Genomic DNA, 132,101 nt, shown 5'->3' with positions numbered 1-132,101 from the left:
TATTTCCAGCACTCTTTATTCTAGTTATATTCTTTGAAAAATAGAACTCAATTTACTAACAGCTTGTTTTCTTCTTCTTTTTCTTTTTGATTTATTATGCAATTTACAACAAAAAAGGCCTCTAACACTAGGCTTACTCTATTCTTTTCCTAATCTATCTTTTTATTTTATTTTATTTTTATTTTTATTTTTATTTATTACATGATTTAAAAAAAACCTTGCTACTTGTAATGCACTAAGCTAATTTAGACTTGTTAAAGCACTTGCATATCATTGCTCTTTTATTCATTTTGATCACTTCCATTGTCCTCATTTGTAAGTCGCTTTGGATGAAAGCGTCTTCTAAGTGACTAAATGTATCTAAACTAGTTAACTAATGAACCATATTGTAAAGTGTTACTGTTGCCGGTCTGTGTATTAGTGGTAAGGGATTTTTCAATTATTATTTCAGCAGGTTATATGAACTCATTGTGACACGTGACTTTATGAGTAAATGGCTCGTCCATTGAACAGTTTGATTTTTACAGATCTTTGAATCATTTATACATTTGTTTAATTCAAATACACTGATGCTGCATTAAAAAATGAAACACCTCTGTGTTGCTTCGAGTGCTCTGTGGCGTCTTTCTTTGGAACTACTAAGGCTATGCACTTCCTTGCGTGATATTGCATTAAATATATTCAAAAATATTTCAAATATTAATACAGATTTTTAAAATGGAAAATGTCTTTTCATCAAAATTACGTTAATGAATCTATGCAATAATTTCTTTTTTTGTTATGCATATGGATTGTCCTATGCTTTGGTGTAGCAGTTGTTAAATGAGCAAAATGCTAATTAAAAGTAGTTCCATTTAAAAGCACAAATCATACACCACACTTCATGACCTCACATAAACCATATATCCGTTTAGATTACATTCATTTCTAATTAATGCAATTGAACTTATTAAACTTAAAAAAAAAGCATGGAATTGTATAAGGAGTCTAGTGAAAATGAGTGTGGTTTGTGCTTTGTACACCGCACAGTATTTAGACATTTTTGCTCACCATCTCCAAAGGAAGTGCACAAAACACTGTCAGGCTGCATAAAAGGCCATGGACTCTGTATTACTGTATTATGAAAGTGCTTTCATCTGCTGTACCTTCTGTTGATTTTTTTTCCTCAAGTCTGAAGAACTTTAAGAGCTTTATTTTTAGTTTCCCTTTCAGAAGTCTATTTAAATCTGCCCTCAGACTTACATTTATTAATTCTGCACTAAAATCAGCAGTATGTTGAAAGTAATGTGCAGTTTCATGTGTTTACAGTATTGGAGGTCATCTGGAGTGTTATTAACTAGGGCTGGGCGACTTGGACAAAATAACTTATCACAATAATCTTCTTTTCATATCAGTGGAAATTGATAATAATCATGATAAATGTCAAATCTTTATTTCTTTAAAGTTTAAGCCAGATTTTTGCTCCAAAGTGAAACTTGTAGAAACCAAACCATTAATTTACCTTAACAATATAAATATCAAAATAGTTTAATCTCTTATTTCTGCATGTTTTAATGAGCTGTTTCAAATAAAGAAACCGGTTTGGGTTGCCTGATAATATTAATAATAATAATAATAATAATAATAATTTCACTTTCTGTCTCTTAGAAATGCACATTTTACAGTAGCTTGAGTTAAGATGCAGAAGTAAATTGTTGTTCATTATCAAAATCAGTAACATCTGTAAAAATCGCAGCAACCTAGTTTTGTATAGTTAAATTTATTCTAACCAAGTTTTTTTATTTATTTATTTTTTAATTAAGCATTGGTCTCCTATGGTTGCATACATTTAAATCATGATAAACATATATAGTTAAAACCACACATATACTGTAGCACCTCAATACCATGGTAAAAAATAGAACTACATGGTTTTAAGTAGCCTATTTGTATGAAAACAGTAGTTTAAAAACATTTAGCACAAAGATAAATACTACAATTATATAACACAACTCCTGTAATACAATTCAGAGTGAATATCCCAAATTTGTGCCACAATACCATGTTGCAGTGAGTGTTAATACAGTAAATCCACTGTAAATGATGGCGAGGTGTTGATTGAAAAGCCCTCTGACTGTCACGTTGCACACAGTGTTTCTCCTGTTTGGCTTTAAATCACTTTAAATAGCAAGATAAACGCATCTGCTCTAGTGTGCTGAGCTCATGCTTGCGCAGGAGTTTGAACATTGATCTGAGCAGATAAACGGTCTGTGTGGCACGATTTGAGTCGTGCGGTTTCGTTCCACTTTTGGTCATAAACATTATATTGAACGTTTATTGCACTGTTCATATCGTTTTATCGAGGTAAATTGTATCGCGATTATTCTGTATCGAATTATCAGCCTTCGTAACAATAACCCTTTATTTTCTAGTGGATTCTCTGTCAGAAAAAGAAAAGTGGATTTGAACAATCCTGCACCTTTTGCTCTTGACTCTTGAAATCTAAATTAGACATTCACTTTATCTGTTCAAGTCTAAATGGTGCAATTACACAATTTTAGACTTTTCTTAAACTTCCCGAGTGCCTATAATTCAGAATCCTAGACATATGAAATTATGTATCTGGTCAAGTAAACTACAAGAGTATAAGGGATAATAAATGCCACACATTAACAAGATGAGAGATCATTTCAAAGCTCTTCTGCCAAGTACACACTTCAGCTTTGCCAAATCAGACAGTAATTAAGAGGGAATTAAATCGCTATCAGCCAGGTGTTTCATAACATATTCATTGCATTCATTCTCTAACAACACAAAACTGCACAGTCTCAATATTTGCATTTGTCTTAAACAACTCTGAATCCCACAGCTGTACCACTAAACACCAATCAAATCTTTGCACATTCACAGATTTGAAACGGCACAGTAAAATACTCAACATTACATAAAAGTGGTAAATGTTCTCATTTAGTTCAGTCTCAGCACATTGAATAATTAAATCTCAAAGTGCAATGACAAAATAAAATGAATAATAAAAAATGGCAGCACACAGCCTTAGTTTGACAAACAGCTGTGTAAAAACAGGCACAGTTGATATTACTCATAGGCACCAAGCTATTAAATATTTACCTCATAAAAATAAACTCTGGGACTTGACAAATAATGTCTCTTGTTGTAAAGTAGGAAATACACTTCTAAGATGTCACTTAAATGCACGAACAAACATTTCCAGTGTTTTAGGAGTAAGATAGATTTTACTTTTAAACAGTATACAAAGCTGATAGAAACTGGACCCAATAACAGAAGAGATATGTTTATTACATTTTAAACGCTGGTCAACTATAATACCAACGAGGATCTAAAAACAAATAAACTTCTAGCTCAGGGCTTATTCACTGAGAGTTCTCATTTGGACCCAAAACAATTACCACTGTCTTGTCCTCATTTAGGAAGAGGACATTTTGGGCTAGCAATGATTTAACCTCCTCTAAACATTACAGAAGGGCAATGATCGCAGTGGAATTGTTGTTCTTGTTTGGTAGATAGATTTGAGTGTCATCTGCATAGAAATGAAAAGACACACCATGTTTTCGTAGAGTAGAGCCCAGAGGTAGCAAAGAATAGAGAGGGAGCTAAAGTAGAGCCTTGTGGAAGGCCACAGGTCAGAGGAGCAGGGGAAGAGGAAAAATTACCCAGCTTCTATAAAAACTTTCGGTCAGATAGGTATGACTGAAACTATTTCAGACCGCTTGCTTTCAGACCTACCCAAGACTCTAATTTAGATAATAGTGAGGAGTGGTCTATGCTATTAAAAGCAGCCGATAAATGTAAAAGAATAAGAACCACGGAGTCCCCGGAATCAGTTACAAAACGCGCTCTGTAGAGCAGTCTGTCTGTTTAGGGCTACTGTAGAAACATGGTGCCCTTCCATGTAAGGGGCCCCGTGGTGTAGATAAAAATTGCTCAATCTAAGGTAATAAAAACATGACGGCTCATTAAGTAAGTTCTTTCTACACCTCTGAAAACATAGTTATGTATATTATATTACATTTCTGTAAATAGATTGTTGTAAATATTACACATTGCATCATTAAAACCAGATTGAAAAACCTCATAAATACAATTGCTAGTTAGAAATCGCTGAAGTTGATCCAGCACAATTTTCTCCAAAACTTTTGAAGTGAAAGGCAAAACAGAAATAGATGATAAAGGATGATTCAGACTCTTTGTCCTTTTCAGTGACTTTGTTCCATTCCATTTTCGTGTTTAGCCATGCTGTCCAACTAGCAAGTAACACTGTGTTCTTTCACTTGTGAATGTTGCCTTAAAATGGATAGTTACTCACCTGCATGTCATTTTAAACCCAGTGACCTTTGTTATTACATAGAAAACACTATCTATCTACAGTATCCATCCATCCATCCATCCATCCGTCTCTTTCTCTATCTATTTGTGTCTACTATCACCTGTGTCATTGTCATTTGTATATCCATCTATCTATCTATCTATCTATCTATCTATCTATCTATCTATCTATCTATCTATCTATCTATCTATCTATCTATCTATCTATCTATCTCCCTGTCTGTAGCATCTGTCTACTATCATCTGTCATCGTCTATCTCTGTCTATCCATCTGTGTCTACAAATGTCTGTCTATGATTCTGCCATCACCTGTCTTTCGGTCTAGGATCGTCTGTGTTTCATCTATCGTCTGTCTGTCTGTCTGTCTATCTATCTATCTGCCTCCCTGTCTGTCTGTCATGCTTTTTGTAATTTTTGGAGCCTAACAGCTGGTCACCATTCACTTAGAGAAGAGCAGCGTGAACATCCACCTAAACATCTCCTTCAGTGTTTAAATAAAAGCAAGAAAACCATGTAGTTTTGAAAAGCCACTGGGGTGAGTTACTAATCACCCATCTAAAATCTCCTGTGTATATCAGGTAAGCTTCAGAAGAAAGGAGAACCAAACTTGTCATCAATGGCACCTTTATGGATGAATATTCAAAGGGAGTGTGGGCTGAATATTGAGTGCAGGGAAAATTGATTCAAGGCTAATTACAAGAAAACAGAGTAGGTCCTTGTGGGCTTTTTGTAGAGCCTGGCTAGTTTAAAAGATGAAAAGTAAATTGGCATCTGACAAAGTGAAGAACAAGCCTCTCAACAAAGATGCTCACAAGCAAAGGGCATCAATTATGGTCCATCTAAAGTACTCTCTCTCTTCAACCCCAAGTTTCCTGTGTCTCGATCCCCTGCAACATGCATCTTCAGATTGTCCTACACATACTAATACCAGGTCTTTTGCAGCATAAGCCATGTTGTCAACATAGCGATTATATCTGCATGAGATTTTAACAGTATTTGAAACTGCATAAGAAGCTGAACTCCTAATCATTTTATATTCTTTCTCTGATTTGTTGAATCATGGACTTGAAGTATATTAATTTCTGTTGCCCAAAATATGGTGCTGGATTTGACAGAACGGAGAAAAATTTGGATAACTGAATGAATAACCAGTAACTGCTGTTCATTTCCACATGACTGAACAAGCAATCAAAGATTCATGGGCGCTGACTTTGCCTTAATCAGTGCAAGCTAAAACAGCTATTTGCTTATTTGTCCAAGCAGAAAAAAAAGGCTAAACCACTAAAAATGGTTTATTCATTAAATCTGCTTAATATGACTCACCATATGAGGAAATGAGAGTAACTAAATTACTTCCTGACACTACACATAATACACATCACATGGGCTCACAGGTAATTGCCCTGAGAAATGATGATGCTAAATTTTTCCTTGGATCATTTCTACCATGCACTACCCTCCTTCTTATATTTCTTAATTTAAAGATAATAATAAGTAATATAAATATAAAGGAAACTATTTGATCACAGAATTAAGAGAACATAATAGTGTTTTATTTATTATTTTATCATTTTACATTTACAATTTTTTAATCAATTATTATTGTACGTCATTATTTAATAGCCTTGACAATGCCAGAGAAAACTGCAGTTCATTTGTAACTTTACATATCTTTTTCGGGACTTCTTCAGTTGAGTTTTATTGTTTTTGAATCCATTCAGCAAATCTCCGAGTACGGTGGTGCCACTTTTAGCTTAGCTTAGCATAGATCATTGAATCAGATTAGACCGTTAGCATCTCGCTCAAAAATGACCGAAGAGTTTCAATATTTTTTAAAACAAAAAGTTTTAAATAGGAAAAATATTGAATTTCTTTGGTCATTTTTGAGCAAGATGCTAACGGTCTAATCAGATTCTTTAAAATTTTTGGCCTTTTGATGCCTTTAAAACTTCTGATATGCTTATCATTGTTTTTCAGTATAGAAACATGTAAAATAATCTACAAATACTGTAGCAGCAAACTTTGCAAAACACAAAATTTGTGTCACTGGTAAAATGCTATACAGTCATGGCCAAAAGTTTTGGCAGTGACATAAATTTTGTATTTTGCAAAGTTACTTAAGCTACTTAAGCTGTTCTTGAAGTTCTTGATGATCCGATAAATGGTTCACATGTGCTGCTGATATGATTAGTCAATTAATGCTAGCATTTTGTGTCATTATCAAAAAAAAATTGAAATTTGTTATTTTGTGAAAAGTACAGTATTGTTCAAAATAATAGCAGTACAATGTGACTAACCAGAATAATCAAGGTTTTTCGTATATTTTTTTATTGCTACGTGGCAAACAAGTTACCAGTAGGTTCAGTAGATTCTCAGAAAACAAATGAGACCCAGCATTCATGATATGCACGCTTTAGGCTGTGCAATTGGGCAATTAGTTGAATTAGTTGAAAGGGGTGTGTTCAAAAAAATAGCAGTGTGGCATTCAATCACTGAGGTCATCAATTTTGTGAAGAAACAGGTGTGAATCAGGTGGCCCCTATTTAAGGATGAAGCCAACACTTGTTGAACATGCATTTGAAAGCTGAGGAAAATGGGTCGTTCAAGACATTGTTCAGAAGAACAGCGTACTTTGATTAAAAAGTTGATTAGAGAGGGGAAAACCTATAAAGAGGTGCAAAAAATGATAGGCTGTTCAGCTAAAATGATCTCCAATGCCTTAAAATGGAGAGCAAAACCAGAGAGACGTGGAAGAAAACGGAAGACAACCATCAAAATGGATAGAAGAATAACCAGAATGGCAAAGGCTCAGCCAATGATCACCTCCAGGATGATCAAAGACAGTCTGGAGTTACCTGTAAGTACTGTGACAGTTAGAAGACGTCTGTGTGAAGCTAATCTATTTTCAAGAATCCCCCGCAAAGTCCCTCTGTTAAAAAAAAGGCATGTGCAGAAGAGGTTACAATTTGCCAAAGAACACATCAACTGGCCTAAAGAGAAATGGAGGAACATTTTGTGGACTGATGAGAGTAAAATTGTTCTTTTTGGGTCCAAGGGCCACAGGCAGTTTGTGAGACGACCCCCAAACTCTGAATTCAAGCCACAGTACACAGTGAAGACAGTGAAGCATGGAGGTGCAAGCATCATGATATGGGCATGTTTCTCCTACTATGGTGTTGGGCCTATTTATCGCATACCAGGGATCATGGATCAGTTTGCATATGTTAAAATACTTGAAGAGGTCATGTTGCCCTATGCTGAAGAGGACATGCCCTTGAAATGGTTGTTTCAACAAGACAATGACCCAAAACACACTAGTAAACGGGCAAAGTCTTGGTTCCAAACCAACAAAATTAATGTTATGGAGTGGCCAGCCCAATCTCCAGACCTTAATCCAATTGAGAACTTGTGGGGTGATATCAAAAATGCTGTTTCTGAAGCAAAACCAAGAAATGTGAATGAATTGTGGAATGTTGTTAAAGAATCATGGAGTGGAATAACAGCTGAGAGGTGCCACAAGTTGGTTGACTCCATGCCACACAGATGTCAAGCAGTTTTAAAAAACTGTGGTCATACAACTAAATATTAGTTTAGTGATTCACAGGATTGCTAAATCCCAGAAAAAAAAAGTTTGTACAAAATAGTTTTGAGTTTGTACAGTCAAAGGTAGACACTGCTATTTTTTGAACACACCCCTTTCAACTAATTGCCCAATCGCACAGCCTTAAGAGCGTGCATATCATGAATGCTGGGTCTTGTTTGTTTTCTGACAATCTACTGAACCTACTGGTAACTTGTTTGCCACGTAGCAATAAAAAATATACTAAAAACCTTGATTATTCTGGTTAGTCACATTGTACTGCTATTATTTTGAACAATACTGTAAATTTATTGGCCAATGAGGCTTTTAGGAATGATTTAAAATGCATCTGATCACTCTACACAATGACTATAGCATTTTATAGAAATACTATTATATATATATATATATATATATAATATATATATATATAGAAACATAAACATGAGCAATTTTTAAAAGTTAATTCAAAAAGTAGGCGCCTGCATTACAGGAATGACTCTAGCGTTCATACATTAAGTGCACCGAAACTAACTGATTCGATTCGGTCCATTCTCATGTCAGCTAAATGTTACACTCTGCTAGACAAAAAGCATTACTGTCTTTCTTTTTTGTTCCACCCAATTCACTGTCCACTTGAGAGACAGCGGCCACTCCCTTCAAATTCCCATATGCAAATGAGGCCATCAGTGTGCTTCAGAAAGCCATTTCAAACTCTATTTCTGACCGGCCCTGTTTTTTCTACAGTGTCAGGCAGCTTTTATTAACATGTTTCACTCCTGCTTCACAGGCTTTGGTCTTGATGAATCCCTCCTCATACCAATTACAATGATTCTGCTTGGCAGTCAGTCCCTCAGATTCAAGAAAAGGTCTCCATAATGGCTTTAGATTAAGATCTCTAGGAAAAGCAATGAGTGGCTGAGCTCCAGTGGCTAACCCATTTATGCCGACTCGTTATCTGCGAGCACTGGAGGCTGCTAATGACTAGCCTACAGTTGGCTGAGAGAATGAAATGGTGACCAAATGCAGGAGGCAATGCTTATCAATCAATGCTTACTTGAATTAGTCACTAGCAGAATGTCAGAGGTCATACTAAAAAGCATGGCATCCCACAGCTCTTTCTGGAAAATAAAGTCACACCAGGTCTAAACTGTAATTTGTTGAGAGAGAAATTATTATTTATTTTTTTTGCATCAGTAAAATCACAATTTGCTATTACATCCACAATGTTTGAAACTCTATAAACATGTATTTGATGGTGTTTAAGTTGTTTTGGAAAGATCGTATTTATGAGTTAAACATTTATGCAAAAACACACTCATTCATCATTTTGAATATGTATGTTTTTTTGTAGAAAAGGAACATCGCAATCTTGCTCCGACCAAATGACTCGAACATACCTGATATCGTAAATATGACTTCCCAAATCTAATATAAACTTCCCAAGAAAGGACTTGCTCCATACAAATAAACTTGGGCTCACATAGCTCTCTAATTCGGCACAAATCCAAATGTATATTACTGTATGTGCTTTAAGTTAAAGGGAAATTCTGTCATTAAAGGGGTCATATGATGTTGCTAAAAAAAATATTATTTTGTGTATAGGGTGTAATGAAATGTGTTTATGCGGTTTAAGCTTAAAAACAAACAAACATTATTTTCCACATTCTGTACATTATTGTTCATCGTTCTGAAAAGCGAGTTGTGCTCAAATTGGTCAGCTATCCAGTGTGTTGTGATTGGCCGAATGCCTCAAGCATGTGACTGAAATGTTACACCACTTAACAAACTGTGATGCATGTCCCGGTCAGAACACTGGCAACACGAGAGAAAAAACAATAAACCCATTACTAACAAGCAATTTTTGCATCAAGTGGGGGAATAATTACAAATTATAACGACTTGTACATTCTTTTTATGCATCGCATCGTGACGCGTAAACAAAACCATGACAATTTTAGGGATCTTATCTATTCATGAAAAGCTTGTAATACTCCAAAGAGAAAGGAAAACTTGAGATCTCCTCATATGACCCCTTTAATTACTCCCTCTCATGTCTTTCCAAAACTGTAAGACGTTCATCTTTGGAACACAAATTAAAATATTTTTGAAGAAATCACAACTTTATTCAACAATTTCTTCTCTTCCATGTCGGTCTTCAATGCACGCTCACGACAGTACCATGACACATTAGAGTGAGTAATAAATGACAGAATTTTCATTTTTGGGTGAACAATCCCTTTAATTGCAATTAAGTCGCTATGGAATAGTCTTGTCACAGGTCATTTCAGATAAAAACTATGACTAAAATAAGGTCGTTTTTAAAGCACTGAACCGTGATATCTGAAATCAGAGAATGATGGAGAAGTTGAGACTATTATACAAGCTTTAACAGGACTTTTCATTTAAATTCACAAATGCAGCTCAACAGCCGAGCATCTATGACACAGCAGTGGTTAAGTAGCATTGAGAGCATTGATGGATAAGGTATTGTCCCCTCTTTCTGGTCAACAGCAGGCTAAAGTAAAATGAAATGAAAAAACCCTGTTAGTATTTCATTACTATGCAAATGCGTGACTCATAAGAGTCCAGTGACCTCCAGCGCTAGTAGCTCATGTTCAAGGTAGAGCTGTTACTACATGGAGATCTCATTTTCATGCAGCACCAGAAAACAGTGTCTGGTTTACAAACACTCTGGTCACTCTCAGCCGCACTGAATGAGGTAAGAAGAAGCCAGCAGGGGAAAAGGCTTCAAATATATTTTCCGCAGAGAAAAGAAAGTATCTTCTCCACTGAAAGTGACAAATAAAAACAATATGAGAAAACAGCATTACACAGGCGCCATCATCTTAAAGTCAAAAACTCCTCCTGGGTGCTCTTTTTTTTATTAGTTTATTCTAGAATGTTTCAGTATTTTATCTTAAAGCTTCTGCTAATAAAATTAATCTACTGCAAAGTCCGAAAACATTCCAGAACGGTGCAACTGTTATAGTAATATTAATACTTGGTTAAAAAATAACTTTGTTGGGAACTGAGCTTCATATATCATAAAACCAATAACTACTGTTCTGTCTGACACTGACCAATAATTATACATAATGTCCATAATCTGTTTTCTTGAACTGCCACTTATTTCCCCAAAGGAAACACTGTTTATTTTCATAAAACATAAGAGTTGTTAATATCTATATTTGAATTATTTAATGAACTCTGAAGAAATCAACTGCAAGATTGACTGTAAATTGTTATGGTTATTGGTGCAATTCTCAAATCAATAAATATTTATACACTTTATTATATATAAAACAATTTGCTTCAAGGTCATTTTTCAGACTTTCCTATATTGTAAGCCTCTTGGAATTTGGTTATTGCACAACATGTTAGCCCATCTCTTTTTACTATGGCAAATCTTCAGTAAATCTTCAGTAAATCTATACTATATATAATACTTATATACATATTTACAGTACATCAATGCATGTGTTCAGATGAACAGTGGGCCACTTTCAGTTTTATCTCCCTATTAGTCATTAGTATGGCTTTCATGTGTCATTCTTCAAAACTAAGACAGGTGCAGTATATCTCGAGTGAAACAGCTGCAAGTCATTTCCTCCCTGGCAACATCCATCATATCGTTCAAAGACACTCTCCAGCTTTCAGAAGCGTACTGATTTTCCTCACTTAGATAAATATCACTTGGTCCTTCCATGCTTTCAGAACATTTATAGCAAGCAATGAGAGATTTAGGACTTCTGTATGGCCAAATTCAAACCATAACAAAAAATAAATCATAAATAAATAAATCTTTATAAGTCTTTATCAATATGGTCAAAAATTGTTTAACTATTAACATTTAGCCCTATCTAAAGCAATAAGCAATAGAAATAAAAAGGGATTCAGTTGAAATAGGACATATCCTACAGAATTTTAAAGCATTACATTTGGTGATGAGTGTTTTTGTAGGACAGATGTCAAAGAAAGTGTGTAAACAAAAGGAAGTGAAGGAACAACTTTGGGTTATTTGGGCTATTTCAAAAGACAAAAGAGGACAAGAAGGTGGTCTTATTATCCATGTTTGGACATTCTACCAAACCTATCGGGATTGTTTCTCTTTCTGCAGGTTACATTTTCAACAAACAGGTGGAGCCATGCAACTTTCTTTATGAATCATTCATTCAAAAACATTGGTTCATTGAAAAACAAAATGTAACTTCACACTGCACTGACAAATGCAGACAAACTGCAACAAACACGTTTATCAGGTGTGTGTAACCCCTGTCAGTGTCTCTTTGTACTGGTCTGCACTTGTTTTCAGCGACTGAACATGTTCAGCTGATTCAAACACCATACTGTGGGTTGCTAAGAGACACAAAATGGTTAATTGTTCTTTGACTCAGTTTACACTGAGTGTAAAACAATTGACTGAGTATTAACTTTCTGTTTATTGAACTGTTGCATAAAAATAATCTTTCACTTTTTATGATTTAAAATCTACATATTTTATATTGTATTTATTTTAGATTATATTATAGGGTTTCAAATCAGTGTGTGCCATAGAATTTCCAGGAATAAAACACACACAAAAACAATTTTTTCCTGAGGCATCTGTTGCCATCTCTGAAATATTGTGAAATACATATATATTTCTGATATTAAAAGATCAATGCATGATTGATGATATTCTGCCTGAAAAAAAAAGAAAGGGCAGAAAAAAAAGGACAGAAAAATGCATATGAATGTTTTTTTATGCATCTACGTAAACAGCCTGTAAAGAAGAGCAGACAGAGCTAGAACGCTAGAAACACTGCTGCTTGGTTTCATTTACTCTCTCACACATTTGTGAAGCTGCTGATTTGAGCAATGGGGCTATTTCTCGCTTCTCATATCCAGAGCCTCATTTTTTTGAGTCACTCACTGATCTCATTTGGGGGACTGAGCAAAAGGTACACCCTTCCAGTCTCTCACTGTGATACGTGAGATGAAATACAACGACTGATATGCAGATAAATCAGATGCCTCATGAATATTTATAATGATGCTTACCTTCTCAATTAACGAACAGATTTAAATGCCATGGCCACATTTTGAATCTGTGTGCATTTGGCTGATAAGGGAGGAATTGCAAAATTTGATTTGGTTGCCTTTTGTTTTTGTTTTTAATGATCTAAGATTCGATTACAGCTCTGAAACAGTTTCTAAATATGTTGTGGGTTTGTTTATGCACTGGACTGGGAATAAATAATACATCCGTGTTGGTTCTGCATGTTAAACATCTGCATTTTATATGATTTATTGTCCTGCTATGAATAGATTTAAAAAATGTAACATTAATTCTAAATCCGTCTAAGAGAATTTACCAGATTTAAATACAGTATATGACTAAGAAATTTTTTTTTTTCGTGGAAATGCATTCAATATTTTCTGCATCTCCAGAGCCGAATATAGCATGCCTATATGATTTCAGATCAGTTAGTAAACAGACAAAACTGAAATGCTTAAAATAGATAGCAACGGTTGCTCTTTAGGGTAAACAGCAATTATTCTGTAAGAGCCAATGAAAGCACTTGTTCACCAGACAGATGGCAACATCAAAATGTGCTTATCTTATAACATTAGCATAAATGAAAACCAAAAACATCATTATTGCTTCAGAGACATCAACATCATTTTTCATATTGATCATTAATAATGCAAACAAAATACTGCAGAAGATTCTAATTTAGCTCATGCAGTAAAGTCCATTGAAGCTGTCTGTTGCGCTCAGGTATATTTATGAACAAAAACACAGAATTCACCAAATGTACACTTCATATATACTTAAAATATGTGTCAAATGCCATATAATATTTGATGTACATGGCTGTTGTCAAATCCACATTTCTATAAGGTCAGTCGCATGTAAATTTGATTTTGTAAAATGTGTGCCGAGTATAATATAAGATGCACCTGAAGAACAAATGCCTTTCCAGCCAGAAACCTGTATGAGGAAATAAATAAACAGCTAGCAAATTCTTCCTCTTCAAGTACTTTCTTAACTGGTCTCCATGAGGATTGAAGGATCCATGTAGCAAAATAAATCCACAAGTGGATCACACTTTGGTTCTGAGATTGATGCTTGAAGGTCCAGAGTTTGAGTATGTCAAGGAGGAACATTCACTTCAGACATCATGAAGTAGACAGTTCAGTAGGCTACTAAGATGACCACTGAAGAAACAGCTCAGTCAAAAATGTAAATTGGCTGAACATTTACTCACCATCAGGCCATCCAAGATGTAGACCTGATTGGTTCTTCACTTGAAAAGATTTTGAGAAGTTTGGCATTTTACATCACTCGCTCACCAGTGGATCCCTCTGAATTGAACAGGTGCCGTCAGAAAGAGAGTTAAAACAGCTGATAAAAACACTAATCCACATTACTCTGGTCTATCAATTACAGAAACCAGTGAAGTGAGAAGCTTCAAACAAGTCCTCTATACATTGCTTTCTCCATGAAGGGAAAGAAGTCTCCCCCTCTGAAACGGCGGAAAATATGCATAGATCAAGCAGATGGTGGATGTTTTACCGTTAATATTAAGTATTTGCAACAGCTAGTATTGGCTTATTTCTCTCATAAGGATGAGTTGAGAAAAATGAGAAAAATATACACCAAAATTACATACATTGTCAATTTAAAAAATTGAAAGGAGCCAGTCTCCATCATATTTGTCCAACACCATTAGTGATGAGGTATTTTAATACACATTAATTTTACATTGATTTAATGTAATAATGTAGATAGCAGCACACAGAGCCTTCAGGAAAAATATGCACACAACTGAGAAAACCTTCAATATGTAATATGGACGTTTTTGACATAGATGCTTCTGTGGTAAACTTGAGAAGCTGTGAACATCATACAACCAGTGTTAAAAATGTAGTTATTTGCTTTATGCTTCATTTGGATCGACGGCAGTGCATCTAAACAAGCATGAACTAAACAAAAAAGACAAACAACGTGATGCTCATATATTATTTATTCCTTTTTAAATATTTTCCTCTTATAATATACATTTCTATCTTAAATAATACAAATGCGCTGTGCTAGATCTATTATTTCAAAGAATGCCCAGTACTTCCATGCTGCACTGAAATATATATATTTGTATAGATACGCTCGCCCACATACACACAAACAGCCGCTCATCAAAGGAGCAAAGAGCTTGGAATTCATGGTCAGGTTTGTATACAGAGGAATGAACGTAATCCTCTCCTCTCCTTGTTTTGGTACACATTATATCGGCCATACAGAACATTCTGCTTAGCGAAGTATACATTTCAAAAATACATCATTTTCACACAAACAGCAACCATTAAGGTGTCTACTCAACCACACCACCAACCGAAGCAAAACGAGCTCTGCTTAAATGTTCCGCGAAACCGCTATGGCATTAACACGTCTAAACTGGCACATCTGATGCTAGGAGATGACATTTAACTCAACAGAAAATCAGGACGAGATTATTTCACTTCTGTTTTTTGTCTATTTCGGTCAACACTACTGAAGTTGGGCATGATATATATTTATATAGGCTATGCAAAGGGATTATAACTACAAAAATCATCTCTCATTTCATCACAATGACAAAATCACTTTCCGACTGATTAATATTCACTCAGATCTTAATAACAGGAAAGGAATGGATTCAAGAATACCTTGAAGCATATCTGAACACAAAAAAAACTTGTTAACCTAAGACAAAAAAAAAAAATCAAACAAAATACAAACAAGTCTCCTAATCCATCGGAGTTTCACCTTTTTTGAGTACAATATTCCTCCTTAACTCTTCCATCTTATTTAAAGTCCTCAAAAAAAGCCCAAAACAGGGAAGTGTGAAGGTCAGCATGTGCGATCGGACAATCTTATCAATGCTTTTTAGCACAGATAACAACGTGGTGCAAAACAAGCAGGCCAAAAGAGTGAAGAGGCTTGAGGAAAAAGAAACCCAGTCACCCACCAAGTAATTCTTTACATAGCAGACTGTTAACTATTTAAAGGCACAAACAGACCATATAAAACAGCTTTCTCATATCGTAATTAGCGATCTTGTAACAAAGCTACCATGTAGGACCAGAAGCAAAGGGCACACGTTGAAAGCAGGCCTGCGCACGCGAGAAAGTTTGTCCATTCACATTTGTAACTGACAGTTAGCGAGTTCTCTCGCATCTCTTTGTACACGTACAACAAATACACAGTATTTTCCTGCATTGGAGATCAGTAGCAGGTGAGTCAGACTGCTGACTCGGTGAATGAGAAGTTTTAGTGCAAACTAATGGAGTCGCGAAGGTGGATGTTAAGGAGTGGCGTGATAACCTTTGGTTTGCTGGGAAGGCAGAAAATGGGGAACATCTGTGTTGGATATAAGGCAAGTCATGATGGGCGACTGGAGGACGAAAGCTTGTTTCTCATTGGTCGATTAACAGAATGTTAAGTTAACCAAATGCATTCTGGTATATTTGGTCCGCCACGATAAGTCTGTGATCCCCCACACCCTGTTACGATGACTGAATGAATGATTGGCCGTTGCATTGTGGATCAAACTGACTGGTGCCTCCTAAACGACGGAGCTTGTGTTCAATTTATCTAAAAATAAATATTTTTAGCCTTCAATCTACAGATTAGGGTGCGTCTACTTGCAAAGAGAGAACATTAGAACTCTATTCAATAATTCAAGGTCATTCTTAATGTACCTGCATTAATTTCTTCGTCTTTCTTCACTCATTCAGCAAATATAAAAAGATAACTGCAAAAATAAATACTCAAATTCATGGCGTGAAAAATCACATTTTGGCGATCGATACCTTTGAACTCAAGGTAGTTGTGCTCAGAATGCCGTTCTACAAAGTCACAAGGGATGACAGCTTAAAAAGTTTTTTCAGAAGTGCTACGCTGATAGCATTTATCCTAAAGGGAAAACAGAAAATAACAACAACTTCCTAAAGACTTGTGGCCGTCCGGGTGATGGGGCTTTGATTGTGTCACAACGTTTTGGATTCTGGTTTCAGTGTATGGCTCCATTCAGACCTACTGCAGGTTTTTCAGCAGACGGCCGTAGCGGAAGTCGTAAACGTGGCGGCAGACGAACACCAAGTCGGGGTCGATGTCGCTGGGCACGCAACGATGAGCTGGAATTACATAGCTGGAAGGAGGGACCAGGGAGCTATGTCTGGGAAAGCCCTCCTCACGACACTTCACCAAGGCACAAAATCTGAAACATTCAAAATCAGATTCCATTTATACAAAAGATATGAGGCGCTGATACATTTGACACTTGCAATGAGCTGATAAATACGATCGCTCACCTACAGTACTGTGCTAATGTCAACACATAGCACTTATCCTCGATACATGCCACACTGTTTTCATCCTGATGCCGAGATGCGAAAATCTCATTCTGGAAAAATTCACACACCATCAATATTTTATATTCAACTTAAGGGAATACCCATGCTGTAAATGTATAAAATAAATATGGCAACAAATACACAGAGAAAAAAAAAGCAGTCTTTTGAAACTTAGTACTACATCACATATTGATGTTGTAAGATGCAGGGATGTTTAAAACATCCGTTTATGAATTCTAGTATAGATCCAGTGTTCATAATGTGTTTGAGAGTGCTGAGTGCCTGGGAGTCAAACTTGTGCTGCCTACTTCCTCTATGAAACTCATAATCAAAGGAAGTCAAATGTTGACATTGTTAGTTCCCGGAGGACCACATTGCTGTGCCATGAACAATTCTGGACTCACCTCACAGTGCATGCTGGGATTGCGACCCCCCTGAGTGTGTTCTGGGCGGTAGTACCAAAACAAGCTCATCATCAGCTCCCCTGAAAGTAGGAGCATTATGAGCTCTTTTGTGGCTTTCATTGATGTGTTAGAGAAAGCATTGTTCAGAAAAAGGTTTACCTGACTCAGGGTCTTCCCAGAAGGCAGAGACTTTGGCCACGTAAGGCAAGGACTTCTTCCTGGGACCTGAGCGCAGTAGCACTGTGTCTCTGACCCTGATCACCTCTCCATCTCTCTGCACTGCTTCATAGCACCTGCGCAGGGATGTGGAGTCCTCACCCTTAAACGAAAGGGAAAATACAGTGTTACACAATCTATTCTATCTTATTATACACTTTTGGATCATGTCAGATTTTTGAAAAACTACACATTTTCAAACCTCCAGTTAGAGCTCAATGTGAAACCAGCCTGATTAATAAAAGTTTTTCTTAAGAAAGCTAAATCAAGTAGTCTGTGGGTTGCCTGAATGACTACTCTCAAAATGAATATCAAAAAGTATTTTTAACTTGACACCTGATGTCTTTCAAATGCAGCATGTGGGCCAGAGGAGAGGCACTTTAAAGGAAATTAATTAAAAAATGCACACTATAAATAAGCACAGTACAGTCACTAAAATTATAAAAAAATAATATTTGAATTGAGTGCAGATCTAATAAAAATGTTTCCACTACCATTCAAATTTGAGTGGTGATATATTTTTTTAAATGTCCCTCATGCTTAACAAGGCTGCATTTATTAATTTTATAAATATTATTATAATTTAAGATGATTTATATTTTATTATAATTGTAATTTATTCCTGTAATGTAATTTACCCCTGAAATGTAGTTTATTCCCATCATAGAAAAGCTGAATTTTCAGCAGTCATTCCAGTCCTCAGTGTCACATGATCCTTCAGTAATCATTCCATGATTACACAGTAGACTCTTTCATCAAAATGACTTTTTTTTTTCTATTTGTCAAGGCTAGGACTAGTATCCAAATCCCTAAAGAGCAGCCCATAGAGCTAGTTAAAGGCATGAGTCAGCATTGTGGTCGACTACACAGACTGCCTTCTGAATCCTAAAGTGTTGTGTATAAACATTTCATAAACTCTCAATTTAATACAGATGTTCTAGTTCATAAAAATGCTCAGATGGAGAAACAGAAAAAGCAATATGATGCAAACACAACGGGTCATTGTTTGAGGTTTGCCCACTAGCTATTTAAAACATGTTTAGAAATATTTGTTTAAAAGCACCTCACTGGAATTAAATAATACAAATAATAATAATGCCATTTCCAATGAATGCAATTCACAGTGTTTACTACTGACATTTCAAAAGTGTTGTTCTAAGGAAAATGGGCCCTTGTTCTAAGGAAAAACTCTTTCAATGAACGGCTGCTTTAAGTCTTGCTCTGGGTACCTAAATGTTTTTTAAAGAAACTTCCAATATCCCAGGACAGGGCAACTCAAACACATACCACGATGAATACTTCCTTTTCTGTTGCCACACCAACAGGCAGCCAGCCGTTTGTTGCCCTGCGACGGCTGATCTTCGACTGCTTGGCAGCGCCGCTGCCATGGCCCGCTCCCAGCTGGCCATCCTTAATGTGGGGGCAAACAGCAGACTCCTGCACCCCAGAACGAGAGCCACTGGGTGGCTTGGCCCTCTGAGGGCATTCCCGTCCCACTCTAATCTGCACCTGGGGTCGACCGGCATCAGGAAGAGGCGTCTGCAGGTGGGGCACTGACTGGGTGGGTGGAGGCACACTGGATATGGGGCAGATGGACAGAGGCAGGGCAGAAGGCATCGTGATGGACGAGCTGTGGTCATCCAGGGGGTAAGAGTAGTCTTCTACAGGAGCAGAAGCAGCAAAAATAATAAAAGTTCTTAAAATGCTCAACATGCATTTATGATAATAAACAAAAACAATATAGCATGTAATACAACACAGCAGACTAATGTAGCCATAAATGAGTCCGTGTGTCAGATGCAAAGCTAAGAGCCTGTTACCACAACTATATACACCCTTGAGGGGATTGGATTTTATGACAGGAGCTACATATCAATTTAGAAGTGTGAAAACAGTGAAACACTTGATTATTAATATATAATTGAACTTCCAACATAATGACAATGCATTATCACTCCAATAACTTCCAATTGCTGTGATCCAAGGGTGATGAATGTTTGTGTAGGCATCTACAAACACACATGACCAAAATTTCAGGGTGGATGAGCCAATCTTGGGAAACCTCCTGTCAATTACCTATGCAGTTCCCATAGTGATGAGGACATTTGAGGTCTGAGCCTGTACATGTGATGCATTCTGCATGAAAAGGGATAAAAAATGTGAATTTATAGTCCAGCTTAGCCCAGAAATTAAATATCTAGCATTATGTACTGTATCCTAATTTATCCATGGAACACAAAAGGTTTCCCGTTCACACCTTTATTTTTCATATACAGTGGCATGGTTATTGTAACCAAAGTTCCTAAATGTAAAAAAAGCACTACAGAAGCATGAAGTAATGAATACAATGTGTGTCATGCACTTAATTAGGCTTTATCATTTGTTGTTGTATGAAAAATGTTGTGAAGGACCTCCTTTCGTGTTCTGCATAGGCATTTGCCATGACATGAGGGTGATTAAATAATGACAGATTTGTGTGTGTGTGTGTGTGTGTGTGTGTGTCAGTCAACTCTTTGTTGTGAGTCTTGTTTTGTGTTTTTTGTCTCAACCAATAAGCTCCATTATGTCTAAAGCTGAGGCTAAGACAAAGCATTTGAAGGGCGAGGGCAGACTGTGTTTTAGGTTGTGTGTTCCTCCCTGTCCGTGTTATATTACGGATGGGGATACACACAGTCATTGCGTGGTCTGCCTGGGAGCGAAGCATGCAGAGTTGGCTCTCGAGGCTCTGCCTAGATGTGGGATGCACTGTGGGAAATGCAACTGTGCAATTACAAGAAATTAAAAGTGTATAGTTGGGAACTGTCAAATTAAAAAGAAAAAAAAAAACCCATTTAATTTCAAAACCAGTTTTATAGTTCATAAACTGACCTTTAAAACTACAAAATGTACTCATTAAAATGTACTCACCCTAAAGCCATCCAAAATGTAGATGAGTTTGTTTTTGCATTACATCACTTGCTCACCATTAGACAGAGAATGGGTGACATGAGAATTTGGAATGGGTTTGGAATGTAACGAGGGTGAGTAATTAATGATAGAATTTCAATTTTTGGGTCAACTAACATTTTAATGCCTTTTGAAAGGAAAAACTGTGCAAAAATTTCTCCAATTCTGTTTTTATAAAGAAGCAAGCTCATCTACATCTTGGGTGGCCTGAGGGTGAGCAAATGTTCTTTTTAGAGTGAACTACTCCTTTAAAATGTTTTCTAAATGAAATCATACATTTTCCATTTTTAAATTAAACTGGAAATCTGGTGAGGTTGCTGAGTTTCCTTTTTCATTAACTTAATGTGGTTCAGTCTATATATGAGGTCAAATCAGCCCAGGGTTGGAGGTCAGAGAGTGGAGGCACTGAGTGACTTATCTGAAATCAATTCAGTTCTCTTTTTTAAATGACTGTGTTACTGCCGACTGTAAAGAAGAAGAACTCTATAACAGCTGATTAACCTGTTGTTTGGTAAGGTTAGGTTTTAACCTGAAGCAGGACGTTCTCCTCAGGGACTTCTCATGCAAAATCAGCCACGCAGGACAGATCTATCAGCATTATCATGCTACCCATCCCCTGAGGATTGACATCAATGAATACCAAACGCAGACATTCTATTACAATCTGGAACCCTGAAAATCTAACAGGCAACAAACGTAAATTGAACACCAATTCTGAACAAATCAAACAGCCCTCAGGCTAAGTGCACACCATTACACGCAGTTGGAGCGGTAATCAACCTCGATAACAATACTTAAGATAACCTTGTTCACAGGGTTTCGCCTCTGTGTATGGAGATCGCTTTTAAGGAATTTTGCAGTCATTGTAGCTTCAATCAAACAGGAAGCGTTATTGGAAGCAAACTTCACTTATCCCTACAGTATAGACAGCTTTAATCAAACTACCCTCTCGTAATACTCAGCTTTCAGTGCACACAGTGTTGAATTGTTTAGTACTGCAGATTGTGTATCTCTTCAAGTATAAATCTTTGCACTTTCAAAAATTGCACAATTTGAACATTCATTAAATAACAAACCACATTAACCAGCTTTAAAGTAGTACTAAAAAATGCTTCTGCTTTGCTTGTTTATCTTGTCACTGTAAAGTCATGATGTACCTAAAGAGAAACCCGCAGAGAGTCAGATTACTGTCTCATTAAAGGAGATTAAGGCAAATGAAAAATTACATTGTATAACTCAGCCGTGTGGTTAAAAACCAACAAGGGAGCATGTCTGCAGAGGTCCCTGCCTGCGCCGAGGTTCACAAGCGACTGAGAGACCACAGCTGTCACCTCACAATGAACTGACAGTTCAAGTCTCCTGCCAACAAAAATAAGCAGCACCCTCCCCACCTGTGGCAATTACTCACATTCGAACCAGCAGTGAACAACCATAACGTGACCGGGGAAGGAATTTCATTTCATTTGACTCCTATTCAAGCCAATCTTTTTTTTAAGTCATTGATGCGACCTCGATGGGGTTTCTCTCGACATCCCTTAAAGTCACCTTTAGATCAATCACTTTCATAGACTGCATGAGCTCATTCACAAAGACGTCTGCTGCTGAGACTGGGTCAAGGTTGAGGATACAAACATGGTGTAGAATGATGAATGTGGAAATCACTCCATCCACAGCAGAAAAACATTTTCTCAAATTCAGTCATTCGTTATTTTACATGCTGATGTCATTTTGAAAACAAGTCTACTTAATTGAAGAATATATAATATTTTTTATTTCATAATAAGTATCATAAAGTTATGATAATTATTATTATTATAGTAGCCATTGTTTTAGTCAAAAACAGTGGGAATGTGTCATGTAAAATGTTGAAAGTGGTTTGAGTTGATTCTTGCAAAATGGCAACTATAAAAACACATTTCTCAATCACAAATTTGCAGAGTTAAAAAAAAAAAAAAAAGTTAATATTTGTTTATTTTCTATGCAGCTGCACTCCTCTCACACTAACTTTAGAACGATTTATTATTTCTAAATCTAGCTATTCTAGTAATTTGGTGAAAAATATTTTTTGCCCCCTCATATTTCAACAGATATGAAAGAAAAACAAAATATTTCAATGAGATTTGGTGCTTAAGAAAGAGCACCTTAAGAAATTTCTTATAATCAGTGCTGAAAGCAGTTATTTCTGTGCATTCTTTTAATGAATAGTAAGTTTAAATGAACAGCATTTATTTGAAATAGAAATATTTGTAAAAATGTATTAATCTGACTGACTGAGCTTTTCAACTTGTGTATATAAAAATGACTTAAATTAGATTGCATTAATGTAATGTATGCATTACAACAATGCTATATATAATTAAGCACAAAAAGTTACAACAAAAATATTACATTTACAAATAACAGCATGTACACAGTTATATAAAGTTGTTTTAAATCTCTAAACTCTAAAGCATAATAATGGATTATTATTTTTTTCCTTACAGTTACTGTTATTTCAAACCTAAATTAAGCCTTTAATATTACAACAAAAATATTTTAGTTAACCTCACTGCACTTCCTTTCTGAAGCACTTGGTTTGTTTGGTGCACATATGTGCATGCTTGCTTGCTTTAAGAAGTGCTTGGCATCTTGCAAGGTTTTTTTTTTTTTCAATCGTATCAGATATAGCCCTACTTAAATATAACTTGTGACACAGCTTACAAGTCTCTCCTCTGTACATCAATCATAATCACATGAACCGAAATCAGAGTTAACAGCAAGCAATATCTTTAAAGCTCAAAGGCTCAAACTTCCATGTAAATTTACAGTTATGGAGCTAATTTGACAAAGCAAGAGATAATTTAAACTTTCGTTTCATTTTCCATCCTACCTGTTTCCATTTTGTGCACGCAGCTGGAGCATCCTGCGGTGTACGAGCAGCCCCTGCTAGTGATGGGTTGCGTGGGTCTGTAGGCATAGCTGCTGAGCCTACAGGCCTCTCCATAACAGGTGCCCACAGAGTTACAGTACGCCGGATGAGGGATCCCCGTAGGATGGGACACCGAAGAGGGCAACAGTTTGGGTCTCTTGACCCCACTAGTGCACATTGACAGCGGGGTTACAGACGGGGCCGTGTGGCTCCCTGGATTTGAGCTTACAGGATGCGTCTGAGTCCCGTGATGAGCGATGTGGACGTAGTACCCAGGGTAACAAGGATAAGGATGGGCACCAATGGGCATTGCTGGATGCGTCAGGGTGTGAGGAGAAGGAATAAATCCCTTCAGAGAATGTTCATCAGCTTCCGGGGAAGGTTTTCTGGCCCAGGAACAGGGCTAGTCTATGGCAGTACTCCACTGATCTCTCCTGGGAACAGCAGTAATATGATTTCACATCAGTCTCTGTTTTCTCTTTCTTCACAGGCTTGAGAGGATAGCCGAGCATGGATCTGCACTGATATCCGGGGCTAATAAAGCCATGGCTTCCTGTGCTCCCATCCCACAATGCCTCAGTGTGGAGGGCTTGCTTCTCGCAGAGGCTGCAGCATTGCTGCGATACTTTTAAATTGGACTGACTGGCCAAGTTGTGCTGCGGTTTACGCGATTTCAACTGTAGCTGTTTCCCTCGCACAGCTCCATCTGTTTTACCCCTGCGCTTCACTCCCGAGGACGTGCTGGTCAGCTTGAGCAGGGCGGCCGCATTTAAACCCGCCAGACGTTTGGGAGCAGGACTGTTTAAAGTCTGCAGATCAATAGCGTCAGACTCCGTCTTTGCTTTTTTGGGGTTTCGACATTGTTCGGTCTCTACAGTGCAAGCTCGTTTCCGGTTGTCTTGGCCTTTTCTGGAACAATCATTATCTTTTGTTGTGTCTTTAGAGAGAGAAGTGTCTCCTTTTGTCTGTTGCTGCTTCTTTGAGTGTTTTGATGTCTTCTGGGGGTCCTCTCTGTCCAACAGCAGACTGTTAACGGCTTCTGCGTTCAGAGAGGCCAGCCGCCTTTGGCGAGGTTCAAGGATGAATTCTGTGTGTAAGGCAGGTTTATAAGGTTTCACTTTGCTTTTTGGTCCAGGCGCTGACCAGCAAGTCTTACAGGTTTTCTTGCGGCACTTGCAGATTTTCGCCTTCCCATGCATTTCCTTCACCTGAGCCTTCATGCCGTTCCTACACGTTTCGCTCTCGTCCAAGCGTGTCAATACAACACAGCAGTTAAGAGAGCTTACTTCACCCAATCCATGTCGTCCCCTGAGAGGGTACAGCTTCCGGTCTCTCTCAGCAGCCTTTCCTTTTATCTCCTTACCTTTTCCTCTTTGGGTAAAACATCTTTTAGCCTTCTTTTCTGGCCAAGTTCTGTCCATAGTTGTCTGACAACTCACTTGGTCCACAGATTCACTCTTATATCCACACAAAGAGTTCCTCTGCCGTGCATGGGTCATCACACTTTGCCATGCAAAACCTATAAAGGAAATATAAAGCATTGTTAATTTGTAATTTCAAAGCTGTAGCCACTGTGATTTAATATAGAGTGTGTACAGAAGTCATTACGATTTTCATAATCCACTAATTAATATTAATGTGACCGGTAATGTGAACTAATTTTGAAAAATCAGCACAAATGTGACCGTTTGTGCCACCTCAATCAGGTTGCTGGTCAGGCAAGAGATTATAGAATTTTAATTGGATGGGGACAAACATGGTCACTAAACGGTGTATGTGCAATAAACTATTTTTTAATAAGCATATGCTGTTTCGGTCTTTGTAAAATTTCACTTGAATAAATGCATGCGTGTAACATTTCTGACATTTACTCAAATCATTTCTTGAACACATACTGGCATCATGGGAGCAAGAACTGATTGCATTCATCTATAATAGACCTGGAAGACTGCCATAATTAGCCTATGAGCATTTTTCAAATGAATGATGTAGTAATTGCTAAAACGTTGATGACCAGCTGACCTTCAAAGACCACATAGCAAAGACTGCTCAATCTTGCAGGTTTGAATGCCCAACATAAGAAAGTTCTCAAAGCTCTCTTTATCTCCTTGCACTGGCCACTGGTTGCAGCTCGCATTAATTTCAAGACATTGATGCTTGCATATAGAACAGCCCCAGGCTCAGCACCCTCCTGCTTCCACTCACGCTTATGAATCTATATCCCCTCCAGAAGTCTGAGATCCGGTAGTGAGCGATGCCTTGTGGTACTATCACAGAGAGGATCAAAATCACTTTCCAGTACATTCTCGTTCAGCATTCCTGGCTGGTGGAATGATTTTCCTACCCCTATCTGGAATTATGAATCCCTGTCAATTTTCCTTGATCTCTTTTGACGCTACTTGACTTCATCCTACATTTAAAAAAATAAATAAATTCTTACACTTATTTATTCCTTCTCTTTCTAGCTTGTACTTATTTGAACAATGCCTAAAACTTGGTATTACGAGCACTTCCCTGTGTCTGTTTGCCTCTTTAAGAAGGCTCGCTTTAAGTATTCCGCAATTGTAAGTCACTTTGGATAAAAGCATCTGCAAAATGTCTATGTAAATGTAAAACATATACAGAGAGAACATGGAACACAATATTATGACATTGTCTGAAACTCAGATCAGCTATTCCTATTTACACTCTGACATTCTGCATAATTTAAAGTCAAAGTTCACCAAAAAATGAACATTCTGTTATCGGTCACCCTTGTGTTGTTTATAAGTAAATCATAGCTTGGTTTTTATTTGCCCTTTTCCAAAAAAGTACAATGGCTGAAACTCCCAATATCTTTAAAACAACAAGACGCTGAGTTAATAATGACAGAACTTTAATTTTGGAGAATTCCTTTAAGAGACAGTTGAACAGAGACACTTGATTGGTAAAAATAACATGTCTAAGTGCCTCTAGTTTCTTGAGTGCCGCTTAAATTGCTGTTCTCCAGATAAAACGTATTTGATTTTCAGTTTTTGTGGGACATTTAAGGTAGAACTCTTTTAAACTTGCAGATGAGAAATGAATGCAGTATTCAAAGACATTCATGACCCATTCTGAAGATTCAACATGTATCCTTAAGACCGATTGATTAAATTAAAGGCAAGTCAGGGGTCAAACGCACACTGAGACATACGACACTAATTGGACTCCATATGAAACTTAACACTAACTGACACAAAACATTAGCTGCTTTGACCTATTGACAAGTTCCTCTTCCTTTAAAAAGAAAAGGCTTTCCAGCTTACGCTGACGTTTGACCTCGTTGCTATTATTATAATTCAAATAATTTTTTTTGATGCATCACTGTAATTTCAAATATGATTTAGCATTTTATGTTCTGTATCATTAGTATCACTGTACTCCACTATGAAAGATAGAAAATCTTTGAAAAAGTATGAATGCTACAGGCTTGCTTGGATTGCGTGAATAGATTCATTTATACATGTGCTCAGTTATTAAGTTTGACAGCTGCTGTATTTGATACTCCATCTGTCAAATAAAAGAGGTCATCATAACCATCAGTCAACCTCAGACTCATGCAGCGCTCGCCTTTGCAACGCACAGAGCAAGTTCAGCACCCGTGAAAGAAACACTTTTACGCACATTCCTAAAACCAAACAGTGAAATATGGACACAAAAAGGCATCTACCATAATTGACAACTGTAGCATTCTCTCATTTCAGCAACAATCCTCGTCAGCTGTCCTACTGCTCTCTGCCATTTAAAATCATTCAGCCATGCCAGATAAAGAGAGGAATCATCCTGTGGTCCAACTAACCACAAAAGTGACTATTTTAAAATATTTCACCAAATAGATTGACCCTTATACTAAAAGGAAAATAAGCAAACAACAAATATTACAGCAGAGATCAATATTTATTGTATTTTTTATGATTACTGTAATTACAAATGTGCATTAAAAATACTAAATGTTGGATTTCCATTGGTTACCTACACACACACACACACACACACACACACACACACACACACACACACATATATATAAACTTAAATCGCTAATTTACCAAGTATCAACATTAACCCAGAAATAAAAAATTCACACTTTCAAAGACTATTTCTTCTCTTCCACTGCTTGTATAAAAACCATTACAGCAAATTATTCCACAAATGTGAAAAGCTTTAAAAAAAATTCAAGGTGCCACTACAAACTAAATCAACACTGTAATTCTGTGAATGTCACAATTTACTGATCTGGAGGGATGTCCATGTCCAATTGAGTTACCACACAAACTCCAATGAAAGGTAGCTGAAGGATGAACTGTTGGCATGATATTGTGGGAAATTAGAGGTTGCCTTTCAAGTTTCAGGGAATGGTGAAGGGAAATGGACTGTTGCCCATAATTCCACCATTTCGGGTGTTCTTTCGGGTTGAGGAATCAACCCATGATTTTCTGGCAAATAACCGGATAGCCATCTGGCGTTATGGGCGTAGAAAACGAAAACGTTAGGGAAACTGCGTCGAGTCTGCGCTTTAATAGATGGGAATGTGGTTTAACGTGATATCTGGCGTTTAGAGACGAAATAAGTTGCCTTTCCCTTTGCGAAATTTGGAATTTACTCCTCACTCACTGTACACAAATAGATGTTATTTTGTCCTCCTACACTGCAGATATGGAGAACGGGAAGGTGTGGACTGAAAAAAAGATGAAAAAAAAGGAATGAAACGCATCTGAGTGAAATGTACAGCGCGATTAAAGTAATCCTGGATAAAGGCGGCAAGCGCGTGCTGGGAGGTGTAACGTTACGATGATGAGAGGAGCTTGCATGGCGTATCACACACACATGCTTTAAAAAAAAAAAACAGAAAAAAAACAGCGTTGTTCGCCTCACATCCTACTGTTTCTGCCACCGCATACCTCCCAACTGCGAAACCGAACTAGCACGGTCAACTCAAGCCCGAGCAATTAATGTCAGCGCTGAAAATGCCACCAAACGGCCAACCGTGAGAATCAAACGCCGAAGCGGAAAGCGCTCGGTCGGTCCCTTCCAAAATTTCCGAGCTTCGCGATGGTATCCTGAGCACGATGAAAGAACAGTTTCGCAAGTCAAACTAAAAAGCGCCTCTCGAATCGAATTCATACAGCAATGATCGCGGATCATGTCTTGTTTCAGGCTATTTCCCCACCGAGGGCGAACACGACACCGCGAGCTCTAGAGAAAAGCGCATAACCAAGATAAAACAGATTAGTAATCCTTCATTTACCTCGTCATCCACTCACTCCGCTGTATTCCCGGTCAAATAATCACATTCCGCGAGCAAAGAGGGTCCTGTTGTTGAGCTATCACAATAATATCGATGTTCAACAGTGAAATGAAACGAGGGGAGCACACACAGCTGACAAGACACGTTTAATCGGTGACCTACTTCCGAAGTAGCGTGCTGCTCGAGATAATATTCATGCGCTGCATTCGTGAAAGCCGCTGCTGCGCTGGGACGAGGTCTCGTTGGCATCACTCAGGTAGTTGAGTGATGAAAAATGCAAAAATGACAGGAGTCGGATGAGGTTTAGATCCCACCGCTCCGTGAAACTCACTGTTGGTCAGTGCTTGGTCGCATGCAGTGAGCAAGTGCCTTGGATCAACAGCTATTACATAATGGACTGCCTTGGACTATCTGATCATCAGCAATACTCAGAAACCAAATAATGGAATAATTGCCAAGGGATAAAAGTTTGCATGAGGTTATCATACCTAGACAGCTCTGAGTTTTAGTTTGTGTAATTGCTCACATATCCTTCCAGGAACAAGCCCTACTTCCTTTATTCAAATCTAATTTAAACAACCGGTTGACTTCTGACGTCTCATTACACAATGCTTTTTAAGCTTTAAGCCTTAAAGTCAGATGGTTTGTGTATAAATATCTTAAAACAAATGTATAACAGGTGGAAGCTGTTAAAAAACTGATGTTGGTGTACGTTTGCTTTGTTTTCAGGTTAGGAAAATAGTTGAGTATAAAGACCACACTGTAAATAAATGGGAAGTATATCAAGTTTTACAGCTGCAGCACAAACACTAGCTTTCTAATGCCACATTTACACAGAAGCGCTTCTGAGATGTATTTCCACAGATTGTTTAATGCCATTCAGAGATGGCATAAATGCATTCACAGCAATTACAACATGTATTATTTACTATGGTCTGTGGTTGGTCAAAACAGGACTCATTTAGTCTGGCCTTTATCAGGCATTGCGTCTTTACACTGAACAGGCATAGACCAGCCTTAGCTATGTAACGACACATTTAAGATAACTAAAGATAGCCAAAAGTGTGACTCTGATGAAGATATGATGTCTAAGAGAAATGTGAATAAAATACTCACAGAGGTTACATTTAGTTAAAAACACACCTGCAGGTGTTAGAATGTGAAGCTACATACCAAGCTGATACACTTGAGAGTGCTCCATAATGATATGATAGCAAACAATATCGCAAGAGACATAAGAAGACAAAAGCGTCAAGGTCCTTCAAAGGCTAATCTGAGAGAAATGCTTACATTTTTTAACATATAAATCGATGGATTTAATACTATCCAGAAATACAAAATATTGAATTTAGGAAAAATGAATGGAATTTGCATACTAAAGCACAACAGATCAAATGGATAAGTGCTTACAAATCTTTACAAAACTTGCTGGAGGCCAGATCATAATGCACACAAAGAAACATTAACTAGGATCTAATGCTCAAAGAATCTTCCTCTGAGGCAGCAGAGTCTCAGATAAGAGTGAGTATCAAATAGAGATGTTTAATGAATGATCCCTAAAATGACTGCCATCCTGTTGATCACACAGTTTTAATCAGAGAGCCTTTAAAGCAGACTGTGTGTGGCAGGATGGCAAACACAGCCTAAGCTATGGCATAAATCTTAGCAATAAAGTGGGTGGAAATATAAAACCCTTCTATCAAGCATCTGAGTCCATTAGTATCTTGAGCCGAAAAAGCTTTAGAAAATGAAACAGTGATTTTCTGCTTTATGAACCAATCATGATAAAAGCAAAGCAAATGTCTGTTGTCATCTCAAATTTCCATTTGACTTTTAAAATGGTAGAACACTAACGAAAAAAAAAAAACAACGAACAGAGGCAACAATTAACACTGCAAGCAAAGCTCATTTTACACTGACACAAGCTCATGGCATAAACCTCAAAGTAAAGATGTTTTTCTAGCAGATCAGTCTTCAGCTTGGCCTTCTCACAATTATCTTAAGCTACTCGAAATGAGTTTTCATGCTGTTTTAACAAGAAGAAAAAAAACGTTTTAAATTAGCCATTTAATTCACATAACTCAGCCTCATTTAACATATGTTTACTGTCTTTGATAGATCAGATGGTTAGGTAAAGGAGTATGATTAAAGCTTGGTTGTCCATATGTCAATGCCAACAAGAGAGATATTACTAATTTGAATTTCCCTTTGGAGATCAATACATTTCTGCCTATTAGAAAACTGATAAATTCAAACAGCAAAAAGTAAAAACCTAAAACATTCATTTGTTTTAGTACACTTTTATATGCAGGAGTGTAAAGTACTGAAAAATTACTCATCCTCAAGTCATCAATTAACATCTTGTAGAGTGATCAGATGCACCTTTGTAATAAACAAATTTATCGTTGAGATGTTTTTAACCGCAAACCATTTCTCTAGTGAAAAAAGTATTTCTGTCTGAAATTGGAGTGAAATATGCAAAGATCAAATGCTGTTTCAAGCAAAAACTGTATAAAAGTGTTGGATTTTGATGTGAGAGGACAACAGAGTGATTTTTTTTTTTTACTTTCAGCAAATTTTTATCGTTATCTATTATTGGCTTTTCCTTGAGTATAACCTTGTTTTCAAATGATAGAAATAACACATAAGCTGTTATGAGAACTACAAAAATGTTCAAAAGAATCTGAAATTCAAGCTTTATCAGTTCAGGTGGCCACAAGCACACTGGTGTCATGGGTTCACTTGCACACTGGCATTTGAAAAGCAGAGAATTCACAGAGAAGAGACTGAAAAAGGATTAAAGTTAACCCACTGCATCAAAGCAAACATCAAAGCAAACCATTTATTTGCACTTGATTTTATAAAAGTTTTATAAGCCACTTTTATGCAGGCCTTATAAAATAATCATTTTCAAAAGACACATACAATTAAATAAGAGACATTTTTATCAAAATTAAAAAAACTTTCCATCAGAGATTGACCAATAAAGCCAAAACCAATTCTGCTAATAACAACAATTATTATAGAGAAACAGGCACTTTCAGATTCATTTATTAAACCAGAAGAAAGGCAATGCTTTCAAGCTTTTTGATACTTGGTTATGGTTGCTGGTGGATCTCCTGCTGATGACAAAAGCCTTTTGCAAAGGTAAATCCATTTTTTTTGTTTACTTTTTAGCTAATTATCATCATCACTGTTCATTACTGCAGATTTCAAACTCATGTCTAATCAACAAACCAATAAAACAACAGAGCATCTCTCAAACACACCTGGGAAAGTTGCATTTGGAAATACTGTGAGCTTTTTCTTTACTTTAATCAGTGAAGCTGTTCCACAGTACTTGAAGATACAAGATACATTCAGAGGTTGTATAAGGTTGTTCTGGCAAACAATATAGTTGATAATTGACATGTATGTGACATCTGTGTAACCGAATCAGCATGATGCAAACTGAACAAAAGGAACATAAGTAGAAGGAACAGCTTCATAAGACAACGAAAAGTTCAATAATTTAATAAATCAAAAATATCAATAAATCAAATCTTCATATTAATATATAATCACACTCAAATGAGAAAGTCTGAAGATGGGGCCTAATAAAGGCAAGCCATCTAATTCTCCATCTACCCTTCTTCATTACTGATGTGAAAAAAATTAAGCTTTAATATTAGCTTGCCTCTCCAAATTAAAAACATCCCAGTGACGATATACAAAAAAAAAAAGAAAAGCTTTGTAATACTTCACAGGAAAAACAAAAACATTTTTACAGTAATAACTTGCTAATAGGTTAACTATAAGTCACTTTATATCTTATGAAAAACACTTAATAATGTAACTTTGAATTATATGTAGTTTTGTAAATTATGAATTACCATTTAATTTAAAATGAAAATCAGTAATGTATATTAGGGTGTTTCATGTTACAAACCAGATTCCAAAAAAGTTGGGACACTGAACAAATTATGAGGAAAAAAGGAAGGTGTCTCTCAGAAGTCAAGATGGGCAGAGGATCACCAATTCCCCCAATGCTGTGGTGAAAAATAGTGGAGCAATATCAGAAAAGAGTTTCTCAGAGAAAAATTGCAAAGAGGTTATCATCATCTGCAGTGCATAATATCATCCAAAGATTCAGAGAATCTGGAACAATCTCTGTGTGTAAGGGTCAAGGCCAGAAAACCATACTGGAGGCCAGTGATCTTCGGGCCCTTAGGCGGCACTGCATCACATACAGGAATGCTACTGTGATGGAAATCACAACATGTGCTCAGGAATACTTCCATAAAACATTGTCGGTGAACACAATCCACCGTGCCATTCGATGTTGCTGGCTAAATCTCTATAGGTTTTAGAAAAAAGAAGCCATATCTAAACATGATCCAGAAGCGCAGGCGTTTTCTCTGTGCCAAGGCTCATTTAAAATGGACTGTGGCAAAGTGAAAAACTGTTCTGTGGTCAGACAAATAAAAATGCTAAGTTCTTTTTGGAAAACTTATACATATCATCTGGACTAAAGAGGACAAGGACAACCCAGGTTGTTATGAGCGCTCAGTTCAGAAGCCTGCATCTCTGATGGTATGGGGTTGCATGAGTGTGTGTGGCATGGGCAGCTTACACATCTGGAAAGGCACCACATACAACATCAATTACAACATCATGGCTGCGTAGAAGAAGGATCCAGGGACTGAAATGGCCAGCCTGCAGTCCAGATCTTTCACCCATAGAAAACATTTGGCGCATCATAAAGAGGAAGATGCGACAAAGAAGACCTAAGACAGTTGAGCAACTAGAAGCCTGTATTAGACAAGAATGGGACAACATTCCTATTCCTAAACTTGAACAACTTGTCTCCTCAGTCCCCAGACATTTACAGACTGTTATACAAAGAAGAGGGGATACAACACAGTGGTAAACACGGCCTTGTTGCTTTTGCTTTGGTTTTTTGTTTAATCATCCATTAGCACTATGAAGAGCCGCCCGATCAACTTTACTTGCTTTTGTACTGCACTGTTGTCCTCTGTGGACGCCCAGGCCTTTTTATGTTGCTGAGATCACTAGTGCGTTCTTATTTTTCTCAGAATGTACCAAACAGAGGATATGGCCACTCCTAATGCTCCTGCTATCTTTTTGATGGATTTGTTTCGTTTTTGAAGCCTAACAACTGTCTGTTTCACTTATATGGAGAGCTCCTTAACTGCATGATGTAGGTTCACACCAACAGCTTTCAAAAGCAAATGGCACACTTAGAATCAACTCCAGACCTTTTACCTGCTTAATTGATGTAGAATAAAAGGAATAGCTCAAATCTGTCCATGAAACAGCTTTTGAGTCTTGTCCAATTGCTTATGTTTCCTTGAAAAAGGGGGGAGGTACATATTAAAGAGCTGTAATTTCATTAAAATTTCCTCCAATTTTGATGAGAATACCTTCAAATCAAAGCTCACATTGTGCACTTTAAGCCCATTTAAGCCTATTATACAGCTGTAACTTGAATATGTTTTGGTCAGCAGCTAAAATAATACAAAATGTGCCTGATTCAAATTGTGCCTGATTAGTTTGTTTATATGAAGACATTTCTTGTGTTATCTATTTATTTGATTTGGTGTTCGTTTTCACTGAGTTTTGTTTTTGACATATTTCAATTTCATGTGCAGCATTAAAAGAAAAATGCCTTTTCAATTATAATGTGTCTTAAATGTCATTTTGTTAAAAAGAATTGTGAGAAAATCATATAGTGAAATCAGTGTCGGGAATCGTATCGCACCCTGAGTTGAGTGAATAGTTACATCCCTACCCTGATGTTATACGGACAGGCTACTTTACTTGCAGTGATTCATCATGCGGCTTTGTTGTACCACTTGTTTTTTTATGGTGGTTATGAGTACATTTTAATACAAAGCAGATTTTGACTTGAAAATGAAGTATGGTTATAAGTAAAACATGCAGGCACCAATATACTGTATCTTGCAATACACCATACTTGTTTATGGTGATTACTGACAACCACTGCTGCAATTTCTACCGTAAATTTAACAGGATTTAACTGGATATTTCGAAAAATCTACAAGGATATCACATATTTAAAAAAAAAAAGGATTTTACTTGTTTATCTATTTATTTATTTAAAATGAACATAGGTAGATGTAAGTTTTTCACTACATAAAGTATTTCAAGTTGAGTTATTCTTAAACAAAAAAAAAAAAAAATTAGCTCACCCAAAAATGAAAATTATGTCATGTAAAATTCTCACCCTCATGTTGTTTCAAATCTGTATGACTATCTTTTAAGATAGTAAATTTTTAAGATAATTTAAGAAATATCTCAGTCTGTTTTGTTCATACAATGTAAGTCAATGATAAAACAGTTTAGTTAACAACATTCTTCAATATTTCTCCTATGCTCTGCAAAAGAAAGAAAGTCATACAGGTTTAAAATGACTTGAGGGTGAATAAATGATGACCGTTTTTATTTTTGGGTGGGCTATAGGGGACTATACCTTTAAGGAAACCCATTTCAACGATTAAATCAAGTTACTGTAGTTTGATATAAAGCTAATGTCAAGTTGAGCACAAATGGGTGTGTGCAGCTATATCCCTATAGTCTGACGAGTGTTAAAGATCTTTCAAAACATCTTAAGAAAGAGTAATGTGATGCTGCATGTACATAGCATGTTCATTTGTTTGCTGCTGTAAGTTCAGACTCTCAGATGACAGTTTGTTGCCACTGAACTGACAGAACACAGGAAGTCAAACTCTTGTTAGTTGTTAAAGAGTCTGTCTTCAAAAGGCAAGAAAGATGCAGGGCAAAGTGCCCAGGAAAGTGCAAGGGATGTTTTTTTCCTCCTCATACACTCGTATGACAAATCTTGTTAAGATTACAGTGAAAGAATCGACTGCTTTAGATGCTTTCAGCTTTCTGACTTGGTTTCCAGCTGTGTAACGACCAGAACAAACAACAGAGGCTCAATCTCGTGTTCTCGCACACTGGGTGTTGCCATCTGTGATTCTGAATACCATGTGCTCTACAAACTTCAGGGGAAAGCATAATGACTGGCCTGAAAGATTTTAGAGGGGCTCATGAACAGGTTTTACCATCCTTTTAGCATAAACATTTTAGCAGTGATAATAGACCAGGAGAGCTTCAACCCCTTCACATGGACCACAGCTGCAAAGCCACAAACAGCTGAATCTGGTTTCGGTGGCCACTCTTACCCCCGTTCTCTCCCCGAACACACCAGTAAATTTCACAGCTGTGACTCTGGCACTGGCCCAGGTCGTGTCTGATGGGTTTAAGATTAGCCACATGAAACGACTCTTCCCCGTCAAGCATATGTGCGAGCTGGAGATCTCAGGGACACATGTCCTCAAGGTAATGAAGAACATTCCACAGTGTCTTCATTCAAATAGAAATACTGTAATCAGAGTACTTTTGATGCAGCCTGAAGGGGTTTTCTGGGATAAAAGGGTGGACATGTGTGTCTGTAACTCACATAACCCCAATCTCACCCTAAATTATCTTAATAAAAATGACACATTTGTTTTATATAGTGTCACCACCAGTGAGATACTGCATCTCTATATAGGCTTCCAACAACAGCTTTCAGTACATTGCCGTCAAGGGAAAACAACAATTAGTCATCGCTGATTAGTCAGCTGACATTTGGTACACATTTTGGTCCATGCAATAATTCAAAGCACTGTTTGGAAATGAACCTTTAAATATGCATGAGGAAGGAGATGATTCAAATATTTAAAACGGAGCATGAAGAACTTGTTCATCTGGTCGGATTATATTTTTTCTAATGCAAAAATAAGCATTTTTAAATGGTAAAAGATGTGAAGACCTTTAACAAGTCTGAGATTTCTGTGCAACACTTTGCAATTATGTACAGTATAACAAATAAATATTTATTTGGAGATTTACTCAAGATAATCTTTATGTAAAAATAGGATAAATGAGCATGGCAAACAATACAACAATTCAAAAAACGATAGGCTACAAAATTCAATATTATCAAAACGATAATATAGCTATATAATAATACCAGTATACATGTATAGTGCATCCCTAAGTGCCAATTTTGCCAAAATTTTTGGAGTGTTTGCTTAGTTCAAATTCTGTCTTTGTTCCTTAGTTCCGCTGGAAGATGTTTATATTAGTGCTGGAGGATCAGCAGCAAAGCGACTATATTAAATCAATAGAGGCTATTATTTTATATCTTGTTTGTTTCAGCAAAAGAATCAATGCTCTAAAGATAAACTAGCGCATCTGTATCTCCAATTGTAATGCATATCAATACATGTAACCATTACAACTTTGTCTTTTAAAAATCCAATTCTTCATGTCAAATTTTTTTATTTGATGTGCAACCGGTGGAGACGAGGCAGCCCTGTTATACTCCATGTTGTACAAATTTGGTAAAAGGGGTTATGGACCATTAATCTAAAAGTTAATTTGCTGCACATAAGCTGCCGTCTGTAATGGGATATCACTGATGATCTGCACATTGAAAAATCCTAATCATGCATACATGTTTGATGGATTTCTTTTTCCTAAGAGGTGATAATTTATGTTAAACATGAGCTGAATTGATTCAGTAAGAGACTGAGCTGTACTAAGTGCATTAGACAAAGAAAATAAGATGAGCACAAAAGAAAATTATTTCTATATCTGAAAACTGTTTGATTATGATACATCTGAATCGATCCGTTTCTGTCAATACTGGATGCTTAAACTAAATTAGTTTAATAGTCAGAAATAAAGCTTTCAAAATAGTAATAATTTAATAACACTGTTAAATGTAACTTTAGCAAATATCAAAATTAATATAGGCCTGTCACGATAACAACTTTTTGTTGTGCAATATATTGCCCCAGAAATAATTGCATTAAAAGATATTATTGTCATTTTAAAGACCATTTTATGCCACTGAATATATAATCATTATGTAACAGCATATTAATGCAAGAAGGACTACAAAATTCCAAATGACAACAAACTTTAAATTTGTAAGAATATTTAGATCATGGAAATTAAGTATCAAAATATTAGAAACCTTAAAAAAACTTGAATAAATAGTGAATAAACATTTTCTAACAAAAAGTGCAAAAATGCACAAAGAACTAGTATGGAGATTTTTCCATCTACAGAGTTTTCCCTGGCCTTCTTTTCTTTGTGAATTAAGGGTGCACACACACTATTGCTGAAAAACACAATCTCTATTTAGCAGTCAGATATCCGTACGCACAAAGGCACAGATCCCTAAACAAGGCCATACAGTAGAGTATATGCAGATTAACCTTTTTTCGTAGAAGCATTTTTTTAATTTGAACTAGCACTTCTTCACTACACCATGTTATAAATGAGAAGCTGCAAAAGACACAGGCACACTTTTTATGTAAAAAAAACATTGTGACATAAATTTTTTAATAAACATAATGGGCAATACATTGCATTTATTATTGCGACAGACATGCTCTACATTAGCCTATATTGTTTTAATTCCTAGTTTCACTTGCAGCACATGAAATAAAATTATCTTTGAACATTTCTTTATACAAAAATGCAGAAAATGTAAATATCAGCCATTTATCTGTGTTTTAAAGGGGTCAAATGATGTTGCTAAAAAAGAACATTATTTTGTGTACTTGGTGTAATGCAATGTGTTTATGTGGTTTAAGGTAAAAAAAAAAAAAATACATTTTCCACATACTGTACATTATTGTTCATCATGCGGAACAGCTAGGTGTGCTCTGATTGGCCAGCTATCCAGTGCATTATGATTGGCTGAATACTTCAAGTGTGTGACAGAAATGTTACGTCCCTTACCAAACTGTGATGCTGTCTACCGGCACGACGAGACAAAACCAATAAAAACCATTATAATTGAGCCATTTGTTGAATCCATAGTTACTGATTATAATGACTCATACTGTCTTTTTACACGTTGCATATCGTGGCATGTAAACAGCATGTCTGCATTTCTGATCGGAGAGTCTTAAACAAGGACTCTGGTGGAATGTTTTCCTGCTACACTTCACAGACGCGAAGTGAAACGGGAGTTTTATGACAGGAAACTTATTTATGACACTTTATTTGCCAGAAAGAACTGCTCGTTCCACGCGTTATACGTCATTACACTATCTCTATATGTCACTGCGCATGCGCAGTACTTTCCAGTTTCGGTATTCAATCCGATTAAGTGTTTACATGTTCTCTCACTTGGATTACAAAAGGAATAAACCACCCGATCGAAATTTTTGTTGGATCTGGCCAATGCAATCCATTTAACATGTTTACATGTTACTTTTTTATTCTGATTTTGCTTCTAGTCTTATTACAATCGGATAAGTAAGGTCCATGCAAATGCAGCTAGTGTTGTAAATGCAACTTAACCACTGATTTCTAGTTGTGTGCTCTTTTGGAAGGCCAAACAAAGTTGTTTCGCTTTCACAAGAAAACACACAGCGTCTGCACAATATGGCAGGGGCAGCAACAATACTAGAGTGAGAATCAAAGTTAGGCCTTCTTTCTTTACGTGAACATTTGGGTGGCGTTATGCAAAGTTGTAACTTTTATAAAGAATATCTCTTTGGATTTGAGACTTTAGTCTTTGCAACTTTACAGATCTTCTTTATGAACCAAGAGCTTGTAACACACCAAAGAGAAAGAGAAACTTAAAATGACATCACATGACCCCTTTAATATTAGTGCTTCCCTAATAATACTTTTGACAATTTAGGAACGACCAGAATAAACATGAGATTTTATATTTATTTCCATGTGTGTAAAACAGTTTTTCCACCTGTAACCAATACTCAAGTCATTATTTGTGAAAACATATGAAAACATTCTCTGTCCAGCCATTTATGAGAATCTCATATAAACCTGCTAGGAATATAATATACATTAAATACTCTAAAAAAATGCTTTGCTGTAAAACACCTGCCATTATTTCAACTTTTTAAGCATTTTATGGTCAAGAAACAGTGCTTCCTATATACCAATCCAATTACTTACAAGCAAGGTAATACTCTTGACAACAATAAATATAATGGACCCTAAAGCCCCTAAACAGGCAAATTTTTTGTCATAGCGTTTGTTTCTTTTCCTTCAGCTTCAAGCTTTCCATCTACGCAACACAATAATTACTGTCACTTTATATTCAGCAGACCTGTGCGCTATTTATATCCTCTCTTGATAGTAGCAATTAGATCGTAGGTTATATTTACCTTGTCGGTTTTGTCAAAACATTTCACCTTTAGCTGACTGTTTTGGATGGTTAGTAGGAAATGTTTTGGAGAACTCTGTCTTGTAAGTGTAGATTTTCAACTTAAAGACCATAGTTTCTTTTATGAAGGCATTTAGGTCAAACAAAACCAATGAAGTGTAGAAACAAAACAATTCAGCATGAACATGTACATTATTTTAGAACTCAGGCACTTAAAAAGGGCAGCCAAAAGGAATGTGAATTAAACTGCAATGAACATCAGACTACATCATAGAAATCCTATATAATTGGATCAGAAAATGGGACAGCAGAACATACGCCTGCTTCTCAAACATGGCAACAGTATGAAGGAGGTTCTGCATATGATAATGACCATAAAATTGGCAAGCCAGTAGATCAAACCAACCAATGTGTACTGACTGAAAATGAAAAACAACAAAAGCTCTCACCAGATCATCAGTCATGTGGCCTAAAATATGTTTACATGCACACATTTTACGTGTTTATATTCTGATGTCAGAAATAAAGCTTGTGCTTCATCACCTGAGACTGACTCAAGTGTTAGTGACAGCACATAACATACAATTAATATATTGAAAATGCCTTTTTAAATTACAACATAATTACAATCTGTATGTTATGAGCCTAAATTATAAGGGTAATGACAACTGACAGATCAAATATACCTGAGGTAAATTTAAAAAACTCAGGAGAAACAGTTTGTGAATACATGAGCAAAACCTAAATGTATTAAAATTAGTATTGGCACTCTTACATTTTTTTAAGTAAAAAAAATAGCACTTGAAAGAAAAATATAATTTCATCTTTGGTCAGGTAAATAAACAGCAGCATCATGCTTTATCGAAAGAAACAAAAGTTGAAACTATTGACACATCCCACAGCAGAGTAATGTCATGAAACATGAAAACCATATTACAGAAAATATTAGTGCACCATTATCTCAAACTAAGCTACACTAGCTACATGTTGTTCAAATAGATACACAAGGTAAAAAAAAAATTGTTAGGTGACATTCACAGAACTGAAGCTTCTTATGATCCAATAAAATAAAGTATAGGCTACAAGAAGCAAAGGACAAGTTGTGCAATAACATCATTTTTCCAAACTTCACTTATTTGAAACATGGATCTTCAACTCGAATAAAAGTCAGACAAGGTGAAGAGAGCAAACAGTTCCAGTGTTTTAGCAAGTGAACAACCAGTGTAAAGACCACAACCCGTGATTGCGTTACTGACAAACAAAAGATTAGACAAACAACTCACCCGACACTGCGAGCGACGCGACGCGACGCACTCGAACGCTCTCGTTAGCGCAAAAACCTTCGGATGAATGCGTTGATTATTATGGGAGCATTCTAGTTTTGACGCGTCACGTCGGAATGTGATGTAGACAGACAATCCTGTCATTATGGATAACGAAACTAAACGATGAATTAGACTTCTTGTTTAAAATCCCTCTTAATTGCTTCACATTGAGACTGGCTTAAATTAAACTTATGATAACGTTGGAGGACAGCACGCTAAAAATATCGATTTATTCCTAAAAACTTCATTCTTTTAAATGTAGCATACAGATTCTCCTACCTTGAGTGGTGTCGTGGGTCTAAATGACAGAGTTTATTGGTAACACGCACTGCTGCTCCGGTGTCGTTTCTCTCTTGGATCCATGGGCAGAGGAGCTCATACTGTCATCCTGAGGAGAACACCTGGAATAGAGCAGACTCATGCAGAACTGACACAAACACTTTTGCCATGGAGTTTACGTAACACTACCATCCGCTGTCTGTGGCGGTGTCACAAAACCTTAAACGCTGCCTACATAGACAGCATGGTTAGGTATCATGGTCAACTGAATTGACTCGCGACGCGCCTTTGATTCTCTAAAACATGTTGCACGCATCTATAATGGTCAAATTGCAGGTTAGGCACTCATCCATGATGTCTGTTATGCTGTCTAGGCAGGCAGCTGACTAGGTTTTGTGACACTGCCAGTGTGTTGACGTATGGCATGCTGGGACATCATGGAGTTTCTTAAAGGGCTATGGGCACATGTTGTGAAACATTAAAGCCCATAATTGACTTTAATTTCTGAGACAGAGTTTATAATAAGTGAATTTCTGAAGTCAGTTCCCTTCAACACCACACAGGTGTAGTTAATTAAACTGACTGAATACAGTTTATATGTATGTTTGACTAGTAGAAAGTATCAGAATAGATTGTCATAAACCATATCGTCTTTTTTCGAAGTGTTTTCATGCTTGAGCCTAGTTCTTATTGAATTAATAAAAAAATGTTTTGTGAATTGAACCATCCCTTCAAACAATTCCAATAATTACATAATTTTTGAAACCATGCTCAGATACATTCATTTATTTACTTGTTTCTTATATGTATATTATCACAAATGATCATTGCATGTTCAATGATCGGTGTACTCTACAAAAAAATATTTAATAATTTATAAATATTTTTAACTCACAATTAATCTACTATAGTGTTATCTCTCACAATTAGGCATATGAATATTAAGTATAAGAAAATGAAGCACAGTTCTATCCTACAACTTGGAGTAGATAATATAGGATTAGAATTTATTTAGACCAAAGAAAAATATATATATATATAAAAATAAAAAAAAAATTGGTAATTGTTCACACCTGCTCAAAGCATAAACCAGGGGCTTAATGTAGAGACTATAAAAATAAATGTCAATGTTGTGTAAGATTTCGATTATTTTACATTTTAAGAATTAAAGAAATGTACTGATAAAAGAAATTGAACAGCTCTGAGGCATCTTATTCCAGAGAATAACAGGCTGTAATTTAGTGTTGTTACATTTATAACTAAAACTGTTCAAAATTGAAATAAAGCTGAAATAATATAAAATATAAATATTAGATGGAAAACATCAACATAAAATGAAAACTGGAAGTGTTGCCTTGGTAACTAATTGAAATAAAGTCAATTTTAGTTGAACTACTAAAATTACGAACACTAAAACAAAAAATAAAAAAATAAATAAAACATGAAAATAAAAGCTAAACAATTAACACAATTTCACACACAATAATAAAATAACGAAGTAATTTAAGCCATTTCTGAAAATAACTAATAAAAAAAAAAACAGAGAAACAACAAATCTGATACCATCAGATGAAAGGAAGACAATGTTTATTCTAAACAATCATTTACTTTAAATACATGAAGCGATTATTCAGTAAGGCAGGAATCTGAAAACCCAAAGGTATGATGGTCAGTACGACAGCTTATTTAAAAATGTGCTACTTCTTTAGAACCTTAAAATTAAACAAATCTTAAAATACAAAGAAATTAAAGAGAAAAAGAATATCTGAAAGACACACAATTCAATAAATATCCTCTATAAAGAGTTTATAGAGGACAATTATTGAATTGTGTGTCTTTGTTCATATATGAAGATGTTAGTGTGGGAGAGATGACATGTAGAATAGCTTACACGGAGTGACCATATTCTTAGAAAAAAAGAAAAAACAGACAACTGCAAGTGTTTCCATCATCATAAGCATTTTTTTTCTTCAGGGAATTTGCACTTTACTGTTCAGCTATGTAAAATAAATCAACTGTGTGTCCTCATAAATGACTTTAAGGTGAGGTTTCTGCATTTCTTACTATTGCATTCATTCTTATTTGTGAGACCACTTCAACATGTATTACAGAACAACATAGATATAACAGCATTTGACATGCAAAGAAAACACCATGATGTACTCTTGAAAATGATTAGCAATTACACTTCACATTAATAAAGGTGTTATAATTAGGATGCCAGATGAAAATGAAATATCTAGCCACAGCGACCCAGTCTGTGTAGGATCAGACACTCATTCGTTAAAGTGCTGCTCTTATTTGAACAAGGCATTAAAGGCTCTGCCAATGACCATTCTTCTGACCTCACTGGTTCCAGCTCCAATCTCATAAAGTTTAGCATCTCTTAAGAAGCGCCCCATTGGGTAGTCATTAATGTAACCGTTTCCACCTGTGAACAGACGCAAGTGTGAGTCAACTAGAACTTGAGTCATAAGACCTGGGCTTATTGAATTAGCAGGACTTAATTTGCTGATGAATTAACACAATCCTCAATTGTTCAATTTTTGAACAGAACAGTCGCACTAAGCGTTTACCATCAATCAGCACACAAATGCTCAATTATCTCACGTTGCTTAGGACATTCAAAAAAAACAAAGCATCTATGGCAACAGGTACAAGTTTGACTTGTTTTCCGTTTTATCCACCCAGTAACTCCATGCTGTGGTAAGAATGAATGAAGACAGAAGGTTTGACCCTGATCTCTGTCTAAGGTACATTGGGAGCTATTTCTTCTAGTTTTTGCTGTGCTAACTATTAGGCACTCACCCAGGCATTGAATTCCATCCAAGGCAACTTGAGTCGCGTTCTCAGCACAATAAAGGATTACCCCAGCACAGTCCTACAATAACATCACAAATCAATACTGCTACTACACACTCTGCAAGGACTGGATGCATCATTTCCAGACCCATATGTAACATTATAAAACAAAGCAGTCAAGTCACAAAAACTGGGTAAAGAGCTCTTACCTTAGCACTGAAATGGCCTTTGTCACAAGCACGGGCAACGTTGTATAAATACTGTCGACACGAGTTAAGCCGTGTGTACATATCAGCCATTTTTCCTTGCATTAGCTAGTCAATGGGAAAAATCATTTTATTAATTTTATTTCCAAGGGAACAAATTGTGTAAAGTGACTAGAAGTTCAGATCATTTTACTGACTCAGACCTCTGAGTCTCGTTCGGCAAAATGAACAATCAAAATCTTTTTTTCGAGTCATTTCGCTCATTTTATCATATATAATTAAAATCTTACGTGTTACTTCCTATAACATGTCTACTAGTACTTACGCAAACGTTGATCACACTACAAACAATGCAAAACTATAATGCTATAATAATCAGAAAGGATGAATTCATTGTTTACCTGGGTCTTCAGTCTATGATTAGCTCACCTCACCTCTTAAATGACAAGTCTTCGGGTTTGAGTTAACCAATGCAGTCTGAGCTGGAAAGAGAACTGATACGTTCATCTCAATCCCATGATTCTTCAGGGTTTGATTCATTCATTCATCACGTGACAGACCCATAAGCTTTGACCATAGACTGGAGTTACCTTGGCAAAAAATCTGTGTGTATATTATTATTATTATTATGATTTTAAGTGTACTGCCTTAATGCTTTAATGTTTGTATTGTTTAATAATAATTATAAAAAAGTAGAACCTATAACATATCGTTCATTCATTTGTCACATGACAGCATTGGATCGAGGAATTAATTTACAAGATTCCTTAAAAACGACTGCATAGTTTATATAATATATAATAATATATAATAAGTATCATAATCATCATCATTAAAAAATTATTTACTCTTACAGTTACTGCATTTCTGGTCTTAAAATGTAGCTTTTTACTTTATAAATGTGTGAATTTCATGATGGTTATTTTCCATACACTGAATGTTGTAACAAAGGTAATAAAGAGTTGGTTGTTATTACGGTATTATTATTAAGTCTCTTTCAGGCTCAGACTGCATAGGATAAAAAGCTTATGGGTCTGTCACGTGGTGAATGAATGACTCAAAAAACCAGATGACTCGATAGATGAACTAATCAATTATTTTTTGCCCCAAAGAAGAAAGCTCAAAGAAGATTCAATGCATGGCTGCAGAGAGACTTGACTTTGAGAGGCAGAAAACTGCTTACATAAGGCTTACATACTCTGCACTCTCTCTATATGTGGACAATAAATCTGTAAATCAGTTTAATTTTGTTTGGAAAAATTAAACCCATTATGTTAAGAAGTCTGTGGTAATGAACACATAAGAGTATGGTGGGTTGAATTTCCTTGATTTCTCTTCTTTGAACAGCACTTTCAAAATGTATTGGATTAGACAGCTTTTATGTAGTCCAAACTTAAATTTTATTTCCAATTAACTTTTTTCTAAATTAGGTGGTCTCCCTTTCCTATTGATCTGTAAATATGATATTGCTAGAATCCCCTACAATGTATCTAAATTTCATAAACAGGCTTACTTGCATGGTCATTCATTTTTAAGCACAATTTTTCCCCTCACCTGTATTTCATTTGGAACAATCAAGACATTTTATATAAGAGAAAATCTTTCTTTTTTAATAACTGGTTTGAGAAAAAACATTTAGATTGTTTCCCAGTTATTTAACTCAGAAGGTCTTATTTTAAGCTATGAAGAATTCTTATGTAAATAAAATTTTCCAGTAACTCCCAAAGAATTCTCCATTGTCATGGACGCAATTGCTAAAGGAGCTGTTATGCTTTTAAGGGACTCTGTTAGATCAACCATCACTTTATCTATTTCTTTAGACCCATTTGAAATCCCGGTAGGAAAACAGTTTTTTGTCACGTCTTTCAGCGCGTTACTATAAAATTAGATCGCTTTTTCAAAAGAAGCTTGTAACAACTCCATATGTGGTGTCTTATTGGAGGAATGTGGTTGATCATATTATTGATTGGAAAAAAGTATGGACTCATATATAATAACTAACAAGGTTAGAGAAATCTCATTCAAATTGTTACACAGATTTTATCCAGCTAAAGTGTTTTTGAAAAGGTTTAAGATATAGACACAAGCTGTTCTTTGTGTGGTGACCCTAATGAAACTGATATGCATATCTTTTGGGGTTTTCCTCATACACAGCTATTTTGGATTGAATTCTCTTAACATATACATCGCAGTGTTCTTCATGGTTTCTCTCTGCTTTTTAAGGATGTACTGCTTCTTTAATATTCAAAAAGACAAAATTAATGAAAATAATTAATGAAAATTATTATTAGTTTATTTATTATTATTGTTACTTCTTGCAAAAATTCATATTCACCGCAGTAAATTCAATCATCAAAATCCTTTATTAAAAAATAGTTTTTAAAAAAGAGGTTCAAAAGTATATCCAAACTATTTCATCTTTGAAAAATCTTAACGCTGTTAAGAAAAATTTGTTTAAAAAAACCAAATCAATTCTCTCTCTGGCTCAGACTGCATTGGTAACACTTATGGGTCTGTCACGTGATGAATGAGCGACTGGAAAAACCCGAAGAATCAGAGATGAACTAATCAATTCTCTTCCCAGCTCAGACTGCATTGACTGAAACAGGTGAAACTAGACTTATTCCAGTACAGAACCTATAGAATTTTGCACATGCGCAACTGAACGAATCACTCCCCGAGACGACTCGTTCTTACCGAGTCACATTAAAGATTCATTCAAAATGAACTAATCATTCAAGAACGACCCATCACTAATTGTGTAATACCTTTTCAGAACTTTACATAAAGACATGCATAAAACTGTGTATAAACACTACTTTTTAAATGTTTAAAAAAGGAGTGTCCTTTTATCAAAAATAATATTACAACTAAAACAATAACAGTTATCAGTAATCATTTTTCAAAATGTAATTTATTTATTCCTGTGATTGCAAAACTGAATTCTTCACTGTCACTTTTGATCAATCCTTAATGAATAAAAGTATTAATTTCTTTCAAGAGACCTTATACTTCTGAAGCATAATGATAGATAGTAGTAGTAATATGGTACTTTTTAAACGGGTTAATATCACCAGATATTTTTCAAAGCATGTGGACATATACAGTACTGTGCAAAATCTTAGGCCACTAGCATTTTCACCAACAAAAATGGTTTTAAATCAGTTATTTCTGTCTTTTGTTGTAGCGTGTCAGTAGGAAATATCAGTTTATTTATTTATTTAAATATCGTAGTTATTTCTGTTTTGCTGTAGTGTGTCAGTAGGAAATATCAGTTTACATTTCCAAACATTATTTTTGCCATGAAATATAATTATCCAGTGAGATTTTTGTTTACACAAGGAGTCTGACAACATTCTGAGACCAAGAATCACACTGGATAATTACAATTTACACACCCTTTCATAGTCATTTTTATGTTAAGTTATCATGGCAAATGAGTTGTTTATGTACAGGACACCAAAAGGCACCCTGGGTCTATGCTAGACGAGCTATGATGACTTTCACCTTGATATTTTAGCACGGATGTATACCAGTCCGCTACTCGGTACGATATTTAAATAAATAAATAAACTGATATTTCCTACTGACACGCTACAACAAAAGACAGAAATAACTGATTTAAAACCATTTTTGTTGGTGAAAATGCTAGTGGCCTAAGATTTTGCACAGTACTGTATATTACTGTTAAGTATGTTTCTTTGCAAAATTAAGATGCAAATTATATTTTCTGAAATGTATGATGTCCCTTTCCTAAACAGGGTTATTAAAAATGAGAGGTGGGCATAAATATTTTTTAAAATCTAGATTAATCTCACTTTAATCTTGGAATTAATTTAGATTAATCTAGATTAAAATGGCTCATTTGAATTCTGCCGAGGGCAATATGTGTGCTACCCAAATAAAATAATGACTAAAAGTAAGTCTTTGAGAATGGGTTTCTCAAGCCAGGTGGTGCATTAGACCAGGGGCTCATCTCCCGTTTCCAAAATGCATCACAAACTGCTTGAGAAAGCTGTAAACTAATTCCACATTGCACAAGGTGCAAACAACCTTACGCCTGTTACACACATACTCCGTCTTCAGTGCGTATGAGTTTCGTATTTTTTTATGCACCCATGTTAACGGATTCCAGCGTTCACATGGTTGCGGTCCGTCAGTGCATTCCAGGAGCGATCGTTTACATAGCGAGTAGCGGACTGGTATACATCCGCGCTAAAATATCAAGGTGAAAGTCATCATAGCTCGTCTAGTATAGACCCAGCTCCCAACCCAATTTTGAGAATAGATTAATGGCAATATTTTTTTTATCACCCAATAAGAGTCTCACGTTAACGCAGCACGTTAACGCCGATAACGGCCCACCACTATTAAAAATATAAAATTATAATAAATAATAATAAAATTACATCTTCAATCACATTGATAGACCCCCCTCCCATTTATTTTAGTTTTTAGAAATATTAGCTACAAATGAATACTATGTCCACCCTGTCATGTTTAAGTCCACTCTATCGAGTATAAGTGGCCAACAGGGTGGACAATTTGGAACAACGACAGGGTGGACATTTTGAGCTTCAGTTAACATATTAGCTCACAAATATTTAGTTGAAGAGATTTTGGTATATTTAAACTTACATCTTTTGAAAATACTATATTCAAATCACTTCTGGTATATTTTATGCCAACAGGCTGGACATGTTAAGCTTTGGCAAAGCAGGTTAGCAAACTCAGATGAAGAAAATTAATCAATTGACAAGTCACCAAAATTTCAGTTGTCCTGACGTCAATAAAGGGGATGGCCTTTTCTTAAAGGGGCGGATTCCCCAATGAGACAGGGTGGAAAACCATTCAAGGGACATGGATAATTTTTTATTTTATTAAATAAAAATAACGTTTTTATTACCAATAATCCAAACACTTAAAAACTGAGTAATCTCTTATTTAAAATACTGAATATAGTAAATAAAAAACAAATACAGAACGAAGTTAAAAAAAATGGTTATAAATTGATCCTTATTTCACCATAAATCATAGGTGTCACTTTAGAATATGTTTTTTAACGTGTGGGTTAATACCACTGTAGGGTGCCTTTTGGTGTCCTGTACATAAATTACTCATTTGCCATGATAACTTAACATAAAAATGACTATGAAAGGGTGTGTTATTAAATAAGGCTAAGTTTTATTATTTATAACAAAAGCATTACTTGGCTCTTTAAATACTTTTTTTTTTTTTTTTTGTTTAGTTTTGTGTAAGAGGATGCATGTTATTTTGCTATGTCGATGCACTGCTCATTAAATGTGAGAGTAGAATATTGTCAAATCAAAAAATGTAAAGAAAAAATGCTCCTATTAAGATTTTGTTTTTAAATATACCATACAAGGATTTGTTTTGTTGTTCAACACGTTTTATGTTGGTCTACTTATAGATTAAATTACTGTTCTGTTTGCCAACAAACATTCTGCCAAGGTATTTCCTGGTTCATTTATTTATTTATTTGTGCATTTTTTAACATATACTTTTATATGAAATGTTTCCCAGGCTTTAAAAGTGTTGCACTATATGTGTGCTCATCATCCTGTTACATGTCCAACAAGTTAAAGAGTGAAAAGCATACCTGGAAGTGACCGATTTTCTGTCCAAAGGCTTCACGAACATGTAGGTAAGGAATCGCATTGTCAAGAACAGCTTGCATGATGCTGAGGGAATGCAGAAAGTGGTCAAAAATAACTATCTGACAACTGACAATTTCTATGCAAGCTACTGAAAACAGACAATTACCCGACAGGTCCAGCCGACAAGACGAGCCTCTCTAGGTCCAGGCCACTCATCAAAACATAAACTCCTTTATTTAACGGGCCCAATATGTTTTCCTCTGAAAGCACGACAGACCATCTTAATCTGTTGTTTGGACCGCCAACATATTCAGACTCACAAATATGCATAATAGACTTGACACACCAGGGACCTTGCAGTCTTCAAAGATGAGTTCACAGGTGTTAGATCCTCTCATTCCCAGTTTATCCAGCTTCTGCGCTGTGCTAAATCCTGGCATGCCCTTCAAGAACACAAGCACAATGACTATGAAATGCTTATCTATTGAAGCTGCTGCCTTCCTGATCAACAGACTGAAAAATGAATCATCATCTCTTACCTTCTCTACAATGAAAGCAGTGATGCCACGGGCTGCTGCCTCTGGGTCTGTTTTAGCATACACAATCAGAACATCTGCGTCCGGTCCATTCGTAATCCAGAACTTATTACCGTTCAACATGTAATGATCCCCTTAAAGATGACAGATCAAAGGTTATACTACAGCCAAACATGCGTTGAAATGGTTTGTATGGTTAGCAATACTTATTTAGCCCTCGAGATGCCTCAAGTACACCACCTAATATACATTTTTAATTTAGACATTAAGATATATCCCTTACATATTCATGCATAAATCAGCAAATAAACATCCATTCACGTTTGGGGTCTGCTCGGTCTATTGGGGACCCAATGTTTTTACTGTCACTTTGTCATTTTTAATCGCATTCTTTTTGAACAAAAGTATTAATCTTTTTACAAATAAAATCTTACTGATCTCAAACTTCTGAACTGTACTGTAAACAAAAGGACAACACATCTGACAAATCAGGCAACATATATGCTGTAGCATGCATGTATATCTAACCAGTTCTGACAAGTCCATGATGCTTATTATAGTGATACCAGAAGGCCAGTCACCTTGTTTTTTCGCTGTCAGTTTCATGGACACCACATCCGAGCCAGAGTTGGGCTCACTCATGGCCAAGGCACCCACATACTCCCCTGTCATCAACTGAAGCACAAACATATGCATAATTGTGAAAAACAACTGAACCCCAAAAATCCATAAATAACCTAAATACATTTAATTATTCCGCATTTACAAAATTGATTTTCCCTAATGCATCATGTTATGGGGTCAGTTTTAAAAAGCTAGCTTATTAGAAAACGTAACAGACAGCAGTTTTGCTCTGCTGAATGAATAAATGTTTTGACTCAAACCTTTGGCATGTACTTCTCTTTCTGTTTCTGGTTTGCATGTCGAACCATCTGATTTACACACAAGTTGGAGTGCGCGCCGTAGCTGAGAGCAATAGCTGCTGACACACGGGAGATCTCCTCCATAACAATCACGTGATCAAGGTAGCCCAATCCTGTTCCCCCATACTCCACTGCACACGTGGATAAAAACATCACAGGAGAATCCCATCAGACCGAGCTCAATACTGTATCAACAACAGTTAGCTCATAAACGATGGTTTTTGAAAACAGCCTGTAAATGGTCCAACCTGGAGCAGTCACTCCAAGCAGTCCAAGCTCACCCATCTCCTTCCAAAAGTCCTAGTTTTAAAAACAGATCAAATTTGTTAGGATTCATTACTCAGGATTATTACAGAGAGAGTCCTGAGATAATGTCATGTACGGAGGTTCGGGAACTCACCCTCATGCGGGGAAACTCGTTTGTCTTGTCAATCTCATCAGCGTAGGGAGCGAGTTTCTCCTGGCAGAATCTCTGGACTGTCTGTCTGAGCTGGTGTTCAAAACAAAGATGTATGATAAACACAGGGCAGACTGTCCACAAATGACATGAGCTGCCAAAAACCTCAACAAAACAATTCCATGATGCTAAATGTATACTTTTGTAGACCCTAGCAAAAAAAGAAAAAATACAGTGGCAGGAACAGCATGGTATAGTAATGGATTCAATAAAAAATGTCTGCATGCATTAAGATATTCTCACGGTGCTTCAAAGATTATCAAAACCCCCACCTTTTGTCCTGAGTAGACATGTGCAGGTATTCAGTAATGCAATATATCACGGTAATTAATATGCACGATATTGTTATCATGGGCACTTCTAAATACTGTGAATATGTTACAAATTATTCAGAATTTGGAATACATTTTAAGAATACTATTCCCATCAACTTGGCAAAATGCTCAAGCACATGGAGGAACACGTGAGAGACCCCTGAATGAAAGCACATTCACTATCTGACAGCAGAGGGCGCTAAACTGCAGGAAAAAAGCAGCCTTTACTCAAGAAAGCTCATAAATAAAGCAGTTGCACCACTTTCTAAAACATTTAAATATCCATTCAAATTTGTGTATTTGCTATTGTGTTCATCACAGCGCCAAATACTTAAATATTTAGACTTAATAGGCTATTTCTTTTCTATTTTTTTTATTATTTTAATCTGGCCTACAACATGCCTTAGAGTTTTGATTCTTTATTGTTAATTCTCTCTTTACATTAGGGCTTCATTAGTTAACATTAGTTATTTCATTAGTCAACATAAACTGCCAATGAAAAATTCTATTGAACATTCATTAATTTTAGGTATTCCAATATTTAATAACTTGTTAAAATCGAAAGTGTTATTTAATGAGCTGACATGAACTAAGACTTGTATTTTTTTTAACCAAGATTACTACTTCTGTAGCAAATGGAGCTATTGCTCATTGTGAATGTAATACATTAGCTAAGGTTAAATAATGAGGTTTTATTGTAAAGTGATACCTATGGGTCTTTATACAATGGCTACGGAAAGTATTCAGACCGCCTTAAATTTTTCACTCTTTGTTATATTGCAGCCATTTGCTTAAATCATTCAAGTTCATTTTGTTTTCCTCATTTCCTCAATCCCCATATTGACAGAAAAACACAGAATTGTTGACATTTTTGCAGATTTATTAAAAAAGAAAAACTGAAACATCACATGGTCCTAAGTATTCAGACCCTTTGACACTCATATATTTAACTCGGGTGCTGTCCATTTCTTCTGATCATCCTTGTGATGGTTCTACACCTTCATTTGAGTCCAGCTGTGTTTGATTATACTGAATGGACTTGATTGGAAAGCCACACACCTGTCTATATAAGACCTTACAGCTCACAGTGCATGTCAGAGCAAATGAGAATCATGAGGTCAAAGGAACTGCCTGAAGAGCTCAGAGACAGAATTGTGACAAGGCACAGATCTGGCCAAGGTTATAAAAACATTTTTGCTGCACTTAAGGTTCCTAAGAGCACAGTGGCCTCCATAATCCTTAAATGGAAGATGTTTGGGACGACCGGAACCCTTCCTAGAGCTCGCCATCCGGCCAAACTGAGCTATCGGGGGAGAAGAGCCTTGGTGAGAGAGGTAAAGAAGAACCCAAAGATCACTGTGGCTGAGCTCCAGAGATGCAGTCGGGATAGGGAAGAAAGTTGAAGAAAGTCAACCATCACTGCAGCACTCCACCAGTCAGGGCTTTATGGCAGAGTGGCCCGATGGAAGCCTCTCCTCAGTGCAAGACACATGAAAGCCCGCATGGAGTTTGCTAAAAAACACCTGAAGTATTCTCTGGTCTGATGAGACAAAGATAGAACTTTTTGCCTTGATCCTAAGCGGTATTGGTGGAGAAAACCAGGCACTGCTCATCACCGGTCCAATATAGTCCCAACAGCGAAGCATGGTGGTGGCAGCATCATTCTGTGGGGGTGTTTTTCAGCTGCAGGGGCAGAACAACTGGTTGCACTCGAGGGAAAGATTAATGCGGCCAAGTACAGGGATATCCTGGACGAAAACCTTCTCCAGAGTGCTCAGGACCTCAGACTGGGCCGAAGGTTCACCTTCCAACAAGACAATGACCCTAAGCACACAGCTAAAATAACTTCAAAAAGTGGCTTCAAAACAACTGTGATTGTTCTTCAATGGCCCAGCCAGAGCCCTGACTTGAACCCAGTTGAGCATCTCTGGAGAGACCTGAAAATGGCTGTCCACCAACGTTTACCATCCAACCTGACAGAACTGGAGAGGATCTGCAAGGAGGAATGGCAGAGGATCCCCAAATCCAGGTGTGGAAAACTTGTTGCATCTTTCCCAAAAAGACTCATGGCTGTATTAGATCTAAACGGTGCTTCTACTAAATACTGAGCAAAGGGTCTGAATACTTAGGACCATGTGATATTTCAGTTTTTCTGTCAATAGGGGGTGCTAATATATATATATATATATATATATATATATATATATATATATATATATATATATATATATATATATATATATATATATATATATATATATATATATTAGTAAAAAAATAACAATAACAATAAATAACTTAATCTATTTCAATGTATTTTAAAACGGATGTAAAGCTGATTTTTTAAAATCATTACTCCAGTATTCAGTCTCGCATGATCCTTTAGAAATCATTGTAATATGCTGATTTGCTGCTTAAGAAACAGTTCTTATTACAATGTAGAAAACGGATCTTGATAAACAAAGTTCAAAAGAACAGAATTTATTTAAAATAATTTTTTTTGTAACATAATTATTTATTTCACCATTGCTGAATATATATATATATATATATATATATATATATATATATATATATTCAGTGTAGTATTCGACCATACTGCTGTTTATAACCTTCTCAAAATAACAAGGACTTTAGACTGTTACAAATATACTAGTAAAAGTAAAGGTAATGTATATAATATACAGTTAAGAAATGTGAAGGTTAGTATCGATAATAAACTTTTGTTTAGCATACATAAATTGGTTATTTAAATACACATTTAACTTGGACACCATTAAACAAAACAGAATTGTATCATTAATTTATATTGGGCTGAGAAGGACATTTGCCTCCTCATTTCAGAAGAGCACCACACAACACTGATTCATGTCCAAAACACTACAAGAGTACCATGTCCAAACTTACGCAATGCAGATTTCTGTAAGTTATATTATTACTTTCTATTGCGCTTCTAGGAAAGCAAATAAAGGGTTTATAAAATGATCCTGTCCAATCAAAAAGCGCCGTCCGTTCACGCCCACGAAGCACAGACAGTATGTCCGCAAGTCATATACTAAAATCCCAAAAATATATAAGGCTTTTAACTTAACTTCTAACTGTACTTACATCTTTCAATTTCAAGGTTGGATCTATATTTCATGTGTGATTTTTTTCTTTTTTAAATATATATATCAGGAGCACGACTGCTGTGTTAGAGTTTCAGTGTAAATGATGGTCTGAGTTAAATTAAATTTAATATAAGTACATTTTATTGATGAATAAAAAAAAATGCTTGGCAACAAAATAAATAGTCTTAAGTTCCTAAAATTGTGTCAAAGGTCATCATGTATGCTAGCTGACTAGCACTTGAACCATACTGAAGAATCGGTGACATCTGACGAGCTCTGGCTCCAGGTTTAGTGAGCAGGTGTGTGATACCTGGATCTGCTCCTCGGTCAGACCGTTCACGATGTCGTCCAGGGCAACAGCTCCAGCGCATCCGCGACGAGAAACACTGACATGGGCCACTCTTTGACAGAGACGCAATGCTCTTCTGACAGCCAACATTTTGGGAATTGTAGCAATTGCAGAATAAAGGCAGAACAAACTGGGAAAAAAACTGTTGAGTTGATTATGCAAGCACTTGGACAGGTAAAAGGTGCAGGGAAACAATCCTGAACTTCACTCAAATGCTCTTGCGCTGTCCTTCTCTTTTGCTTTGTGCGTGACCTCTACCTGCCGCTAGAGCTTTACTGCCACCTACTGCGAGGAGTACAAACTACAGCACAGCCATCACGAAACGCTGTGAAAGACAATAGTCACAACTCTTCACTGGTTAACTGTAAGTTACCTTAACATATTCGGTATAAAATTATTGAAAAATATGTCAGAACAGATGAAATAATATTTTATAATCCTTAACAGGAAATATCTCAGTTTGTTAAAAAACTACAGCTTACATGTGATTTTACTTTAAAATGTTTTCTAGTTCATGAAACTGGTTTAGAATTAAAATTTAACAATTATTTTAAAATTTACAGAAAAAAGTATATTTAATTAATCATCGTGTTTAAGGGCAAGATATTGTTGACTATAATGTTTTAGAAGAAAATAAAAAAACGTATGCATTAATTAAAATGCCCATTCCAAGAACTGTCTGCTTTTTTTGTTATTGGTTATGTACTATCGAATGTTTTGTGAGAGGGGGTTCAGCGAAAAATCGGCAGCTGTCAGCAGGAAGTGGCTGTCACTGGCAGCAGGAAGTGGCTGCCAATTAAACCGGATGGCAGCTGTCGCTAATACCCGGAAATTGGAGGAGGCTGCCGGCGGCAACAAGACAAATAAATAATTATATACACTTATGATTATGTTTAATACTTTTTTAAATATGTATAAAGGTCAGTATTGTATATTATTTGATTTAAAATATTGATCAAATATAAACAAAGAAATAAGATCATTATGCTAAACGTTAATTTCCAGCTGAATGTTTATGCATGCATGTATCATTGTTTGTGTGAAATAAAACAATTTATATTTATATACGAGAGTGGCACTTACTGGGTGTATGTTGTATATTTATTATAGGCTATATACACAAATGACTGAAAAGAGAGAAGTCTCAGAGACCTTTATTTAAAATCATAATTTTCGGTTATATTTGTAGTATTTCAAGAAACAACTATATATATATATATATATATAGTATAAAGTAGCTGTTAAATTTGTAACTGGGTTAGTAAGTTGTCAAAGTCAGTGCTTTACAATGTAAACAGTATAAAATATATCCAGTAAGCAAGCAGACTAAAATATCAATCAGAATCACTAACAACAATCTGGAGGTATTTTCAAGACTCTTAGATCAGAACTGATGAGGTATACAGAGTTACTTCTCCAGCATCTTGCACCAATCACTGTAAAACCCAGGGTGGATGTGCATCTCTCCTCATTTTCCTCTTGCAACATGGTCAAGTCAAGCATTGTTTATTTATATAGTGCTTTTAATAATACAGATCAAAGCAAAGCAACTTTACAGTATTAAATAGGAAAATAGTGTGTCAGTCAATAATGCAGAAGGACATTAGTAAACTCAGTTTGTAGTCAGTTTATCATTCAATTCAGTGATGTCATCCTTCAGCTCGGTTCAGTTTAAATAGTATCTGTGGAATCATTTGCAATCATGTCAATGATATCACTGTAAATGAAGGGACCACAACGAAGCAAGCCAGAGGCGACAAGGAACCAAAACTCCACCGGTGACAAAATGGAGAAAAAACAAGGTCTTTACAGGGGATCTGTATCTGGGCTCTAGTTGTCCTGGTCTCCGCTGTCTTTCAGGGATGTAGAGGTCCTTTCTAGGTGCGATCCACTATCTGGTCTGGATACGTACTGGATCCGGGTGACTGCAGTGACCTTTGAATAAGAAAGAAACAGATTAATATAATTGAAGATGTTAATATCTATACGATGTTTGATAGGGAGCCAGTACAGGGTTTACAGAACTGGGCTAATCCGGTCATACTTCCTGATTCTAGGAAGAACTCTAGCTGCTGCATTTTATTATTCATAAGAAAATGGTGACTTTAATACCTAAATTGCTTTATTAACAGTAGACATGCATGCACAGCCATATTAATGATTATTCCCATTGCATCTTGTCATCATGTACAGAGCAGTGATTACATTTTCATGCATAATTTGCACACCTGGTAAGCAGTTGTTGTAAACCTCGTCGCAGTGTCTGCAGGGTGTACATTTTGTTGAATTCCTGACATGGCTTAGACTTGTTCTCCATTTTGTTCCACCTGTATATTGAGATAAGGAGTATGAAAACAGCATTATTACAAAGATAAACATTCAGACATGGCAACTGAGAAATGTAATGTTATGGCACCTTTTTAAACCTCTAATCAAATATGTAAAAGAAGATACTCAGTCAAGCCAGCTGGATTGTGCCCTCTTTCGAAAGGAGTCTGTATACAGTATAGCAGACTTCTGAATTTGGAACAAACCAAAGACGGACTTAGTAATGTAGCATCACCCCTCCTCCAGGATCACGTAAAGAAGAATTTCCAACAGAACAGCATCTGGCAACTATTGGGTATTACAAAAAAAAAAAAAAAGGTGTCAGTGCCATGGTTTTGTCTCAAGATGCACATCAGTAATATATATATATATTTTTTTTCTAAATGCATGTTTACAAAAGCTACTTCAATGTTCTAAATTTAACTACAGCCTAATCCTGGCTTAATCCAAGCCCTGTCTGTGAAACTAGACCTAAAAGTTATAAGGAATTATGAACCGGTCCATTATATTTTGTATAGATAATAAAAATAAAATAAAAAAATTGTTTTGCATTCACATGCTTACAACTTCAACTGGTACACAGAACAGTTCTGCACATGCATAGTATTAGAGAAAACACACCTCAATAGTGCAAAAAAAAAAAAAAAAAGAAAAACTTCTTTTAAGAACTCTTAAGTTAATGTATATCACACAATCTCCTGAAAGACTTAACATGCACAAATATATGGTTAGTGTTGCAAATTTATCTTCCATCATTCCAGTCAAACAACATTCTTTTTATATTGTTCAATAGACTTTTAACACGCTAACAAACTTTAATATTTAATGGTACGTCAAACGTAATTTGAAGTTAATGGTAGGCCCCTAACAAGGTACACAAACAACGTTGCTACCACTAATTAGATTTCATTGAACAATTAAACCAAAGTAGGCACCAAGTCGTCCACCAAGATAACAATTAAAAACAAACTTACAACGCAAAAAAAACATTAATTACTCCGATGACCAATTTCTGAACTTACCGTTTGATCAATCGCAACCATTACTGAAGCGTTTGGGTGCAGTTATATCTGATTGGTTACGCCCACGTTGGTCGATACTGATTGGCTCCCACCGAATGGCAGGTCCCGCCTACCACCCGGCTGTCAGTTACTGCCTTCCGGCTGTCAATGGCAGCCACTTCCTGCTGCCAGCTGCCGATTTTTTATCTGAACCCCTGCTGTGTTTTGTGTTATTTAGTATTTCATTATTTTTGTGCCATATGTTACGTGTTTTGCTTTTGTATGACCACAGTTACTGGAAAATGTTAAGTCATCATGTGACCTTTAATGCATCAGCTTTATTATCAGCAGGCCACATTTTATAATAACAACCAGATTCTATAGCTCCAATAGTTTGTAGCTTATATAATTTAGTGGCATAGAGTTTCCATACAGTCACCAAAATGCTTGTTTCACTGTATGTCCAGTAAACGTCTGACAACCACAACATGTATGAATTAATTGCAGCATTAAAAAAATCGTAAACTATGAGAATCAGATATTTTAGGTAGGTAAAGGTCCGTTTTTGACATTTGAATACCCTTATTAACATAAATCTGTTGAACAATAGATATATAGGCTAATCCTTTGTAATAAACTAAACGATGCTTTCTTACACTGATTTATATATAGGCTATCTCAACATATATTGAATGAAATCTAGTAATAAATGTGACTTTAAATAACTTTACCTTTACTTTTACTAGTATATTTGTAACAGTCTACAGTCCTTGTTATTTTGAGAAGGTTATAAACAGCAGTATGGTCGAATACTGCACTGAATAAGGAAATGCGCTATCAAGCAAAAGTCAAACAAATTAAAAGTCAGGAAGAGAGGGGAAACGTCTCAAATGCGGAAGATGTGTGTTCACTCAACTCGAGCGTTGGTTGTTTACAGGGGCTCCCTGTCTCTGAGTGCGCGTCCACGGACTTGCGCTGAACCAAACAACGCTGTCTGGATGGAGCTCGTTTGTTACGTAACTTACTAGAAATAAAGTAGCATATCTGACCCGCTGGATTCATTTCAACCCCCTCACTATCGCAGCGTGTGGCCCCTCGGACAGAGGTGGCATAACCGTAGCCCTCCTGTCCCCTCGATGCCCAAACAGAGACGCAGGTCGCTGAGAGTGGCGGTGTTCTCCCGTTCGTCTCCTGTTTGCGACGGATCAGGGAGAGGAGGAGGAGGAGGAGGAGGAGGAGGAGGCACAGGAAACTTTTCATCCACAGAGATTTGTGATGATCAAGCACAGATGGCGGAACACTTCAGTGGGCAAGCAGGCTGTCTCTCCGACGGTAAACCGGGGAGAGGGTGCCTAGTGCCGCAGGTGACCATCACGTCTGATGGGGACTCACGGGAGATCACGGAGGAGGATCTGGAGGAGGAGGTGAACGGACGGCTGCGCCGCAAACTCTCCAACTCCTCCATCTCCTCCAACGGCTCCTCCACGGCGTTTGACGAGTCGGAGGATGACATCCTCAGCGACAACGAGACCAAAAGCAAAGGCATCGTGACTCTCGAGCATTTGGGCGACTCGGTGGACTCAGGAGAGGTAGGTTATGTATGTAGGCTAGTCATTCACGCGGGCTGTAATCAATAAAGAAGGCAGGGACTACTGGGTGCACAGACACGTTATTGTCGCACTTTTTAATCTTTTTTAGTATGTGTCAATATTGCATCTTTGGCTGCAAAAATCCACTGTACACTTCCACCATTACTGCATAAGAAAAAAAAAAGAATCGAGTAAATTACATGTTGATATTTTGTGATAACCTGGTGCAATAGTAGTAGGTCATGTTATCAGGCTGGAGCAAGTTGTCATATTTAAAACTGACATTTAACATCCTGTAATGAGACTTTTAGCAGATTAAAAAACAGATTTAATGAAGCACCAAAATTATAAACATTGTCTTAGTCAACAATTATTGCAACTACTGTTTATATATATATATATATATATATATATATATATATATATATATGTATATATATATATATATATATATATACATACATACATACATACATACATACATACATACATACATACATACACACACACACACACACACACACACACACACACACATATACATATATACATATGGTAATTATGTCAGCTTAGTTTGTAAAAATATATCTATTTTTCCAACCAAAACTAGGACTCTGACCTTATTAAAATGGCTTTTATTTTTTAAAACCCACATACAAAAACCACTTCTAGGGCAACACATTTTTGAGTAAGTGGGCTTATTATGACTCACAACCTTACTGAGATACAATTTATGTGGTTTAAATATCTGATAATCATGTAAGAAATAATAATATCTATATCTTTTTTTTTGTTCATTATGATTCATTTATTAAATGACAAACATAGTTTTGGAGAGACCTGGGTGAATTGAATTACAGGCTCTTTAGATCTCTTTTTAAAATAAAAGCAGACAATTCGAAACCTGTCATGAGAACAAGAGACTTGTAATGAGGAACTGTCTTTTTTGAAAGTTATGAAACCTTTAAAAATATATATTTTCTTGACTTGCAAATGAGGCTTCTGATACCTGTTGTGTATCTTGAGGAATCTCATTTGTACTCATGACTGAGGCTTTAGAAAACGTTTGATTGAAATCTGCATAACCAATGACAGCTTTGTGTTCAGTAGATAGCTGTAAAGAGCACATGCAGGGTCATGATAATGGTATGTTTGTGTGGGTGTCTGTTTGTCTGTACTTGTTGCTGCTAATCGTTAGAGCATGTCTGTTCACAGGGTTGCCATTTCAACACTACTGTGAAACTACACATGGTGTTTGAGGCTAGATTTGTATCAGGTGGTGCTTGTATGCTCTTTCTGATGACATAGCCTATTTACAGTAGTAAGTAGCTAAAAAATGTATCAGAAATATCCATCCATCCATAGCAGATCGATATGTTTCTCCTTTACTGTTTACAAAGTAGGCTGTTCCGGAAAGCTTTTTTATCGGAATTGTTTATTTTTTGTTTGCATTAAGCGTTTTCAATGTAGTCTGAGCAAATATCACAGGCGTGCATCTTTAATAACCTGGCATCACTGTGAGTGTTAAAATAACAAGCTCAGCAGGCTTAACTGCTACGTGCAAAAGCCTTTTTTTTCATATACATACTCATATGCTTGTAATTTCTGTAACAAAAGTGAATCTAAAGTGAAGACATTCCTAATTAAAAAAATATATATATTTTAGTGGGTGGGAAAGTAACTTCGAATACATTAAAACTAGGGGTGTGCAGTATGATGATTTCTGATCGTGGATGATAAAAATGTCTCCACAATCTGCTTTGAAGAAACATCATAGTATCATGCTGCAGCCCACAGTCTATCAGCTGCAGTTCTGGAGCCTTCCTCGTATACTGTACAACGCCACATGCATTCACAGCAGTGTTAACTCAGTTACTCTCTCATTATTTGCATGTGCTTTTAAATGTTTCATTCGAGCCCTGCTCTGACCCATAGACTGTATCTGACCTGTGCTTTTTCTGAGCGCCGCATACACCCGAAGCGCGCGCGTGCTAAGGCTGTCAAACAGCCCTGATTATTGGATATAACGTATCTTTTGCGCTAATACTGTCAAAACACACAGGTTTACATGTAGACTCAAGTTGGTTATGTCTAAAATGAAAGTAAACATTTGAGAGAAAAATGTATATGTGCCTGTATATCAGATGTGTGCAGGTCTTAAAGGGACAGTGGGCCTATTAAACACACAGCCTACTGTCATTACTGTCAAATGATTGATCACCCTAAAATTTCATTTCTACCACTATTTACTCACTGTCATGTTGTACTAAACCTGTATTAATTTATTTCTTTTGCTGAACACAATAGAAGATATATTGATGAATGTGGGTAACCAAACATTTGCTGGTCCACACTGAATTTGATAGTAGCAAAAAATACTGTGGAAGTCACTGTGGACCAGAAACTGATTGGTTTTCCATGTTCCTCAAAATAGCATTTATGTTCAGAAGACGAAAAAAACTCAGGTTTAAAACCACTTTTGAGCGAGTAAATGGTGGTATAAAAATAAAACACTATGACAGAATTTTGAGAGTGTGACAGAATTTAAATTTTTGGGTGAACTATTCCTTTAACGTTAATAAAACAACAAAACACAAAGAGAAAAATCACTCACTGCTCTTGACTGAAGAGATTTAATACAGTTGCTTTAGGAATCAGTTTATTTAGTGTTTTATTTTTATATTTGTTCATTCAATTACTTGAATGCTCCAGCTAAATACACCTATTACACCTGAAAATAAAGCACTGTTTGTTTTATTTGTATAATATGTGTAGTTGTAGTTTGTATCTTTGTCAAAATCTTGTTAAAAAATAAGAACAAAGATTTTTATCAACACCCTCTTTGGCCTAAATATCTGCCATTCTTTTTTAGTTTCCCTGAAAGGCTTTGTCTTTAAAATATTAAAATTAGTTTGGCTTTAATGCATAGACAACTTGCAAAATAGCAAAACCAACATGACAAAGAATAGTGATAAAATCGTGAATCTTGATACTTCTACAAAAAAAAAAAAAACTGATATAATATTTTTTCCACATCGCCCACCCCTAATTAAAACTCACTTCGAATAGACTTGGGGTGAATGTAAATTAAAGGACTAAGGACTAAATAAAAAAGTAGAAGATATATATTCAACAAAGTGCCTAGTATAATTCTAACCGATCATCTCTGTTTTGTTTCTCACTTCTGCCATGTGATGATTCTGAATGGATGTCTCATGTTTTGTGGTCCTCGAGCTCTTTCACAGCAGCCGTAGAAGGCCAGCGCTGTCATTATACTTTAAACATTTCGCCTCTGTAAATCTGGATGCCGTGTCTGCGTAGCATCTATTCTTTCATTTTCAGAAAGTTACACATCTTGCACTGAATGAACTGATCGATGTTCATCTCCTTTTGGCCCAATAAAAGTCAAGCTCACTGACACTGTAAAAAAAACCCATTACTTATGAATTTAATGTTTGCGCAGAGCTGTTGCAGACACCTATTCTGAAAAAGGAAAAGGAAAACACATACAGTGACAAACACTTCATTTTATCAGCCTGTATCAAAACATAAACTCCTTGCCGTTTGACATTTAAGCAGAAGCCACAGTGTCACAAACAAGTTTCCACACGCACTTCGAAGGTAGAGCAGCTCAGGTCAGTTTTATAAACTCTTGTCATAACAAAACAGATTTTTATTTCTCATATTTGAAATGATATCGACTTTTTTCTTCTTCTAACTACAAAAGAAGATTGGTAGTGTAAAAACTGACAATCCTCTGTTGTAGTAAAAATGTGCTGTAACATGTAGGTCAAACTGAGTTGTGTCTTTTTGTCTAACTAGTAAAGATACCAAGGAAGTCATGTGAAGCTTTTATATTTTCACTTTTTTACTACTGAAAATGTAATTTTTGGTAGCAAAGAGACAAACTAGATGAGTGTTGACTCTTTGTGGTTCAGTATATGTTTATTTGAGGTAAAGATATTTATGTTTTCATAGAAACGTGTCACAGTTTTATAAAACGTGATTGGTAGTTGTTTGAGAGTTGGCACTATGCTGTTTGAATTGTCTGCATGACTATCCAGTTAAATATTTAGTTATGGGTGTGTTAAAAATGTGTGTATGCACAGCTTCACAAAGTGCAGGGCATAGCCTTTGGTTTCTGGCTTTCCTCTGTATGTATACAGGGCCATACGCAGTCTCCTTGACTTTATATATTCTGTTCTCTCTGGATCTTGTCCAACCCCCCAAAGCAAAGTTTTATGAACTACATCCATTTTAAAGGCTTAATAATAATTGCTGCACGCTGTATTGTAAGGGTTTTCCATTCAGCTTTTGTACCTGAGGGTGAATTCAACATATGTTGGCAAACTTCACTCATCTGCTTCATCAGCACATCAGCAGAGGAAGAAAGTAACACTCGTTTCTTTCCATATCAAGTGGAAGAACACACACTGCACTTCAGCTACACCCGGAACATTTCAACACCTGCAGTATTCATTTCCTAAAGGTTTTTTTTCTTACATAAAAATATTCTGTTTTAATTAATTAAACATTTTTTGATTGAAGAATTTAAGGGCTTTCTGCAGTAACTAGAGCAATACACAAAGTAGACGTAAGAAAAAGAGATACTTATTAAGTTTTTACTGCTGTTAAAAACTTATAATTTTTATTAAGTAACAAAAAATACTGTTAATATTCCAGTGATAGGTGATTATCTCAGTAAGGTGCACAGTGTTGGGAAGGTAACTATGGAAATGTAATAGGTTACAGATTACAAGTTACCCTATTTAAAATGTAACAAGTATTTCAGTTGTGTTATTAATGTACTGTAACTGACTACGTTTGATTACTTTTTGATTACGTTTCTACATTTCTCATGAAAGTTTTTAACTGTTAAATATTTTCAAAAATTTAAAGCAGACAGGGTTAACCTTACAGTAGTATTCAACACCGACTACTGTCAGACTTCCAAAATTCTTCATAACTTGAATCAAGATTTGAATCATTTAATTTAAAATCACAGCACTGGAACACATTTTCATCACTCCCCATGGTGGCGGATCTCAGACAGGTTGAAGCCTCAGGCTTGCAGCGACAGATGATGTAATTGGGAGATGTGGTGCGCTGCAAATTCAAAGAAGAGAACCAATCAAAAGCAGCAGAATAGCATCATGTTACTTCTTCATTTGAACTTTGTTTATTTATCAAAGAATCAAAAAAAAAATCAGCTTGACATCACTGAATTTTTTCTCATTTTAAAGTATATTAAAATAAAAATTAAGAAAGTACTCTGTTATTTTACATTGCAATAATATTTCACAAGTTTTTTTTTTTTTTTTAATCAAATAAATGTAGCTTGGATAAGCATAAACTTATATACTTTTTTTCCCATAGTTGAGCAGCTCTTTGTTATTCATATTATGGTGAACAAATCACCCATGCATTTTTTTTCCCTCCATAATTCTTAGTCAAATGTCATAACAACTTTTTCTGGTAAAACAACTTTTACAATCACGACTATAATGTTATACTTAGATCTGCCTCCATCCAGTCAAAAAGCAAAAGATAGAGCCATGTCCTGTTCTACATTTTTTCTTGCACTAATTTATTTTAATCCGATTTACGTCACAATATAGAATATAAGATTCCTAATTCTGTTTCATCATGACTATAAAATCAAATAAATATGAATTGACTATATTTGGAAGTGGATAAAACTGGATCTCCTGGTTCACCTGATTCAATCGGAATTATGTCACATTGTCAATGTAAAAGCTGCTTTGAACAGTATGCGAAGAGACAGCATGCTATGCAAACCTCACTCGTCAAATGAATAGAAATGTTTTTTAGAATGCTTGTTTGAAATGGGCAGCAAATCAGACGTCTATGTTATGGGCTGAAGTGCTAGATTACAGAGTTTCACAGCTCCAACTGAGACCATGTGTGTATGACTCAGTCTCACACACTTAAGGAACATTGTGCAGTGTTGAAAAACACTGTGGGATGGTTTCGGTGCCTGGTCACGCTTCTTTTATCTCAGACTTATTGTCAGGTGGTCAAGGGTCGAGTTGTATTTACAGCAGAGTATTTGAAATATTGAATGCACTTATTCCATAGTCATGGATGATTATGTTTTAATCTGTTCCAGCAAAGCAATGCCTGGTGGAAGCTGAAGACGATTGTCAATTGCCCTTTACTGACCTCACAGCGAAGACGACTGTCCTGGGTTCAGTTAGCAGGACATAAAGGTAAACCCTCCCCTCAAAAAGCTGCTCATTTTAGTCCAATGTAAATTTATGTTTCAGTTCCATATTTACACCGTTTGCAAAGTTTCCGGGGTAGATGCATATGGGACAGCAATTAACAATGTTCGTGACTATCAAAAAGCAACCATTAATTCAATATTTCTATTTAAAACTTTGTTGTTGATCAAATGATGGTTTAATAATTAATCTCAAGTCAGACATGTATATTTTTTATTTATTGTTTAAGAAAGCAATTATTAAAACCAAATCAGACTTAAATATGCTTTTTGTTCTTTAATTATTATTTTAGAAAGCCATTATTTTGTATGCAAATTAAAAATAGGGTAAAATGCATAGTTTGTGTATGTATTGTTTATTTCTGTACTGTCAGAAAGCGTCTCCATCAGATTGCTTCCTTGGCAATAACTCCACTGAAGTTAGCTCTTGTCTTCTGGCTGTTTTATTGTTAACAGCACAGTTTTTTTTTCAATACATGAGGAAGTACAATGATTTGATACCATTTTAGGGAAGTGGTTATGTGTAGTGTTGTGCGATGACACTTGACTCATGCATATTCACATGCCAAAACCCCAAACAGTGTACGTATTAACTTATTTTTCAGATCTCAAACATCAATTATTTAGCCTTTTCAACACTATGCATGTGTGCACAGTCATCATGCAATATTCATATTCAGTAGCAGATGATTAAGGCACACATCCTGACTAAGATCTGGCTGACTGGCCATGCGGCTCAGTGTTATATGTGCTCCAGTGACTCCAGTCGTCCTTTGTCTGTGTTTGTGTTTCTGCTCAGGCAGCTTTAAAGCCGGGGATGAGGGCTCCATACTGAAGAAATTCTCAGAGAATGAGAAGTTGTGTTTTGAGAGGCTGAAAGAGGATGCCTTGCATTCCTTCGTGCCCAGCTACTATGGTGTGGTTGAGAGAGACGGAGAGCTTTTTCTCAAAATGAAAGACCTTTTGGCCAAGTTTGATTTGCCCAACGTCATGGACTGCAAGATGGGAGTGAGGTAGAGTAATGGGTGCTACTTTTCATGGACACTCAGATTATTTTATTTTGGTTTTGTCTTTTATATATATATATATATATATATATATATATATATATATATATATATATATATATATATATATATATATATATATTTATTTATTTATTTATTTATTTTCTTTATGATGTATTTTATAAAGTTAACAAGTGATGCAGGGAATGCATGTGGAAAAATACATTTAGAGCTTCATAAGTTTGACCTTTTCTTTATGAAAAATCAAAACAGATTAAACCATTTATTCTATTTTAAAAGAATAGTCACAGAACCACCAAATCAAATAAAATGCAAACCAAATAAGTTATGCAAATCCCTTTAAACTTAACTACCTACGTTTAAAAATAAAATATATATTCATGTTCATTTATAAAATTAATGCTATACAATACGTTTTAAAAGTTTAGGTCTGGTAAGATTTTTAAGTCGTTCATGGTCACCAAGGCTGTTTTTTTGTTTTGCTCCATTTTTGAAATATTAATATATATATATATATATATATATATATATATATATATATATATATATATATATATATATATATATATATTATAATTATATATTATATATATAATATATATATATATATATAACAGTTCAAAATGACAGTTTTCTATCTTAATATATTTTAAAATGTAATTTATACCTGTGATGCACTGCTAAATTTTCAACAGCCATAACTCCAGTCTCCAGTGTCACATGATCCTTCAGAAATCATTCTGATATGCAGATTTGTTCTTTTTATTGTTATTAATGCTTAAAGGCAATTGTGCTGCTTAATATTTTTGTGCAAACCATTTTGTCAGGATTCTTTAATAATAGAAAGGTCACAGCATTGATTTTAAATAGAAAGAGCAGTGCAAATATTTAAATATACTATTAATCTAGTAATAATATATTCAAATGATCGTTTATTAAATATAGAAAGAATTTAATGTAATTCTTTCCTTTTTTTAGTCATGCTAATATATAGTGCATGGCAGGTTGACTGTGCCTGCTGAAACACCTGTTCTGGTTGTTGGCCTGCATCCTGTGAGGGTGATGGGTGCAGCTCATGAGGAGAGAGAGAGAGAGAAAGAGAGAGAGAGGCCCTCGCACAACAATAATAACCACTTCCTTTGCACATGCAGTCAAAACTTAGATGCATACTTAGCGAGGCAGACACAGGGCGTCCCTGAGGGCTTCCTTCTCTCACGCATTGTTTTACACGCTGAGAGACATTTTGTGCAAGGAGTCCCTTGGTGACTTCCTCTACTCACACAGGAAGTCGAGTAAAGTTCAAGCTTGCTAAAAAAAAAAAAAAAAATGCTGATGACTAGATTAACATTTCAGACATGATTAATTGACCTTTCCAGCAGAGTATTTAAAAATCAACTTAGTTTTTGTTCTTTCTTACCTTCTTTCTTTCTTACTTACATTCTGTCTTTCTTATTTTCAGGACATATCTGGAGGAGGAGTTGGTGCGGGCGAGGGTGAAGCCGAAGCTGCGTGAAGACTTGTATAATAAGATGCTGGAGGTGGACAGTGAAGCTCCTACAGAGGAGGAGAAGAAACAGAAGGCTGTTACCAAACCACGCTATATGCAGTGGAGAGAAAGTCTCAGCTCTACTAACACTCTGGGCTTCCGCATTGAGGGTATCAAGGTAGCCACGGTGCCTAAAAATCACAGCCTGCTTGTTCACAGAAAGCAGAATTTGCATTCAGCTGAAAATCAGACACTAAAACTTGTTCCAAGGCTACATTGTTATATATATATATATATATATATATATATATATATATATATATATATATATATATATATATATATATATATATATATATATATATTATTTATTATTAATGTATATATATACATGAATGTACAGTCATAAATATTATTAATATTCAATATTATTAATAAAATAACACTGCTTAATATTAAATGATTAATTACAATTAATATGAATTATTATTAATTTATAATGTAAATGTAAATGGATAAAATAATACTGTCACAGTTTAGGTGTCGATGAACACGCAAGGTGAAAATGATGAAAAACAGTAATTAATAAATCCACACAATAAAGGTAAATCCACAAAGAGGAAGGTTGGTGACACACGTTAATGTTGATGTTAACAGTACCTGATAAAGTCAAACTGAAATGACAGAAGCTTAAATACACACCCCAAACAAGGATGATTAACTAGACACACCTGAACGAAATGAAATCAAAAGACAATAACAATAACTAACTAGACGGGGCAAAACAGAGCAAACTGAAAACAAAGTCTGAACAGAAACATGGTGTGACAAATACAAAATTAATACATATATAATAACTAAACTATTCATATAGAAAATAATGAAATAATAATGTAATGTAATTTCGAATTACATTACTGCTGTTGTACCTTTTTCGGAGAGCATATGGACATTAACAAGGTTTAAGTTTTTCTAGTTATTTCCATGTTTTTCTATGACTATGGGAACTGTATTATCCTCAACTTGCTGTTGTTGTTTTTTTTTCGGTAAAAGCTTTTCATCTGACTTTTTTTTCCTTTTACATTCAATACAATACATAGTTTTTTTGTTTTGTTTTTTCAGAGAGGAGAAACCTGCAACACAGACTTCAAAAAGACCCAGTCAAAGGAAGACGTCATTCAGGTCTTTAAGGATTTCGCCGAAGGCAATAAGAACATAATTGTGCGTGAGTTCTTGAGAACTTGACCAACCTGTTCTGTGATATAATGCATGCACACCTACATTTCAATGGAACAATGTTCTCTTTGTGGCTTAATGAACACCTTGAGTACTATGTATCTAGAATATATATATATGTCTTATGTTAAAAGGCAAGATGTCATTTACTTTGTGATGCTCCCATTAGGCAGTAAAAACCGTATCATAAATGCTCATCTGTTCAGTATAGGGTCTTTATGGATGGTTTAAGATCGTTACATTTGATACATTTATTTTTAAAACAAGCAAGCAAAGGAATATATAAAACCAAAAAAAAAAAAAAAAAAATTAATTGCACTTACAAGGTAGTCTTGTTTGAGTCTCACTCCAGTGAAAAAGACTGACAAAATAACTTCTAGCATAATTCTAGTTGAATTAATATCAATGTTGTGTTCCTCTCCTTCATCTCCCAAACAGAACTCCTATATTACAAGGCTTGAAGACATTAAACAGGCACTTAAGGCCTCAGAGTTCTTCAACAAACATGAGGTAAAATACAAGATTTGTTTTGTTCTGTAGAGTCTTACCTTAAGTTGTGTAATTTTCCAATTAATATTATTGTCTAACAAGAAAATGTACTATATATTTTACTTTATTATTGACTAATTCTGTACTGTACTGCAATATATTTACAATTAATATCTAATTAGTTATCATAAAAGTATTGACTTTTTAATGATTTTCAAAAATGGTTTCAAGCTACCGTAATTAATGTCTGAGAAAATGTATTTATTTGATTTATTATGTACTAAATTATTCATGCTAAATTGTACTGTAGTTATATTGATCAATGTGACAGCTCCTGGGGCGCTGCAGCAACATGGCTGCCCACTGCTCCGGGTGTGTGTTCACAGTGTGTGTGTTCACTATTGTGTGTGTGCACTTTAATGGGTAAAATACAGAGCACAATTCTGGGTATGGGACACTATATTTGGCCGCACATCATTTCACTTCACTTTAAAAACATTTATAATATTATTAAAGATATATATTTCAAATGAATGCTGTTGTGTTGAACTTTCCATTAATTGAGTCCTTTCTACAAAAATATTTAGCAGCATGACTGTTTTTAGCGATGCTAATAATATGAAATGCTTCTTAAACAGCAAATCAGCATATTAAAATGATTTCTGTAGAATCATTTGACTCTGAAAGCCAAATGGTTGCTGAAAATTCAGCTTTGCCATCAAACAAATAAATGTCATTTTAAAAAATATGTAAAAAAAAATAATTGTAATATTTCACTATATTACTGTTTTTACTGTATATTTACTGTATTAAAAAATTGCCTTGCTAAGCATAAAAGATTTTCTTGAATATAGAAAAAAATCTTACAGACCCCAAAAGGGTCCCCAATGGTTCTTTTTAATAGAAAAGCTATTTTGTTTTAACGTATGATATGGCTCACCTCAAAAATGTTTTATGTCTTAAAGGTAATTGGGAGTTCGCTTCTCTTCATTCATGATCACACAGAGAGAGCTGAAGTCTGGCTCATTGATTTTGGGAAGACCACACCTCTCCTAGACGGACAGAACCTGGATCACTACAGACCCTGGGAGGAGGGCAACCGAGAAGATGGATACTTATGGGGCCTGGACAACCTGATGCAAACTCTTTCCTCATTGGCCAGGGAGTGACCCTCTTACTGTGAACTTCTGACTGTCCCAGTAACAGCAATGGCATGCTGATAGACACTTATAAACCCTTTGCAGTGCATTATAGGGAGGCTACAAGTGACAGAGTCCATTACTTTACAGTATTAAGCTGTAAAAGCATTTCACCATGATCATGGTTTTGAAAATGATGATTTGTTTGTTGTCATTATGCATTATACAGTTGCTCTTCCCTAAAGTCCAGCGAAAAAAGGTTGAAAACTAAATTCAGCTGGTAAAGAAGTCCACATGAGAGTACAATTTTTATTTGCCTAAAAAAAATTCAAGCACTTGAGCATAGACCTTTCATTCAAACTTTTTACGATTATGAGTCAAAATCAGTCAAACTTGTCCAATTCTTTTGGCTGGGTTTGCATGCTGGAATGTATTCAAATCAATTGTTTATTTCAGCGCACTTAATATAACACAGAATCAAGGTTACCATAGTTGTATGCAACATTGTTCCATGTCTGGGCCCAACAAACACTAGTCAAACAACTGACTGTTCACAGGTAGCTTTATTGACAGGCGATCTGTCCAATCATATCGCCGAATCAGCTCATTTCACCAGACAGGAGAGTATTAATGACGGTGGACTAAAACTTGAAAAACAGTGTATATTGTTGTCTTTCCGCGGTTGAAACAAAATACCTTCTGATGTTCATTCATGTTTATTTCATGCGTTAACTAGTAAATATGACAAGATGATCGGTTCATATGCTGCTTAATCTGAAGCATTACAGTGATCTGTCACGACACATCAAAGATCAACAAAACAGTAATTATTGTTTGAATTTCTTTAGAAGTGACAAAATTTGAAAGCTGAGACTTTGTTTCATGCGTAAAGTAACTTGCTCTGTCTTGTATGTCGGCAAGTTGTCAGCTTTCCTCTTTTCTCCGCGATGGAGCCTATTGTTCACTGCGTGGAAACAGCATGCCATGTCGGACATAGCAAAAGTAATTAAGGGGGCAGGTCGTGGCGAAGGGTCAAACTGACGTTGCACAACTGACTGTTTTTAAAGTACCATCAAACTAGAGTGTACAGTAGGTGCAGCACATGCACTCAAGTGTGTTGTAGAACAAATATAACAAATATACAGCGATGCAATGTGAATAATGCACAGCACATGTGCATTTATAGTACAACAGGATGATATTAATCGCTTGGACTGCAGTGATCAATCAAGGGTGGTCTTGTAAATTCTTCAGATGATTTTATGAATATATTGTATTGGTTTTATGGTTTCAGAACTTGGGTTGTATTTTTCTATACCTACACACCACTGAAAGTGTTTCATTATCAGACAAACTTAACCTTGTAACACTATTTTGTTTATGGGGGCAGGTGAGTTTTGTTACAGTGTTGCCTGTGCAGTACATTTATGCCAAATAAAACATCTGCTCAAAAATAATTCTGTATTCCTGAAAATCATTTTAGTCTTTCATATCAGGATGATAGTCAAAAACAATTTATTTGAGGTTTGCTATTACGCAGCAATGTCCATCTTTTAACATAAAAATTACAGGTAATACAAGTACATTAAAATTCACTTTATATGATGGTTCATCTCTAGTCTGGCTGGTTAGAAATAAACCCCTGCAAAGTCTTCCATAAAAAGCAAGACACATGCAGAACATTGGCAGTGATAACCTCAACAAAAATAATAATAATAAAACAAACACAAATAAAACAGATTAATGAGTACAGCTACATATCATAAGGGTTAGTTCAGTGTGAAAATAATATTAATCCAAAATACAGCACTCATTTTCCTGACTAAAGTAAAACTATTTCTACCCTTCTATGCAGTATCCTACAAAAAAAGACAAACGAACAACAACAACAAAAAAAGCTCCTAAACAGGCTGTCAATATATGCAACTTTTAAATGGTTAAACAAAACAAAAATAAATGTAAGATTGTGCTAATACACTTCAGTCTCATTTGTCTCTAAATTTGCACAAGGCTTTCAAGCCTAAAATAACTAATAAATGCACACACAAATAAATATTGTCACACAAAAAACATTTACCTAATAACTACAATATATAAGAAAATATTTGAGAATAATTAGTAATACCTAAGCATAGTCTCGAAATCAAACTTCTCATGCATCATATTACCACACTGAGGTGTTATGCGGTTCGTGATTGTGTTTGCTGTAATACTTAGAATTTGCCTGCAGGTGATTAACATAGTCACAGTTCACATAGGGTAGCTAAAGATAAAATTCACTTATTTATACTTATTTTAGAGGGAAAGGTACTTAAAAATAGCAAAAAAAGGTTGTCTTTTGACGGCTCCCCATTGGAGTGCATTGAGATATAAATCAATACAATCTCCACTATGACAGTTACACCTCATTTACTTTCAACAAATTTGGTGCAACACCTTTGTGAAGCCCTCACAATTATCTCAACGTTTCGCACACAAAAGACACCATCAGTGAAAAGGCAACATACTGTTTCTAAATGTAATGATTTTTCAAAGCTAACAGCAGACATAACAAAGGACAAAACATTAAATCTGGTCAAAATAAATGGTCCTTGATGCTACTTTCTACTCAAAACACCCTTTAAAGTCCACCTGATCTGAGATTACAGGTGCTTTCTGCCAGCATTTCTTTATTACTAATACTTTGCAACACACTGCCACCTTTTTAAATGTACCTCTGAGTTACTGGTGATAGTGCTAATCTTTAAAGGGTTAGTTTACCCAAAAAGAGAAAAAAAAAAAAAAGTGTCATCATTTATTCATCTCCATGTCGTTCCATATCTATATGACTTACTCTTCTCCTGCAGAACACAAAAGAAGATACTTTTGTGTTTCAATTGACCTCTGTCATATTTCCAGGGTTTCTCAGAAACGGAAGCTGTCATACAGTTGTTAAGCAAACTTCTAGCCAAGAACACGAAAGTAAGCCATTTTCTGTGAATGTCTGAGACTTTTGGTTCATTAGTCACAAAGAATAACAAAGCATAGTAAAACTGTTTGCACGAGTTCATAATTAAAAATAAAGCTGTATTATACAGGTAAAAATAGCTGGAAGTGAATGAAAAAGGAAGCTAGATATTTAATTTACAAATAGCCGTGCCCTCTCTTATGGAAATAATAAGGTGGATATTGGTAAATATCACAAGAAAAAAATCTGTGATGGCATTTCCATGACTTTTCTAATTTAAAAAAAATAAAGACAACATATTGGCTTTCATTGTATGGAAACCACTCTAAAAATAATAGAAAAATAAATGCCATACATGTTTGGAACAACTTGAGGGTAAGTAAATAATGACAATTTAATTTTTTTTGTGAACCATCCCTTTTTTAAACCTTTTTTTTTTTTTTGTTTCTTTTAAAGTTCGTCAAGTCACTCAAATAACTTAAAAAGACAATTACTTTAAAGGGGTCATATGATGTTGCTAAAAAGAACATTAATGTGTTTATGCAGTTTAATGTTTCAAAAAACACATTATTTTCCACATAATGTACATTACTGTTGCTCCTCTATGTCCTGCCTTTCTGAAACGTGTTGATTTTTTACAAAGCTCATCTTTCTGAAAAGCAAGGTGTGCTCTGATTGGCCAGTTCTCCAGTGTGTTGTGATTGGCTAAATACTTCAAGCGTGTGACGGAAATGCTACGCCCCTAAACATACAGCGATGCCGTGTGTCCCCAGGCGACAAGACAAAAGCGATAAAACTCATAAAAAATTAGACGTTTGTCGTATCCAGTGGGGACATAATTACTGATTATAATGATTTATACTGTGTTTGCACAAGTTGCATTGCGTATTGCGCCGCGTAAACATAAAACCATGTTGTGACTGGAGAAACGACAAACTATAAGTGCTACTCTACACTGCTCAAAACTCTTGTTTGAATAGTCAGTGGCAAATTGTTTTATATATTTAAACGTACTTAGAGACTGTGAATCAGAAGCACCAGACTGTTCTTGCAAAGTTGGAATTGCCCCACTTTATAGAAACAGCCTTTGTGCACTGCCTTCCCAGGTTCAGAAAACACTCCTCCATAAAATGCACTGCCTACATTTGAATATTTGGGTTTAACTGTTCTGGAACAGTGTTGTAAATACAACTTAACCAATGACCCGATCTAGTTGTGTCCTCTTTTGGAAAACCAAACAAAGTTTTGCTTTCACAATGAAACACACAGCATCTCCACGTCTAAAATGGTGGCGGCAGCAAAAATACTAGAGCGAGAATCAAAGTCTTCCCACACAGTGACATAGACGTGGGGGCGTGCTTAAACGAGGTGTTTAAAGATGGTGTGGACAAGTTTTAACTTTTATAAAGAATATCTCTTTGGGTTTGAGACTTTAGTCTTTGCAATTTTAGGGATCTTATCTATGCACGAACAGCTTGTAACACTCCAAAGAAGAAGGAAAACTTGAAATTGCATCATATGACACCTTTAAACAAATCAGTTTTGCTAGATTTTGACTGATTGTTATGTGGCATGGAGTATGACTTTCCTTTTGTGTTGGGTCTGAACATGCTTTGGATCTTCTTGTAATATACACTTAAAACCAGCTACAAAATGCTAATTCGTAAAGCACATCTAAACCTACATATATATTAATTGCTAATTATGACTAATCAGTAGAAAAGGACTTCTCATTTCATGTGGTCCTTAAAGTGAACATCACGTGTTTTCACAGTGTTGACAGTAGATGAGAATCCAGTGTAAAAGGGCTGCTATTAGCCAAGTGGAAGTTTCCATAGAAACCATCAGCCATTTACAGGAGAGACGCCTCTTGATAGCAAATTAGCTACAACTCCTCATGTCTTTGGTACCTCACAGAAATAATGTAGTCACTCGCACATAGTTTCCAACTGGCAGTAATTAAAGGCTGGAATACACTACACAACTTTTTCTCAGATCTTTGCCCTGATTCACCATCTGGACGAGAATGACACAAATTACAGAAAGACTGCAGATTTTGGCAGTCACAGATTTCACAGAAATTTGCATAGTGTAAAATGGATACAGACTGATTTTTTTTAGCTTCAGAGCATGATTCCAATCCGTCTGAAGAGTATCAAACCTGTTTGAGATTTTAAGGCGATTTTAGAACACGTTGTTTTTATTTGTCATGCTTCTCCATCAATCTCCGTTGTTTTTGGAATGACTTGAAAGTCTGATAGTTTGTGATCTTCAGGGTGAGGTCACACTGTCCTGGAGTTGTTCTGCAAGGTTTTAAGCAGGCAAAGTCCAGTGAATTACAATATGAATCCACTCAATCAGGAATTTCACACAAGGGAAAAAGATTTCCCCAATCAGATTTTGTAGCAGGTTCAAGTTTATCGCCTAGATTTGCTATGTTGACCAACACCTAACTGCCTGGTTTGAAAGTGAGTTTGGTATGAGCTCTGCTTCATACATTACGACACTATTGACAATCAAATTGTTTGCAGGAAACAAAAAAGGGGGTAAAAAATGTGATCGCATCTTCGATCATTAAAGGGTCAGTAAACCCAAAAATGACAATTGTGTCATTAATTACTCACTGTAGTTCTTCATTCATCATCAGAACACAAATTAAGATATTTTTTGATTAAATCCAAGAGCTTTTTGACGTTTTTTGATGCAACATGGCACTCTTGATAATAGTGGAGTAGGGGATGAAGAGGAGAAGAATTGTTGAATAAAGTTGTTTTTGAGTTTTTTTTGCACAAAAAGTATTCTGATGGCTTTAGAAAATTACGGTTGAACCACTGATGTCACATGTACTATTTTAATGATGTCCTTACTATGTTTCAGTCATGTTGATGTCTATGCAGGGTCAGAAAGTTCTCGGATTTCATCATAAATATCTTAATTTTCTGAAGATGAGCTAAGGTCATACGTATTTAAATGACATGAGGGTGAGTAATTAATGACAATTTTAATTACCTAGTGTTTGCCTAGTGCTTTAAAATATATTCAGATTTTAAAAGTCGTAAAGCGTATTCCAGCTTTAACCTGTCATTCCACCTCTAGCTAATCCACTGCAGTTATTGCAGTAAAATACCTATGTGCCAAAAACTAAATAACACCAGAAATGAGGCATTTTCTCAGTTGGACCGTTCAACTCTACACAGGGGTGACACTGAGGTCTTCAGACAAGGAAAAGCCAGAATCTCTGTCCCTCGTGGGCTTCTCAGACTGGGTGTACCTCCTTATGTCCTCATGTCCGTAGCTAGCATGGCGCTTAACCTGTGGTCTGTGGGTAAATGTTTTGGCCAGGCCGAGGGCAGCCAGTGAAGATGTAGCTGAAGAGCTTGTGTTGGGCTCCACAGATTTAGACACAGCTACAGGCAAACTCTCAGTCTCGTAAGTCTGCTCATCGTACGCATAGTTTACGTTGCCACACGGGAAGCTTTGGAGTTTTGCCAAGTCCATAACTGCAGTAATCGAGCCGCCCGTAGCCCCTGCTGAACCCTTCTGAGAGGAAGTCCCTGTCGGACTGAATGCAGTTTGGGAGGATGCAGCAGATGGAGGTGGAGACGCTGAGACATTTGCGTTAACTTCTACTCCAGGGTCATTGAACTCTGACGGGACAGACATGGACGTGTTGTTGCAAGACAGAGGCATGGACTGGGTGTGGCACAGGGCTGTCTTCCCTCGTCCGAAACTCTCCAGGACCCAGGAACCATAGGTGGGATTCCAAAGGTTTTTTGTCTTGTTCTTTAGCTTCTGGCTGCCTGATGATGAACTACTCCTGGAGCACGGCCGGTGCTCTGGAACTTGAAGCCACTGTCCTGGACAGACTCCAGGAGCAGGAACCGGCTCAGCCCAACAAGTCTCCAATGTCTCTCGGTACATGCCCACATCCTGTGTGAGATGGACCGGTCTTTGTAGCTTTGAAGGTTTGAGGGCCTGTGGGGCAGCACCGGTGATGCCCAGTCGAGGGGAAGCATCCTGGGACATAGGGTGGGCCACTAGACGAGGGGTCATACTGCCTGATCCTTCAGGACGGATCACAGTGCCACCTTCTTCTTCAACAGCTGGACCGTACTCCACTGGCAGAGGGGTGTTGATGACATCAGGGTCCTGAGAGATCGTAGAATGTGTGACAAAGAGTGATGAAATGGAGAAAAGGGTGGGAAAAAGGGTAAACACGAGTGATGTAAGTGAGCGGTTATCATTATTGTTTATATAATAATTGTGATCATTTTATTCTGTTAGCATCTCAAGTTTTTAAGATTAAGAAATAAAATGACATTTTAGTTTTGTAGTTTTCTGAAAAAAAGAAGGGTTTTTTTCAGAGTTGTTAACATTACAGACACTTTTTTTATAACTAACTATATATATATATATATATATATATATATATATATATATATATATATATATATATACACATACATATATATATACACATACATACATATAAATAAAAAAAAATCGGAATATTAGATCTAACTGAAACACACATGCTTAATTTGAAGAATAACAATTACTAAAAATAGAACTGAAATAAAAATGAAATTGAAATAGAAATAAAAACATGACAAACTTATTACAACTTAAACTGAATTAAAATAAAAAATATATGTAAATTATATTATATAAATAATACTAAAATAACACTGGTTACAAGGCTATTTTAGAATTTTTTTTTACTGAATAATGTTATACAAATACATTTTTACAAAAATGTTAAGGCTGATTATCTAATTTTAGAAGCATGTAGTGTTAAAATATTATGCTTAATATTTTTCTGAAACGGTATACATGGGTGTTTATAAAAACATATATATAAATATATATATATACATAGATATATAGATAGATAGATTCAGGAAGGGTGGACCTTGACAGCAAAAAGTTTGAAAATGTCTCATCTAAGTAAATTAAATGAACATACCACCTAATATACTGAAATCTAAATCTTTCAAATTTTGACCCTGTTATACCTGTGTACAGTAGTTGATCCTCTCTAAAATAGTCGAGAAGTTTGGTCTGTGTTCTGGACAGTGTTGCCAACACTGTGTCATGATCCGATAACTAAAACAGAACAAAATCCAACATTTCACTAATATTTTATAGCTTATACAATACAATACAATAACATTTTATTTGTAAAGCACATTTAAAACAACCGAGGTTAGCCAAAGTGCTGCAAATTATAAACACATGACATGAGTATAAAACACAAGTGACAAGTGACAAACTAGAAGATTAAAATGCAGATTATAAATTCTCAGGCTGGCTTAAAAGCCAATGAATAAAAGTGAGTTTTGAGTCGTGATTTAAAAATGTCAAGGCTAGGAGCTACTCTGACCTATTTTTGAGCCGTGTTCAAGGGACAGATAAGAATAATTGGTCAGCAGACCTTAATGACCTCAGAGGAGTATGTGTCTTCAGTAGTTCATCTATTTAAATACAAACAATAAAATCTTAAACTTTATTCTAAAACAAACTTGTAGCCAATGAAGAGTTCCTGTAAGGAGTCGAGCGGCAGCATTCTGAACCATTTGCAATCTAGAGAGAGAGGCCTGGTTAACTCCTATATATAAAGCATTACATTAATCCAGGCGAGTGGTGATAAAGCATTGTATAACCCTCTCAAAATCTTTAAAAGATAAAAAAGGCTTCAATTTGGTAAGTAGCCTTGGTAAGTTGAAAGAAACTAGTTTTAACAACAGAATTCATCTGTTTCTCTAGTTGAAGATCACCATCTTAACACCAAGGTTCATTACCATAGACTTGAAGTAGGGCATCAGAGGTCCCAGGTCCAATTTGGAGGTGCTAGTAGAACTGCTAGGTCTAAAAATCATAATTTCAGTTTTTCTTTCATTAAAATGTAAAACGTTTAAAGCCATCCATGCTTTAATGTCGTAAAAACAATCTAACAGCCTATTTATTGAGTCTTCACCCTGAAGATTTTGTTTTTTGATAAGGGGCTGCACCACAGCCTCTTTTAAAAAAAAGTGGCACATACACAGCCAGAAGTAAGACTACTATTTTTAATTGCTTGGATGTTTGGCCCAATAGTGTTCCATACTTCTTTAAAAAGACGTGGTGGTATGATATCAGTGGGACAAATTGACGTTTTTTTAAGTTTGTAACAATATCATTAAGGGCCAGGATGAAAACAGGCTCAAACTCAATGAAGACTGCAGCACACTCTATGGAAATGAAAGGATCAAAGGCTGGAGGTGAAATGCTAGCTCTAATAGTGGTAATCTTAATAGTGGAGGAATTTTTTAAAGGCCACAATAGATTCTTCCTGCTTTATGGATTGGGGGGATATGAAGAACATAATTGTTCTAAAAAGAACATGAGGTTTATGGCCATTTTTATCGATCACATCAGTGAGGTATTTAGTCTTTTCAGTTTTAACAGTTCTCTGATAATAACGCCAACAGTCCTTTAGGATATCATAAAATACCTGCAACTTATGTTTTTTTCCATTGGCGCTCAGCTTTCCTACACTTTTGCCAAGCAGCTCGAGTTAAATCATTAATCCACGGTTTCAGCTTACAACTCTACATTTTAAGTAAAAAATTTTACATTTACATTTATTTAAGTCCAAGTCAGGCCCAAGATCCATTCTCAAAGCTGTTATTGTTACTCACACAGGGCCTGGGCAGCTCTTAGGAGGATCCATACGACCTCCACCTGTTACAAACTCTAGCACTTCCTGATTGGTCTTGCATGGATAAGGCATGTATCCAAGAGAGAAAATCTCCCACAGCAGTACTCCGAAAGACCTGCAGATGGAGACAAATTGCATGTAATAACTGCAGTGTCTGTCACTGTGTCACTGATGTAAAAAATCGATTCTTTAACACCTTTACAACTTGACATTGCTGACAAAAAAATGATAATTTAGTAAAGCAGAACTGTTATTACCAGGTGTCAGTCTTGCATGTAAAAATGCCCTCTAGAAAGGCTTCAGGTGGCATCCACTTCACCGGCAACATGGCACGGCCACCCTTCCTATAGTAACTCGCCCTGCAATGCAAAGCATTCCTTAATGAAAAATTCAAATGTCTGTGCTCCTTATTATACTTAACAGGTATTAATCCAGGAAAATGTATTTGAGATAAGAAGTACACCTATAAATATCTCGAGCCATCCCAAAATCTCCAATTTTAGCCACTCTCTCTGGACCAGGACAGGTCAAAAGGCAGTTTCGTGCTGCAATGTCCCTGAAACACACACCAGACATACACTACTAACTTTAACAGTGAGTTAGTGGCATATTTATATTGACTGAAGAGCGGTTTCCACTTGAAGGCTACTTTAGGGCAAAGTTCAGTCAGGTTTGGCTTTGAGAAATCACCTGTGGATGAAGTGGTTCTCTTCTAGATAACGACAGCCAAGCGCAATGTCTCTGGCCATATGCAGAAGCTCCAGCATGCTTAGAGAAGACGGCTGATTCTGTGAAAAGGCAAGATTACATTTTGAAAGTTCTTTTAGTATTTAAATTGTGCATATCTTACTTCTCTTCATAATAAATGGAACTATAATTGTTGTTTTCTATTGCAAAGTGTGTTCCACAGATGTTGGCAAAAATGAGTGCTAACTGAGAAACCAGGGATAGTATGATGTCTCCACACGCTAACACACGCAAACACTCACAGTTCTGGGGCGGTTTAGTCTGAGGAAAGTCTTCATGTCTCCTCCTGTCATGAGCTCCAGCAGTATGAAGCGAGGCAGGATCTGCAGACTGACGCCAATACAGCGCACAATGTTCTGATGGCTGAACTTACTGCACACACAAAAGAGCGTTCATCTTGGTTTATTAATAATACTATGCACATTGTTGACTATTATTATTATTAAGGGAAGTCGTGGCTTAGTGGTTAGAGAGTTTGACTCCTAATCCTAGGGTTGTGGGTTCAAGTCTCAGGCTGGCTATACCACAACTTAGGTGCCCTTGAGCAAGGCATCGAACCCCCAACTGGATAATTTTGAACTGAATGGCAACAAAGCTCTGAGAACATGTTAAACTGCTGTACTGAACAGTGGGATACTTTTTGCCTATTGTGGCACATTAACAACATATTACAAAAATACACTAACTATTTCTTCTTACAATATATCATAACATTTTTAAATGCATTATTTAGGCTACTTTTTCAAACATTTTTTGTCTTTTACAGTATATATCCCCATAATCCCATCAATAAATCTGACAATTGTACAAGTAAAATCATAAGTACCGATATAATAGTTCTTAATATTATACTGGACTTCATTTAAAAAGGAACAATTTGTTAATGAATTATATATATATTATATATATATATATATATATATTTATATATATATATTTATATATATTTATATATATATATATATTTATATATATATATATATATTTATATATATATATATATATTTATTATATATATATATTTATATATATATATATATATTTATTTATATTTATATATATATATATATATATATATATATATATATATATATATATATATATTTTAAAACTTTTTGTTTAATAAAGTTGATGAATTTATTTCTATAAACAACTTTACTTGAAATAATTTTATTTTATAGAATAATATTATTTTATATAATACGCTATTTTTAAATGCCTAAATGATCAGTTTTACAAGGCCAAATCTGAATATCCACTTTTAGGGAACCACTGATGTAGCCCATGCAAATGAAGGATAAGATGTTGTTCATTAACTAAAGTATGGTTTGCTCAGAAGACTATGAATCACTAGAAAACATCTGCTGCTTGACTAAAGAGGATGTCATACCTTCAAACACAAACAACAGATGTGAACCCGCTAATCGCAACAAACGTTTAAAAAGAAAGGAACAGATTTCATAGCCTACAGTTAGTTTGACTGAGAGCAGAGGATTGGAATGACAATGTCTTTTTCTGTCTGTGGCACACATGTGCGGCCAGAGCAGTGCTGTGAGTGTATGTTACAGCCAAGCATACCTCATAATCAGAGCCTCCATTAGAAAATCCATCTCATCCTGCTCAGAACAGATTTCTGGGAGAGTCTGTCAGAAGAATGGAAAGAGATAAGTCACAGGATCAATTAAGACAAGCCAGAAACCAGTTTCAAAGGGAAAGGCAGATCTGGGAACACTCACCTTTATAGCAACCTGCATGGCTGTGTTCTCTCCATTCATACCCAAAACCTGTCCTTCGTACACTTCCCCAAATGCACCGTGTCCCAAAGCCCTATAGTTAAAAATGCAAGACAGCATCATTTCTCACATGTTTTAAATGTGGAAATTATTTTCGTATGTCATCAAAGAATATTAAAGAAATATTGTGGGTTGAATGGGATACATTCAGCAGACTTCCAGACTAAAATTTGTTTTAAGTTAAGAACAAGTCAACCTGAAATCTCGTTTTTATTCAACAGCACGTCGCATGTGCTGTCAACAGAGCTCAACTTGTATTTAACCCAGAACATTATTTTAACTAATAACAGGACCTGCATAACCTGGGGTTATATTTTCATTAACTTTGAAGGCAATTTGAGAAATTTTGCAGAATGAATGCAAATGTGATGTGTTAAATGGAGCTGAAAGCATTACAAATTAGCCATAATAAAACATACAGTAGTGCACAGACATAATGTAAACATACAATGCACATTGGTTGTGTTGGACTTTCAAATCAAATTCTGCAGAATTCCCAGAATGTACAGTAACATGTGATGACTCACAGTTTCCTTACTGTAGAAACTGACGAAGCAATATTTCAGATATTAACCAATTTAACCTTCAGTTAATGCATTAGGTATCAAGAAGTGAAAATGGAAAATCTTCTATAACATCTCATACATTAACCAAGTTTATTAGACATAAACCAATTTATTTTTTATTTGCTTTATATAAATTAGCATTACTGTATTATAAATAAACATTAGACAATATTAGCATATTTATAAATAACATTAACCTAGATTAACAAAAAGATCAAAAAGTCTTGAAGAAAAAAAAATGAAAAAAAGCTAAATCAGAAAAAGTAGCTTTCGAAAGTCTCAGAATGATCCATTATGCACTACTGTTAAGTAGTTTGAGGAATAATACTTTAATTCAGCATTGATGCATTAAAGACATTTAGAATTTTAAAAAAGATTTTCGTTTCAAATAAATATTGTTCTTTTGAACTTCCTGTTCATCAAAGAATCCTGAAAAAAAACTATTACATAGATACCTTTTATATTCCTTGAGCACCAAATCAGCATATTAGAATTTGTTGAAGAATCATCTAAGACTGGTGACTAGAGTAATGGCTGCTGAAATTCAGCTTTACCATCACAGTAATACATTACATTAAGGTATTAAAATATTAAAATAGAAAAAAAAAGGTATTTTAAATTGGAATAATACTTCAAAATATTACTGGTTTTACCAAATATTTTTTATCAAATGAATGCAGTCATGCTAAGTTTAAGAGATTTTTTTCTAAACATTTGAAAACTCTTACAGACCTCAAACAGAATGTGTGAAGCAGCATATAGATACCTGAGGAGGGTGATGTTCTTGCGTGGAACCTCTTTAAGCTCACTCAGTGAGGCCGCCTTGCCAGCGAAGCAGTAGTTGGGGTTGTAGTCTGTCATTATGGTGGACGAGCGGATTTTGCTAAGCTTGTACTCTGGGCTCTGTAGTCGAATCCTGACCGCATGCAGGTGGTTCTTCTTACGGTAATAGACTGCAAAAAGACAAAAACACAGCAAAAATGATCATGATTTAAGAATAATTCCACCTGCTTAATTTGTAGAATTATTGGTCGTTACAGAGTGCGATGAAATTGATGTATCCTAAAGCTTTCAGCATGATGGTAATTTTCTCAAAGAAACAGAACAACCAAGTGCACTTATTTCTCCCCATGGAATTCTATCAAGATGACAAAACTTTCATCTTTCTTGAATTTAAAACCACAAAAGCCCGTCAGGTGAGGACTAAAGTTGTGGGCCTGTCAGCAAGCGATCGGGCAGGGTGGACTCACCCTCAGTGGAGGCTGCCCATGTCCCTGATGCAGGTTGGTAGTCTGCTAGGGAGGGCGCTGCGTGGAGGTGAGAGGTCCCCTTTTGCCATCGGGCTGCTGGCGCAGTGGCGCGAAGCGAAGCCGGCAGGAAGTTGACCAGGTATTAGGGGTGAGAGGGGGGAAACCCGAGCAAAGACTACCAACCTGCATGGGGGAGAGCTCAGGGGAAGACACACAATTAGCGTCCAGTGGAGCTCTGCTATCTAAGGACCCAGCTGTTTGAATTTGAGTTTTGTGTACACATAACTTGTAGAAAATTAAATACAATCCGCGAAATAGACAAAAGAAGTAACTTTTAAGAAGTCAGTTTCACTTCTCTTTGGGAATTTGTGTTTTGACGTCTTTATTTATCTTAAAAACACATACAAAAGTCATGGCACAGCATTTTACAGTTAGTGCACAGGTCAAACAAACAATATATGTTTTTAAATCAAACATAAGGAGGATATGTGATATTAAGCATGGTCAATAAAAAAATAAAGCATTTATAGAAATAAGTGTCCATAGCATATACATAAAGTTAGAGCACTGTGACAGACTGTTTGTTTATGGCATGTCTCAGTCACATTTAATGCATTTGGGGAACCAAGCAAACAACAATGAAAAACATTTTACTAAATGTTTATTTCAACATTCACCAATGCATTATTAAAATCAAAAGCTCTATCTGCTAATATTATATAATGGGCCTGAGCTAACATTAATGAACAGCTTTTTTATATATTAACTACAGGTAACAAAGTGTATTGCTCATTGTTGGTTAATCTTAGATAATCACTAAAACCTTTTTGTAAAGTGTCATATTCTTTATTTATTGACAATGGCCAGATTAAGGTGATGATAAAAGCAAGTAATTACCTTCTTCTATTAAAAAAAAACTCTTTCTATGCAAAGCGTCTACTGCATATTATAATGTTTTAATGGCTATAGTTTTCATTTAAGCATAACATTTTTAATTGTAATGCTAGGGGAAAAAGCCAACTGGATTGATTTATAATATCAGCTAGGATATGGTAACATATGATATATTATTTATTTTACCATATCCTTTTTATCTATTTATAGCCTAGCCAATAAAATATCCTAAATGATTATATGTAATAAAGTAATTGTCAATATAAATCACAAATCCCAATGCATCCCAAAGTCACTGCTTTTGACATTTGATATACAAACTCTTTAGTTTCCCTATTCAACTCAAGGGTCAGTATTTTGGACAGCCACCAGCATGATGAAAGTATTATGAATTTTAAGCAATATTCTTGAGGAAAAATGATATCCTCATTAATTGCTCACATTTATAGGGACAGTGCATCATGACACCCACAATATTCCCTCACTGTCCGGTACTGGAAAATAAACCTTTTTAAGCATAAAATGTTGTTGCAAGTACAAAAAGACACAAGCTAAATAGCAGCACTTATAATTAAGATACTGGTCTGCACACATGTAGAAAAAGCCCATCAGTGAGGCTGCGGTTAGTTTTGAAAGTAATTTGGCTTAATTGTTTATTTATATAAATTAATTTCAAAGGCCATGTTTTAAGGTTAATAGCAGTCCCTGTTTTAGTTCCCTCCTCATTCCTTTACGGGGTATTGTGCAACACTATAAACAGTAGTTAGATCAAAAAACAAGCAAGTAATTTGTACAAATATTAAAAAGCCCACTGTTCAAAATCTAACAAAAGATATATTAAAAGAAAAAATTTTTTTTTCAGTAAGTGTGAAATTAACAGCAAGAGCAACCACAGAATGATAGGAATTAAGAAACAAGTGAATATATGTGAATATTGCTGGAGGCCTAACTGACAGCTGGCTTATTTAGTATGACTTAAATCTTTTGTAATAAACATTTATAGTTCATAAAAATGAGGGACGGGGGCTGTAAAGTCTCATGTCATCCACATCCGCCTGTGTACAATATGATTCAACAGTTTGGGTCACTATGATTTTTACGTATATATATATTTTTCTTATGCTCACCAAGGCTGCATTCATCTGATCAAAAACACAGTGAAAACAGTAATTTTGTTAAATATTATTACCACTTTAAAATAACGCTATTTGAATATATTTTCAAATGAAATGTATTCAAAGCTGAAGTTTTAGCAGCCATTTCTTCAGTCACATGATCCTACAGAAATGCTGCTTTGCAATATTTCTCACAACTTCTGGTGTCAGAACAATTATTAGTGTTAAAAACAGTTGTGGAGCATCATATTTATGTAAAAGAAAAAATATTTTTTTTCAGCATTCTTTAATGAACAAAGTTCAAATGAACAGTATTTAATTGCATTTAAATGTCTTTACTGTAACATTTGATCAGTTTATACCTCCTTGGTGAATTAATGTTTATTTTTTTATGATTAAAGTACATACACACACATATATATATATATATATAATCTTATGTCATATGTACTGTCACTGTTACATGTGCCCTTTCCCACAGTATTTAAGTGCTGTATGAAATTTGGCCACATAATCGTCCCTGGTGTCACAGCTTTGTTCATGTCACATTTAGTAAGCAACTTCTTTTGGATTTTTAAATGATGGAACACTAATGCCCAGTGGCTCCAATGTTTTAAGTTATTTTTTGTACTTTCAAAATTAATTGGTGGGTATGAAAAAAACCTAGTTCTATTTTCCACTCTTCCTAATAATTACTGTTCCTACCAGCTCTAAAAGCACTGATGTTGAACTCTCCTGAATTTGCTCTTCTATGAAATGAATTTAACAAGACAAATAATGTCCTGTAACATCATAGGGAGATAGAAGAAGCATGTCAGAGACGATGGAATGTGGAGGGCACAGAATTGACACAGAACTGGAAGAGTCTCTTACTGAGCGTGAGGCTGGCACAGGTCAGAACGACACCCGTGACTACTGTGGACGCAATCACTGCCAGGATAAATATCAGAGATGGGGGTCCGTCTGCCAGAGAGCCCAGTGGGACAACTGGAGGATGACAGAGGAAGTGGTGAAGTAGAAATATTTCCAACAGGCTTTTATAGACAAATTTTAAAGGGCAAATGGACACCGGCTGTTTAGGTACCTAGGCAGGTGACGTTATCTGATGCAAGAACCTCGGCGCTGTCGCACAGGCAGAGGATGAGTCTGGTATCTTCATCTCTCTTACAACTCTGGGTCTGACAGTGGCTGCAGTTTAGATACACCTCGATCTCAGCCTCCCCATGACTCTCCATAGCTAGAACACATACAAATACATCAGTACTCCCACAAAACTCCAGTGCTTCAGTCTAGGGCAGGGATCCTCAAATCTGGACCTCGAGATCCACTTTCCTGCAGAGTTTAGCGCTAACCCTAATCAAACACACCTGAGCATGCTAATCAGTGTCAATCAATGTCTTTGGGATCATTCGAAAATGGCAGACAGGTGACTTTAATCAGGGTTGGAGCTAAACTCTGCAGTGCATTGGACCTCCAGGGAAAGATTTGAGGAAGGGGGGGGGGGGTCTAGGGTGTCTTCCTGGATTAATATATATATATATATTATATATATATATATATATATATATATATGCTACATAATTTTTGTTAATGACTTGTTAAATGAAAGTTAACATGAAGTAATGTCAAAACTTTGTGCTTGGCCTTTTCTGGCCCTTTAACTCAAAACACACTTGCAGTAATAAACAGTGGCGCCAACTTCAATAAGTCACATAAGGTCTTCTATTATTTACCACGAGTTTCATGTTTATTACTGAATCAGAGTAGATGTGTGCGTGGCCTGTTTTCTCAATACAGCCAACCTCTATGAGAAGGAAATCAGTGCTAGTGCATATTGGGTGTATTGAAAAACAGTAAAACAATTGGAAGATTTATTTCAGATATTTTCTAGGTGACATGAGTGTGTCTGTGTATACATCTATGTAAATACAGTTCTGCTTAGAAATGTTATAATCTACAAGTTTAGTGACTGTTTTCTGGATGTGTGTAATAAAACTAAATGCATGTGAACAGGTTTTTTATGATCTTTTTTTTTTTTTTTTTTTTTTAAGACTATCATTCTGTACATCAGTATAGACAGTCTGGATTAGATAAAGCCTGACCTGCAAGTGGATGTAGAAATATCTTTCCCATGGGGTGAACAAAAGAGACGCCGTCATGTCCATCTGCTGTAATGCCATCAAGAAGGGGTGCATCACCGCCTGGGCAAAGGTGACATCAGAATAAAAAAAATAAATAAAAATTGTCATTAAAACAAACCATCCACATTGGGGAAAAAAAGACTCGGGCTGCAAATGCACATGTGATGATTTAACAACGGCTGGACACTAATCTTTTTAAATGAAACATCTGCCTCGCAAAGCAAGTCATTCTTTGTGATAACTAACAACAGATCTTTGTTTTAAAGTGTGTTTCAGTAAAAACTCACAGCAAGGGGTCAATAATTACTATGAACAGAGCATTTGAACTACAATCTAAACCTTGTAGTGTTAAGCTTCTCATGTGTCTTCCATTACAACACCAAAATATTTTGCTTTTGCAGAAAAAATCTATAAATAAAAAGATATACAAATTCTACAGCAAAATGCAATGTACTGGTCATTATGAAATGGCGGCAAGCTGCGTCAAGTTTCGGCTCCTCCCCTGATCTGAGTCTGCATGGATTCACGAACCAAGCAGAGCGAACATCAGAGAGTACAAGGTGTGTGTGTGTGTGTGTGTGTGCATTTATTGATAGATTGCTATGATACGACATCTGCATCGGTGCAGTTCTTGTAATGGCAGTTTACATACATTAATGTTACTGGACCAATACACAGTTCGGTTTCTCATCCAATGCCAATACGTCTTCGCTGTGTTCACCTTCAGCCCTTATCACATTGTGATAGTTGTTTTATCTTCCAACAAAAATGAAGCGATTAACACCCATGAAAACATACTTTAGAAAACGATCAAGATATATTTTAATTTACTTTTTAAAATTTAAAACATATTATTATGCATTACGGCATTTCATTATGCAGCCATGCCCAGAAATGATTAACGATACACATCATTGTCTGAAAGCACTAAATGGCACCGAAAGAGAAACATTATGTGGAGTCATTTTGTTTTGTATTATTAAATATAATTTTGTAATGATGAATAATTAGTGTATCATGATACTTATATTAGAGTTAGAGTAGAGTAAAGAGATTTTTGATTTAAGTAATTGATTTATAGAAGTGGCAAATTTATCATTCCAGTTGTTATTTTTTATAAATTGAAATAAATATAGAACAGATTAAACATGTTGCCAATAGACAATTGCATTAATACATGCTTTGTCTATATTCTTAATGAATATTAGCTGGTTACTTAAATGATTTGATTTGAATGAAATACATTTTCAGGGGGTGACTTGATGTATAACCAATCATATTGTTGATTATAAAGGCTAAAAAGCTAAAAAAGAAAAAGTAATAATTATATTTCATTGTAGATGGCTATACAAAATTTTTTCCAACAGTCAGGTGAGAGTAGAACATATACAGCCAATCTCACACAATACCACTGTGTTCCTAAGACTCATTGCAGTCATTCAACCTTTATGTTGTTTTAATTGTCTGCCAATTTCCACGTACATGTCATAAGAAAAACCAGTGGTATCATCAAAGAATAAACATGAATGTCCTAATAATGAATCAGGAAGTCTTCATTGTAAAAAAAAAAATCTATATTCCCAACTCAAAATTTTCTAGTGAATGGTCACATCTAAATTTTTCAAAAAATGTTTCAGTGTTGTATATGGCTCAGTCAGTACTCCTACTCTCATATATGAAATACAGGGAATACAATGGAATAGTGAATAGTGGATTGCAATAAGGTTAGTAGTTTACAACCCTATCTAATAGTCAAATAATATTTTTTTTAATCATACCCTTATTGGCGGTTGAGCCACAGCATCAGGGATGAGGAGGAGAAGAATTGTTGAATAAAGTCATTATTTCTCCATTATTTTTATCAAAAAGCTTTTTTTTGTAGCTTCCTAAAATTGCGGTTGAACCCCTGATGTCACATGGACTGTTTTACTGATGTCCTTGCTACGTTTCTGGACCTTGATCGTGGTAGTAACTTTGCCGTCTATGGGAGGATCAGAGAGCTCTAGATTTATATCAAAAATATCTTAATTTGTGTTCTGAAGATGAACGAAGGTCTTACAAGTTTGGAACGACATGAGGATGAATAATGGGTGAACTATCCCTTTAAAATCCCTTTAAATTGTAATATGTTATAATTTTTTTGTATTTTTTGATCATATAAATGCAGCCTCAGCAAGTTTCTGGTTGTGATTGTGACATATTTGCAATTATTTTTAATCTATTATTCACCTCTGTATCCTCCACCACCGCCTCCAGCAGTGCAAGCGCCCCCACCTCCCCCAAACCCTCCAAATGTAGCCCACCCCAGCACTGACAAAGCCTCAGGACAGGATGAGCCTCCTTGACCTCCTTCCACAAGAGATTTCCCTGCCCAGGCGAGAAAAGACAGGTCGCTCCATCCACCTCCTCCACCTAAACACACACACACAGAAAAACAGACATGTTTACTCAGTGCTGGGCATCTTAGTTTAAAACTGTTCCACAGAGAAATTCCTTTGGTTTGAGGAGGCAAAATACAGCAAACTTACAGATACTAATTATTACTCATTGTCCGCTCTTCTACTTTTTTAGCAGACACATATGTCTATTAAGTGAGAGCCCAGAACTGCTTACATATGACAGTTCTGCATAAAAAAAGTATCCTCCAGATGCCAAATCCCACAACTCTTACTTCATAACTTACAGGACTGTCATAAGATAATGTGATCCCGATGGCTGAACTGACACTATTGTGCTGTTGTGAAAAAGCTGAAGTTAGAGAGCCCATACAACACTCATAAATTTGGGAATAGCAAGAATTCGCTGGAATTATAGGCATACTTGTCCTTTGTTCAAATATAAACCACAGAGTAACTGTTAGCATTCAAAGAAAGTAATTTCAATATCATACAGTTGTGTTCAAAATTATTCAACCCCCTAGAGACTGCAGTACTTTACAAATACAAGCTTTTCTGAAGAGCCAAGATATAATAAAACTTGCATCTATTACAGTTCACTGGCATATTAAAAGTGATATTGTCAATATATAATGTAATATATTTGAGTTATAAGATTTTTTAATAATACTGCTATGTCATAATTATTCAACCCCTATTCAACATTGCTGTTTGTAAATCACTTATTTACATGGTTTGGAATAAAACAGTCTCAAAACACAATTAAGCCTTTAGAAACTCTATTAAAAACAGAATTAGCTTGAGCTGTTACACATACAGTTAGCCCATGCATGTATTGAAGTTGAGTAAACTTGGACTTTTTAAGACTTTAATCTGTGGAACTTTACAGATCTTATATATGCACATAACAGCTTGTAAGACTCCGAAGAGAACACGAGATTGTGTCTTATGACCTCTTTAAAAAGATATTGCCCCTTTAAGTGGCTTAATAAATGAGATACAATTTCAGCTATAGCTTAACTTCAGTGTAGTTAACATTATTATAAAAGAGTTAATTGAAAGAACTTATCACTGTTGAACTAATCAACTGAATTAATTTTGAGCCATGAAATAATATATCATTAAAAAATAACATAATATATATTTTTGTCATTGGTAGAGTACCTGCTGCTCCGGATTTGCCATTGACACCAGGGGCGGAGGTGTCATTCTCGTATTGTTCAAGGAAAATCTGGTCCAGGCTGCTCTCAGGGTCTTCTAGGTAGGCCTTTCCTCCTCCTCCTGCTGCAATCAGCAAAGGCACTGGTTCCCCGTTCTCCATCTGCCCCCGTGCATCCCAAAAACAACATTAGACGTACTTTTCAATCAAGTAAAAAAGAAAGCATCCCATGATTCCAGACAAGCCTTCACTTCCATCTGTATTCCAATTCAGACGACCCCAAATTATTTCAGGATGTCTCAAAAATGCTTGTCTAGACTGACACTATCAGGCGACGACTGCTGTCCACATGGTTCCCCTTAAGGGCACTCACAAGGCTATGATGGATATTTTTAAAGATTTGTCTGAGACATGAGAATGGGAAGAAAAGAAAGATCTTACCCGATAAACATATGTGGCTCCTCCACCACCACCTCCGCCCCCTGCCCTCTTTAAGCCTGAACCATCGCTGTCGAAACCATCTTCTATCACAGAAGACTCCCCAAGACAGATTTTATGGGTCAGGGGGTTCCTCTGTGAATATTTGAATACAATAGAGATGTAAACAGGGAGCTATACATAAATACATTGCATATATCATGGCAACCCAATGGCCAAGTCTGAGTTTCTGCTTCACTCACTCCTGGACATGCGTCTTCTCCTTGGTGTCCAATTAGGATGTAGAGTATGTCACCTTTCTCCAGTGGGAAGATAGCTGAGATGATGACTCCATGTGACCGTTTGTTATGGTTTTTTGCTCCTTTGCCTCCTGCGGCTCCATAAGCTGAAATCCTGGAAAATCAACTTCAGCTTCAACTTTGCTTTATTGTCATTCTTCCACATACACAGTATACAAAAGAACGAAATGTCATTTCTGAAGGACCAAGGTGCAAATATTTCAATCATTTGCATTCACTGTAGTACACTGTCAATATTAGGCTATAGCTAATTATTTTAATTTGGAAACAACATGTTTTCTTAATATCATGCTTAATTTTATTAATATAATAAAGTATTAACGAGTCTTTATACATTAAAATACAGCTGCTTTAATATGTTAGAAAGGGGGTTCCTAACAGCAGGATCATCATACTCCAGAGTCCTTGGCATCACAAAATTAGAAAATCCCTGTATTAATATATACTATTAATACGACAATAGCATAGTAAACTATTAAGCCATAAGTGAGTTGTGATTATACTCTCATTTTAATATACCGAATATACAACCTTAATTAATCCTAAAATGTAAAAGGAAAGACTTTAATTCCCAAACAAGATACAACTTCCTATCTCAAGGCAAATATAATATTTTTGTTGTTGTTGTTGTTGTTATTAAAGCCAGTCAGTGCTTAGGGCACCAAAACAAAAGGATACAATATAAAATAATTCAGTTTTCGAATGAGGGATAGCCTGGGTCTGATCTCTATATTTCAGTCTGGCACCCTGAATGCAAGAAAAGCATAACATAGTGTTGTATAAGTTCATCTGATAGTTATCTGGCATGTTTTCCTGTCTCCTGCACCTCTCCTGCATGCCCTTCTTCACAGACAGTTTGGGGAGTTGTTTTTAATGAGCTCCCATGACTAGCCTCTATAATCACTGTAAATCAGTTCAAAGGCTTGACTACACAGGGGCCAGATTAAGTAGAGTACAGGAAGAGATTTATCTGTGCCTACAACCAATGAGTCATGCCTCTCTCTGCCCTTATAAAAAAAATGAATGAGAGGAAAAGAGAGAGATGAGACACAGGAAGAAAGTAATGAACTCTTTACACCTGGTATTGACGTACCTCCTCGCAACTGGATTTTGAGGGGAGAATCTTTGCTTTTGAGACTACAAAGATTATGTTGAGAAAGCACAAGTGAAAACTAGTCTAAGGCCGTTTCACACCTCAAGCGTGAGTGGCCTGTGAGCAGTGCATATTTGTTTGGCATGCACGTTAAAGGGATAGTTCACACAAAATTGAAAATTCTGTCACTCTCATGTTGTTCTAAAAATGTAAGACCTCCAGTCCTCATCGAAACACAAATTAAGATATTTTTTATGCATTCTGAGAGCTCTCTGACACTCCCATAGACAGCAAGGTTACTATCATGATCAAGGCTCAGAAACGTAGAAAGATTGTTAAAATAACCCATGTGACATCAGTGGTTCAACTGTAATTTTACAAAGCTACCAGAATAATTTTTGTGCACAAAAAAAACTAAAATAACTTTATTCAACAATTTGTCTCCTCCCTGCGCCATTTTGGAGAGTATCACATTCGTAAACAATCTATGCTTTTCTGTGTGAGCGGATACGCTGTTTACATTGTTTACGCTTTGATCTGAATGTAAATAATGTATCCACATACATACGTTGTTCACGTATGTGATACTCTCCAAAATAGCACTATAGGATGACACGGAGGAGACGAATTGTTGAATAAAGTCATTATTTTATTATTCTCGTAACTTTATAAAATTACGGGTGAACCACTGATGTTACATGTATTATTTTAACAATATCCTTGCTACGTTTCTGAGCCTTGATCATGTAAGGATCCTTGCCGTCTATGAGAGGATCAGAGAGCTCTTGGAAATAGACCCCGAAGCCGCCGCCAGGCGCCGCCATTTAGAATTTCAGCTGCCGCCAGCCAATAATTTCCTAAGGCAAATTGAGCCGCCATTTAATAAAGTTTGGCTGAGCCGGCTAAAATTATTTGCATCAAATAATAATTCTATCACATAGAGACATACACACACGAAATATATAAACAATACACGAGATCTATTTTCCCACTGGTTTCATTACAGCACAGTCTTGTGCTCGTTGCTACGATACACAGACTCACAGTGAATTGACGACCAATTAAAATTGCTTTCCATACAGAAGAAGCAATGCATTTTTTTTCTCGCACTGAGGTGAAATGGCGGAAAGAAGCAAGCAATGTAATTTTGATCTCACTTCTCACATACTTTCCTAATTCCTACTTTTTTTTTTAACTTAGGCCTACCCAGACTTTTGTTAAATCTTCAGGGCACGGTTGCACAAACACCTGATTCAAAGATTGATGTTATGAACAGTGGTGTCAAAAGTATTGGCTTTCATTACTCAAGTAGAAGTATAGATACTAGGGCTTAAAAAGACTTTTGTAGAAGTTGAAGTATCAACTCAAGCTTTTTACTCAAGTAAAAGTGTAAAAGTACTGGTTTAAAAAACTACTTAAAGTATAAAAGTAAAAGTAATCCAAGGGAACAAATGCCATTAAGAACAAAAGCTTAGGCCGCACCACAGGGGCCTATTGTGCACTACCCCACCTCCTCAAAAAAACATTTTTCTAAAGGCCATAATGACTATAATGTTATATTAAAATGTTCATGTTGAAAAATTTGGGATGCACTAGGCTACATGTTTCAGCAACATATATGCCCATTGAAAATGAACGCATTTTAGTACAATGCAAATACATTAAAGGACTAGAGATATGATTACTAGTTGCCAATAAGTATTGTTATGGTGCAAAAAGTCAAACTTTAGAGGCATGTCATCAATAACCTTTAATGGAATGTAAATGTACTGTACATCCAAGCTTAGCTGCAGGAATCTGCCAGGGCAATGGACAAGAACATTGGTGCAGGCTTAGTAACAATTACCCTTGCATGGATGTCTATTTACAATAAACATTTTAGTGCTGTCAAAATTAATGATTAATCCAAGTGATTAATCAATAACTAAAAAGGAAAATTAACTCATAATCCCGATACCTTCTTGATTGACAGCTTCCTGTATTCGGTACTTATGTAAGCTATGTTAAGTTACAAAGTTGGTATAGCCTAGATATCACAACATTGTCAATCGTGTTGTCAATCGCAAACGATAATTTATTATTATCTCACTACCGAACTACCAACAGTAGCTTTATTTGTGGAGGACGGAGATAAAGCACCCATTTGGTAAATGAGCCAGTGAGAAATAATAACTTTTAAATAGGGTCCAGTGCCTTTTCAATACTTTTAAAACAGTACAGGCGCCTAAACGGTGCCTGAACCTATACTTAAAAAAAGAACCTAAAAAAAAAAAAAAACTATGGATAACTTAAAAGAACATTCCAAATATTTTAAATAAATCCATAGCTTTCACCTTGGATGCTCTCACTTCCCAAGTTGTGCTTCCCTTAATCTAAAGCTAATAAATGTATTTCACAATCTGGGTCATTATTTAATACAAAACCACACATAATTCTACTGTATATCTGTCACTCACTCTGATATTTAGTTAAGATGAGTGCTGTCTGTCAGTGTCTTAAATCAGTTCTGTGAATGACTGTATGCTCATTCTTTATAAAGTAGCAATAATGTCGTTTGTAAAGTGCAGTAATGTGTAAAAGTCTTAGGCACATTAGTATTTTCACCCTAAAAAAGGGTTTTAAGCCAGTTATTTAAATCTTTTGCTGTAGTGTGTCCATAGTAAATATCAGTTTGCCATTAATTTTAATATAATCTAGTGCAATTTTGAATGCACAAGCAGTTTGACAACGGCAAAATGAATGTTTGGAAATGTAAACTGATATTTTCTACTGACACACTACAGCAAAATATATAAATAGCCGAACACCATTCTTTTAAGTGAAAATACTAACGTGCCTAAGACTTTTGTACAGTAGTTAGTGTATGTATAAAGTATGCATGATTAAATTAATAAGTATATTTAGTATAAGTATATTTAAATAAGTGTAATTAAAGTATTTGTTCGGTCATATTTGTTAAGGGCTAACGTTAGATTTTCACTGGAGGAAACGGCTGTGACAAGCGAAAACTTTACAGTAGATGAGAAAGCGACAGCTTCTTCGTGACCTTTTGTAAACTGTATTTATGACAAATAACTTCACTGATACAGATTCTAACAATCTATTGATAAACACACACCTTGTGTCCCCTGTCTCTGTTTGAGCTCGTGCTGCTCCGCCGTGGTCTGCGGATTGAAGAGCGCGCTGAAAGACGGGGAGGAGACCGGTCTGACGCCGGTTTCATATTAAATTTAAGCCGACTGACTCTGAGGCGATCGGATACCGGTTCCATACCCAACCTTACTTTTAAGAAATATATTTTATGATAAACGAACCAAAAACTGTCTATGCCCTTGCTGGAGGGTGATGTAATTTGTGTCATGTGCAGGTGCGATGGATCGTGTACAGACCAATAGGGTGTCGGAATGGTATCTGTTTATACTTCTCAACCAACCACAATCAAATTCACTCCATCCGGATGGCGCGATTTATCTGGATAGGTTTTTTTTTTTTTTTTTTTTTGAATGATGACAAGCCGGAATGAAAACAAGGCGAAATGAAATGCCAGTAACGAAGCTATTTTTAAAATGTAAGGAGTAGAAAGTACAGATACTTGCGTGAAAATGTAAGGAGTAGAAGTAAAAAGTCGGCTGAAAAATTATTACTCAAGTAAAGTATAGATACCCCAAATTTCTACTTAAGTACAGTAACGAAGTATTTGTACTTCGTTACTTGACACCTCTGGTTATGAACCAAATATTCTGGAACGGAGAGATGTATAGCACTGAACGTGATATTACTGCAGTAACAAACCATCGTTTCCACATTGCTAATTCATGACACATGCTTCAGTGTACATTGAAGTGAAATGTGCAAAACTTTGTCCAAAAAAATACTGATAACAGTGTGTGTTTATATTAAGGTGAAACACGGCAGGCAATTCAATTACATGTCCTCTTTCAGACTTTTGGTGAAAAAAAGTCCAAAATACACATTTGGGACTTTATTTTACTACACTTCGTCTGTTTGCGTCTGTAGATTTCTCATAAATTCAACAAAAGTTTGCGTTCTTAACATACTTCTCCGCGATCTCTGCCGATCACATGCGCCGTTACGAAGCTCTCTATCTTCTGTGCAATCCTGTTGGATCCAAATATGGTCATTTCCTTTTTATCAGCAAACAATCGTGAAAGTAAAAAGACTGAATGCGCAATTTCATTGGCTGATGATAAATCTTTAAAGCCCGTTTTCTCAAAATGACCTTTCTCTCATACTCTCTCCTTTCTCTCAAATCTCCACTTCAGTAGTACCTAGTTATATTATGAAGACATTTACAGAGGTATTTGTAAATATATTATTCCTAGCCTGATATATATAACATTTTATTCCAAAAAACATGGCGAAAATAATTTTTTAAGGCTACTGACACAGTATATTCTGATTTACACGATAACAAAAGTAGATATCCATAAATACCTCTGTAATTTTTCCCCATCTAATATGTGAACACAATGAAAAAATATTTTTAACCTGGCTTTATCCAATACTCAGATTTCGTTTTTTCAAATATATGCAAATTAGCAGATATTTAATTAGATATTGCCTAATTTGCATTGTGAAATGCATTGTAGGCTATTTGAAAATGTTTAGTAGCATACACACTACAAAATAAATATGTGCATACGTTGTGAAAGTAAAATCTGGTGTTTTCTTTATTACATTGCATTGCATTTTGTAGAAATATAGTGTAAGCCATGCATTGCTTGGAAAGATTGAGATCTAGTTAATCAGTATAACATAGACATGAGTAGACATGAAGTGGCAGCTTCAGCCATTTGCAGCTATGAAAAGTTTGGCGGCTGCAGCAGCCATTTAGGTTTTGGCTGAGCCGGCTAGCCAGCCAATAACTTCATCAGCCAGCCATTATTCTCAAAACAAATGGCTTCGGGCTGTACTTGGAATGCATCAAAAATATCTTAATTTGTGTTCTGAAGATGTACAAAGGTCTTACAGGTTTGGAACGACATGAGGGTGAGTAATTCATTACAAAATATTCATTTCTGGGTGAACTACCCCTTTAAAAAAGATTGTGTATTCATACCGGCAGCAGGAGCAACACATAAGTATTAAGCAGGAGTTCAGAATAAGCACGTCTAGTGCTTTTTATTAAGATTTGGAGTATGTCAAAAAGAATTAATTAATAATGAAAGTTATTAATTATTTTGTTTGGGTGAAAGTATGATGTATTATAAAATAAAAAAAACATTATAAACAGCATGTTCTATATCAAAGTATGGCTGAAACAACAGGATCGGAGCTGTTTTCTTGATTGTCCTTGCGGTTTTCTATTTACATGTGACCCCGTGTTTATATGTGAATCCCCATGTTAACAAACTTTCAAGACTATCCTCTATTTGGACCTAAAAAGAATAAATGCATCCAGCCAGGATTAATAAAACACCCAAAATGTCCAGGATTCAGCTTTTGCTTTCTACAGTCACCAATCATTGTGTGCATTTTAAAATTAAAGCCCTGCGTGGGACTGTTTTCTTAATCCCCCTCCTGCTGAATTTCTGACTATTGCCGCCTGCTCATGCAGGCTATCAATATGCAGAGTATTTAAATCTCTTATGAATGAGTGCTCGCTGTTCACTTTCACTTTTGATTTGGCGATCACACGCACTCTGAGTAAAGGGAGCATATCTTATAAAGGTTATGAAATACTGCATAAATTACATTTTACTTAAATGCTTGTAATCTGCATCTCCATCTGGCCCCACTTTCCTCTTTTTGGAAAACTGAAATATGGACACCCTAATAAATAACCAACTTGTTAAAACAAATATACAGTTGTCTTTCTAAGAAATATGTAGCCGTGGAGCTGCTGCAGTGATGCTGTACAAATGTTTCCAGTGTGAATACTTTCTGTAGCTGCAGTGGCGATGTAGTTTCACTGACATGAAACCAGCGTGAAGGTGCACCAAACATTTCACAGAAATACATTTAAATTGTATTAATTTTGGATGTTGGTTGCAAGCATAGGGTGATCACAGGATGAAATCTGGTTACGCCTGACTTATTAACTAGCTTAAAGGGCACCAATTATGCGAAATTCACTTTTACATGGTATTTGGACAACAGATCCCCTGTTGGCAGTATCAAACAACTTCTCCACCAAATCAATGAGGTACCTGTATAGTACCCGTTTTGAATCCAAGAACAACTCTAAACCAGAATGATTTCAAGCTTCTGAACTTACTTGTACATATTGGTAGCTGGAACCCTCCACATCTGAACACCTTTGAGATGGCCCTCCTTCCCCACCACCACACTGACGTTGCTGTTGCGGTAGGCACTGTCACACTGGGCTTGAGTTGGGCCTAGAGGTCCACTTGCTCCACAGGACGTAAACCACCACGTCATTAGGGAAGCCTCTGAAAATAAAAGACCCTGGTTTTGTTTTAAAGCTTTTGGTTTTGCCATCACAGGAATTAATTTGCATTTTAAAATATATTAAAATAGAAAACAGTTATTTAAAATCATAATAATATTTCACAGTATTACCGTAAGTGTAAGTGTAAGTAGTATTTCTGATCAAATAAATTTGGTTAACATACAAGACATTTTTTACAAGCTTACTATCTTTTGAACAATAGTGTATTTGTGTAATGCACAGAAAAGGACGCATACCTGACGCTAAGGGTTCTGGGAGAGGACTGAAGGAGTCTAAATCATGCAGTAGTCCTTGTCCAAGAAGCAGTTCATTTAGTTCTGATAAACCAGATATGGAAAGAAAACAAGGAACACAAATGAAAGTATGGCTCTTACAACCCCTGTGTAGTTTTATTTTTTTGAACTTGCCATTTTTACTTTTGATGATTTACTTTAAATGCTGGTTTGACTAAAAAACCTCTTAACCAGCGTATTCAGCATGACTTCCTCAGTCAACCATCTCCACTACGACTAGAGCTGTAGTCAAGTCCGGCTTTGTCGAGTCCAAGTCAAGTCCAAGTCCAGGACTAGTCAAGACCGAGTCAAGACCGAGTCCAAAGAGGTTCGAGTCCAAGTCAAGTCCAAGTCCAAAAGTTTCGAGTCCAAGTCCAAGACCGAGTCCAAATGAAAGAAAAAAGGGTCCTATTCAAGACCACATACCACTGATAATGTTTGTGATGCGAGAGACAGCATATCTCCTATTCTAAGAAAATAATTTTACATTATTATTTGTAATGATCAAAAAGCATGTGCAAAGTAACAACTCTGTAGGACAGGGGTCTCCAAACTACATCCTGGAGGGCCAATGTCCTGAAAAGTTTAGCTCCAACTGGCCTTAAAACACCTGGAAGATTAGTGTGTCTAGTAAGAGCTTGATTAGGTTCAAGTGTGTATAATTAGGGTTAAAGCTAACAGGGGCGTTAAACAAGATCCTGGGCCCTATGCATAGGCAGTCCTGATGGGCCCCCATGGCCCCCACCCATGAAAATATCCAGGTAAAAAATATATATTTCAGAATCATACTTTTCAAGGGCCCTCTCTTCCTTTGGGGCCTTGCTAATGAGTACTGGTTTTACCCCCAGTCCGACCCTGGGAGCTAAACTTGGATAAACAAACAAAGTTTGGGACTGTAAGGTCAAATAATTTGTATGTACTTTATTTTTTGTTGACATTATATCTGTGGTCAAAAATGTATATGACTATGCCTAATTGGCACAGTGCACAGACACGCGCAAAGCTCGGGATATGACAAATGCGCGCAGTTAAGGCTAGAAGGGATACGTTTGGCTCTACTGGGCATGCGCACATAAATACAGCAAAATTTTTGTCATACTGCACTAGGGATTACATAGACTAGTCGAGCGCTGTCGGAAACAATCGACTACTCCAGCATGCATTAACCATAATGCATACAAAGTGTTTGCAAGTACGAAGTGAATTTTAGAATTACAATATTGCGTGGAGCTGTTACTATATGACCTTATCTATGTTGCATGTAAAAATAAAATATGTAATGTAATAATTAGGGTTGTGCCTGAAGCCGAATACCTTATTCGGAAAGGCACGGATAATGGCTTAAAAAACGAATAACGCACAAGGAATAATTCTGCCTGAATACTCGGCTGAAGCTGACAGAGTCTGGTGTTTGCTAGCTAACAGGTGAGCCAGGGCATCAGCGCCAGAAGTGAATGAATGTAAACTTTACGAGTGAAAAGAGCGCAAATCAAACACCGCATTGTTGTCGCCTCTCTGTGCATCTCTCAAAAATCAGAGCGTTGCAAGAGTAATTTTACCTATAATAATACATCATAGCTACACGTTATATTATTTGTATATATTTAAAAAGGCAAATATTGAAAGCTTAGGCTACCATGATACGAATGAATGGAATAAGCACAGCGCGCTCACTACCAATCAAACAGCCGTGCTGCGCGTCTCAGTCTCTCAAAAACCAAATCAGTTCTCTCTCAAGAGTAGGCTAATAATCAGCTTCGATACGGATACATTGTCTACTTGTCCTACATGTTTGCATATTTACCTTTTGCTGGTTTGCGCGGAACACACACATCTGTTTAGTGAAGTTCATTAACATTAAGACTCGCTCAAAGTGTTCTGCGTAATGAGAATGTGTGCACTGAATGGATTCAGTCGTGTTCAAATGATCACTAAACGTTTGTCATGACATCTCTCTGCTTGCATGATAAATATTATTTTAGAAATTAATAATTATTTCAGTTTAACACGACATACTTATTCAGTGATAACTACGAAAAAATATATAAAAAGTCATAACAGTCTTATCAAGTAACTGTATGATGTTGTATCCGAATGCAGATAGGAAAAAAAATTGTGATTGTTACAGATACAAATACTGGCTGTTACATGAAAATGTAAATATGTAATGTCATATATAAAGTTTTTAAAATGTACATATGTAATTGTTGCATAAGGCTATACATTAATACGCGTTTATTGCTAAAAAAAAAAAGGCTATCTAGGTGTAGACGTAAATAAAACGCAATCTAACAGGTAGAAAATTAAATTAGAAACATCTAAACTTTTCAGGTCGCAGTAAGTGCACCACTGGTCATGCACATCCTTTCCCGGAACAATACTGAAAGCTAAGGCAAGATGGAGAAACAGATGATCATAGTTAGCCATTTTGTAAATGAATCTATTAGCAGAGCTACTGCAAGTGATTTTAAGTGCTGGAATTCCATTTATTCTTTGCTGAAACTTCTGCGTCATCATGGATAGCGGGTCATGGTTGCCCAGCAACAGCAGACGCCACTGGAGCACAAACGCAGGCTACAGAGTGCTTTGGAAATAAGGAGAGCGGCGCACCTAGCGTTTTCCACACGTTTTCAGTCGCGACATCATGCAAACGTGGTTTTGTTTTGAAGGAGATTTTTTTTTTTTTTTTTTTTTTTTTTTGCTGGACTCGGTCGAGACCAACTAGAAGACTTGGCGAGTCCAATGGCCAAGTCCGAGACAAGTCCGAGTGCAAATGCAAAGAGTCCGAGACAAGTCCGAGACGACAGAAAAATGTCTCGAGTCCGGACTCGAGTCCAAGACTGGACTCGAGTACTACAGCCCTAACTACGACAATGATGTTGATACAGCTGATTCTTGCTCTTTTACCATTTAGAAAGCAACTGAACCAGCACAAGCCAGGATAAACCAGCCTAGACCATTATGGGTCTAAACTAATTCGTTCAACAGGGTTTAAATACTAGCTTTTATTGGATATGATTTAAAGGTGTTAAGAGACGACAGACCGTGTCAAAGATAATATGACAGCAGGAGGACTAAACAGAAAGCTAAAGACGATATTTTGTGAACAGATGGCTCAGGAATTTCTCAAAATCACAGATCCTGGAAAACAAAGTTAACGAGGATACTAAATCTTTATTTTCACAAGTCTTGAATGTCAATCAATGGGCTTGTTAACTCCTGCGGTCAACCGTTCATGGCAAGAAACTGGATTCTGAAGATCTGTAAATGCTTGTTAGAAAAGCAGAAAGACTATTGTTGGCATTTTTACGACATTTGCGGATTGTGAGATAGGAGGTCCTCTTATCGCTCTCTTTTCCTTCAAAACTAATCAAGCAGAATCTATATCAACTGCGTGATAAGAACCATCTCCCTCTGCTAAATGGAGACAGCGGTTAGACATCATGTGTGTGCATCACATCTTAAATTTTCTGTCTGTCTTACTAAATACTGAAAATTTTTGAAAACGCCCCATCACTGATTGCTTAGATGCAATCGCGAGTCTGCAGTGTGGTCAATAAACTTTTACACCAGGGATGAACAAAAGAACCATTATTCTGCCCTATTGTTGAGTGTTTGGGTGCAAACTTATGTTTGAGGCAGAAAGGTTACCTGTGTCAAAACATGCTGCGCTCAATGAAATGTCATCCAGTGCAATGTCAGCTTTAGATCCAGAAGTCCAGAAGGCCTGCACTTTAAGATGGAAGCTGTGCTCAAAACAAATCACAAATTATTTTAGAATGAAATCAGATTTATTAATGTATATGTAGACATTTAATGAAATAACCTAATTCAAGTGCAGGTCAACAATTCCATTCTAAATAGGGTAAGAATATGTCTCCTCCAAAATTTGTATTTAATTTTTTTTTTTTTTTTTTACTTTACTGCTGTTTTGATATATTCTTTGTCAGAGATTCCCATTTACTTAGTAAATGTTTTATTTAGAATTTTCTAATTTCATGAAGCCAGTCTGCCAAAACGACAGGCTGTGAAATGTGCCACTTTATGATGTAAAAGTGTGACTAAACACCGCTTCCACACAAGACGATCAATGCCTTTCGCCAGATAAGGGATCCTTTTAACTCAGTACTGGGACAGGATGGTCTCTTTATATGATTTTGCGGGGTGGGGTGATCTCCCTTTACCCCATATTTCCTCTTGTGGACTAATAAAAGTATTTTTTTGTCTGTTTAACCATCCAACTAATCATCTCACCCTTTTAAGATCACTGTAATCGGCAGAGCGATCTCTTGCCAAGTGTCCTTCCAGTGTCCAGATCTCTCCCAAATCAGTGGAGAAGCTGACGTTCCATTCTCCACCACTGACAGGAGCACTGTTCCATTGAAATCCCCGCACAGGTACAGAGAGAACTGCAACTACACAGAAAAATTTGCAGTTGAGCATTCTGCTACAAGACCAGATGTCCCACAATAATATCTTATTCATGGACAATCAAGTGTAAAATTGAAACTTTGGCTGCATGTGTTGTTAATCTGTGTAAGCTATTTGTAGAGAAGCTGTAGAAATGTGTCCTCATTTTTCACGGACAATTAACTTGAAATCTGCCCATAAAGTCTCAGAATCCAAATATTGTGGCATAGACAAACCACGATTTTATGTGAACAATCATACATACACTTCTACTAATAAGTTGCTTTCAGCAAGGATGCATTAAAACAATCAAAAGACAATATTATAAAAGATTTATACTTCAAATAAATTCTGAAGACTGAAGTAAACATTAAAATAGAAAACAGATATTTTAAATTGTAAAAATGTTTGACTACATTGCTAGTTTTACTCTATTTTAGATCAAATGAACGAAGCCTTGGTGAGCATAAGAGACTTCTTTCAAACACATTTTGTGACTTTGACTGTCATCATAAACTCTTACCTGACAGTCCTGATTGGACACAGTTGAAGGGAGAGCTGGGCTTTGAACCAATGCCTCACCTTCATCACCACGACCTCTGACCCTTAAAAAAAGAAAGTGCCCTGAGGCGAGAAAGTATCAGTATTCTGCTCAGAGTGCTCTGATATGCTTGCTTACAAGTCAAGAACCGTAGTAGGCAAGGCTGGAAATCATCTTAAAAATGGGCTTTTAAAGTCTCCCAACCAAGCGCAGACAAGCTTTTTAAAAAAGGTAGCATTTCTCTATCATGTTAAAATCACAGGTGCTATTAAGACATAATGAAAATAGTTCCCCATCAAACATTTTGTTTCCCATTTCATAAAAAATCCCACTGGTGAATTTCATAACTAAAGTGATCGCGAGGAGACATTTAAAGGATGTCTTTTTTAGGACTGCAAGATAAATCACATGCGATATTTAATGCGCATCTTCTTCACTGCCAAGCTGCGCAAAACCAGTTTTCTAGGCCTTGAACGATTCAACATACACTTGTATGTGTTAAAATGGATGTCTTTCACAAGTATCCTCATAAACACAGTAATTTAGGCATTAAGTGAAAGCAAACAGATGGGAAAGAAGACATGTAACAATATATGGATCCAGGTAGCTCTTAAAGTGACAGCAGTCTAATATTCCTGTTGTTTGTCATTCATGTTAATCAAACAACAAATGAGAGAAAATCTGTTTTCCATTTTAACATTACAAACTTTGTTATTAATGTAATCATGAAACCATTACTGTAATCATCATCATCGTTATTTGAAGCAGAAATCTTCTGTGATATTAAACCATTTTTACTGTCACTTTTAAAAACATTTGAACATTTGGATGTCTTGAGAATGGAAACTCTGATGGGTAACCAATACAATGACTGAAAGAAGATGGTTTCACATTTACCTTGAGTGTTTTGCAGAGTTGCCCCCAGTAGATCTGAGTCTTCATTCAGCTGTAGTCCACTAACTAGTCTCCAAGATGACGGTGAATCAGCCACTGACCATCCACATGAGCCCAACTCAAATGAACAGTATGAGCCCAAAGGTAAGGAGTCTGCAAAGACATTAAGCAAATTATGAAATGTCTGATAAATCTGTTTCCGCAAAATACAACAGACTGTGTCAGCAAAGATTAGCAGAGCTTGAACAGCTCATCAGAGAAATATTACATTCTCTCCTTCTATGTATCCATTAAGTCCACTTAAATGTATCATTATGATGCCTAAATCAACAAAGCTTCCATTCAATTCAATTATTACATGATTCCAATTTCATTTTCATTGCATTTTTAAATGTATGGTTTTAACAGAGATGAAGCACCATAAGGCAAATTGTGCCTCAGTTAGCTTTACACTTTAAATAATTACTACCTAAAATGACAGCTGATATGACAAGACTCCAACTAACGTGTTTTAATATGGTCTCTGGATATCAGGTATAGGCTAGGACAGATTTAACTAACTGACAGGTTCATTATACAAAAGACAAGCTTTATAATGTCATGGATGTAATTAACAAGCTTAGCAGAAGTTCCTTTGATCATCTTCATTAGGATGTTGTTAGAGTTATTTTTGATATCACATAATATCAAAAGTAGTTTCCCCATATCATTCCACATATTCTATATCAGAGGGGGGGGGGGGGACATTCTTGGTCTACAATTCAAGATAAGGCTAGAATGCTTCTACATACTTACCTACATACATTCGGCATTACTTTTGCCAATATGTATAATGTATACAATATCATTTTATTTATAAAATATTTACACTACCAAATGAAAGTTCACCAAGGCAGCATTTATTTGATCAAAAATACAAGAAAACCTAGTTTGGTTTGCTAATTCATTCCTGTGATTGCAAAGCTGAATTTCCAGCATCACTTACTCCAGTCTTTATAGTCACTTACAGTAATCCTTCAGAAATCAATCTGATATGTTGATTTGCTGCTCAAAAAAAAGTTATACTACCAATGTTGATATGACAGCAATATATAACAATATGAATTATAAAAGATGCTAAACAAATAATAAAACCTGAACAAAATCAAATTGTAAATGATTAATAAAATTTTGTTTATTGCAATTTGAACCATTTATAATCACATAGTTGTTACGGGCTTTTTTTTTTTAATGCTAAACGAGTAGCTGATCAACCTTTTATGGTTCTTTTGTTAATGCCATAATAATTACCAGAATGTTTATGCAATTTATTTAGCAAATAAATCTTTAATACATTTTAACAGTAAATATGGATTTCTTCTACGAGTCTTTGTTCTCACCTTTTTTATCGAACTGGATTATATTGTAAGTGCTGTGTGCCAAATAGACCATCAACAAAGTTCTTTGTACACAAACAATAATTATAAATCAGCTAAGTATAGTATAAATGTTAATGGAGATTAAATAAATCAATAAATATGCAAATAGTTTTCCTAGAGGAAAGCAAACACTCATGCATTTCAGGCATTTTATGCAGTTCTTTCCTCAGTGAAAAGCTTTGACAGAGCAGGTTCGCTAATCCAACGCCTCCAGTGAAAGGATTAGAAAATGATCACGGCTTTAAGATTTAATACAGCTAATGTGAGTGACACACAGCCAGCCAGTTAGTCAGCGGCACCCTCTTATATCGCCCTGTCACACTGCTGCTCATACTTTAATTGAACACTCTCAACGAAATGCAAATTGGCAAGACTGATCTCACAAATCTTAGGGATTTAGAGCTTAAAGGCCACCTTTCAAAGAAATGTTTTGATTATCATAAACTGAATTAATGGATTGGTGAGACACAGCCTGTTCTCTACACTTAAAATAACAAAATACTGTCTTTTTATAGACTAAAGAGTGGTCTGAAGTGAACAACACCGATTGCATTAAACTTTGAAAAGGGAACAGATTTTGAAAGTTGAGCTCACAATTGCTGACATCCTGGTAAACAGAAACTACGCATCTTCATGGATTATAAAATATTAAAAATCTTTAATTTTACTCACTGCATATTAAGCCCTCATCTTCCCCTTGAGGACAGTCAGTATGAAAATCACACACTCTTCGCTTCTCAATGCAGCCTCCAGAATGACAGTGAAGTGATGAGTATTTCTCACAGTCTGAACCCAAATCCAAATAATCATCACCTGTAGATATCCATAAAGATTTTGTGTCACATAAGAATAGACAAATAATGTTTAGTGCATCCATTTAAATAATTTAATGTAAAATACTAAAATAGGCAAATTCATTGTGATAAAGTAGAAATGCTCTACAGATGTAAGTAAGACATACAACACATTTGAATTAGATACTATTTGAGAATAATTAACTAGTCGTTACCCATGGCACAATCCTTCAACTCAAGTGAATCAAATGCCAGAAATCCAACTTCATGGCTGCTACAGGAAGAGTATTGCACTGTCACATGAAAAGGCTCATCTAAGCGGCCAATAACAGCCTCCAGCACCTCCCACTGCTGCCTGGGAAACACAAAAAGAAATGCTTTTAACAATCATTTTAGATCAGCCCAAAGGATGCAAAACATAATGGATATACAAGGTCGAAATCTTCTGCTGGCAAAATATACTCTATAATGTTCATAGGTCAGAATCAACCTGTTATGAATGAGCACAAGTAGGCAAACAGGCAGCGGATCCAAATGCAGTTTAAGATCCTTTAATGATAATACATGAGATATCCATCCAAAATACATGACGGAACCCAGAAAGGATCACAAGAAACAGAGGAGATAACACTTATCAACAACTCACACCGACAATAGTAGACCAGGGCTTAATACACAAACACAGGACCAAAGAGGATATCGAACACATCTGAACCAGGTAGACACTAATGAAAACACAGCATGATGGGAAATGGAGTCCTCTGGCAGATGAGTTGGCAGGTGAAGAAGCAGCTCTGGCAGATGGGGGCTCTGGCTGTAGCTATCTTGGGAGCTGACCTTGATATGGCAACCTACATATGCTGACTCAGACTGGAACATGGTAGCCATCTTGGGAATTGGCTCTGGCTGTGGCATGGAAGTGGTGATGACCACTGGACTTGCAATCATCAGTCCGTGGCATGGTGGCAATCCTGGTCGGCCGGACTCCGTGGCCACAGGAGCCCACAATCTACTGCACCCCCTCAAAGATCATTTGATGAATCTTGTAAATTCACAGTCCACTGCTCTGTTAAACTGAGCAACTCTCCAGTTTTAGACTAATAATATTGGCCCTCCTGCCTATTATAAGCAATTCATTTACACACATTAGACCCTTTAATGATAATCCACAGAGATACAAAATACATGACAGGACCGAGAAAGGATCACGAGAAACACAGGAGATAACACTTATCAACAACTCACACAGACAATATTAGGGCTTAATACACAAACACTGGACCAAAGAGGAAATGGAACACAGCTGAACCAGGTAGACACTAATGAAAGCACAGCATGATGGGAAATGGAGTCCATGACCAGAACAACAGGCAAGAACACAAAACACAGGAACGCCCTCTAAAGCCTCACAGTGGTGCAGGCAACCAGGCGTTACACAACCAGAAATTAACCGATGTTCAGAAGCATACAGAATATAGCTCATATTTGATTCTATGTCTCACCATATCTCAAGGTCACAGCATTGTACTAACATTATTACAGAACATTTATTTAACCGGAAAAAAAAATCATAAAAAAACGTTCCTAGAATATTGTATTACATATTGAATTGTATTATATTAATATGTACATTAACTTAACATTAAACCTTTTTCAACAAATGTGTCAAAAATTACTGAGTTTAATTATTATGGTTAATTTTTGTTTTATTCTTCACATAGTTGCTTCGAGTATACTGACCTAAGATCAGTTTAGTAGTGTCTGAATATTGAGCTAAATAACTACGAGAGAGAGGCTTTGTGGAACTCATATTACAATATACGAATCTCTCAGCTACATGTAAGAGTGCTTCATTAAATGTACAGGAGCTTAAGTACAGTGGAAAGCTAATGCATTCAGTACAATACACAGATCTCTGAGGTGGATAGTATTATTAAGTATATGACTGATTTGTATAATACACCACACTCCATGGCGTAACTTCTATTAGGCTCAGATCCATACAGCCAAATACAGAAAGTAAAAGTTTATTAGCTACGTCATGATCATACAGGCTCGTTCCAAATTGCATTACATCACCATCTATTCCTAGCTATCTGTCAGAACCAATTACGCCAAAAGAAACATCAGGTCTTACTTTTAGAAACGAAATGCTTTCATCCATCTTCTGCGTGATGTGCCTAGCATAAGAAAATCAATACCAACTACATCTCCATAAGAAAAGTCTTTTGGTTGGCATTCATTTCTTGTGGGTACAGAATGCTGCTTTATACTATTCTGTGCGAAAGTAAAGTGCATATGTCATTGCTCTTTTTTATTTACTTTCAAATAAAGGCACTGCAAAAGTATGTTCCCATCTTATGATCTGTCAATCAGATCTGTCATTACATTACCATTATATTTAGATATTGCTGTGATATATATGTATATACATTTTGTAAAATCAGAATAAGCTTTACAAATGGAAGGTTTAAACAATATTTTTCATACTTGTTCAATAAACTACAAGAAATCTTCACACATGCATCTATGGACAGGCAATGTTAATTAAGACAGGTTTAAAGGTGGTAGGCAAATAAGGTCCCAGTAATAATAACTTATTGAAATATATATAAATTTGTCACCTGCCAGTTCCTTGTTCTTTGACTGTAAGGGCTATTGGTTTGATGACGGTGTGGTCGGTGTGTTTCACAAAGGCAGATACGTTTCCTGTATGTGGTTCTGGTTGGAAGCGAGCGAGACGGAGACGACACAGTGGCCCACTGCTGAGCACTACAGGACTGGTCAGGTGGAAACTACATCTGTCAGCAGCGAAATGAGTTGAGGTGGGCTTTAGTAACAGAAAATGACCTGTTGGAAGATAGAAAACTCTTACTGGACTGCCAGTGATTATACAGACAACTGATACATTGAAAAAATAATCAACCAGCTATTTTATAATGAAATTATTATCAATACCTTCTAATTTTCCAGTGGAATAATCTTTGTTTAGCTGGTCATCCCTCCCATTGGGACTGTGTTGCTGTGGTGATGTGACATTCCAGTCCCCTCCAGCACTCTGATTGGATAACGTCCACGAACATGGAGATTCGAAATCACAGAAGGAAACTGCGGAAGGATGAAGTAACACTATATTAGGGGGTTAAAGGGGCTCAAAACGCAATGGCAAAATAATGACTTAATCTTTAAATGCAGGACCAGCTTTTTATAGACGTACTAATCAAAACAGAGAAAGACTGATACATATTTATCAGCAATAATTCATAAATTCACCACCTTTTTTGTCATCTGATGCTTTTTTACCTAATCTATTTTTATTTGAAGTACCCCTGAGATTTTAAAATACAGCACATTTTAATAATAAAGTATCACATTTGTGTGTTCCTGGCTTCCTGCCATTGTTTATGGTCACATGACATGCACATTAACAAATAAAATGTTAAATTTTATTTTGATTGATTTTCACCTTTATTTGTTTTCATTTAACATTAATTATTAGCTTTTCATTAAACTCGTAAACTCCCAGCTGTTCCTTTTACAAAAACAAGTTTGAGAAACCTTGAAGTAATTTAATGTTTAATGCACTTCATGTTATTGTTTATTTCACAATAACACAGGAAATCGTTCAAAAATCCTTCTAACATGCTGATTTGGAGCTGATTTAGTAATTTTTTTCCATTATTATTATTATCAATGATGAAAGCAGTTGTTCTGCTTAATATTTTTGTGGAAACTGACTTTTAGGATTTTTTAGGATTCTTTGATAAATACATAGTTCAAACTAACAGCATTTATTAGAATTTATATTTTCCCGTAGCATTATACTGTCACTTCAGATCAATTTATTGCTTCCTTGCTGAAAAAAAGTAGTAATAATATATACATATACAATGATTTCCCTAAAATTACCCTTTCAAATATTATCTGTCAATAATTAAAAAGGGAAAGAATAAAGCAACCCTGTTTGTAAACAGATTCTGGAGAAATTGGGTTCAGTGGTAGGATCACACTGGAAAGACCTCAAGAGAATGTAATTAAACTGTTTTTTTTTTGCTCCCTGTTCCTCTAAAGTAGGTCCAAAAATGCTAAACTTTTCTAATAAAATTAAATAATGTCTGTTTGGACAAGAGAAGGAATATCTTGAGGGCTTTCTGTTTGTCATCAGGCATTCCAGTGGAAAAACACAGACAAGTTGTCTTTGGAATCATGTAAGGCTATTGATGAAGAAAGACCGCAATGAGGGAAACCACAAAAAGCCCCTCTGACATTCGACCGAAACATCTTCGGGAAGTGCCCTGAGTGGAATACTTAACCAGATCAATGTTTCTTCTCTGCACAGTGTGGTGACTGAAGTGACAAACTCCATTTAGGAAAAAATACGGTGAAACAAAAAGGAAGAAAACAACTGCAAAACAACTGTTGAAAGAAAATGGAACAAATAAATAATCAGTGATTTACACTCACTGTCTTCTACTGAACTGGAGTCGAGAGGATGTGGATGCGCTGGATCTTCTGCTGCTCTTTCCAAAAGAGCACAACTGCTCCTGACAACTGAGGAGAGACGAGAAGAATACAGGTCAAACACACCATCAGAGAAAGTCCTTGTTCTTTTATGACATGATGATTTAATAAATAATTTGGGCTTGATTATCTCTATGCTAGTAGCCAAAGAAGACCCAGGAAGCTTTATGACGTTTTATCAATGAAGCATTTATTTAGAACAGCAAGATGCAGTGTTCTAACAATCAGCAAACATTCCTAGCATATCTACATAGTTATGTGTCAAATAAATTAATAAAATAAAACATCAAATTAAACATTTAGCAACAGATTAATTTGAATCATTTTTTTTCTTATAAATTATATACAGTTTCTTGTTTTGCATAAGACATAGTTGAAACAACATCTTCCTTCAGTCCTTAGTCTCTAAAGTTTGCCTAAAATGTCAATGTTTCTTCTTGCAGATAGTGGCATATTACAGGGGAAAAAATAATAATTTTCCATATACAGGCATGAAGATCGTCAGCATTTGGTTTTAGGCATTTTACCGCGGGACATTTTATTATTTCAAGATCTAGAGAGGTTGCCATAGAAAAGCAAAAGAAAGAAAAGGAAAACTCAGCCCGTTCCATTATTAAAACAAAAATATTTAATGATAGTTCATTATCACAGCAATGGTTCCTTATAGTGTGCCAAAATCAGCTCTGTAATAAATATGCTTTGCCAATTATGACCCACACTTACACAATCGCTGGTGTACACTATTCCAGTCATGTCCCGACCTAAACCAGATCTGTCTGATGGGGTTTAATCTCCTTCCACTAAAATATTCCCTTGATTTCAATGGTGTCAACTGTATTGAGTTAACAAGAAAAGCTTCTGACGGAATGCTAATGAAGATGGGAAGCCATGAAGAAGAATTTGCAAAAACATATCACTGTCTTTAATGTTCAGGTTATCAGACGAACCAAATACTGCACAACCATCATTTTGTGACATTTATGATTATTAAATAGAAGATACGCTTGTCATAACAGATAAGTATGCCAATCTTTCTAGAAATATCTGTCAGTCTTGTGAACAGCTGAGGCACTTAAGTTTACTAGCAAGCCCTGAGAAATTGAAATACTGTAAACATACTTTTGAGCATGTGGAAAATATTTCTAAAGCCAATAAAATGGCAAATGAGTCATGCAAAAACAAATTCCTTGACCAATCAATGGTTATGGTAGATTCTGCACAAGAGCAAAAAACAGTGGCATTCTAAATCAAAGAGATGATGTTATAACCGATGACATGGGTGACACAAAGGCTTCCTTTTTATCTGGAAATAGGGAAATAAACAGCCTGAGAAGATACTTAAAAAAAATCAATAAGGCAAATTTTAGCAACAAAGGCAACTATAAGTGTGTGTGTGTGTGTGTGTGTGTGTGGACTCAAATGGTCAAAAGGTCAAGATTCACAAATGCTCAATCACAGCCATATAGCCCATGGGGAATTTGTCATGTGATAAAATCATGTGATTTACAGCTAAATATACAAACAGACTGCCGCTGCCAAAAGTATCATTATGGGCAAGTTAGCTAAATTTCAAGCCTCATTAAAATTAACTGCAAATGAACATCCTATTTCCAGTAAATAGCAAAAAAAAAAAGGGGTCTATTTTCACCAGATGAATTAGTCACACTCCCAGAAATAAACTAAATATAAGCACAGGCTAAGCAAATCAAAGAAAAATACAAGAAATCCCCAAATACTTTAAACTGAGCGTATAATTAGTCAACAAATACTGACTAATAAAGTATAAGTGCCAACGTTTCTATTAGTACTGTAAAAGAAAAAAAAAATGTTTACACTGTTTACAAGTCCTAGGCTGCCACTGAATAACGTAGTTCTGATGAAGAAATAGTTTTTGTCAGAGATTTGTCAAGTTCTGCCACGTCAGTGATACTGAATCTTTGAAAGATATTCTAGTGTTTAGTTCAAACACAACTGTCAAGAACAACTGTATTTACTTCAGTGAATATCAAAGTGGAGATACATACTTTAAAGTCTGTACTACAAAAAAAAAGTACATGTCTGCCACTGGCTAGGCCTACTTTACTCAACATTCAATATTGGGGCTTGTTGTTACACAATATACAAGTTGCCACAATATAACTATAGACGTTTCACCAATATTCAAACAGTAAAAAAATAATATATTAAAAAAAACCAATTCATTAAAAAAACATTGAGTTTTAATTCAGACTAAAGGTTGATGTTAGGCTGTCAATGAGTTTCTGTCAGCAGTTTTCACTGTGTTCCGCACCTGATTGAGTGTCTGATTGTCTGATTGAGCATGTTGAACTGAAACAGATCACTCTGATTGACTGTTCAGCTCAGTGAACCAGTGCACGAGAAAAAAAACTAAAGTAACGAAAGCGAACAAATAAACTCAAGAGGACACACGGAAGGCTGTTCTAACTTTACATAAACTAACTTAAGCATTTTAATACATGTCTATTTTCATAACAACACCTGATTATTACATTTTCTCTCAGCTCTTCTGCAGTCGCAGAACAGACTTGCTAGTTAGACACTTGGCTATAGTCACTGAAGTTTGTTCAAGTGCAATTTTTTAGCCCAGGCGCACACAACACGACGCAACAACACAGTCCGTAGTTTTTTTAGTGTCAAATATAATGTGGACCAGACTTATGCTGATATGCCTGAACTGTGTTGATATTCATAAGTTTGGCCCTGTGAGATGAATTTCCATCCAGTTTGCTGATTTATTAAAGTATGTATGTGAAATAATGAATATCTGCACTACTGTGAGGAGCCAATAAACCATGAACAGTAGTAAACCATGCTGGTTTTTCAGTGAAGACTAAAACTAAGAAATCCTGAGGCATTACATGGAAATCCCTAAGGAATCTCTCATGTGTAATTCTATACTCATTTATAAAAGCTCAAGATTTAAGTTGCAACCTCAAGTTAACCTGCTTTTATCTAGGGGGTCCGTCCATCAGCAAGAGCAACTTATTTGCACTTATTTCTCTCTGCCAGGAGAGCACTCTGAGCTTGATTTGCATGTGTGACAGTCCTCTGATCCCTATCCAAGTGGTGAAGCATGGCATCTGGTCTACCTGTTCCGCCCAGTTTAGGAACATCTGACAGCTGGGTTTCGTTACACGCACACTCTCAGAAGAGTGCTGTCACTCCTCACCAACATGATACACACCACAGTGTACCCAGCTGACTCATCTGTGCTGAGAGAGTGCCCTAGTCTGCCCAAGCCTTATCCTACACTTTCTTCCTCTGAGAGGATAATGTCGACTCTTAATACTCTCTGTTTTAGCTGAGAGGCACAGGCAATCCTCACCACTAATGTCTGATGCTGTGGAGAAGCGGAGACATTCAATGTGGGTTTAAAGGGATCACAAATTTTCAGATCTTGATATTATGTATCTAGGAGTCAGCTTATGAAGCAAGCAAAGTTTTTGCACCCAAAAAGTTCAGATATTTGTAATAATTAAAAATTTCAGTTTCTGACAAAAACACTCCATTTCAAGTGGTGTTACCTCGGAGAAATGTAAGTAAGTGGCCACTTCTGTGATTGGTGAACTTCAATGCACTGTATCCATGCACAGCATGTGACATGTTTTGATGCTCGAGATGGTAAGTGTTGTAACAGATTGCAGATGTTTGAACCAGACGCAGAAGAAAATGAACCAATGTAACTACAGTACAGTCACTGCAACACTCTGTTTCAGTGAGGTAACTGCTCTACCTTGTTAAAAATCTATTGTCTGTGTATAGTTAAGACTACTACAACTATTAAAACTGATATAAAACTTTTATTATAACTAGTTGTCGACCTGCTTTATTTAAATTAAAATTAAATGTATGCATTTAGCAGACGCTTTTATCCAAAGCAACTTACAGAGCATTTAGGCTATTAATTTTTACCTATCATGTGTTCCCGGGGAATCAAACCCCCAACCTTGCGCAATGCTCTACCAATTGAGCTACAGGAACTATTTATTTGTATATAGAAAAGCCAACAGACAAATTGAGAATAATGAACAAAGCAGTCAGTTGTGAAATGAGGCAAAAAAAAAAAAACACACTCTTTAAATTGCTTAGGCATGTCATTAAAAATAAACTGATATTTAAAATTAAGAGGTGTATGCAGAGTTTTTGGTGCAGGGGTGTAGTTGGTCTACATTCAAGGACAGAACTATGTCAGACGGTCTTGATTAGCATATTAAAGGGTATGTAGAGAAAAAATATCAAACCCTTTCAAATCCTAGCATTTCTAAAGGGTGGGAAACAAAAATTCAGAGTTGACTACATGGAGCTTAGATACTTGCTAACATTGGTTTGACTGAAATCAAATAAGTCTATGTCTATGTGGCATGTTTCAAATCATTCACATAAGTTTTTGAAAATCTGATTGCGTTATCCTTAATAAAGCTCAGGTATTTCATGCAATTCTTTTCTTCTTCTTTTTTACACAAATACTAAACATTAATAGTATCTGTGTGTGTTTATATATATATATATATATATATATAGAGAGAGAGAGAGAGAGAGAGAGAGAGAGAGAGAGAGAGAGAGAGAGAGAGAGAGAGAGAGAGAGAGAGACCTTGTGAAAAAAAATAGCATGCTGGTTGGGTCTGTTTTGAAGCATGGCAGCTGGTTTGAGCTGGTTTAATCCAGTCCTGACCAGCTTAAACCAGCTCAAACCAGCTGCCATGCTTCAAAACATACCTAACGATCATGCTGTTTTTTTCAACCGGGGCAGTTAAAGATAAAAAAAACATCTTACAGTCTTTTTCGAGACGTTCCTACCAACAATACAACTGCTGCCTGTGCAAATGAGCAACTATGTGTTTCAAAACCTGAAGAAGAGATATATGTAGGCTAACAATGAATGTATCAGCAACCGCCTCTCTCAACGTTCACAAGCCACTACTGCAACACTAAACCAGGCTGTCAGCACATATTTTCTCCATAAATGTAGCTTAATTGTAGCACTTAGCGAAGATCACAGAACATGCTTTTGGGTTTGTCTGGGGCTTTGAGGCAGTGCTGAGAGCATGAAGATGTGTTGCTATTTAGGTAAATAGAAGAGACACCAATTTAACTAATCATGGAAATAATTTGCTCTATCTGACACACTGAGAACCATCTGATCAATTTCTGATTTGAATACGCTAAGCATGACTGCATTTACAGTATTTGACCATTATATACAGCAAAACAGTTACATTTTGACATGTTATTACAATTTAAAATAACTGTTTTGTATTTTGTTATATTTAAATATATAAAATGCAAGATTTTATTATTATTGTTATTTTGCTCAATTTTCAGCAGCTATTACTCATGATTTTTCTGAAATCATTCTAATGTGCTGCCTTGTTGCCCAATTTATTTTTATTATAAATGTTAAAAGCCCAAATGAACTCTCCATCCACCTCTGCAAACAATATGAGACATTATAGCCCTGACTTTTAGTCACAGATTTAGTTTCGTTCTGCATCCCTAAAGGAAATGAGCTGATAATGATGTGCATTATGTTCAAACTGAGCCCTACAATGAAGAACATTTGACTTTTAACAAAAAATATGGACAGCTGTATTAAAGAATAAAGAGTGAGAGTATGCAAGCCCACTTATCTGAGCCCCCATTCATAAGAGGCAAATCAGGCTTTTGGCATTTGCAATAATAATTGCATAATTGAATTTTTCTCGTAATTGGTTGCAGCTAGGGTCAAATTATCAGAAGTAAGGGGTTTTAAGATATATTTCATAGTACGTGGAGAAACATCCTACCCCCGTTTAAACCCTCAGCATTCATTTCCTGTCTGTAAAGTTCTATTATGCAGGGGACACTGATAAAAAGCAGGATGTTACTCTGTAGCCATTCTTTTGGTACCTGTAAAATGAATGTAATTTTGCACAGGACTTTACAGCTTTATCAGTAGAACATGGAAATGTGGTATCTCAGTGAAGCAAGGCGCAACCGATCATTGTGGGTTTAGCAAAGACGGGCCAGCACAACAGGAACAGTGACATGCTGCGGCTCACCAAATGTTAAAAGTGACCAACGAATTCAAGAGAGAAAAGATCAAACTGAGTTCTACTAAGAATTCTTAGAAAAAGAAAGTCATTTTCTGTCTGTGAAAATGAAAACATATTTAGGAAAAACATGACATTCAGACATTGATGCTGACAAACTGAAAGCAGCATTCATTTTGCTTTTTAAAATAATTCAGTTCAGGCCCACACCATCTATCATGGGATTCAGCTCTGCTTGGACTAAAATCAATTAGAAGATTAAAAAAATAGCAGTACTAAACACACATGAGAGCAGTTGTGTCCCTTCGCTTTGGAGAGAGTCTGTTTTCATTCAGTCTTTTGTCCTGTTGCCAGATCACTGCAGAAAAGACTCTCTAGCATTTATAAGGGAAGATCCATCAAAGTCAAATGTTTCAAGTCTTTATTCCGACTGAAACAATTGTTTGTTATTGTAAGGAGCATATAGATAGCACACTATTAACAAGATAGCAAGAAAAAAAATTCTCACTGTATCTTCACAGACATGTTGTGATCACGTATGCAAGTGTTACACATAAAAACAAGGATATTAATGCTTTCATTCAGCAAGAATGCTTACAACCAATCAAGAGTGACAATAAGACATTTATAATATTACCGAAAAAATAGATATTTCAAATGTTGTTCATTTAAACTTTCTATTCATCAAAGAATCCTGAAAAAAATGCATCATGTTCCCACAAAAAAATATTAAGTAGCACAATTGTTTCCAACACTGATAATAATAATAAAAAATGTTTCTTGATCACCAAAATCAGCAAATTAGAATGATTTCTGAAGGATCACGTGACACTGAAGACCGGAGTAATAGCTGCTGAAAATTAAGCTTTGCCATCAAAGGAATAAATTGCATTTAAAAATTGTTTATTTTAAGTTGTAACAATATTTCACAATATTATAGTTTTTATTGTCATTTTGTAATTTTCGTTCAATCTTAACGACCCCAAACTTAGTGTATATTGTAACAATGTATATTTGTGTATCACATCAGGCCTATATTTGTCATAAATAACTGAATATTGTTTCTTTTTTAATACATTGTTATATTTTTAATGTATTGGGATCAGTAAGATTTTTCATATTCTTAAAGAAGTTTCTTATTCTCATCAAGGCTGCATGTATTTGATTAAAAATAAAGAAAAAAACTGTGATATTGAGAAATATTATGCCAATTTTAAATAACACATACATAATACATCAAATTTCATTTATTTCTGTGATGCAAAGCTGAATTTTCATTTTAATTTATTTGCCATTTTTATGTTCTAAGTTTATATGTTGTGCCGTTTGTGCTACTTCCGACCTCTCCTTTTCCAATTATTGAATACACTGCAGTTCTTTTCACAACTCTATAAAAAAGGTTACCGCTAATTACTTCAGGGACCCTTATCAGATTTAATGCCATTGAGAGAACATCACTTGACACAGAATGTTCCTTATAATCATTCAATCATTAACTAGACCATATCTGAGCTGCTGATAACAATCTACACTGCCAGATGTCAAAAACATCAAGTGATTCATGGACTAATCGTATAAGGTTACCATGTTTGGGTCAGTCATACCAAAGGGATTTTCTGTTTTTTTCTGATGTGAAGGATGTATTTCAACACATCTTCACTGAACAGGAGTGGTACAAAAACAACATTTCAGATTCAACTGCTGCTCCACAGGTCTAAAACCACCTTAATATTGAGTCACTGAATGTCACAAGCCAAATGTCAACAACAGGACAAAGTCAAAACAGTCTCCTGACCGCATCAAAGAGAGGAGATGTCTACATACACAAGGCCATCTGGACTGCTGCTCCACGGGAATCAAAGTGTTTCATTATTATGTAGTAGGTGTGATAGACGTTCAGGGACACAGTAATTACAGGCTAATTGTGTGTCGCTGGCCCTCTTGAGACTGTTTAGATGGACCTTGTGTAACTCTTAGGAGCACTTCAAGTATCTGCCACTTTTCGTGGTGGTGACCCGTTTTTAGAGGCACGAATCCCATGTTGTTGTACAGTGAGAACTAAACCATTTAAACCAATGTTTGAACCACAAGCAAGAAAAAATTTACCATAATATGGAAAGACAGTAGTTGTAAACAAAATGACTTTTATCCCCCTTTAAGGCCTTCGTGCAACCTCGCTACAGCATGATTTTCTCCCATGACAAAAATAAATATTTAAAAATCATTCAAATGTGATTTTTGTGCAATATTGTTACGATTTTCTCCCCTTACAAAAAATGCAAAATACATTAAAACTATACAGCATGAAGGGTGTAAATAGTCTCAGTTCCATTTTTTTTCCATTAGTGCTGACTGAATTTGCTAAGCTCAGTTATTCAGATCTGTAAATCAAAATACTGAGAGAAATGATCAAAGTGATCAAAAAAGTGGGTTTAATTTTGATATAATTTTGCATCCCCATTCTATCACTTTCCCAGGCTTTTTTCTCTGTTAAATTTTATATTTAATGTTTATTGCTTTTTAAATGCTTTTTGCTTTTTATTTAATAAAATCATACAGCTTAGGGTTTATATATTTAAGTTCAGTATTATTCATTTAAATTTTGTAAGGAGGGTTAAACTAAAAACATGAATAATAAAATATATTACATACTCTGTTACTGTGAAAATAAATAGAAAATAAAACATAAAAATATATCATGTGCATTTATATTTTATATAAATTAGTGTAACCTCCAGAGGTTTTTCTAAAGGCCCTCTTCAGATTTTGTGAGGTTAAGCATAAAAAAAAGTTTCTGGCTTCTATTTGTATTATTTGGCCATATTTTTGTTTATCCATGCATATGGTCAAAAGATGAACAGACAATCAACACAATTTGGGCATGAGCCAGATGATGATAATATCTGACAGCTTAAAATAACTAACTGTGAACCGTTTATGTTGGCCATGAGCACAAATACTCTGCTTGCTAGTGATGTGCATTACAACACACTTATTGTGCCTCTTTAATGTTTGATGCTAAAAGCAAACACTTTGATCTGTGTTTAGAGATTCAGACCTGTAATTACTGGACGATTATGCAGCTACCTTGGCAAAAAAAAGTCAATTTCACCAGACACACAGTCATGCTGAGCAGCACTTACACATGCAAGCACCCACTTCACTTCCACAACTAAAACCTTCTTTAAGTCAAAGTCGACATATTGTCATTTCAGTAATTCATGGTGTGGGAATAATAAAATGCAGTTTCCTCAGAAACCATGGTGCCGACATTTAACACTGTACTTATAGCATACATTTGTCAAAATAATGCTGAAGCTTTTCACAAATTATATTACTTTCACAATGATGTCACCTAAGACTATAGCGTCACTGTTACTATGGTTTCATGTGTCAGCGGTGTCTCATATGTCCTATTGCAAAAAACAAAAAGTAATAATGAAATTGCTCATTCAGAATGTGAGAAACTGATATGAAAAACATGACAAGGCTGAGCTTTTTTTTCCCATCATTGCAAATTCAGGTAGAGCACACTCAGGAAACTAAAAGATAAATACATAAAACATTCCTTGACAAACAGCTTGACTTTTGTCAATGTATGCTGCCTCTCAGATTTTTTCGAGAAAAAAAAATACATTTAAGTCAATGGATGCTGCCAACTGTTTGGTTACTCAAACTCTTCAAAATATATTTTTGGGTTTGGAACAACTTGAGGGTAAGTAAATTGGATTTGGGGAGAACTATTCCTTTAATCCCACACATTTTTAGGCTTCCAATATAATGCCGGGAGTATGGCTCTGCGACGCAGCGTCCCTTTCCTTCAAGGAACTAGGGTTACATTCGTAACCTAGAGACGTTCCTCTTCAGGAACTCGAGCTGCATCGAGCGCTTTGGGGAACGATGTGCCAGCGCTGCCAGACTACCAATCCCCTGCCTAGAATGTATCCGAAGAGCACAGCTAAGGCAAGAGGAAAGAAGAGCCAGGATCGGCTCACATATCGAGATTGTAAAATCTGGCAAATGTAGATGGCATGGACCATCCCGCAGCAATGCAGATGTCCAAGAGGGACACACCTGCTAGAAAGGCCTTAGAGGCAGCCATACTCCGCGTAGAGTGAGCCTTGGCTCCCAAAGGAAGGGGAAGACTAGAGGACTCATAGGAGACGTTGATAGCCTCGACTATCCAACGACTAAGGGTCTGCTTAGAGGCAAGGGAACCCTTTTTAGGAGGACCGTAGCAAACAAGCAATTGGTCAGATTTTCTCCACAGGGCAGCTCTGTGGACGTATGCTCGCACTGGACACATACAATTTAGCTTCTCCTGGTCTGGCTCCCGAAAGGGAGGAGGGCAGAAGGCCTGCAGTATGATAGGTTGTGGTGTAACAGAGGGAACTTTGGGAACATAACACGCTCGAGGGTATAAGAATGCTTTGGCCATACCAGGGGCAAAGTCTAAGTAGTTAGGGGCCACCGAGAGGGCCTGAAGGTCTCCAACTCTCTTTAGAGACGTAATCGCCAGTAACAGGGCAGTCTTAAGGGTCAGATGTCTATCTGATATATCTTGAATTGGCTCGAATGGAGCTTTACAGAGAACCTCTAACACCATAACCAAGTCCCACGGGGGAATACGGGACCGTACTGGAGGTCTCAGCCTCAGTGCACCGCAGAGGAAACGTGTAACTAGGGTGCCTACCCACTGACTGACCGTCGAAAGGGACGTGGTAAGCAGCTATGGCTGCCACGTACACCTTTAAAGTGGAATGAGTTAACCCCACAGAGAGCCTAGCTTGTAGAAACTCAAGAACTGTACCAACTGGGCAGTTAACAGGGTCAAGCTGGCGGTTTCCACCTCAGGGCGTACAGTTTCCTCGTAGAGGGAGCTCTGGATTGGAGGAGGGTCTCAACAACCTCAATTGAGAGACCGGAAGCTATGAACTGTGCCCCCTCAGGGGCCACACCCACAACTTACACAGCTCCGAGCGAGGGTGGATTATTTTGCCCTGCCCCTTAGAGAGTAAATCAGTCCTGATCGGAATCTCCCATGGAGAGCCGTCGAGGAGAGAGACCAGTATGGCAAACCATACTCGGCCTGGCCAGAACAGGGCTACTAGCAACAGACGAACCCTGTCCTGGCGTACTCTCGCCAGAACTCCCGGGAGCAGAGCGATGGGGGGAAAGGCGTACAGGCGAAGCCTCGGCCAAGTCTGTGTCATGGCATCTAGTCCCAGTGGAGCTGGGTGAACTAAAGGAAGAACCAGAGGGGACATTGCGATGTCTCTTGAGTCGCGAAGAGGTCCACCTGAGCTTTGCCAAATATCTGCCATATCTGCTTCACCACCTCGGGGTGAAGCATCCATTCCCCGGGCCTCGGCCCCTGTCTCGACAGCATGTCTGCTCCCACAATCAATCTCCCAGGAATATATACTGCTCTTAACGAGAGGAGTTTGCCCTGGGACCACAGGAGGATCTGGTATACCAGCTTGTATAAGGGGTGTGAACGCAGACCTGGTGATTGATATAAGAGACCACCGATGTGTTGTCGGTGTGTGCCAACACATGACGGCCTCTCAGGTCTGGGAGGAAATATTTCAATGCTCGATACACTGCTAGCATTTCTAGACAATTGATGTGCCATGCCAGATCGCGACCGCTCCACAGACCGTGGGCAGGGTTGCCACTCATGACCGCACCCCAACCGGTGAGGGACGCGTCTGTCGCTAGCGTTACATGGCGACCAAGAGCTCCCAACACCGGGCCCTGAATCAAGAACCAAAGTTTCTTTCATATGTCTAAGGCACGAAGGCATCGCCGTGTGACCTTGATAGTTCGGAATGGATTTCCCCTCGGGGAAAACCCCGTGGTCTTGAGCCACCACTGTAGGGGCCTCATGTGTAGGAGACCAAAAGGTATAACGTTGGACGCAGCTGCCATGAGCCCTAACAGTCTCTGAAACTGCTTGACAGTGAGTTACTGGCCTTCTCTGACTCTCTTGACTGAGGAAAGGATTGACTCGATCCAAGCAGGAGACATACATGCCTGCATCGTGGTCCTATCCCACACTACACCTAGATAGGTGGTTCTCTGAACTGGAGAAAGTACACTCTTCTTGGCGTTCTGTCTCAAACCCAGCTCCCCCATATGGGCGAGAACGACACCTCGATGTCGAACCGCCATTTGCTCTGACTGAGCTAAAATCAACCAATCGTCGATATATGGCCTCACTTCTTGTTCCATCACCAGAGCCTGCTGGGGGCCGACGACTGTCAGTGTAACCCCATTGAACCTCGGCGGTGGACGGCCGAACTGAATCCAATAGCGTCTTTCTACTGTGTGCAGGATCCATTGAGATACATTTGGCAGTAGTTTCCATGCTGCTAAATAATGTACTAAGGGAATCAGTCTCTCGAGACTGATCTCTGGTGTAAGAAGCATTCCCCGCGGTGGGTTCGCAGGTGGATCTGGCGGAGGGTATGGAGACGGGCCAGTCCTTATCTCCTTCCTCATCAGCCAGATCCGGCGCCCAAACCCTGGGTCCACACATTCCAAATATTTTTTGGGAAGGTTTTTTTTTATTTTTTTTATACAGAAGAAAAAAGAAAAGAAAAACGTCTGAGGATTTCGAAATAAGCCAAGAGGAGACTGGTTTTCCTTTGCTAAAGTAAGGTAACTTTGTTTCCTTTGCTCCTACATTTCCCAGAGGCCCGCACAACACATACACCAGTGCATACAAAAGTGTTTATTACGTCTGAAATCTGGATATTTATCTTACAAAAAGGCATCGATTCGCTGCAGGGGGCCATTATTCACCCCCCGGAGCTGTGTGAGGGACGTTTTATAACAGATGTGTGCACTTTATTTCACGTCTTCTGAACAGTTGACAACAAACACATGCTTACCCCATTGAAAGGCTTGGAAGAGCAAGGACAATTTTTTTTTTTTTTTACAACTTTGATTCGATTATTCTGAAAGAGGAAAGTCACAAACTGTATACCTAGGATGCTTCGAGGGTGAGTAGAAGATGGATGAATTTTCATTTTTCAGGTGAACTAACCCTTTAAAGTGCCGGTAAGAATACAAATGTAGTAAAACTCGGTTCGACCTTGCCATTTAGGACAATACGTAATCAGAAATCTGGGGGGTGCAGTCCAACATTCTGCTAGTATCCACTTGAGACGGCCTAATGCATATTTCATGTTGCTTGATCTGGCAAGCTGTAATGTGATTGGCTAGATTTATGCTAGCTTTGGCTTTTACCAGTCTGTCTCCCTTTATTTATGCCTATTAAATAATCAGTACTTTTGGGTTGATGGAAACTGTGGTTGTAAAGTTTCCACACATTCCAAATAATTTTTGGGAAGGTTTTTTTATTTTTTTTTTATACAGCCACAGACCAACATTGCTGCAACGTTGAGTTTACCCCCCCCCCCCTGATATTTCACTATTACATTAGTATTTAATGTGAAATGTTTCACATAAATCCACTGTGTAAAACAAAAGAAATTCTGTTTTTTTTTTCATGATACATGTCTTTTGGGTGGTTTTTTGCTAACACAATAATAATCTATCTTCTGATTCAGCATGGTTAGAAAATCTGCCAACAGAAGAAATGTAAAATAAATGACAATGCATCTGAACAAGACTGAACTTGGATCATAACTCCTACTTCTTTTCTAAAACAGTGACATTCACGGTCCCTAGATGGTTAAAACCCCTCAAGCTGACAGGGTAGACTCATAATACATGATATCAGAGAACTGCTTTCTCTCTTTAATGTTCATCAAAAAAGCTGAACATATTAGTATTATTACATACTGTAGTTGTTCGTACTCTGGGGAATTCCTGAGTCAGTCAGAAGTTATTTCATTTGGCTTGGAAAAAAACATAAATAGATGAAAACTGAGAAGAGAATAGAGAAACCACTATAGAAAAAGAAAGGGAATGTAAAAGGCTAGAGGCATTATTCACCTACATACTTGTACGTGCCTTGAGTTACTTGAAAGCGGGTTTCAGTTTTTCCTCAGACTGACATCTGCTCATTTAATTTTGCTAAAAGCTCCGCTCAACTAAAGAGTGCAGAATTACATACAACTTATTGTCATTGTGTGCCAAAAATATTAATAAACAAACAAACAAATGCAGAAATAAATATGTTAGACAGATCATGTACATACTGAATACTAAATTGCCAGATTGCTGAACACTGCAGAGAAATGACGTACTGTCCAACACAAACCAAATCAGCTCATGTGGACCACTCTTTCCAGATTGCTAATTAAGTGAAGTCTGTTTGCTATTACATAAGAAATGACCTTATTAAAGCAACACACGCATTATATAAATCATACATACTGTTGTCATACTCCTGCCTAATGGACAACAAACACGCGTTGATAATCTGTGATGCTGATGAGGAAATTTTGTCTAAGCAGGACAGATGAGGTACTAATGAAAAGGGTTTGATTAAATATCACATCTCGCAGACCCAAACCAACAGATACATTAGCATATGCAAAGCCCTCTTAAATCAAAGTCATTTTGTGAATTATCTCTTTTAAAGTATTGGCTGAATAAATGGATATAATAAAAACAGCTAGACACGGTAAGACAGAGGTTAACTATATAATGAAGGTAGACTTTATGTGGACTGGGATCTCTATTTTTTTATAAGGTCGGCAACGATGCCACATGATTTGAATATTAAGTTGATTCATTACAATATTTGTTGGCCAAAATTAATTGTTTCATAAATGTTCCACAGTCTGAATTTGCTGTAACAGCTGTTTAAAACCAGGTTAAAACGTAGCCCATAAAAGTAAAACAAAGTCAAAATCAATAATTAAGCATATTTAATCAACTGCATCTTCATTTCTTGAGCATACAGTAACTGGCTTGTAACAATAAGTACCCTTAAATATAACTAGTGGAATAAACATTGTGACAACTAGCACCAGTTTCTCCTATATTTTTTGTCATCTAGCCTATATCTGCACATGAAATGCATTCTAAACATCTGTTCTGATTTCAGACTGACTGTTCAAATGGCTTCCTAGAAGTCACATGTAGAACATGAATTATAAACTATAATATTTTGAAAAGTAAATAGCTATTTGTCCTCAATTTAAAGCTCCTTTTAATTTCTAAAGAGAAACTTATACTACAGAGAGTTTGCCTTTAACTCAAAAAAGGTTGCCAAGAACAGATGAATCTCCCTAAGCCTGCTCAAAGCTGAGGACAATTAGTTCTTCTCCATATACACTAACTCTTATAGGGTACTTTATTTAATTAGTATGACACCATATATTTAGCCAGCATTTTCTGGGATGTCAAAGAGTTTAATGCCTCAGAATAAATTAACTGAATTTCAAAGTGCTGATTAAATCTGCGCGGTTAGCATCTCATGCCATCCTTAAAAAGCATTAGGCCTATGTGGAAATCCGCTTACATGTGTTTGCCAATTGAGAAATTAGCGGTTTCACGATTCTGTTTCTCATGACATCAAGATGAATATATTTGTAACCATCAAAGTCTGAATACATTTCTGTCAGCGTCTTGTTTGGACATGTTTAACATTGCCAGAAACCAGCATGTCAGAATGTGTGGCAAACACTTACCTGTGAAGATGAAAAAAGCTAGTTTTAAAAAAGTTTGTCGAGTAAAATAATCCATGGCTCCTTAAGGAAGGATCCTGGAGATAAAGTACTGAGTACTGTTAGTCTAATTTCTGTCCACTTATATTCCTGGCGCGGGACAAAGCTCAATAATAACAAATAAAGCGTATTTTCGTTACTCTCCAATTCAGTCTTCCGTCTCCCGCTTCTCGCGCCTCAGAGCTGCTGTGATTCATTATGATGCTGATGCTGCATCGTCTCTCTCTCTCTCTCTCTCTCTCTCTCTCTCTCTCTCTCTCTCTCTCTCTCTCTCTCTCTCTCTGCTACTGTTCCTGCCTGATAAACTGACGCTCGGTCCTAATGCCGTTTAGTCACGGTAGGTCAGTCTCTTACGCTCTATTGGGTTAAAGGTGGATTCGGTATTTATTTAGTATTTTTTTGCAAATTACACATTTGTTTTACTAGTCAGGCTTTAAAAATAAAGAAATGAACAGGGCTTTAGGAAAATAATAATTAATACTTGTACATTCACATGAGGTCTTCTAGAAAAAGATAATTAATTTTACTTGGAGCAGGTCACCCAATGGACGTCACATGACCTGTGGTGTCAGCATTATGCAAGTATTAATTAATCTGATTGTAGTTTCCTAAAAGAGACAAACAACAAAGAAAAGAAAAGAAGAATATATATATATATATATATATATATATATATATATATATATATATATATATATATACATACATACACACACACACACACATGTTTTTAGAGCATCACAACAAGTGCTGTTGCCAGAATTGGGGTTATTGTTTCTCTGTCATGTGATGGAGCATGTGTTTGACATGAGTTTCTAATATAGAGTTTAGATTTGCCTGTCATCCCTC

The 132,101-nt window shown here is 36.2% G+C and overlaps 3 protein-coding genes and 1 pseudogene across 3 annotated transcripts; 1 reads left to right on the top strand and 3 right to left on the bottom strand.

Annotated features, from left to right (window-relative positions):
• Positions 1 to 14,922: 14,922 nt before the first annotated feature.
• LOC113117350 (bromo adjacent homology domain-containing 1 protein-like) lies at positions 14,923 to 41,679 on the bottom strand (annotated as a pseudogene).
• Positions 41,680 to 43,446: 1,767 nt separating this feature from the next.
• LOC113117361 (isovaleryl-CoA dehydrogenase, mitochondrial-like) lies at positions 43,447 to 56,461 on the bottom strand. Its single transcript, XM_026285984.1, has 12 exons — positions 56,156 to 56,461; positions 52,365 to 52,454; positions 52,213 to 52,264; positions 51,926 to 52,095; positions 51,623 to 51,716; positions 51,045 to 51,175; positions 50,852 to 50,948; positions 50,672 to 50,765; positions 50,508 to 50,589; positions 44,891 to 44,995; positions 44,688 to 44,760; positions 43,447 to 44,310 (listed from the first exon to the last, which is right to left on the bottom strand). Exons 1-12 carry the CDS (start codon positions 56,282 to 56,284, stop codon positions 44,177 to 44,179), a joined length of 1,251 nt encoding a protein of 416 aa, XP_026141769.1. The 5' UTR covers positions 56,285 to 56,461; the 3' UTR covers positions 43,447 to 44,176.
• A 3,251-nt stretch (positions 56,462 to 59,712) lies between these two features.
• On the top strand, positions 59,713 to 74,191 carry LOC113117359 (inositol-trisphosphate 3-kinase A-like). The gene is made up of 7 exons (XM_026285981.1): positions 59,713 to 61,112; positions 67,243 to 67,342; positions 68,156 to 68,369; positions 69,844 to 70,048; positions 70,993 to 71,091; positions 71,545 to 71,616; positions 72,561 to 74,191. Exons 1-7 carry the CDS (start codon positions 60,660 to 60,662, stop codon positions 72,762 to 72,764), a joined length of 1,347 nt encoding a protein of 448 aa, XP_026141766.1. The 5' UTR covers positions 59,713 to 60,659; the 3' UTR covers positions 72,765 to 74,191.
• Positions 74,192 to 78,870: 4,679 nt separating this feature from the next.
• ltk (leukocyte receptor tyrosine kinase) lies at positions 78,871 to 131,460 on the bottom strand. Its single transcript, XM_026285956.1, has 29 exons — positions 131,217 to 131,460; positions 115,499 to 115,585; positions 113,993 to 114,142; positions 113,659 to 113,884; positions 111,250 to 111,389; positions 110,913 to 111,053; positions 108,826 to 108,975; positions 107,911 to 108,011; positions 107,232 to 107,392; positions 106,629 to 106,723; positions 102,942 to 103,022; positions 102,511 to 102,685; positions 95,123 to 95,273; positions 94,884 to 95,015; positions 94,448 to 94,604; positions 93,117 to 93,299; positions 90,849 to 90,947; positions 89,831 to 89,983; positions 89,620 to 89,733; positions 86,254 to 86,440; positions 84,865 to 84,955; positions 84,707 to 84,771; positions 83,371 to 83,500; positions 83,072 to 83,169; positions 82,845 to 82,937; positions 82,639 to 82,740; positions 82,362 to 82,496; positions 80,697 to 80,787; positions 78,871 to 79,830 (listed from the first exon to the last, which is right to left on the bottom strand). Exons 1-29 carry the CDS (start codon positions 131,269 to 131,271, stop codon positions 78,871 to 78,873), a joined length of 4,503 nt encoding a protein of 1,500 aa, XP_026141741.1. The 5' UTR covers positions 131,272 to 131,460.
• Between the last annotated feature and the right edge of the window lie 641 nt (positions 131,461 to 132,101).

This window comes from Carassius auratus, chromosome 17 (assembly GCF_003368295.1).
Source record: "Carassius auratus strain Wakin chromosome 17, ASM336829v1, whole genome shotgun sequence".
NCBI lineage: Eukaryota > Metazoa > Chordata > Actinopteri > Cypriniformes > Cyprinidae > Carassius > Carassius auratus.
The sequence above is the reverse complement of the archived record's forward strand: the minus strand, read 5'-3'. Positions and strand labels throughout refer to the sequence as shown.

Excerpts from the sequence above, each read along its gene's own strand:
- LOC113117359 (XM_026285981.1), top strand. The coding sequence starts at position 60,660 with ATGCCCAAACAGAGACGCAGGTCGCTGAGAGTGGCGGTGTTCTCCCGT. Across the intron at positions 61,113-67,242 it reads ACTCGGTGGACTCAGGAGAG|CAAAGCAATGCCTGGTGGAA; the intron begins GTAGGTTATGTA and ends AATCTGTTCCAG. Across the intron at positions 71,092-71,544 it reads AAGGCAATAAGAACATAATT|AACTCCTATATTACAAGGCT; the intron begins GTGCGTGAGTTC and ends TCTCCCAAACAG.
- ltk (XM_026285956.1), bottom strand. The coding sequence starts at position 131,271 with ATGGATTATTTTACTCGACAAACTTTTTTAAAACTAGCTTTTTTCATC. Across the intron at positions 95,274-102,510 it reads CCAGCTACCAATATGTACAA|GATTTCAGCTTATGGAGCCG; the intron begins GTAAGTTCAGAA and ends TTGATTTTCCAG. Across the intron at positions 83,501-84,706 it reads ATGGAGGCTCTGATTATGAG|TAAGTTCAGCCATCAGAACA; the intron begins GTATGCTTGGCT and ends TTGTGTGTGCAG.
- LOC113117361 (XM_026285984.1), bottom strand. The coding sequence starts at position 56,284 with ATGTTGGCTGTCAGAAGAGCATTGCGTCTCTGTCAAAGAGTGGCCCAT. Across the intron at positions 52,096-52,212 it reads GCTTGGAGTGACTGCTCCAG|TGGAGTATGGGGGAACAGGA; the intron begins GTTGGACCATTT and ends CCACGTGTGCAG. Across the intron at positions 44,996-50,507 it reads AGAAAATCGGTCACTTCCAG|CTAATGCAAGGAAAAATGGC; the intron begins GTATGCTTTTCA and ends CCCATTGACTAG.